Raw genomic sequence first — 121896 nt, forward strand, 5'->3', positions numbered from 1 at the left:
ACCTTCTCATAGGCAAAACTAATAGAAATAAATGAGTCCACTTAAGGGCGGTCCTGCCATGTACGTCACTTCCTGCTTCTTCTCAAAAAGAGAGGATTTTCATGGTGGGAGTTACCAAAAGCTGTATAAATAAGTGAAAAAAATGCAATGATCCATGTTGACTGCCGTTTTTTCATTAATAGCATACTAAAAATCATGCATTTCATGACAGTGGCACTTGGAGGCAAAAAAAGATGATGTGGACAAAGTCCTCTTTGCCAGCATTTGGCGGTGTTACAAATGTGACTACTTGACACATTGGTAAATCCTCATGTGTGTCAGGAATAAATGTATCTTGACAATTGTCAGTCATTGTATAAAGTATTCGTAGTATCAGTATCATGAGTAATGACAGGTAGGTGTGTATAGGGCTACTAAAAAAATGAAAAATAGTTGGCGGGGGGGGGCATAATCCTCTCAGAATGTAATAAAAGATCCGCGTACGTTAGGGGTGCAAAATGTGTCAATATGCGCGTCGGCGCACCGTCCGCCAATCACGGCTTGAGTGAATACTTCTATTGGTGTCGGTCTGGAAAAAAAAAAAGCATCAAACATACATATAAATCTATGATCATGTAATATTATTTCATACACACAACCAATAGATGGGTAACTAGTTTTGAAATCAGAAGCCAGAAATTTGTTTTTATTTTTTTAATTACTATTTGTTCAACTCGTATTCTATTTTATTTGAAAGTGGAATTGGTTGGATATGAATGCTTACAATACCTCAATGTTACCAAAAGTAAAAACAATCTGCACTTTTGGTATTTTAACAACAACATAGCTGGGGTAGGCTCCAGCACTCCCATGACCCTTATGAGGATTAGTGGCTCAGGAAATGAATAGATGGATGAAATGAATGTATATTATTTGCTTTCGCGGGCCACTTACAATGATGCGGCGGCCCAGATCTGGCCCGCGAGCCATGAGTTTGATACCTGTGAATTAAGCAATTTCTACGTCCATGTCTTCCTCCTACAGAGAGATAGCTGGTGAATGTTTAGTTGGTCTCAAAGTCTACTGAGTGGAAACACAGCAACGCTCTGGTGAGTCACCCGCCGATGTAACATCATGCCGAGCCCGGAGAGACAACTATCGATCACAGTGAGGCTGTCAGAGGCTTCAGCGAGGGGCTTCCTTGGAAAGCTCAGTTAACGAGGTCTGTTTTGTATCCCGCTGACACTTTTGATTCATTGCCAATTGTTGAGGGAGAACAAGATGTAAGAAATGTGTTCTGGTAAATGTGCAGTTTAGTGTCACAATCAATGAAAACACCAACGGCACTCTAATCGTTGAAGACGAACCCAGGTGCACACAAACACTCCTCGGCCAAATGAAATCGTTTTTTTTTGCGGAGCGGAGGCAATAGAGAGCCGAGGCTATTGAGATCTAATCAAATACTCTCACCGGGAGAGCCTGTGTATTGACCACGATTGCAAAATTAAGCAGACTTCTCCCGAAGATAGAGCAGTACTTTTGAAAAGAATAGATGTTCTTGGTGAGGATGTGTGGAGAGACAAGGAAAAAGCAAATATTTGGAAATACACTGTTACCAAATCAGTGCAAAGGCTAACTTCTGATGAACCATTGGGCATTTTATGCGGGATTTGATGGTATTTAAAGGGACTACTCAAGAAATGTCGCTCTGCTGGTGGCAGGCATCGCCATTCATCTGCAAATAGTCACAATCTGAATCAAAATTACCTTTATTTTGCCAAGCATGTCAGAAACACAAGACATTTGTCTCTGGGCGCTCTAGTTGAAGTTCTAGTTTAATTGACAGACAATACTTTTGAGACATTGAGGAAAAACTCACTGAGCAATAAATGGTTGCTAGTAATATAGTAAAAAAGGTTTAGGGTCCTCTAGCAATTAGAGAACTTTGAATGACTAATCGAGCAATAGTCAGGCGAAATGACCATTGGGCAAGGGGCACCAAGACTTGAAGAAATGTATGCAGTTTAAAGTGAACTAGGAGTGTGAGCATCTCAGACAATGTTGATTGTGCAAGTGATGCAGATGACACTCAGGCACATGAGTGGAGAGTATTGGTCAACAACAGATATGCAAATAGTGCAGTATGCCGAGATTACTACAGTGTGCGTTTCTTTCGGCTTGTCCCTTTCGGGGTCGCCGCAGCGTGTCATCTCAGATGAACGCAGATACACGTTTGGCACAATTTTTACGTCGGATGACCTTCCTGACGCAACCCTTCTCAGGGAGTGGAGGCCCCAGTGGGATACGAACCCACAACCCCTGGTTTACCAAACCAGTGCTCTAACCACTGAGCTACAGGGTCTCTCCGAGATTACTACAGTGAGTCCACAATCCATGTATAATTGGCCCGACGGAAACGTGACAACAAACTCAAGACTAGAAATTGCCAGCATGTTGCAATCGAATCGAAAGTTAACTGTTTAAAAAGTTAATGACAAGAAGGGAGAAGCTGTTGTGGTATCTGCTAGTTTTAGTTTGCATTGTTCGATAGCGTATACCGGAGGGAAGGAACTGGAAAGCCTAGTGACCATGATGTGGAGTGTCCCAGAGGATTTTGCATCCTCTTGTCTTTGTTATGACACCATGCATGTCCTCCAGGATGGTTTGGAGGCACCGACAATCATTTCAGCAGTTTTGATTCTCTGTTGGGCAGCACAATGGCGCATTTGGTTAGATCGTTGATGTCAAAGTTCTGAGACAGGGGTTCAAATCCTGGTCCTACCTGTGTGGAGTTTGCATGTTCCCGCCGTGCATGCGTGGATTTTCTCCGGGCAGTCTGGTTTCCTCCCACATCCCAAAAACATGCATTCATTGGAAACTCATAATTGCCCTTTGATGTGAATGTGAGTGCCACCGTTGTCTGTCTCTATGTGCCCTGTGATTGGCTGGCAACTAGTTCAGAGTGTACCCTGCTTCCTGCCTGATGATAGCTGGGATAGGTTCCAGCACTCCCACAACCCTCGTAAGAATAAGCGGCTTAGAAAATGGATGGATGATTCTTGTTGCAGTTGGAGTTTGTCCTTTTATGTAGCAACACCAAACCAGACTATGATGGAGAACATAGGATTGATTTGATGATCGGTGTGTACAGACTCCTTAACAGCCAAAGGAAGTATATCCTCTGCTAGGCCTTTTTGCAGGATGGTGTTGATGTTGATCTCCCACTTCAGGTCCTGTGAAACTCTAATTCCTAGGAACTTGAAGGTATAGAGGGTTGACATAGGGCAGTTGTGGCGAAGGATGCCTCCTGAAGTTCATCACCTCTACAGGATTTCGCGTGTTCAGGTCCAGGTTGTCTTGGCCACACCACAACTCCAGCCGCTCCACTTCGTGTCGATTCACACACTCGTCACCGTTGACAAGGCTGATGATTGGTGTCATCTGCAAACTTCAGGGGTTTGACAGTTGGATGTGTTGAGGTTCAGTCATTCTTTTTAGAGAAAGAAGAGCAGCTGAAAGAGGACATAACCTTGGGGTGCCCCGGTGCTGGTAGTGCGTATGGATGAATGTGGTCTCCCCCAGCCTCATGTGCTGTGTTCTGCTCATCAGGAAGCTGTAAATACACTGGCAGAGAGGAATTTGCAGATGATGGTGTTGAACACAGACCTAAACACAAACAGGATCCTCATGTAGTGTCACACAGTGTCAAGACGTTGTAGGATGAAATGCAGTCCCGTGTTTACTGCATCCTCCCCAGACCTATTTGCTTGGTAGGCAAACTGCAGGGTGTCCAGCGGGGGGCCTATGACGCTCTTGAGGTGGTCCAGCACGAGGCATTCAATGGACCACAGATGGTGACTGGGATGATTTTGAAGCGTTTGAAACAGAATTGTACATCACAGTTCCAGAGATCTATTGAAGATCTGTGTGAAGACTGGAGAAAGGTGGTACTGCATACTTTGAGTTTAGTTTCGCTTTGTTAAAGTCCCTGTGAATAATGAAAAGTTAGTGTGTTGAGGTTTTTATTCAATTTTGTAACTTGTTCAGCAAGTGTTAGCAATGCGGAATTCGTGTTAGCTTGAGGTGTAATGTAAACACCGGCAAGGATGAAAGAGGCAAACTCGTGCGGCGAATAAAATGGCTTAGAGATGAAAAAAAAACTGTGACTCTAAATGCAGGCCCCAGTGTGTGCTGAGCTCCGTGACATCCGTACACCATTTTTCATTGATATGGAAGCCTATCCCGCTGACTTTTGTTTTCTCCGATACCTCGGTCTTCCCGGTGTAGATGGAAACCGGGAAGCGTAACGGCACTGTCAGGGACGGCCTCACCAAGCCAATTCTCCATGACGCGTGGGGCAGCCTACACATTCATTGGAATTGTTTATCATCAATTAATGTATTATTATTTCCAGCCTGAGTGTTAAGTGTTTTGTAAAATCCTTTTTATCATTACTGTTTACTTGCTCCCTCATGCTCACAGCAAGCTGAGTTCCACTGACCACAACTGATGCACTTGTGTCAGGCAGCAGAACAGATCCCCAATTAGGTCTGTGTATCTCTTGGGAAGTGTGTGTCTGTGTGTATTTGTGTGCGTGTGTGTGTTCTACTCCAAAAAGGAAAGCTCCAGCTGCCTCCTAATGAACGCACTGGAGACCACCAAGACAAATCCTAGCATTGCGTGATTCAACCTCGGCACACTCTTTAACCTGTTTGTCCCTGCAGGTGGCACGGTTTCACCTGTCATCTTTTCTCCACATATCCCTCCGCTCAGGCAAAAACTGCACTCACAAAAAGAAAACCAAAAAAAAAAAAAATAACAGGAATCACTGCTCCAGAAGTAGAAATAGTCTTTTGAAATTCCCAGAGAGGAGTTTTCAATTTAGAGACGTAGGCGCATTAAAGGTAGCAAATTACTTTAATATCTGAACGTCTAAGCCATTAATTTCACAGTTTGAAGGGGAGCAGAATGTTTGGTTTGTGTAAGCGGCAGCTGAGTGGGTTATGTTGTGTTTTGATTAAAGAACGCCTCTCATTAAAAGCTCCCCTCCAGTTCCTAATCAAAGGCGTGCCGATATCTGGGATTCAGCTTACCAAACGTTCTCACCCTGCTGTTTTTCACTCACTTTCCCGTGTCTCTCCTGAGCGTCCTCCCATCTCTCCTTTCTGTCCTCATCATCTTTCTTCCGTATCGTACCGCATCTCATTGCGTCGTCAAATTAACAGTGACAAACAAGTCCCAGTAGCGCCATGTCCAACCTCAACTGGAACCACAGCCAGGCGGTCGTAGCTGCAGAAATTAAAAGCTACAATTATTAAAAACAAAAAAAGTATTGACATGCTAGTTTGTTGCAGACAACATCAAAATAAGTGTGGTGTATTTGTTGACAATTTAGCAAATATTTTGGTGGAAGCAGCTTTTTTTTTTTTTTGTCTTCTCTTCACAATGCCGACATTTAACACATCCCACTGGGAAATTATTTTGCCAAGTTAATGTGGAAGCAATTGACCGGCTAGACAGGAGCCCTGACCTTTAAAGGAATTGTTGGTGATTTATACAAGATAGTCGCAGCCAACTCACTTTATTTCTTGGTGACTTCACTTACTGATGTCAAACATAACTCCCTGATGGGAATGATTAGCTTTGCGACAGTTCAATTAATGGTTAAGAATTACTGTATGTGGATTTTGTGGAGCTGAAGCTGAAAGTCACTTCCTTATCGGTAATTAATCGTGGCTTGAAGCAAACTGCTGCCAAATGGCGTTCACTACATACAGTACTACAGCTGCAACCAGGAGAGGTGCTGTTGATTCAGTCACACCTCGCTTGCTGGTTAAAGGACAATGCGAAGGTGAGCACCATCCACAAAGGCAAATGGCACAATAGATCTATTACCATTTGTATTTGCGTATTTATTGATGATGCAAACCAGTCAATGACTGTGCTGTTCTCAGCTCCCTGAATTACCACACAGGGATTAATAAGGTTTTATGACTATGCCTAGAAAGAGTACCACAGATGCATTATTTGCCTTGAGGATGCTCGTGGAAAAGTACAGAGCAGGACAGAAGGAGCTACATTGTGTCTTTGTAGACCTAGAGAAAGCCTATGACAATACCAAGAGAGGAACTGTGGTACTGTATGCGCAAGTCTGGTGTGGTGGAGAAATATGTTGGAATAGTACAGGATAGGTATAATGCAGCCCTATGGGGGCACAAACCAGTGCAATCTGTAGGCCGGTCCCAAGCCCGGATAAATGCAGAGGGTTGCGTCAGGAAGGGCATCCGGCGTAAAAACTGTGCCAAACAAATATGAGCGTTCATCTAAACAATCCCATACCGGATCGGTCGTGGCCCGGGTTAACAACGCCCGCCCCCGGCACTGCTAACCTGCAGGGCGTCGGTGGAAATTCAGCTACTGTGGGTCGAAGACAAAGAAGAGGAGGAAACCGGATCCAGCGTCAGAAGAAAAAAAGGAATGCACAGAGCCTACAACTGAGTGTAGGGACTTTGAATGTTGGGACTATGACAGGAAAAGCTCAGGAGTTGGTTGACATGATGATTAGGAGAAAGGTTGATATTCTGTGCATCCAAGAGAGCAGGTGGAAAGGTAGTAAGGCTAGAAGTTTGGGAGCAGGGTTTAAATTATTCTACCATGGAGTAGATGGGAAGAGAAATGGAGTAGGGGTTATTTTAAAGGAAGAGCTGGCTAAGAATGTCTTGGAGGTGAAAAGAGTATCAGATCGAGTGATGAGACTAAAATTTGAAATTGAGGGTGTTATGTATAATGTGGTTAGCGGCTATGCACCACAGGTAGGATGTGACCTAGAGTTGAAAGAGAAATTCTGGAAGGAACTAGATGAAGTAGTTCTGAGCATCCCAGACAGCGAGAGAGTTGTGATTGGTGCAGATTGTAATGGACATATTGGTAAAGGAAACAGGGGCGATGAAGAAGTGATGGGTAAGTACGGCATCCAGGAAAGGAACTTTGAAGGGCAGATGGTGGTGGACTTTGCAAAAAGGATGGAGATGGCTGTAGTGAACACTTATTTCCAAAAGAGGGAGGAACATATAGTGACCTACAAGAGCGGCGGTAGAACCACGCAGGTAGATTATATTTTGTGCAGACGATGTAATCTGAAGGAGGTTACTGACTGTAAAGTAGTGGTAGGGGAGAGTGTAGCTCGACAGCATAGGATGGTAGTATGTAGGATGATTCTGGTGGTGGGTAGGAAGATTAAGAAGACAAAGGTAGTGCAGAGAACCATGTGGTGGAAGCTGAGAAAGGAAGAATGTTGTGCGGCCTTCCGGAAAGAGGTGAGACAGGCTCTCGATGGACAACCGAAGCTCCTGGAAGACTGGACGACGACAGCCAAGATGATCAGAGAGACAGGCAGGAGAGTACTTGGTGTGTCATCTGGTAGGAAAGGGGAGAAGGAGACTTGGTGGTGGAACCCCAAATACAGGGAGTCATACAAGGAAAGAGATTAGTGAAGAAGAAGTGGGATACTGAGAGGACTGAGGAGAGGCGAAAGGAGTACATCGAGATGTGACGTAGGGCAAAGGTAGAGGTGGCAAAGGCTAAACAAGAGGCATATGAAGACATGTACACCAGGTTGGACACGAAAGAAGGAGAAAAGGATCTCTACAGGTTGGCCAGACAGAGGGATAGAGATGGGAAGGATGTGCAGCAGGTTAGGCTGATTAAGGATAGAGATGGAAATGTGTTGACTGGTGCCGGTAGTGTGCTAAATAGATGGAAAGAATACTTTGAGAAGTTGATGAATGAAGAAAATGAGAGAAAGAAGAGTTGAAGAGGCAAGAGTGAAGGACCAGGAAGTGGAAATGATTACTAAGGGGGAAGTCAGAAAGGCATTACAAAGGATGAAAAATGGAAAGGCAGTTGGTCCTGATGACATACCGGTAGAGGTATGGAAGCAATTTGGAGAGATGGCTGTGGAGTTTTTGACCAACTTATTCAACAGAATACTAGCGGGCGAAAAGATGCCTGAAGAATGGAGGAAAAGTGTTCTAGTTCCCATTTTTAAGAACAAAGGGGATGTTCAGAGCTGTGGGAACTATAGAGGAATAAAGTTGATGAGCCCACCATGAAGTTATGGGAAAGAGTAGTGGAGGCTAGACTCAGGTCAGAAGTAAGTATCTGCGAGCAACAGTATGGTTTCATGCCTAGAAAGAGTACCACAGATGCATTATTTGCCTTGAGGATGCTCGTGGAAAAGTACAGAGAAGGTCAGAAGGAGCTACATTGTGTCTTTGTGGATCTAGAGAAAGCCTATGACAGAGTACCAAGAGAGGAACTGTGGTACTGCATGCGTAAGTCTGGTGTGGCAGAGAAGTATGTTAAAATAGTACAGGACATGTATGATGGCAGCAGAACAATGGTGAGGTGTGCCTTAGGTGTGACAGAGGAATTTAAGGTGGAGGTGGGACTGCATCAGGGATCAGCTCTGAGCCCCTTCCTGTTTGCAGTGGTAATGGATGGCTGACAGATGAGGTTAGACTGGAATCCCCTTGGACCATGATGTTCGCAGATGATATTGTCATATGCAGTGAAAGCAGGGAGCATGCAGAGAACAATGGGAAGATGGAGGGATGAAGATTATCCGAAGTAAAACAGAATATATGTGCGTGAATGAGAAAAGTAGAGGGGAAAGTGAGGCTACAGGGAGAAGAGATAGCGAGGGTGGACGACTTCAAATACTTGGGGTCAACAATACAGAGCAATGAGAGTGTGGTCAGGAAGTGAAGAAACGGGTCCAAGCAGGTTGGAACAGCTGGCGAAAGGTGTCTGGTGTGTTATGTGACAGAAGAGTGTCTGCTAGGATGAAGGGCAAAGTTTACAAAACAGTGGTGAGGCCGGCCATGATGTACGGATTAGAGACAGTGGCACTGAAGAAACAACAGGAATCTGAACTGGAGGTGGCAGAAATGAAGATGTTGAGGTTCTCGCTCGGAGTGACCAGTGGGATAGGATTAGAAATGAGCTCATTAGAGGGACAGCCAAAGCTGGATGTTTTGGAGACAAGATTCGAGAGAGCAGACTTCGATGGTTTGGACATGTTCAGAGGCGAGAGAGTGAGTAATTTGGTAGAAGGATGCTGAGGATGGAGCTCCCAGGCAAAAGAGCGAGAGGAAGACCAAAGAGAAGGTTTATGGATGTGGTGAGGGAAGACATGAGGGCAGTTGGGGTTAGAGAGGAGATGGCAGGAGATAGGCTAAGATGGCAAAAGATGACACGCTGTGGCGACCCCTAACGGGACAGCCGAAAGGAAAAGAAGAAGAAGAAGAAGAAGAGTACAGGATATGTATGAAGGCAGCAGAACAGTGGCGAGGTGTGTTGTTGATGTGTCAGAAGAATTTAAGGTGGAGGTGGGACTGCATCAGGGATCCATGCTGAGCCCCTTCCTGTTTGCGATAGTAAAGGATAGGCTGACAGACCCTTGGACTACAATGTTCGCAGATGATATTGTCTGCCATGAAAAGCAGAGAGCAGGCAGAGGATCAATTAGAAAGATGGAGGCACGCACTGGAGAGGCGTGGAGTGAAGAATGAAGATTAGCTGAAGTAAAACAGAAAATATGGGTATGAATGTGAGGGGCGGAGGAGGAGGTTGTAAAGCTCTAGGGAGAAGAGATAGCGAGGGTGGAGGACTTCAAATACTTGGGGTCAACAATACAGAGCAATGGAGAGTGTGGTAAAAAGTGAAGAAACGGGTCCAAGCAGGGTGGAACAGTTGGCGGAAGGTGTCTGGTGTTCTATGTGACAAAAGAGTCTCCGCTAGGATGAAGGGCAAAGTTTATAAAACAGTGGTGAGGCCGGCCATGATGTACGGATTAGAGACGGTGGCATTGAAGAGACAAAAGGAAGCAGAACTGGAGGTAGCAGAAATGAAGATGCTGAGGGTCTCGCTTGCAGTGAGCAGGTTGGATAGGATTAGAAATGAGCTCATTAGAGGGACAGCCAAAGTTGGATGTTTTGGAGACAAGGTGAGAGAGAGCAGACTTTGATGGTTTGGACATGTCCAGAGGCGAGAGAGTGAGTATGTTGGTAGAAGGGTGCTGAGGATGGAGATGTCAGGCAGAAGAGCGAGAGGAGGACCAAAGAAAAGGTTGATGGATGTTGTGAGGAAGGATATGAAGACTGTGGGTGTTAGAGAGGAAGATGCATGAGATTGGCTTAGATGGAAAAAGGGGACAAGCCGAAAGGAAAAGAAGAATGACTAAGAATGCACTATGTTTCACCGAACCAAGGAAGTCAGTAGTTTTGGTACTTCGAGCATGTTTAATTCTGATATACCTCCTCCTTTTTTGCACGCAATTGCAGACAGTTAAAAGTTATCCTGGCATCACCTGATTATAAAACCGTTGTTTCTTGAGATCTCATCTTAATGATGATCTGATGCTCTTATTTTGGCATATCAGGATTCAAGTTCAATTCTGCAGCTACATGGATGTATTGGCCATCTGTGAGTAGGAAAGTGTTTGTTCATGCCATCGTAAAGGGCCATTTTCTGGGTCTAAAAATAACAGATATTCAGTTTGATCCAGAACATTCCCATCTGAGCCTTTATGTTATATCAATGTGTTTGTCGCTGAGCTGGACCGCATTTTGTATAGTCATGAAAGCGCTCTTCAAAACTCTTTTGTATGTTCATGCCCTTAGCTAATCACAGAACACAGAGCTCCATCACTCCCATTAGAGAGCCCCTCATCACTCGTCTGTCTTTTGCACAGTTTAGGAGCGAATCGGCATCATTGCCCCCTGGGGTGAATGAGCCCTGGCCAAAGTCTACTCATCCCGCATTCTCTTGTGTAGATGCATGTTGTTTTTAGATGCGCTGGGCAAAACAGCTACAAAGGGTTTCTGTTTCACACTTTGTTGGCTAATTGCATCAAAGCTTTTGGAGGTTGCTGTCTCAGCTGCTGTGTTTGTACAGGCATCAAAAAGGGGAGAGCCTGAGCTTTAGGGGGATTTTGTGCCAAATATCTATCCAGGAAGGAGTAGCATAGGAATGCAGAAACTGAAAAACTGCGACAGGACTGTTTGTGTCTTCCCGGCAAATAACACCACAAAACGTGATCTGGCGGATGAATTCTAAAGCCACACTCAACAAATGCACAATCGCAAGTTAACAGACACTTTACTGTAAGTGACTAAAAGAAATGAGATGTATGAGGAGTTGGGGGGGTGACAGGCCATTCAACAAATAGGAAGCAGACAAAGGACAGCAGATTAAGACAGAGTGGAACGTCAACGTCAATGTGTCCGAGTGTACAAATGATGGCGAGTGACAGATTGTGTGTAAAACCCCGACCAGGCGGCTTGAATATTCATGAAGGAGACGGTAGCAAAGGGAGACTTCAAAGTCTGCTGGATGGACTCGGGGAGGAAATTGAACGGGACAGAGTCGCTCCTCTGATTGATAATGACGGCACACAGTCCTGGATTAAAGCCCCCGGCCACCACTTCAATGCTAAAACCTCCTTGGGGAATTTGGACAGTGAAAGAAGGAGAAAGTGAGGTAAAGCAATGAGAGGGTAGAGCAAAATGGCTGCTTGACAAATTAGTCATTGTAAATCAAGATGCAGTGCACCGAAGGAGAATTGGACATGTGTTTTGAATGAATCATAATCATAGAAATACACTTAATAAAAATATTTTGAATATAAAAATAGTGGCTCAGCTGGTAAAGCGTTGGCCTCACAGTTGTGAGGACCCGGGTTCGATCCCTGCCCCACCTGTATGGAGTTTGCATGCTCTTACCGTGCCTGCGTGGGTTTTCTTCGGGCAATCCAGTTTCCTCCCACATCCCAAAAACATGCAACAATAATTGGACAGTCTATATTACCCCTAGGTGTGATTGTGAGCGCGACTCTTTGTCTCTGTGTGCCCTACGATTGGCTGGCAACCAGTTCAGGGTGGACCCTGCCTCCTGCCCTTTGACAGCTAGGATAGGCTCCAGCACATCCCACAACCCTTATGAGGATAAGCGGCAAAGAAAATGAATGAATGGATAAAAAGACTAATTAGGCAGAAAAAGAGGCTGAGTTCAAGTCCCGCTACAAACCACCAATGTGCAGATGAAATAGTCTCTCACTATTGCAGATCATTTCTATTTTGTACTTTTATAGACTTACTCTAGTTAAAACTATCTTAAGAAGAGGAAAAAGAAATTAAAATAATTTCTGACACACAACAACACTGCTGTGAGATATCAGCTGCTGTCGCATTACTGCTCTGTCACAGCAATAATATGAATGCTATGTCACTTTGGTACAAAACGTATCTGTGAAGTGTTTGAATGTGGCGAGCACATGGAATGCTTGTGTGGCTTTTCTTTGGTGTCCTCCAACATCCCTGGAAAGCTTCTGCGATTAAAATACGGGAATTTTTCAAGAATCGTCAATAGGTGTGAACGTGAATGGTTGTTTGTCTAGATGTGCCCTACGATTGACTCGTGATGAACTTGTCCTATCGTCCAAACCCAATCAATGCCCTCAATTGATATAAGACATAACGCACAGAAAAAGTAAGTATTGTGTCCATCTATCCATCTTCTACATCTTATCTACATACGTCCCAGCTGGCTTTGGGCAAGAGACGGGGGTACACCCTAGACCAGTCATTCGTAGGGCATAAAGTATTATGTACTGTACCTCCTCAGTAGGGTTCCATATCTTCAGTACTGTAGTTATGTATGTTGCAAACATTTTAGAGGGCTGTGTTAGTGCACCCACGCGCATACATATACACACAGTGTTGGAATAATTAGAGCACTTGGTACCCTCTGGCAAGGAAGGCTTTGCAAGAGAGAGAAGCATCTGGACAATACCGTCCCAATGCGCCCGACACTGGCAACTGAAGTGCCGGGTCCCCACTGTGTCTAAGAGAAAACGGCACAACGGACTGCCCAGAATTACACATCAGTCGAGACAACTGGGGCCAGATCACACGTCCAAGCGAATGACACAGATAGATGGAGGACAGAGAAACTTCAATTCCCAAGTGAAGCGAAACTTTTCAAAACTTAACTCTCTCTCTCGCTCTCGCGTGGAATGTCTTGGCTGTTCCGCTAAGTTCAGTCTTTGAAAAACGAAAAACATGCATCGTTTCCAATGATCTGGAGGGATGGACGCACTGGTTGAAAAAGAACAATTTCACATTAAAAAAAAAAGCAATTATAATGCCACAACAGTGGTCTTCACATCATCACAATGTACACAGCTAAACTTATGACAAGCATTAATTAAAGCCTGACTCAGAAATATGCAAAATTTTGAGTAACTCGGCCAACCAATAAAAACAATTACAGAGACGCACAATAAGGTAAGATGAGAGGAATACGGAGATAACGTGAATATTTTGAGAGATCGTTGGCAGTGATTGATCTCCCTCACTGCACTTGTTCATTTCTGTGACAAAGGCTTCCTCTTTTGATGAAATTATGAAATTGCTCAGGTGTCACTGTAAAACAGTATACATACTGTATTTGGGATGCCTTGGTCTTACTTACACTTCAAACTTTTGTGTGAAATCTCATGTGCATTGTTGAGTGGCTGTTATAGCTGTGAAGTTGTCTTGCCGTCCACCAACAACTCAAGTTACGGATTGCAGCAAAAACTATTCATTTGCTTGTGAAAACTAACTGCTGAACCCCGTGAGAGGTCACTCGGTTTTGGCCGCAATGCACAGTGAGACAATAACTCGTATAACACACGTCATGTAGCAACTATTTTCTATTGTTTGGCCGGTTTGACATAAAATGTAAATGCTGCCCTCTTAGCAAGTTCTCTCTTCAAGTATTTTTTTAATACATTACATACATATATATCCATGAAGCACATATTGTCTCGGATAACAAACACCAAGTGTAGCTTGTAAGAAATTCTGCACAAGCTTTCTCCGTGTTATAGGTACTCACAAGTTTTGTCAGGAATTATGTGACTGACTGACAAGAGACGTGGAACACTTGTGACATTCTGAGGAGCAGCTTGAATGTTCTTTTTTTTTTTTCATCTTTCTGATTTCTGCGAAAACATTTCTTCTTCTTTCAACTTGTCTCGTTCAGGGTCGCCACAGTGTGTCATCGTTTTCCATCTGAGCCTATCTTGCACATCTTCTTCTCTAAAACCCACTGTCCTCATGTCCACCCTCACAACCTCCGTCAATCTTTTCTTTGGTCTTCCTCTCAATCTTTTGCCTGGCAGCTCCATCCTCAACACCCTCCTACCAATATAATCACTCTCTTGTCTCTGGACCATCGAAGTCTGCTCTCTCTAACCTTGTCTTCAAAACATCCAGCTTTGGCTGTCCCTCTAACGAGCTCATTTCTAATCTTATCCAACCTGTTCACTCCAAGCGAGAACCTCAACATCTTCATTTTTGCCACCTCCAGTTCTTTTTCCTGGTATCTCGTCAGTGCCACCGTCTCTAATCCGTACATCATCCCCACTGTTTTACAAACTTTCCCCTTCATCCTAAGAGACTCTTCTGTCACATTCAGTAGCACACCAGACACCTTCCACCAGCTATTCCAACTTGCTTGGACCTTGGACCTTTCTTCACTTTCTGACCACACTCTCCGTTGCTCTGTATTGTTGACCCCAAGTATTTGAAGTCGTCCACCCTCGCTATTTCTATCTCTTCTCCCTGGAGTCTCATTCTTCCCCCTCAACTCCTCTCATTCACACACATATATTCTGTTTTACTTCAGATAATCTTCATTCCTCACCTTTTAAAAACACTTCAATGTGTTATTAATTTGGTACTCTGATGGATGAAATGAAGAGTTTGTTATATGAAAGCAAAACCTATAAAGACTTGCCACAAAGCTAAGAGAACTGAAACAGATAGTGATGACTTTTCTAGGTTCTCATTGCTAAAACTTAACTCAGTAACTTCAAACCCACTTTACTTTGCAGGATTATGGACAGACGACTGTTTTGATGTCCCAATTTGGAGGTATAATATCGTTGTCACAGCACTCCAGAACTTCATTCATTTTGAATGATATCCACCACAAGACCCCACCCCCAGCAGTTGCAATATTTAATATATTGATTCCACTCAACATTCAAGATGTATGATAAAGCCATTATCACATTGATTTTCGTACGTATTCTATACTCTCCATTATGTCTGATCAGGAAAACTGTTGATTTCCAAGCATACCATACAGGAAATAATTATGTGATTCCCTGCAGATTTTTTTAAGTTTCCTTACTCACTTGTCATAACCAGATCAACAATTATATCGATTGCTGTGGGAAAAAAAGGAAATTTGTCTGTGGTAGTTGGAGCCACTTTTGTTTGACAGTAATTAAAAACATAACATGATAATATATTACATATATTTCAAAAATAAAGAGGTACATACATTTTAATATTGATTGTATTTTGGTTTCAAAATGTCACCTTTTTTTGTATTTCACGTAAATTTATCTTTTTGTTTTCTAATTCAATTATGAATGTTTTCATTTTTCAATTCTAAGGTAGCCCTTGAGTGCAAAAGTTTGCCCACTCCTGGCGTTTAACCAACATCTTATCCAAGATGGTTGACACATCATGGATGTCGGCAAGGTATTTTTGTCCACCGTGCCAATCAGCAAAGTTTTTGGTGGAACAGGACAGACACCCTTGTGGTAATTGACTCTGTGAAATCCGACGACAGTTGGTCAATGAGGGTCAACATAGATGAAATATATGGTACGACCCGAATTCAACAAAGCCGGGCTTGTGATTCTTGCACTGACCTCGCCGTTTAACGGGTTGAGGCGGCTCTCGAGCGACGTATCACGCTCTATTGTAGTCTGTTAGCTTTAATTATCTCGCGGCGTGTGCTGCATATTGTTATCGGAGGATGATTAATTAGCTCCCGGCCGTCCGTCCCCCAGGTAACGCCGATGTCAGAGCCCGTTGAAGATCTTCTGCGCGTTCAACCGTTGTCATTTTATCATCCCCCCTCGTTGCATGTCATGAAAGTTTAAGCGCCGCAAACAATGTTCTCTGGAAAGAACTTCCTCCGTTTTGCTATCATGACACACAGCGCACTCGCAGGACGTGCTGCATCAACGTGTTTCTTGTCAGTGCACAACCCCACACACCAAAAAAAAACAACAAAAAACTATAGTATATATCTGCGTTTCTATTCTTTGAGGCTTTGGTGTTTTTCCCTGTGATTTCATTAGAGCGTCGTGTTCCCCCCGGGGGCCTCGGCGCTGCTGACTGATTACAGATTCTGTCTGTTGACAAGCTTAGCATCGGTGTGAAATGTGCGGTTGCATAATTACCCATTTCATTATAGTCCATCAGCGGCTCCTGCACAATATTTGGCGGCATCACAGGACGCCTTCGTGGGTGGCAGAGTTGTCACTAAGCATTAATGGAGGAGCTCTTTGAAAGGCTTTTGTGATGCCGACAATCGGTGTTTCCGCCGAATCGGGAAGTTTTTGTTTAGGCCCACGTTTTTGCTGTTTTCGTTCAATGGTTTGAACATTCACTATGATTCAGATTGTCACGGGTAATAATGAGTTTCCGTCCGTCTATTAGCTGCAAATTTATACCTTTGCTCAGATTTCCCGTGCAATAGTAACCTTATTAATGTACTGAGCCCTATAATTGGGGCTAAAGCTTCAATTAACCCTTTTTAAGGCATTAAGCCATTTTTTCTTTTTTCACAATGCTTTCAATCTCATAGCCTCTTATGATACTGACACGTTTATGCAACCTCTATGAGATGAATGTGTAATTGGTGTTATTAAACGTTGAAATAGCTTTAATTATAGTGAGAAAGGACAAAGAAAGTCATTAAAATTGTACAAACGGATACAAAAATATGCGGCTAACAGATTAAAAGGAGAGTTATATTTGTTAGTGCGTCTACAAATACTATTTGTTTATTTATTTATTATGCACATCATTAGTTCTACCAGAGCAACTGAATCGCATAATGTGACTTGGATCCTATCCAATCCCTTTGCGTCCCTTTTTTACGAGTAATGGCACAATGCCAGCAAGATCATACGCTTTGCCAATACATTTCGATATTGATTCTACGGCACACAGCTCTATTATTATCTGGTGTATGTCTAAAAGCAATCTGTGGAATTTACTGCAGGTAGCCATAATTTAGGAATGGAAAAAAAAATGTGTCATGGGAACTTGAAGCAATTGGTTGCAATGTCACCCTTAGCAAACACTAAATATTTATTTCTAACCAAGTCATTTTGGATTTTCAGTCATCCAGGTGAAGATAATACACAAAAATTGGGTAATCCAAAAGGTTCTTCAGTTCTAAATCTTAGATGAGGAATTCTTTTTCATGTCTCTGGTAGGTGCGTCCCCTGGTGGTGGCCAGGGTCTTCTTCTGCCGTGTCAAAGACTGTCAGTGCTCCACTTGCACGCCGCATTTCGAGAGAATAAATGGCGCCTCTTTGATTGTGCAGCATTTGAAGTTTTCCGTCAACTTGCCCACGTACCTCTTAATGCGCTGGACTATGCAGGTTCGCGAAAATGAGCAAATCCAGGTCCGCCCCGCCTTCTTGACGAGTTCCACCAAACACAGCGCTGGATTGAAATCAGTCACAAAAATAGAACCATCGGTATTTGAGGTCCACTCCACCCTTACGATCGCTGTAGAATCACTCTTTTCCCTGATTCATGCATGAATAGTTTGTTTTAATTTTCCAAATCATCATTACACCTTTGTAAATGTTCCCCCAAAAGTCCATCTGCTGCCTGCTTTGACTGCAGATCACGATATCGCCTACTAAGACCGTGGTCCGTGTGTTACTGTGTGGGATCAAGCCAAGTAACTCGAATATATTGATATGAGTCCATCTTAGTAGGTCTGTGTATGCACTTTATCGACACACTTTATTTGAAGAATGAGGGAGTTGCTTTTAACAGGAAATGTTGAGGTTTTTTTCTTTTTACAGTAATCAATAAGTTGAAGACATTTGAAGGTCGGGATCAATTTTTAAATTATTCCCGGGATCAATTGGGTATTCACTGGGGATGAGCGCGCCAAACCCATGTGAATGTGAGCGTCAATAGTTGTTTGTGTAAATGTGCTCAGTGAGAGACCCCACCTCTTACGCAAAGTCAACTGGGATAAGTTCCAGCTCATCTGGGACCCTCAGGCTGGAAGCATTGGGTATTACATTCACAGCTACCTGAACAAGCCAGCTCAGGCAAACTCTGCACTTATTAGACAAATTTAAGACCATGCTGATGTGTACTTTGTTCATTGTTTGTCTTAACAAAATAAGTTCATATTTTCAAACACATTTGTCCACCAAATTTTCACATACACCATGTGCTACGTGCTCGGAGTAGTAAGTGATACCTTCAAGTAGACACGCCACATTACATCCTTAAAATTGCGCTTTTAGTATCTATCGGGAATGTAAGATATTACGGCGCAAGCCTGGAAATAACTCTGTCTTCTCTAAAGTAAAGTGCCATCCAACCATGAGTACTACTGTAGTATTTCTCTGTATTGACCATATGAGAGACGAGGGGATTATATGCCTTAATACTGAGGCTTAGCCCCGTTCTATTTGCCAGGTCTCTGGGATCCGCATGTCCCCGCATTATTATGAAGTGGTCTAAATGATTTAAACCCTTCCTTGGTCTAATCAAATAATTGCTTTGTGAAGATAAGCGGTCTCTATGATTGCAAAAAGGGATTTTTTTTTCCTCCCAGTATGTCCTGGCTTCTCTCTCAAAGTGCTCTCTTCGAACCGTATTTTCTGATTGCATGTGGAGCGGAATAGAGAAGCGGCAATGGCGAACGCTAGTTGCCGTTTGCGTTTGTTTGATTTCATTCACTTTAATTTTACTTTCACAGAGCGTGGTTTTTTTTTTGTTGTTGTTGTTGTCATTGTTGCTGTGGGGTTAATGAAGCATGACTGCAAGTCACTTGCTGCTTTATTGTCCACATCTGTGATCTTATTCATAAAACACACAGTGTAACCGCCCCGCCGACAACAAACATTTGAATGGATCGGTCTCTTCTGATGTTGAGGCTATTGTTCAATCAGCCCTAAGGGAAAACTGTTTGTTTTCATCTTCTTTGGTATTTATTATTATTCTAGTTGGAGATGAACAGCGAGCTCGAGTCTTAAAAAAAAGTTATATCATTTACAATCTTGGCAGTTGCGGTACATTCTCTTTCTCTTGAAGCTGTAAAGGTCCACTTACAGACATATATACATTTTAAAATAGATATTGTTATGAAAACTACTTTTAATATTATTCACTTCAATGTCTATACGAAAAAAATGAGCGGAGCGTGTCATTAATGCGCAAAGTTGGTGAAGTCTCAGTCGACATCCCAGTGGCAGCCATATTGCCTGCGACGTCATTTGCAGATGTCACACTGGTACACTCGCCATTGAGAAGACGCTGCTATGGGAGATGGACAAGAGAGATTTTTGGATTTTTCTGACGCCCCTTCTGAGACTAATTCTCATTTCTCATTCTTCTCAACTCATTTCAAACTGAGTGAAGTGACCGGGGCAATATTACCCTATCATTTCGAGCCATATTTAGATGATATGCGGATCACTTCTAACAAACAACAGACTCCCCGACAGACGGACGACGAACCTGATGAAATATTAAAAATTACAGGCCTATAATTGTTCGATTTTCCAGCTCTTTTACAAGTCTTGTATATGTAGCATACTCAGGAGGACCCATGCTGGGCGAAGAAACTACTTCAGGGGTGCCTCGACACTGGTGGCCAGTGTGTGTGTGTGTGTGTTGTGTGTGTGTGTGTGTGTGTGTGGTGTGTGTGTGTGTGTGTGTGTGGTGTGTGTGTGTGTGAGAGTGCGTGTGCATGTACGCGTGTGTGTGTGTGTGTGTGGTGGGCTCCTTTCTCCTCCCCACATGCGGCAAAACCACCTCTGCGCCCAATCCACCTCCGTGTCGGGGATAACACGAGCGACATCAATGCCGGGCCACCCACGTACATTATGAAGTTATTATGACACAGATCTTTTGTTACGTTCTGAAAGAAGGATTACGTCATCGGACACAGACAGAGCTTTTTATTATTGCTGCTTTCGGAGAACTTTTTCGAGTTTGGTGACTATACGTCTTGTTTGCTAGTTAGCTCGTGTTACAGCTACTAAACTGTCTTTGTACTTCTATTTTGTTGCTGTTTTGTGTTGTATTGTATTGCGTTGCGTGTGATTAAATTGACTTAAACGCAATAAAAGTGTTTTATTATATTTTGCCGGTTTGACCAAGGGGATTTCTTCTAAATTCACACGTAACATATGCTATAAACTATGAGACAAATTAGTCCCCACAACTATTATTTTTTTTAATAGCTATATACACACCAGCATGTCATTTGGAACACACAAAGCTCTCATCCTTTGCACCTGACCAATTCATTTTTCACGACGAAAAGGGTCTTTTGGAAACGTACAAAGAGTGAATCCATCCTCCCGAGTGTGCGAGCAAAATCCAGCAATAGAGCGAGCTGGCATTTTGGCTAACACGCAGAAAAAAAAAAACAGCCAGTGTCAGTGGACCTTTAAGAAGAACAGCTATGATACACATTAATGCTGAGCTCCACTATGAGGGGACACGAGTGTGGAAACAGCAGTTCAGAACACACCAAGAGATTTTCCGCAATCCCTAGGATTTGACCTTACAATGTGATGGATAAAGTGAATTTAGCAAAAGTATATCAAGGTCTTACTTTTACACTCTCTAGACAGTGACATGCTTCTTTTTAAGGACAAGTAAGCTGTAAATACTTTTTTCCATGGGTGCTGTATACATTGTGCAATGCTGTTTGATGGGAAAATCTTGGTAAAAAAAAATCTTGGAATGTGATGAAATCTCATTTGGATGAATCAAATGCCTAATATAAAAGAAACACAGCAAATCTATCCATCCATCCATTTTCTTAGCTGCTTATCCTCACAAGGGTTGCAGGGAGTGCTGGAGCCTATCCCAGCTGTCAAGGGGGAGGAGGTCAGGTACACCCTGAAGTGGTTGCCAGCCAATCACAGGGCACATCGAGACAAACATTTGCACTCATAATCACACCTAGAGACAATTTAGAGTGTCCAATTAATGTTGCATGTTGGGATGTGGGGAAAAAAACCAGAGTGCAGGCACAAGTAGAACATGCAAACTCCACACAGGCGGGGCCAGGATTGAACTGTGAGGCCAACGCTTTACCAGCTGAGCCACCGTGCCACCACACAGCAAATCCTATTTTTAAATTCATGTTCTAAGAACCTAACCGAAATAGTTGGGGTTTTTGTCTGAAACTATTCAAAGAAAATCTAATGAGTAAATCTCACACGTCACCAAAGTGAATAGTAATGGTTCCAGGAAAACAAGAATCTCTTTGGAATTGGAAACCAAGTCGGGCTTCTTTCGAAGAGCTGCTGACAAACTCTCATCCCAAATGATGACTCAGGTAATCGACTCATGAATCAGGCGAGTTCCATTATAGCAGAAGTTTTGAAGAACATTAGGGCAGCCTGACCACAAACGTGCGGCAGAAAAAGTGGAGGGCTCAACCGTCATGGCAGCAATGTAAAGTTTCATTGCAGGTTTTTCCCCAAACTTTCCTCGCACAGAAATCATAACACCCTCAACATATCCTATCCTCTAAAATAGGAATATGGGGTATATATTTTTTGGATTATTGTTTCCAAGATCTCCCCATATCCTTCCTCATTGCCCCCCATCATGAATGAACGGGGTGTCCCAATGTAAAAAAAAAAAAAAAAAAAAAAAAAGAAGCGGCGCGCCTGTGTGCCCGGTGTGTAATGAGGGGCTGTCGCTTGAGGAGCGAGGGTAGACGGCGGCGACACGTCAGCCTGTGAAATTCATCTAAATCCTATTACCAAACTGGGGCCCGGAGGCACGCGTGGCCGACGTGTCTGCCACTGTTGGCTGGTAATAAACATTGTAATCAAGCCCACCGTGCTGAATGGCTAAACGAGAAAGTACACGTCAGTGGCAGTCTAACATAGTGCGCGGAAACAGCAGGAGTCTGTGTTGACATTGGTAGCACATTAGCACATCGAGCTTTCTTTCAAACACACGCGCAGATGCACAACACACCAGTCCAAAACCAAGCAGGCACAGCCAGATTTAAAAGCATACCCGGAAATTAGGTGCGTTAAAAGGAAGCCTAAATCGCTGATTGCCTGACTTTGGTGTGGGTTCAGTTCCCGTTCGGTGACGGCGTGGACGTGGCTGCAAATGGTCGCCCGTGTCTGTGTACCCTGTGACTGACTGGTGACCAGTTTGGGATGGAGTCCACATTTCACGTGAAGTCAGCTGCGATGGGCTCCTGCGCCCTGGATAAGTGGTGATGAAAATGCATGGATATGAAAGCAAACTTTTTTTTTTTTTTTTTTTAATAACTGAATGATACTAGAAAGAGGACCAGAGATGTGAACGCAAGACGAGAAAGAAAGTCTAAAAAAATCAATTTGATTTTTTTTCTATTTTGTTTCTTCTATATGTTTATTTATGATCGTGCAGATGTCTATGATACAAATATATAGTACAGTATAGACCATTCCTGTTGCCATGGCGACATCACAGCAAGCTTCTTGGGAGTCACTTGCTAATAACTGGCTTTTTTTTTCAAAATTTTGTTTTTATGTCATTGTTGGGCTAACATGGGCATAATCTTATACTTTATCTGATTTTTTTTTTTTTTTTTGCGTGTTTCTATAGTCACTGCTTCAGATTCATTGGACCAGTTAAGTGCTTGCCCACCTGGGAAATAAACACAAGAGCCACTAAATATACAGCTCCTTTTTTTTTTTTTTTTTTTCTTGGAATCGACTTAAGCCACCAGAGAAGCTGGGGGTTAAGCGTGCTGGCCCCAAATCCCCGAAACCCTTGACCTGACCACCGAGGCTCTCTGGAAACATACAAAAACTTCTGTACATGGAAAATCAATGTAAAGCACTGCAGTCCGACGCCGGTTTACATGCAAAGTTCCGAGTGGGGCTCGAAGGGTTTCAACAATGAAAATGATCCACCGTAGAGAATTCATTAATTCAAAAGCGTCGAGGGTGTTTGGATAAACGAAATTCTCCTTTGATTGCCCGAGATGTTGACCTCCCCTTCAACCTTTATTCCATTAATTCCAAGTGAAACCCACCAAAGCCACAAAGGCTGAATTAAAAGTAAGATCTATTCAATGTTGGGGCCCACGCATGGGGAACTTGCAACCCCCTGACATTTAAGGCAGGATTATGAAAGCCAAGACATATATGCCTAGTGACTGGTGTTAAGTGGAATGAAGCCCACAGGATCCTGGCAGGTTCTGGCCCTTTGAAGCTGACAGGCCGGCTCCCTCCTGGCATGCCATGACTCCGCTTTCTGCTTTATAGGTAATTTATTCAGCTGAATAATTAAAGGCCATTTGGCAGCAGAAAGCATGAATAGCAATAAGGTTCGTTTCCCTTTTGCAGGTACAGTAAAGCCAGACTGCCCACAAGCAAAGTCGTATCCAAAATGGGATTTGAGAGGATCCTGGCTGGTGATTAAAAACTGCATGGGGAAGGGGGGGAAATAACAATATTGCTGATGGAAGTATAAACGATAAAGTCCAGTGGAACATTAGAGGTAAAACACAATGTGACTGTTTAGGATTGGATTTTTCTCCAAAGATCGCCACCATTAAATCATACATTACTAGATAGGAAACAAAAGTTAGGCAGGATTAACAGTAAAAAAGAAATGAATCAAAAATAAAAATCTATGCATAAGACAGAGACACATCCAAATAAAAAATGCTGAGTAAATTATTAGGCAAAATGATTAGCCAATAAGTTCAGTCTTTTTTCCCCCCTCGAACTCAGTAGAATAGGCGACACAGTGGAGCAGCTGTAGCGCGAAGGCCTCACACTTCTGAGGACCGGGGTTCAAATCCTGGCTCTCCCTGCGCGGAGTTTGCATGTTCTCCACGGGCACTCCGGTTTCCTCCCACATCCCAAAAACATGAATTGCCCCTAGGTGTGATTGTGAGTGCAGCTGTTTGTCTCCATGTGCCCTGCGATTGGCTGCCAACCACTTCAGGGTGTACCCCGCCTCCTGCCTGGGATAGACTCCAGCAATCCCTGCGACCCTTGAGAGGATAAGCGGCTCAGATAAAGGATGTTAGGAAGAAAAGTAGTTCAAAAACAACATTGCCTAGCAACAGACGGACAGTATCCACACAGTGGAGCCCAGTTGGATATATAGGCTGGATCAAATGTCACCACTCTAATGCAGGGGAAAAAAAATGTAAAAATTGGTCGATGGGATGGAAGCGTGCAATGATCTTTTTTATGGGCCTTATTTCTCTGCAACAGTACATTGTACATGTTTTTTTATCCATAGCATGCACTTGAGCCAGCTTCAAGTCATGAATTTGATGAGAATTTAAAATGTGTTAAAACACTTTAGCTTTCCTCTTTTTAGAACTAAATGTACAACATTAGACATTGTGTCTGCCAACACATCATCTATACTTCTTTTCTTTTTTTTCTATTATTGCCTTGTGATTTTTGATAATCACATGCTAAATTTAATCTGTTATCAATTTATATTTGTGTTTGTAAGTGTCTCACTAGAAATGGTTGTAGACAAGAAAATGCAGTTTCCTGCTACATGCGCACTGTGAATTGAAAGAAAAATCCAGTTGATTACCCGAGAGAGACCCTTTATTACGTGAAATATCTCATCTCCTCTTGCGTATTCGTAATTGCTCTTGAAACAAACAATAATGAATTTTATCCTATTACTTGATTATTCCAATTGTATTGTCAATAGAAATAAATTCTTCCAGTTGCTTCAAAAATTAAGTGAGGAAAAGGAAAAAGCGTATCCTTTTCATAGAATAATTGCAAACCGAGTTTTGAAGAGGCAATAAAATAATCCAAATGGAAACGTTTTTGAGAGACAGCATTGGGGGCATTATCTGGGCTTATCAGTTTCCTGTGCTTGTCTTCAACCTGACAGCTTGGTTCCCCCCGCCCAAAAAAAAAAAAAAAAAATCCTCTTACACAAGAAAATTCCACCAGATGTTGCAGATACTCAAAATAGTCCATTCAAACAATGTTCGCAAATGTTCTCACCTGTCGCGCACGGTGTTTTTGTAATTGAGACGTTTGCGCTAAGGCGGTCAGCGCAATAATGGACTCCATTACGGTACGACGTGAAGACAATTAGGTGGGAGGCAAACACCGCCGACGGCCTCTGACCGCACTCGTTTATTGTGCAAACGCAACGATTTTACTCTCAAGTACTACGACACTTGTTAGCCTTCCATGTGCATACTTGTTCCCAGTCGTCTACGCCGTCTAATGGCTGTAAATGTGCTGAAGAGCCCCCCGTATATTCCAAACTAGTGCGGCACTCGGTCGTGAAACAATACTCATTTACATCAGCACTGACAGAGAGAAAGAGAAATCTTTGCCACTAAAACTAAAGCGAGGACGCCAGAAATGATGAAAGGCTCAGAACTCACGCAGTGTCTGACATTTTTGAATTTTTACGAGTTCCGCTATTATTTACAAAGACAATCATAAGACCCGGTAATAGCATTCTTGTGTCAGTATTTGCATTGGGCGTCAATGTCTCTTGCTTTCTCTCCCAGTAATCATTTTTCAACATGAAGGTGGTGATGTCCTGTTGATATCCTGATAAATGACTTTCTCTCTTTTTGTTTATTTCTTTTTTTTTTTACTTTTTGGGCCCACCCACAGATCAAACATCTCTTTATTGTGCTTTTTTTTTTTTTTACATACAGTAATTGTCAAACTGTCATTGTTTTAATGTCTTTATTTACCGTACAAGCAATGTTTGAAGTGGAACAATTGGTCATCTGATTAATGATTAAAATGTTTTTTTAAAAATTCAGAGAAGAATATCTATCCATCTATTTTCTTAGCTGCTCATCCTCAGACATGTTTGGACAAATTTTGTAGTTTTACACTCTATCTTCCTATTCACACCCAAGACCTTTGAACACTAACCAGTCACGACACCGGGGAGAGAAAATGGCTAATTAGCCACAATTTGGTGACTTTTTTTTTTTTTTAAATTCAGGGGTGTACTCACTTTTTTTGTTTGTTTTTGCCAGTGGTTTGGTAAAAAAAAATGGCTGCATTTATTTATTTATCCATCCATTTTCTTTTGGTGCTTATCCTCACAAGGGTCACGGGGGGTGCCAGAGCATATCCCACCTGTCAAGGGGCTGGAGGCGGGGTACGCCCTCAACTGGTCGCCAGCCAATCGCAGGGCACATGGAGACAGACAACGGTCGCACTCTCAATCACACCCAGGGGCAATTTTAGAGTGTCCAATTAATGTTGCATGCTTTTGGGATGTGGGAGGAAACCGGAGTGCTCGGAGAAAACCCACACAGGCACGGGGAGAACATGTAAACGCCACACCGGCAGGTCTGGAATTGAACCCGGAACCTCAGAACTGTGAGGCCAACGCTTTGCAGCTGAGTCACCATGCCGCCCCTAGAAGAATATTAACAATATATTTGCAGATATATTTAAAGAATAACAGAATGTCATTTTCTTTACGATATCATGGAACCCTAATAGCAACCCAACTAAACAAATTTAACTCAAAACATATTTTGGTTTTCACTAAAAATCTCGGTGAAAACAACTTTACAACTTAAACACCACTAAATGAAATGTAGTTTTGAAAAACAAAAACGCAAAAGGATAAATAAGAGCGAGGGATGGGTTGAGCTTAGAACAATTAATAGGGCAGTCAATCGAAAATGTCATTGACTTTCCCCAGAAAATAATTTTTGCAGATGTCTGTGTTTTATTGGTCGACCGTCAACTCAATGGGAGAGCTTGTGGGATCTGACTGGTAACCCACACTAAGACTGACAATTTTAAAACCCATTGCTATTCTGCTTCTGTCTGTTCCCTGCTGTGCAGACCTCAGTGAGAAAAAAAATAACATCTCACAGTTCAAAAGTCTTTGATCCAAATCCAATCACATTGTAGTCAAATCTAATGGCGAATTGCATTGCTCTTACATTTGTCTTTATCGCGTGCAATTGTCTGCGTAATGCGCAGAACGGACTTGAGACACGGTAACGACCCATCCAACAGAGTTAAGACTGTTGAAAAAATGGTCCCGCTGCTGCAAACAATTAGATTTCGAAGCGATAGCGGCTTCTTGTTTCATAGTTATTGCATCGCTTTACCACGCTGGGAATCACTCGTGTAATATGTCTAATGCACTTTGAGCGGCGGCTTCTCTCCAGCTGGCTTTAAAAGCGCAGTGGATGATAACCTGTTACCATAAATAAACACTCTGCCTCCTGGGTGCAATGTACATGAATGCAATTGATGATGAATGCAGACAATTGCCACCGCCGCTTGATGAAACTGCATACAGAACATCTAGCAGGACTGGAATGATGGCCGACTGATTAGTACGTCTGCCTCGTAGATCTGAGGACCTGCGTTCAAATCTGAGCTCGGCTGTGTGGAGTCTGCATGTTCACTTTGTGCCAGTGTGGGGGTTTTTTTGGGTACAAAAACACGCACAGTGGATTGATTGAATAAAATTGTTCGTAGGTGTGAATGCGCGTGCAAATGTTTGTTTATAATTCCGGGCCTAAAGAGCCCACCTGGTTATAAGCCTCATCCAGTACTTTTGTAAAGGAAATACCATTTGGTATGTACATCTTCTTCTGCTGCAGCTGTGTAAAAGCCGCAAGTGCCCACATTGAAATTGTTGGAGGACGCTTTTTTCCTCCGCGTGTTCATTTAATTTCGGGTAGTGAGAATGCTTGTTATCCAAATAAAGGCTGGAGATGATGAACAGTTTCTTTGAAGAATTTACTTACAGAATATTCCTGGCACTTATGAGTTACAGATAATGGCTGTAGAGAGCAGATCACAAGTGCAAAGGTACAGAGAAAGCACACATCCTTTATTTTGTCAGAAGGGCGGATCATGGGTGGTATCAAACCCGTGGCCTGACATCGGGGCTTTCCACTTAGACAAAGGGTTTCTGTCTCAACCGGTTTTAGCTGGCAATGGATTATTACAAAGTGTCCAGTATGCAGTTCATCAAGGTTAGCCTACGTGGAGCGATGCGCTCAAGGACACATCTGGCTACAGAGCACAGCCCCATTGAGGACTTGAGGAAATTATGGAGTCATGACTAAATATGCGCATAAGAAATACTTCAAAATCCACATTGAAACACGAGATATTTACAAAGAAAGACGTCACACAGAAAGAGTTTAACGCGCAAATGTGGCGCTAACACTAGCATGGTGTTGACAGGGCCGGTTATAAAAAAAACTTTCCGGTAAAAATCACTGAGACACGCCAGTAACACAGCAGCAACACGCTAGCACAGTGCTAACTCTAGCGCAGCACTAACATAGCCGGTAAAAGTCACTTCCTCGGCACATATATTCCAATCTCACTCTCACCTTTTCCGCTCGAGTGCCCCCTTGCAGCCGTTAGAAAAAATGCACAAATCAGCCGCATCACTGCATAAACTGCAGGGTTGAAAGTGTGTGAAAAAACTTGCAGCTTGTAGGCCAGAAATTACGGTGGTATGTGCCCTGCAAATGGATGACGACCAGCTCAGGATGTGCTCCACCTCTCGCCTGGGGTTAGCTTGGTTGGTGGCGATAAGCAAAGGACCCTAGTTGGGGACCCTGGTTGGGGTCGCCGACCACAAAGCCCACCCGATGTAATTTTCCCTCTGTTCAGATATCCAGACTAACTATTGTTCTGCTGTGGCCTTGTCCACTTAGTAGCCTAAAACCATTTTTTGTCTGACTCAATTTTAAACAACCATCAGAAGAATTGACTCATTCAGTAAAATAAGCAGAGTGAGTATTTCAAGCTCCCCTATAGCCCAGCAAAAATCTTTCAGCTCCACCATTCTGAGAGGCAGTGCAGCTGGACAGGATGTGTTTAAAAAAAAAAAAAAAAGATGAAAATTTTTAAAAAGTGTTGTTTTTTTTTTTGCTTTGATTTATATGGGTTGGGAATAGGGTATTTATTTTATTATTGACCAGTTCTTGACATTTGAGCTACCTTGGCCTTATTGTGTCAGATATCCTTTCGGGTTCTCACTTCGAAAACAATTTAACATTCAATGCCAGAAACAGGAGCAGAAATTGTGCGAACATGTTTTCTGTGGACAACAAGTAATTGAGTGTGCATGCATGTGTGTTTGTGTGCACTGAACACACACACACACACACACACCAGTGAGCGATATAAATTTTTTAGCTACATCCAAGACTTCATTGATTTTTAAATATGTCCTTGCGGGCCTGGTTCACTTTGATGTGGTGCTGGTTGTGCCTACAATGGAACAGTAGTCAGCCAGGATCGTCAGGAAATAATTGAAACAGACACGTGGATAGACACACACACACACACACCACACACACAATAACAGTGTCTGTAATCCACGAGCATTTGTTCCCAGAAATGTCACTTTCCAGCAAAACTTTTTCCACGTTTGTTGTTGGATAATGTTGAAGTTAAATTCCTCGTTAAATATTTTAAGTCAACATATCGATATTGTCCAATGTGCATGCTTCAACCTGCTCACAACACACAGTACTTTGTATAAGCACGGTGCCATGTTGGCATTTTGTGAGAATTTTGCTAGCTTTGTTGATGACCTGTTGGTTAAGGGATCTTGTTTTTGATAACTTTAATTGGTTTAATGTAAGGAAAACAAAAGACCAAATATAAAACCGTGGAATTGGAAGGGAAAATAATGTATAGTTTATGTTTTGATATCAATGGTGGTACTATAATGATTGACGTGAGCCCTTTCCAGTGATTGCACACACACCCACACAACACAGGATTGCAGTCAGCGCTGCAGCATATGTTTATTAATTTATTAATATTTATCCAATATTATTTTTTCAGTTACGTTTTATTCATAAAAATACTTCAGATAATGATATATTGGATGATTATCAAACCTTCCCTGGCTATTATCTGGTCACACGAAGACCGAAACAACAACACAAAGCATGTCAGCACATATTACTGGATGACTTTATCAATTGTCAATCTTTTCCTTTCGGCTTGTCCCATTAGGGGTCACCACAGCGTGTCATCTTTTTCCATCCAAGCCTATCTCATGCATCTTCCTCTCTAACACCCACAGTCTTCATGTCCTCCCTCACAACATCCATCAACCTTCTCTTTGGTCTTCCTCTCGCTCTTTAGTCTGGCAGCTCCATCCTCAGCACCCTTCTACCAAAATACTCACTCTCTCGCCTCTGAACACGTCCAAACCATCGAAGTCTGCTGTCTTGAACCTTCTCTCCAAAACATCCAACTTTGGCTGTCACTCCGATGAGCTTATTTCTAATCCTATCAAACCTGTTCACTCCAAGCAAGAACCTCAACATCTTCATTTCTGCCACCTCCAGTTCTGCTTCCTGTTGTCTCTTCAGTGCTACCGTCTCAAATCCTTACATCATGGCCGGCCTCACCACTGTTTTATAAACTTTGCCCTTCATCCTAGCGAAGACTCTCCTGTCACATAGAACACCAGACACATTCCGCCAACTCTTCCACCCCGCTTGGACCCGTTTCTTCACTTCCTCACCACACTCTCCATTGCTCTGTACTTTTGACCCCAAGTATTTGAAGTTGTTCACCCTCGCTATCTCTTATTCAACAATATATTTATTATTATGGTATGGTCTCTTCTCCCTGGAACTTCACTCTTCCCCCACTGCCCCTCTCATTCATGCACATATGTCCTGTTTTACTTCGGCTAATCTTCATTCCTCTCCTTTCCAGTGCGTGGCTCCATCTTTCTAATTGTTCCTCCGCCTTCTCCCTGCTTTCACTGCAGCTCACAACATCATCTGCGAACATCATGGTCCAAGGGGAATCCAGTCTCATTTATCAGTCAGCCTATCCGTTACTACCGCAAACAGGAAGGGGCTCAGCGCGGATCCCTGATGCAGTCCCACCTCCACCTTAAATTCTTCTGACACACGTACGGCACATCTCACGCTGTTCTGCTGCCATCATACATGTCCTGTACTATTCTAACATATTTCTCCGCCACACCAGACTTGCGCATGCAGTACCACAGTTCCTCTCTCGGTACTCTGTCAAAGGCTTTCTGTAGGTCTACAAAGACTCAATGTAGCTCCTTCTGATCTTCTCTCTACTTTTCCACAAGCATCCTCAAGGCAAATAATGCATCTGTGGTACTCTTTCTAGCCATGAAACCATACTGTTGCTCACAGATACTTACTTCTGTCCTGGGTCTAGCCTCCACTACTCTTTCCCACAACTTCTTCGTGTGGCTCATTATCTTTATTCCTCTATAGTTTCCACAGTTCTGGACATCGCCTTTGTTCTTAAAAATGGGAACTAGTACATGTTTCCTCCATTCTTTTAGCATCGTCTCTCCCACTAGTATTCTATTGAATAAGTTGGTCAAAAACTCCACAGCCACCTCTCCAAATTGCTTCCATACCTCCACTGGTATGTCATCAGGACCAACTGTCTTTCCATTTTTCATCCTGTTCGCATTATCAATTGTCAATATCCAAGTCATTACACGGCACCAGAGTGAATCTTTTAATTATTCATTTGTAAAAAAGTTTCCTGTCAACACATAATTATTTCAAGAAATGCGCATGGTCACAAGAAGTGAATAAGCCAGGCCTAAAACGACCCTTGTAACGCTGCCACAGTAATTAAGGCTTTGGCTAAACTCCTAACACATGTAAGCACCTGAGAAAACAATTTGAAATATCATATTTGCCCAGTAAAATGGAGTAATGGGGGTTCTGGGTTAAAATCTGGGCCGTGGCTCTCCTGTGTTAAGTTTGCATACGCTGCCCATGCATGGGTGGATTTTCTGCGGGTACTCTAGCGTCCTCCCATAATATTAAATATGCTTATTAGGTCGATTGAAGACAGAAGATGCCCCTGCGATTGTGTCTGGACCAGTCTAGGATTTGCATCGCCTCTCACCCACAATCACCTGCGATAGGCTCCAGCTCACCCACGACCACAATGATTGTCATGTCACGGCCTTCTGATTGGAACCCATTTATTCTAAAATGTCTCCACTATATTGGGGCACCCAAAGCCTACCATGTACTGTTTTTCTGGACTTGGACTCATCCGAAGAACAATAAACCCTGCTTTGCGGTGCACGGGGACAAGGTTCCGTTCCGATGACCACAGAAATGCAACACTCCTAACACTTAGTGCTGGTACGCAATTGCTCGAAATCATAGGCTCAGCAATGCTAGCGTTGTAATAGTATCATCAAAGCTCATCATAATTTGATTGCATGACGTTTCTCCTGCTCAATTACTGCACTTTATTTGCCTTTTCTTCCTTTAATATTTCTCATTTTCTCATGCTGAACACACTTGGCTGCTCTGTCAAAATTCTCACTTGCTTATTTATTAGACATCGCAGATTAGACCACTCAGGTCTTATAAAGCCCAAAAGCAGTCGCCAACTTGTACTCACTCGCAGGAAAACCATCGTACGCACCCACACGCACTCACACACGCACACAACACCGCTGCCCCCTATTGGCTGTTGCTGTCATTGGTGAGGCGAATCTCACCTACTTACTTGAACTGGTGACTAAGTTACAAGTGGTGGATGTGCAGGAATCAATGCAGAGCTGCAATATTTACCAAGAACTAATTAGACAGAGGGAGCTCAATTAATTATCTGACATTTGCACGTGCTGTGGTATCCTTGTGGTTATGTGAGTGTGTGTTCATATTGGGCACAAATAAAAGTGCTGTATACCCTTATTATTCGCAGTGTTTACATTATATCACGTGTGGCAACTTTGGGTAGAGGGTGGCGATGTGCTGCACAGCAGACCAAGGACAGACAGGGAGAGTTGGCAGAAACATAGCCAGAAATAAACTGGCAAACGGATAAACAAGAAAATTACTTCATAACTTCACTGTAAGGTTAGGAGTTTGTTTAACAGTCTCTGAGTTACTTGAAAACAACTTTACAAACAAACATTAAAACGCCATCTGTGTGCTGTCTGAGTTTTTTTTTTTTTTTTTTTTTGGGGGGGGGGTAAAGTTTAAACATCACTTCTGTATTCTGCCCCATAAACTAGCACGGCATTATTCGAGCTAAGCGCCGTCTTCCATTAAATTGGGAGTTTATCCATGTTCATCCTCCCACAGGCAGACCTGCCACCAGCTCATCCCTGTGGCAGTTCAAAAAAAAAAAAAAAATCCCCCTCCATCCGCCATATCTCAGGGTGCCTCGGCCGACCGCAGCCCAATCCATATCCCCGGGCCTCTACATGCCGGAGTAATCTTTTTTGCCTTCTTTTTAGCTCGCCCCGATCCTGATATTCCTCATCGCCTCTGTCCATTTCTCCAATTCTCATTTCTCTACCGAGCTCCAGTGAAGCATTGTCCTTTCCCGACTTTTGATGACGCCACTAAATCACGCCGGATTCACACCGTCACCCAGTCAGTTTCCCCCGCTCGCTCGGTTATTGCGAACTTTGGGTCGACTGGCGTCTGCACCGGTTTGTTTACGAGGCTTTTTTTTTTTTTTTTGCTACCATGAGCACGCACGTCCCGAGATAATCGTCAACGTGCCGATGAGACAAATAGATCCTCAGCCGCGCAGCCGCCGGCTGACCGAGCCTGGAGGTGGGGAAAGATCAGCAAGGGAGTCTGGGATTATTTGCGGGATAAATGACAGAATTGGAGGTAAACAACAAATCAAAGCAAGATGACGAATATTATTACGTGTTTGTAAACACAATTGGAGTATAATCCGCAAGAAATCGTGAGATAGCATAAGAATGCGTGGAGATAACAAAGACGCATAACTGTTGCTCGGCAGCTCAAGAAGGCATTTTACTGTTGTACTTTTAGTTTTTCAATTCTTTTATACCGTCATTTCTGGCCTATAAACCCACGCTTTCAATCCTGTGGTTTATGCGGTCATGCGGCTAATTTGTGCATTTTTTTCTAACGGCTGTAAGGGGGCACTTGAGCGGAAAAGGTAAGAGTGAAACCAGTGGAATATATGTGCCGGGGAAGTGACTTTTACCAGTATGTTTTTTCTTTAACTAGCCATGTTAGCACTGCATTAGCACTGTGCTAGGGTGTTACTGCTGTGTTGCTGCCGTGTCTCAGTGATTTAGCTATGTTTTTTATTTTTAATCAGCTCTGTTCGTAATGTGCTGCCATGCTGCTATTGTGTAGCTACCGCGGCTGTTTTTTTTTTTTTTTTTTTGCTTTTTTTACCGGTATGTTTTTTTTTTTTTTTATACCAGCCCTGTTTGTGCTACCTTGTTGTTGCTATGTTCCGCTAAGCTAAGGTATTAAAACTTTGAAAACTATTTCTGTGTACCGTCTTTCTTTGTAAATATCTCGTGTTTCAATGTGGGCACTTGCGGCTTTTACACAGGTGCGGCTTATGTATGTACTCTATGGTATTTCTTTTACAAATTTACTGGTGCGCTCTGTAGTCCGGAAATTACCGCATATATATACATATACTTTTTTTTCATACTAATATTTACTCTAATAATGACATTTGGAGGTTACGAACAGCACAAGACAAACTAGTATGTAAATAATGTACAGAATCCAGGTAGTACGTCTCTATTTTCCGACTCACCTATGAACTTAATGAAGTCGAGCCTGCGGAAAACGGGGAGGTGGATGATGATGACTGAAGCTGTTTTTTCTGCGTTAAGCATTAAGCTTCCGAGTTCACAGACACCTGAAATGTTGCCATCTTGATTTTGACAAGCAACAAGAGTTTGAAATGTGCGTGCAGTGGGAGCAAATCACAGCTCACATTCAGTCTGTGTGAGCAAGGCCTGTGGAAAAAAAATGTACGCATCAATGGATTGTCATAAATAGTCTGATTTAATAGCTAGATTTGAAAAAAATGTGATAAAACTGTTATCCCTTCGCTTTATTGCATTGCTGCTACAGTCGGTGCAGTAAACAATTTTTTGTGATGTGAAACTGATCTTAATGACTGTCTTGTTTGCTTAAAAATTGATGAATATAATTTGATGAAGTTTAACAAAGTGTGTCGGTGCGAGTAGACCTAAACGGGAAGAACAACAGACGGTCCTTACAGAGGCTCGGAAACTTGTTCGTCAGAAATCTTATGGTATAAACTTCTACACTTATAAAACTGTCCTATCATTAAAAAAAAAAAAAAAAAAAAAAAGAAGCACCGTGATAATTCAGTGTAACTTCTACTCCAGCATTAACTTATTCTTTCACTACTCATATGCCAGGTCTTTTTTATTGTGATAAACATGTTTTATTGTTTGATTCCTTTCAAATGCCCATTGAAGTCCTGCCTCCTCTTTACGGTCCCGACTCATACACATGACTGGAAGGGATTTTTCCCAAAAACTAAATGATATCAACTCAAACATTCTTTCATTTATCACATTTAAAAACAACATTCAAGCACCAAATTTTTCCCCTCATGTTTTTGAGATTGAATGGTGAAAGCTACAGGTGGCTACTAAATGGGGGGCAACAATGTATCTTGAGGGAAATAGCACCACGGCAGCATAATTAAAAACAAAAAACAAAACAAAACGGTGACCTTCCGTAATTCCCGCCCTACAGAGTGCACCTGGTTATGAGCCTCACCCAGTACATTTGTAAAGGAAATACCATTTGGTACATACATACGCCCCAGCTGTGTAAAAGCCGCAAGTGCCCACATTGAAACACAAGATATTTACCAAGACTGTCAACAGCGAGGTAGTGCCAACGCCACCACGCTAACATTAGTGCTTAGCGCTGCGCTAACAGGGCCAATTAAAAAAAAAACCAACATACCGATAAAAATCACTGAGACACGGCAGTAAGACGCTAGCGCAGCGCTAACAGGGCCGAACCGTTAAAAGTCACTTCCTCGGTACACCGGTCTCACTCTTACCTTTTCCACTCGAATGCCCCCTTGCGGCCGTGAGAAAAAAATGCACGAATTACACGCATCACCGCATAAACCGCAGGGTTGAAAGCGTGTGAAAAAAGTCACGGCTAATAGGCCGGAAGTTATTATGGTGAATTTAGTTTTCTGAATGATTTAGAATAAACTGAAGTGAACATTGATCATGTATTACGTCACCTTTCAATATGTATCACATATTTTGTATAAAAACTGCAATGTAATATTTTTCTGCCAAGTATCAACAGTGTAACGATCCAGGTGGGACTTGAACCCACAATTCCCAGCTCCGGAGGCTGATGCCTTATCCATTAGGCCACTGGACCACAGACTTGAGCATTGCAACAGTGGAAAGCAGCTAAAAAACCCTGCAGCTATTTCAGACAAACACCTCTGTACCCATGTGAGAGAAACCTGTTCAACTAGTCAATAAATATTTTCATGTTAAATATTATGATAATATAGTAAGACGGTGGCTCAGATGGAAAGCATTAGCCTTACAGTTCTAAGGTCCCAGGTTCGATCCCGGACCCGCAACTGTGGAGTTTGCATGTTCTCTCTGTCCCAGCGAAGTTTTTTTTCTGGACATTCCGGTTTTCTCTCACATTCCAAAATCATGCAACATTAACTGGACACTAAATTAAACTAACACTAAATTGCCCCTTGGTGTAATTGTGAGAGTGACTCTTGTCTGTCTCTATATGCCCTGCGATTGGCTGGCAACCGGTTCAGGGTGTACCCTGCCTCCTGTCCGTTGACACCTGGGATAGGCTCCAGCATGGCCATAACCCTTGTGAGGATAAGCGGCTAAGAAAATGGATGGATGGAGAGTAAAATGGTAGTTTTACAGCTGGTGTGGTCAACATAGTTCATTGTCAGTGTCTCCTCAAGAAAAAGGAGAGGCTTGTTTTTGTCGTCGTTTTTTTTTTTTTCCTCAGACAAAAAAAGACGATATTATAAATGTGTGAAGTTGTCAACATGCATATGAAAGAACAGCACTCCTGTCAAACTTGGCCGTAGGTGTCGGTTTATTGTGGGCTGCAGTGTTCTGGCAGCGGTGCTTTTAATGGCATCCTGGGAGTACAACCTATGACAGAGTGTATGGCTAAGTAATTTACAAAGAGAGAGAGAGAGAGAGAGAGAGAGAGAGATTCATTAGTGTTTTCCACTCGTTCCATTAGTATCGGCAGATAGACCTTTTACTTTTCCCATTATTTTTCTCGACTCGCACAAATCAAAGCGGCAGGACTGTTTTTGTCTCTTTGGTTCACCGTGTGTGAGAGCTTAATAAGGAGGACGAGATAAAGCAACGTATCCAAATAACAAAAAAAAAGACGAGGGCGGCCGAGCGAGACTCCGTGTTCTATTTAATGGACTGTAATGGGTTTTATATACGGTTACTGATGATATTCCTCCTTCATGTTGGGCAATAGCTGTAAAATAAGACAAGCGCGCCTAACAGCTGGCAAGGCAACATGTCCTCCAACTTTTGCTGTGTGCGAATAAAGCGCAGACTTTCATGACATGCTGTCAAAAGGGGAAAATGTAATTTTATTCTCATTAGCATAGTCACTCAAGCACTGTTCTTCAAACTGACAATTTGTTTCTTCTTTAAAGGGTTCAGGGGTGTCAAACTCGTTTTTGTCACGGGCCACATTGGAGTTAGGGTTTTCCTCGGGGGGGTGGGGTTGTTATGACTGTGAAACCAGAAAAATCTTTAATCGCCTCATCATATTTACACTGAAAATTATTGAACTAGTTTTGAACCAGAAATCAAGGGTAATGGGCTTTTCAATCGTTTTTCATGTTTGGTAATAGAAAAAAATGCTTTAAAAAGTCGCATCGTTATCATTTATGATGTGAAAATTATAAGTTTGTCACTGATGGTGTAGTGGTACACACGCCTGCCGTTGATGCGGGCAGCGTGGGATCAATTCCAGCTCAGTGATGGTGTCGATATCTGTCGTGCTACTGACTGGCGACCAGTCAATGGTGTCGTCTCCCATTTGCCTGAAGCTAGCTGGGAAAGTCTCCAGCATTGCTGCAACCCTTGTGAGGATAAGAAGCTTGGATCATGACAATTTGAAATTTTGGCACAGATTTTCAAAAGATTCATGGAGGTTGACACACATGATTTGCCTTCACAGGCCACATAAAATCATATGGTGGGCCAGAGGTTGCCCCCAGGCCTTGTCTTTGACACCTGTGAGCTACAGCAACTCGTTAATCGATAAGCAAACCCTCACCTGAAGGCCCGACGCGCACCGAACGATGAATCCAAATGCGACTTAAGTGGACCAACGGGGAAAATTGCTGTTGGTGACTTTTCCCTGCAAACCAAATGATTGAGCATTGCGCATCTATCAACGTGCTCATATGGAAACGTTGCAACCCGATGGCCCCAAAGAAGAAAGCTGTCTTTTAGCAATGCTTCTGCAGCCAAAAGGAAATCCATGACCATGGAAATGAAGCTCAAGATCATAAAAAGATTGGAGAAAGGAAAGACACCAACACCAGTATTTTAGCGCATGTGATGAAGGGTTCCGTTCCTACGTCGGACACAATGATCACAAAACAAGGTTCTTTGATACTTGTCGAGATGGAGAGGATTGAGGACCAGGTTCCTTGGCAATAGCTAAGCACAGCCTCCTTCTTCTTCTCCATCCACCTCTCAGCAGTCATCCTAAATACATCATCATGTTTATTTCAATGTATTTTTTTTTCATACAAAGTATTTTGATGTAAATTCTGACTTTAATGGTGGAATCCGACTTAAGTCGAAATTCGAGTTAAGTCGCTACTCTAGGAACGGATCTCAGTCGTAGACTGAGGACTTCCTGTATATTGGTTGGTCGTGCCACAGTGGCTGCAAAATGGGTCTCACTTCCACTGAAAATGTGAACTTGTTTAATTTTCTACATATTTTTCAAAGCTTTGAAGGGAGTTATTTGTTTTTTTTATACATTCTAAATATGGACAAAGACTTTATTAGCAAAGCTGGCATAAAAAGATGCATGATTCAAAACATAGCGGCCCTCTTTTGACATTTCTTACCAAGCTTTTCCCATTCTCGCTTTTTGAGTCATGCACGACTACGAGGCGGTTGTCGACAAGAGTACACACTTCCAAAAGGAATCTGCCATCTCATCTGATAGAACTTCAGAATATTCCGCCAAACGACGAGCCAGTGGAACACCTCACATTGTCACATTTTCCCCCTGAGGTACGTAACCTTTATCAGAAAAGCCAAGTCCAGTGTTGCTTCAGCTAACTACTCGTCTTCTCTCTCCCGGGGAGCTCATTAGCCAGTCCCGCACTTTAACGGCCGTTTCCCAGACACTGGAGCCATTAGGCTCTTCACAAATAGAAGCGCTACCTGCGGACAGCCGGCAGCCGGGGAGCGGCCGAGAGGCCAAGTGATGAAAGTGAGTGCGACCCGCCGAGGACTCGGTGTCTGGGTCTTTGTGTTTGAACATGTCTGCTGCTTCAAGAGCTACGTGAGCTTTGTTTGTCTCTTTGGAACAGTGTCCTGATTGGAAAAAAAAAAAAAAAAAAACAAGGGGACATATTCTGGAAATTGTATTGATGACTTTATTGTATCTCTAATGAAGTAAGATATCCATCCATTTTCTTTGCCGCTTATCCTCACGAGGGTCGCAGGAGTGCTGGAGTCTATATCAGCTGTCAACAGGCCTGGTACACCCTGAATTGGTAACCCTATCCAGCAAATCGCAGGGCACATAGAGACAGTCGCGCTTGCAATCACACCTCGGGGCAATTCACAGTGTCCAATTAATGTTGCATGTTTTTGGGATGTGGGAGGAAACCGGAGTGCCTGGAAAAAACCCACGCAGGCACGGGAAGAACATGGAAACTCCACAGGCGGGTCCCAGATTGAACCCGGGTCCCCAGAACTGTCAGGGCAACTCTTTACCAGCTGCACCACTGTGCTGGCTGAAGTAAGATATTTAAAAAATCTTTTTTCTGTGTAGGTCTGTAAATGTATTAAATATATAAATTATTTAAAAAAAATAATAAAATATAATAATAATAATAATAAATATATATATTTATAGAAATTTATGCAAGTGGTGCTAATTTACATAGCCTGATATAGTACAAGCTAATTTCTCTGCTCTCGTCAGGACCAGCTCGGCTGGTGTGTCAGGGAAGTGCCACAGCCACTTTCGAGTCGAAACCATCAGCAGGCAGAGGCACAGCCACATTCCGCACAGGCGCAGGTAAGCAGAGCTGCATTAATTTTGGGTGGCGTTAGCGTCTGAAAATCAGCACTTTTGTGATTGCTCAGTCAAGATGTTGAGCATATTTTGGCAGGCCACATACACACAGCGTACTGTAGAAAAGTACCTTCTCTGCAAGTTAAAGTGTTTTTATTGTTTTTAGAGGCGTGCAGTTTGTTTGCACTCAGTGGAAAGGAGGACAAAACACCAGCAGCAACACACAGTTCACACTTTTAACATACGTCCAGCGATGTGGACTCTGACGGCACCGCAATGACTTCCATTTATCAATTTTTAAACCCCACACGTACGCCCCCGTTTTGGATACCACCGAAAAAGACGCGCTCAAAGCGGTTTCTCTAAAGAATGAAATCGGTAATTACAGAACCGGCAAACCCAAAGGGAAAAAAAAGTGTTTTTGATACACTTTCTTGTGAAGAAGGATCTGCTTGAGGCAGTTTTTTTACATTAATGTAGTTTATTGATTTAAGTGTGTTAACTTTGAAGTCACTGCAATCCAGATGGGACCACAACCCAGTTTTCAACTCCACGAACCGCATATTGTTGGATGAAGACTATCGCTCTGAAAAGTGTCTCATTAAATCTCATTAAATACACGAATAGACACCTTATTCTTGTCTTTCATGTATCAGATCAAAATATATATATATATTTACAGAAAATTACCAGTACTGAACAAAAATATTAACTTGAAGTTTTCACACCAAGGGAAAGAAGTGGGTTTTTTTTTCATTTTTCCCTTTTTGAGATTCAAAATATACACCAGGTTCAGACCAATTCAGTGGTCCATTTAATGGAAGCCGTTCAATATGTGACAGGTCACCAGGCAGAAGTCGGGTGTCGCTGATGGCTCTCCGGGTCTTGACACACTCTAAGTAATTGCGCTGACTTTGAACTTGCTATTACTCAGTCTGGCGAACACGAAGCGTCCAATTACATGAGCGCATTCAAATTCCGACAGATTGTAGCTATCATTCCGTGTAGTTTTTCACTTCTTTAAACGTCAGGTGCCACAAGGCAAATAAAGTCAACGCCGTCCCGCATTTGTCAAAAGTCTTTGCAATTAGAAAGTTCCCAAATTCTAAATTAACCATTAAGTTTTTTGACTTGACAGAGACAAAGGCTGCGAAAGGAAGGAAGGAAGGAAGGAAGGAAGGAAGGAAGGAAAGAGGGGAAGGAAGCCAGATAATGAGCGATGGATGTGAGTGGGCGCCTCTGAGGGACAAGGTGAGCCGCACGGCCCAATCCGACACCACGTGGCATTCTACATTAGGGCAGCCGTCTCATTAAGCCAACAGTGATGCGCCGGCAGGCATGTGCCCTTATTAAGGATACCGGGCCAATTAGTTGATTCTTTGCGAGGGACTTCTTGGAGTCTTTACAAGCTCTCATAAATAATCCCGTCTTTACCTCTTCCATGACAAGAGCTTGTTTTTTTTTTTGCCTTGTTACTAGCGTCAGTCAAATAACAAATCCATCCAATTTGGCGTGGGTCAAGTGAGGACTTTTTCCATCTTGGTGCAGACGTGAAAAGTATATCCGGGATTTGATTTCAATTATTGTGAAGATTCTGCATTTGGGACAGCTGGGCCAGTAACTCACGAGGTTCCGCTGAATCATCACTGAAGATGGAAGATTAATTTTTCTAATTCTAAGATCACGTTCCTGTTGATTGGCGAGGTGCGACCAGGATAGATTTTCTATTGAACAAATGACAAATCTAACCTTTTTTCATTGGCCTACAATAAAAATATATAATAAACTAAACTTAACAACACATGGCCCGGCGAATGTCTGCCGTTACTCAGAAAAATAATCAATTTGGTTCTAATTTATTGTTCAGGTTCATTTCATTCTGTTCGCGGAGGAAAGGGACCAACCGGTCTTGGGCCCAACTGCGAATAGTGAACATCTGCAGATCAGCGACACCGATTATAACATTTTTGTTTTGTTTTTTAAACCAAAAAAGTTTTAAATAAGTGGAGATGAACTGAAATGAAGCATCTTCGGGATGGGTTACCCCCCCCGAAAAGAAAAATCAAATGTAAAAGCAATTGGAAAAAAATTGGGAATAGGTGATTAGATGAGGGCCAAACAGCAAGTATGCAGGAGTCCACTGAAATAATAACAAACAATCATAATAGGGTTGCGCGGTGGGGCAGCTTTACCGGTGTTGGCCTCACAGTTCTGAGGACCAGGGTTCAAATCCTGGCCCCACGTGTGTGGAGTTTGCATGTTCTCCCCGTGCCTGCGTGGGTTTTCTCCGGGCACTCTGGTTTCCTCCCACATCCAAAATCATGCAACATTAATTGGACACTCTAAATTGCCCCTAGGTGTGATTGTGAGTGCAGCTGTTTGTCTATATCTGCCCTGCGATGGGCTGGCAACCAGTTCAGCGTGTATCTCGCCCCCAGCCCGAAGATACCTGGGATAGGCTCCGCCACTCCTGTGACTCATATGAGGATGAGCAGCTCAGAAAATGGATCGATGGGTATATGCGATTATAATGGACATCAATTTTCAACAGATTTTTGCTCTGTGTGGGACGCCAGTCCTGTCACTTTTCTGACATACCTTGAATGTAAGTCTGGAGGCATGCATGAGATCCCCCCCCCCCCCCATCTCCTTTACAATCACTAGAGCTCATCTTGCTCCCGACAGCAAACAGACTTAATCCCCCCACAACATCACCAGCCGACTAAACTCACTGACAGGGAAAGGTCACAAAGGCAAAATAATTGTTTGGGTACAACATCTGAGGCCTTTGGGTGGCTGCCTGTATGTTAATGCGTTGCCTGATGTCACAGGTTTAGTGTCGATTTTTAATTTGCACGTTGATTTTCTTCGGAAGATAGCTGAGTTGTTAACTGTGTTCAAGGCGGCAATTGCAAAAACAATTCATGAATTCATGTGACAAAATCATGTACTGTATATTCAGGAGGCGGTTGTTAAAATGAAGGTCTATATTATTATTCAAAATACTCCTTCCACAAAGCTAAAAAAAAAAAAAAATAAAAAAATCTTGATATTTCCCTCTGTCACAGCCAACCTTTACAATTTCTACTACAACACTTTAGGAGCCTTGGGCGATTTTTCCCCATCACCTACAAAATCGGCCTCCATACCCATCCCGGAATCTCCCTATAACCCACTAAACAACAAAAAACGACAACAAGTTTTAAAAGTCCATAATTCTTTTACAGAATGCCATCTTTTAATCTGGAAAACTATTTACTATATTTTGATTTAAGGGAGCTGTATTTTTTTTTATTTTAGAAGTGTAGAAGGACAAATTAAAGCATGTGATGTCTTTTGCTGCCGTTTCTGCAACCCGGGTTAATTCTACTCGTTTAGACATACTTGAAGTTTCATTCCCTTCAAAGAGCCAGTTGGAAAGCAGCAAACTACCTCGATCACTTTCCCTAAACCCTCAAAGGGATTTTAAGGCTTTAAACAAAGTGTTGGAACTCAATGTAAGATCCTTCCGAGGGTGGAAAGTGACAAAGAAAACTGCAAGTGACAAAACTAGTAGGCTATGTGTCCATCCATTTGTCTATTTATCTATGTAGCTCGCTGTCGATTTGCCCTCTCCTTGCGGTGTGCCATGGGGCACGACTGCATAATTCTGTTTGAGATTTGTAAAAGGGGTCGAGAGAGAGAGCGAGAGTTGACGTGCAGACTGTGAAAACACTTGTACGGCAGAACCATTTGGTCTGCCAAAGGTTGTGTCACTGAGTGGCGGCTGAGAGCTGGATGTCCGCTTGCACGCGCGTAGCAGTATTTCGCTGGATGGCGTGTGATTCGTGACTTTAAAGTCAGAGGCTAGTCGGGTTCTGGTGGCAACAATCAGTGCCAAAGTTTGAAAAACAGGGTTGAAGATATAACTTTTTTTGTTTGCTAGAGGTGCAAAAACGCAAGCCCTTAAGGGGACATGAATTAAATCACAGGGTGAGCTGTGGCTTTGAAGGTGAAGTATTGATTGATGCAGTCTAACTTCAAAGTACATGAGGTGTCAGAATACAAAGCAAAAAAAAAAATCTCCTCTTTTTTTCATGTTGCTTCACATCAGGTATTTCACTGAGTGAATCTCTATGTGTGATTCGGTGAAAATATATTTTACTGTAATGCTCAATTATATTGGATATTTCAGTCACTGTGATTTGACGGGCGCGTACGCACCCGCGCGCCATCTCACTCACAAATCTGCACAGTCGAGCACGAAAAATCACGCGCGTAAAATTTGTTACAAGTAGAGAGACATAGATATTGAAAGACGTCGCTTATTTTGCGTAGTCTTGACCAATGTTGCGCCACTGCGCAATTGCACACTTGTCACACACTGTCAGCGCACATGAAAACATTTTTTTTTTTTTACTTTCCTAACTAGTAACTACTATCTCCTAACTTTATATACTGTATGTCGGCATGACTGACCACACCTGTACATTTTTCAAATGTGACTGAGAGGCATTTATTTAACAGTCTTCTTCTTTTTCTTTCGGCTTATCCCGTTAGGGGTCGCCACCGTGTCGAAACCGTCTAAGTCTGCTCTCTCTAACCTTGTCTCCAAAACATCCAACTTTGCCTGTCCCTCTAATGAGCTCATTTCTTATCCTATCCAACCTGTTCACTCCAAGCGAGAACCCCGGCATCTTCATTTGTGCTCCCTCCAGTTCTGCTTCCTGTCGTCTCTTCAGTGCCGCCGTCTCTAATCAGTTCATCATGGCGGGCCTCACCGCTGTTTTAAAAACTTTCCCCTTCATCCGAGCACAGACTCTTCTCGCACATAGCACACCAGACACCTTCCGCCAACTGTTCCACCCCGCTTGAACCCACTTCTTCCCTTCCTTAACACGCTTTCCATTGCTCTGTATTGAATTTGAAGTTGTTCACCCTCGCTATCTCTTATTCAACAATATATTTATTATTATGGGATGGTATGGATATGTATTTGAAAGTAGTGTGGAACTGTTGGTAATACCTTTGCTCTATATGTCGGAAGATCAGCTAAATAACAAATACAACTCTTTTGTTGGCTCTTATGAGCTTGTGCAGGAATGGGTAAGGATGGACCAAAAGTAGGCGTACAGTTATTTCATGTTTTAGATCTGTGCGTTTTGCCAAGCTGTAGATGCCAATGATGTATTATTACTGGGGGGGTTGGAAATGAATGTGTTAAAGGTATGAGTTGTTTATCTACTGTATGATCAGTGGTTGGATGGTATAGTATGTAGGTAATTATTCAAACCATTCACTAAGCCTACTTTTGGTCCACCTTGTATTGTGAATGGCACGTGTTTGTGAACGTGTTTTCAGTACAACAGAAGCAAAATTGAACACTTATAAACAATGCTGAGCCCTGAAAAGATTATTGTAGAATTTGCTATATTACAATTGCTGTCAAGTGAAAGTGGAGTTTCTAATGAAGTAAAAAGGGCTAATATGGAGAAATGCTGCGAAAGGGCAACAGCTGACAAAACATCACGTCGTGATCAAATCAGACCTCACAACGACTGAAAAGATCAACATGCTGTAAGGTTCCAAACTTTAGTTCATCCGACGCAGACCGCCAAAACGACTCTGCAGGCGCTGTTTTTGTTGGTTGCCAAAAGGGTTGAAACTTTAAATTCTTTTCTGTGAATGACAGTGTCTTGGAACCATTCCATTTACTACCCATTATGTGTTCTGTGTTTCCCAAGGGAATCGCTGAAAAGGTGAGCTATTTCTTCCATGGTGGCGGAAAAAGAAGCCGTAGCAAAATTAGCTGTGCCGCCGTGTCGGCGGGTGAAGCAGTGACGTGGCACGTCTGAGCCGGTCCTCATTATCCCGCCAGTCGCCTTGTGATCCCTGTTATCCCACGCTCATCCCTCATCTGCCGCCCTGGAGAGTATAAGAAAGATTTCTCACATTTCCTTAATTCCCCCAACGTAGCTCCCAGTGTGCCTTCAGGCAACTGGAGTTTATTGTTGTTTTGTTGCTGCTTTAAAAACATGATCCCGGGGTTCTCTGTCAGGGGAGAAGCTTGCCATAAATACAAGGAAGAGGGCTATAAGCAGGGGCTTGATTCCTACTGAGACAACCGTTGAAGATTATGTGCAAAGGCTTTTGGAACAAGATCACAAGAGAACAGCTTATATGTTAGGACGGTATTTCAAGTGAGCTAACAAATTGTGTATTTTTAAAGTATCAGTGACAGAACAGTGCCCCGGTGGTAGCACATCTACCACAGAGCCAAGAGGTTCTCGGTTCAAATCTCTCCCATGTGGAAATGTTATGTTCTGCCCAGTGCTTACATGGGTTTTCTCTACTTGTGTTTCCCCCCATATGTTAACTTGTTAACTTCCTTTCAGCTTGTCCCGTTAGGGGTCGCCACAGCGTGTCATCTTTTCCCATCTAAGCCTATCTCCTGCATCCACCAAGTGCCCTCATGTCTTCCCTCACAACATCCATCAACCTTTTCTTTGGTCTTCCTCTCGCTCTTTTGCCTGGCACCTCCATCCTCAGCACCCTTCTACCAACATTCTCACTCTCTCGCCACTGGACATGTCCAACCCATCCAAGTCTGCTCTCTCTAACCTTGTCTCCAAAAGATCCAACTTTGGCTGTGCCATCTAATGAGCTCGTTTCTAATCCTATCCAGCCTGCTCATTCCAAGCGAGAACTTCAGCATCTTCATTTCTGCTACCTCTAATTGTGCTTCCTGTTGTCTCTTCAGTGCTACCGTCTCTAATCCGTACATCATGGCCGGCCTCACCACTGTTTTATAAACTTTGCCCCTCATCCTAGCGGAGACTCATCTGTCACATAGAATACCAAAACATTCATGTAAACAGAAGACTCCAAAATTGTCCAACAATGTCAGTGGTTGTTTTTCTGTTGTTCTGTGATTGACTGGCGACCACTCCAGGCTGTATTCCGCCCTTTGCCAAAAATCAACTGGGACAGGCTTCAGCTCCTCAAACGCTACCTGAACGCGAATGAATGTGTTTATTAGAATGTTTTTTTTCTCTGGCCCCTGATAGGAAAAAGGTTCTCCTCTTCTGTTTTAATAGGTGTAGTCTCAGGTTCTTTTACAGCCTGTGATAATCACACCACACTTTCCAATGTGTCACTAACCTATGTGGCGAGCGAGAAATGAGCAAGCACACAGTCTGAAATGACCCCACTTAAGAACAAGTGAGATCGCATGGGTGTTTTTGTGTCTGATGCAAGAGATTCCGCAAATGACAGAACAATCACGACCGACGCAGTAGCCTGCTTCTCTTTTTATGCAAACTGGCAACCCGCAATGGCGAACAGATGTGGAGCTAAAAAACATTCTGCGAGCCTCGACCCAACGATCATTAAGGTGGCATTAAAACCTTCTCAACTGCGACCGTGTCCGAGATGTGAGGACGTCTTCTTCTGTCAGCAGCTGCATCATAATTACCACTGTTGCGTATCAAAACAGGAGCACTAAACGCTGCAATTATGGCCAACATCTGTTGGCCCCTCCAAAAGAAAAAAAGCTCATGGAGATGGTTCTGGACTTGAAAAAAAAAAAGCGTTGCCAAGCATGTGGTAAATGTTTTGCGATGATTGAATCTTTATTCCTGACTGCTGGTTTTATTTTATTTGTTCACATATGAAGCTATTGTGTGTAAAACTCTGCTAGAAAATGGTTAGAAACCTTAAGCACCTTGGATAGTGTCAACTTTTTACAGCTTGAATCCTTATTAGGGTCATTGGTGAGCTGGAGCATATCATAGTTTTGAGCCAGAGGTTGGGCACACCCCGAACTGGTCCCCCGTCCAGTCACAGGCTACATAATACAGACAAACAAACGCTCAGAGCTAAGGACTATGGATAGCAGGGGTGGCCAGACTTTTTACTCATTGAATCATATTGCAAAATGCCACAAATTGAATAGCTGTATTTTATACTTTCAATTTGCATCTGATTTTTTTTTTTTTTTTTTTTTTGCACGCAACGCAGAATATATGCGAGGAGACTGCATTAGCGGTGCACAATTGCGCATGTGCGCAGTTTAGAGGGAACATTGGCTGACGTCTTTTTTTTTTTTTTGGGTTACGCCGTCCTGTGATTGACCAAGACTGCCTCGTGATCGGTCAATCGCGATCGACGTATTGAGCACCCCTTATTTAGAGTCAGTGACAGTGAACCTAACATGCATGTTTTTGAATGTTGGAGGAAATCGGAGAATCCGAAGAAACCTCACACAAGCAAGGGGAAGACACACAAGCTAAATATTCGAGTCTGCATCCTCTGAAGAAAAGAGGCGGAGGAAAACATTACCAAGATGATATCAGGGTTAACATCTCATGTGGATGTCATTAAAGTCCATCACCCAAATCATTCTACCAGAATCCAAAGAAGAAATTGTCCTGGTGTGACTGGAAGGGAGTTTTACTTGAATGGGTATCCACACAAACACTGGCTAGTGCGGCCTAACTAAGACCTGATGCAGGTATTGATGAAGCCTGCTCGGATGAGAGGAGAAACATCACCTAAGACAAACAGAAAGAACATTCCAGTTGCATGGCCTCAGAATGAAATCGACTTTTAAGTGTGTGTGTGTGTGTGTGTGTGTGTGTGTGTGTGGTGTGTGTGTGTGTGTGTGTGTGTGTGTGTGTGTGCTCACAATATCACCACTTGGCAGTGACTCAGAAAACTTGAAGTGTGTCACATTGATGTATCAGTAGATGGTTCTCCTCCATTAATTCTTTTGAGCGTATCGACCTTTCTGGATGCCCGCTAAGGTTCTGATGGTTCTGATAGTGTTGGATTCGGCTTTCTGTCCCGGGCCACAGCCAATGCACGCAGTCATCCATTCTCACCATGGGGCCTCCACGGGGATCCTGGAGGTAGAAAAGAGCGAGATGTGTGGCTGTTTACCAGCCTGCGTTTCTTTGGCTTATCTACAAGCGTCACCAGTTGATGGGGGAAAAAAGAAAGAAAAAAAATGGAAAAAATAGGTACTGTATGTGTGGAAATGGGAGAGTTTGTGTGTTCCCCAAAAATCCTCTGCAGTATTCTTCCTCCTCTCTAAACACCATCCCTCTTTGTGCTATCTGTCCAAGCTTAAAGGGTCAATTTTTTTGGGAGGGGGTACTCTGGGAGATAAAGAAACAAGTGGGCGATTACACTTCTTTCATCCTCACAAAGATGTGCTCTTCTTTTCCAGCCCTTTTACCGTCAGGCTTTTTCCTTTCCTCCCCTTAAGGAAAATGTATTCATTCTCTCTCTCTCTCTCTCTTCTCTCTCTCTCTCTCTCTCTGCCAGCTGATTGATGGTGTTGACTTAAACATCTACTTTGCACTAAACTAAAGAAACTTTTATTCCCTCATCCCTCCATCTCTTTTCTATCTGGATTTATATGGTGATTACAGTCATCAAGGTGGGTTTGTATTATCTGTGTGGTAGTTTATCTTTCCACAAGAAATTAAATTAGACAAAATAAGGCATTCAGTTACATTTTTTTAAACGTTTTTACCAGTTCACAATATTCTAGTATTACATAATTTTCCTGAATTGTCTGCTGACTTACTACAGATGCATAATACTTTAAATCAGCCGTATTTTGAAGATTGACTTTTCAATTGCTTGTAAACAAATGTTCACGTCTCAGGAACCCACCAAACAAGTATAAAACTAAATTACCAAGTAAATAATTTTGATTTTTCTAAAAAGATCTATAAATAAATGTTACAATATATGTTACAATATGTGCAGCACAGTATGTGGTAGAATAAAATCTGGCTTCACTCAGCATTTGCAAAAGACATAAGGCATATTTATTGCCTTTAATTTCCTAGTTTCCGCAACTTTTTTCACACACTTTCAGCCTTGGGGTTTATGTGGTGATGCGGCTAATTTGTCCATTTTTTTTAACTTCCGCAAGGGGGCACTCTAGCGGAAAAGGTAACAGTGAGACTGGTGGAATATATGTGCAGAGGAAGTGACTTTTACCGGTCCGGCCCTGTTAGTGCGGTGCTAGCATGTTACTGCTGTGTCTCAGTGATTTTTACCGGTATGTTGTTTTTTTTTTTTTTTTTTACCGGCCCTGTTAGTACGGTGCTAGCATTAGAGATGACGTTAGCATGGTGGCGGTAGTGTTAGCGTGGCGGTACTTGCGTTAAACTCTCTGTGTACCGTTTTTATTTGTCAATATCTCGTGTTTTAATGTGGGCTCTAAAATGCTCAATCATAAGGACAATAAAATTTTTAACTTGGAGCGGACTTCAGTTCTGTTGGGAACTAATTCCATTTGTAACCAACTTTGCTTTAGACTCTGTGCTCCACTATCTGACCTGAGTGAAGATCTTAGAGCCCGACTGGGTTTCTATAGCATTAGCACTCTTTTGACACAATCAGGACTCAAAACATTTAGTGATTTATAGACCAGTATCAAAACTCAAAATCTATTCTGGGAGCTTTAGAAATTGAATAATGTGCTCTGATCTATTTGTTCTGGCCAGAAAACAAGCAGCAGCTTTTAATGCTCCATTGAGAGAGTCCACTCAGAAGACCCTGACAATAGTCAAGTATAAAGATAATAGATGGATTTAATAATTGATAATAAAAGCTCAAAATAAGATTGGAATCTATCAGCACACTAGGGTTTCAGATTTGTTCTTTGGTTTTTAAAGAAGAGTGTGACTCCAGTTATTTACCTGTACGAAAAAACATCCTCTTTCCTTTACTGCCAAAAAATTACCGCTTTTGTTGTGCTTGAAATGAACAAATTTCTGTTTCATCTAGTTGTGACACATCATCTAAATCGAACTGTTGTCATCGGACACCCTGATATGTACGTAACTGTATTGTCATCTGCATAGGTATGATTCCACCCTCCAAAGCTTGGCAAACACATTTGAAGGAAAATGTGGCCTCTTTTTTTTGGAACTGGAGCACAACTAAAGTATGTAATGCAAACTACACTGTCTATACTGTATGTGCCACCTGGATACATAAACAAAATATGGTTACCATTTCTCACAGTGCAACATTAGGTGAAATTGTTGGTGATGTATTATTCCAAGGATGGTCCTATTCAATTTGGGTACCAGATTATTTACATTATTTAAAGTATACTTTCTAGATATCGTTCTCTTCTATGCAAATGTTCCTAATATTATTGTACAGAATATATTAAAAGTAGATTTAATGTTAACTTCTCTCTCACACGCACCTATACACAGTGCCTATAATGTAAAATTTGTTGCCATCATTACTCAATCCATCAGGGTAAATTCTGAGCGCTATAGTGTACTCCTTCACCCACTCACACCCCCACGGCAGAAATAGCGAGTGTGCTTATATAAAAGGATATGCATGTGGAAATCGTGATTTCTGTCACTTGTTCATCAGACAAGTTGAAATTGCAGCTCTCGCTCGCTTTCGCTCACACGCACACATAGCTATCTTTTGTTAAGCATCCTTGTCTCTTTACTTGATGTACTCTGATCATTATTATTCTAGTCCAATTTTCCAAGTGATGAACCGCTGCTTTAAATTCACATTGGTGCAATATGTAGAAGCGCAATCAATCACACCATGTGCGCGCACACACACACGTTAAGATAAGGACAGGTTCAATTAGCATAGCATGTTCAAAAGCTATAGAGGCAGGATTCACAATATACTATTTGGCTGATTATGATCCTGACTTCACTTTGTCGCTTGATACACTGCTAGTGTTTGCGTGCATTGTGTCATTATTGCCCATTTTTTTACAGTTCAATAGGTGACGATGCAGCAGATACCATGTAAAGTCATTTATACTGTCATTACTGATTGTTCGTTCATGATTGATGACACTTAAAAAGCTGCAAATTAGCAGCTGTAGTAGTAGTAGGAGTAGCATTTATTTAGTATATGAATAAATATATTTAATTCCATAAAAACCTGTCGATCTGTCTGTAAATCTGTGATATAGATTTGTTTGCCATGCTCATCAACTATGAGCTCTTGGACAGACTGGGAGGTGTGGGCAGGAAAGTAAAGTAACCTCAATATTGAAGTCTACAGAAAACCCGCCCACGCAGTCCAGTACCTTTACTTTGACTTCCATCACTGTTTGGATCACAAGCTTGAGGTCTCAGAACCCTCAAGGACAGAGCAGAGATCTTTTCTACCGGCAACAGAAGAGCGAAGGGGCAGACTCCCTTCAGGAAAGCTACAAAAGTTACAAACTGTGGCTATCCAAAGTGTTTTATTTGGTTTTATTTTTCAACTCAAAACAAGAGAAGCAGCATTACTAAGAAAGAAACAGGAGGCAAAATGCGGTGGTCTCCTACGTGGCTGCTTTGTCAGAGATATTCAGAAGGATTTCCTCTGAATGTAATATTCTGACATATTTGGAATCCAGTAATACCTTTAGACAGAAGCTGGTTCACCCCAAGGACAAAAGGCCAAGAAGCCATCTCAGCAGTGTTGTTTATGCAGTGCAGTGCAGCGAGGAGTGCGATGACCTCTACTATGGAGAGGCTAAGCAGCGGCTGCACACTTCATTTGCATCTCAAGATTTCTTCGGGGACACCAGCATTTAAATTCTGGTTTGAGAGAGGATGTTATAGAAGCCATCTATGTCAGACTATAAAAGCCATCTTTTTTTTCAACAAAGGAGGAGGTTTGAGAAGCCACCTATTGTCTGGTCATAACAATTTCCTGATGTCTATCCCTCAAAGATCACATCATTCAACAGGAAGAGTTGCCCTAACAAGCGGTTTGCAGCAGGACGAGTGAATCAGCAACAAAACCCAATTGTTGACTGACCCCAGGGGAAACACCCACCGAGGCATGTACCGTAATTTCTCGAGTATAATGCATCCTGAAGTATAATGCGCACCCCCAAAGTTGACTTAAAAAAAAAAAAATCGGGAAAACCCTTCTACCAATGTACAATGCGCACCACCAATTTGCTCCCACGCATATGCTCAAAATATTGGGGATTACCTGTACTTATATTTTGTTAGGTGTGTACTTGTATTGTTATTCAAAAAAATTGTCTGTACAACAATCATTAATAATAATCATTGTGCATGTGCTGATGTAGCCGTGATATAATCTCAGGACAGGCAACAGGACACGCTTGTCCTGTTCGTTTCTGATCTTTGGTGCAGTAGCAACAAGAATGCTTCGCTAACGATCGTAAAATGGAAGCTCCCTGAAGAGGTCATAGAGTTCAGGTTGGGGGCGCACATTACCGTGTAACATAAGACATCGGATATCATATCAAAATGTATATGTTTACCTTTTTTTCACCACTTTGTGTACCTGTACATGACTATAGAATGCGATCTTATTTTTTATTTTTCCACCCATACCTAAATATAATGCACTCTATTAACTTTTTGAAGTTTTTTTTAGAAAAATGTGCACGTTATTTGAGAAATTATGGTGTGTGTGTGTGTGTGTGTGTGTGTATATATATATATATATATATATATTATATATATATATATATATATATATATATATATACATATATAGAGAGGGATAAAGAGAGAGAGAGAGAGGCTACACACCTAAAATTTTGAACCAAAAAAACCTTCTGAATTAAAAATCTTCAACAAACAAGAACAGTCCCTTTGCCTTGGATGACTGAGAATCTACGCAAAAAAATAAATCTGTATTCATTTTGACAAATGAATAAGACAAAGTCATATTATGGATGATTTTAGGCAATAACAACAGAAAACCGTGATAGTAAAACATTTTAAAAGGCTTCTTTTTTATTTATTGTTGAAATGCTTCCTTGAGTAAAGAAGACAGCCACGTCATCTCACACGAGGTAAGTGCTCGCAGATTCATTTCTGCATAAGCAGGTTTCATCAGCTCAGAATTGTATTGATAGCGTCACATATGGCTCCAGGACGTTTGAAAAGAGTTCCAGCGGATGACAAAGGCATTTTTGTAGGGTGGATGATGGCATTATGTGACACAGGCAGACTTTGATGTGCGCTGCTGGCTGTCACGACAGACGCCTGCCGTCATGGTGCCACCTTCCTATTATTTTACAGGCTTGAAAGCTCAATAAAATACTTTTTGGACGAAGACATTAAACAGGCATTTGATTTTGCGACATATTAAAGGATTTTTGTACGGTCTTGGTGGGTCGGCTGACTGCAGACTTTGATGGGTTTGTGGGGCTGTCGTAATGGCTGACACCAGACGAGGAGTTCCCGGCCTAAAGCTTAACGTTGCAAAACTGTGATGAATCATCACCCAAATTGTATTTATTTTATTGTGGTTGGTCAATAGTTTGCAAAAACTACAGATCCACATGGGGACTTACCAATAGTATATCCATCAATGATCTGAGTGGTTTATGCTCACAGAGTGCTGGACCCTATCCCAGCTGTCAACGAGCGGGATGCGGGGCACACCATGAACTGGTTGCCAGCCAATCGCAGAGCACATAGAAACAAACAACCATTCGCTCTCACAATCACACCTATGGGCAAATTAGAGTCTCCAATAAATGCATGTTTTTGGAATGTGGGAGGAAACCGGGGGGCTAGAAAATCCACACAGGCACGGGGACAACATGCAAACTCCACACAGGCAGGGCCGGGATTTGAACCCTGGTCTTCATAACTATCAGGCAGGTGCTGTAACCAGTCCCCCACCATGACGTCCCAATAGTGTAGCTTGATAAAATAAATTTATAAATAATACAAAATTTGCCAAATTTGGACATTGTAGAGGGCAGCACGGTGGGTTAGCTGGAAAGCATTGGCCTCACAGTTCTGAGGACTGCTGCCTGAGGACCCAGGTCCAATCCCAGCCCTCCCTGTGTGGAGTTTGCATGTTCTCCCCATGCCTGCGTGGGTTTTCTCCGGGCTCTCCGATTTCTTCCCACGTCCCAAAAACGTGCGATATTAATTGGACACTCTAAATTGACCCAAGGTGTGATTGTGACTGTTTGTCTTTATGTGCCCTGCAATTGGCTGGCAACAGCTGGGATAGGCTCCAGCACTCCGCGCGACCTTTGTGAGGATGAGCGGCCAAGAAAATGGATGGACAGAGGTTTTTAGAGCATTTATGGCTCTTGATTTTTTTCACGAGTTTGAAACACACGTTTAAAGTAACACAATCACATTTAAACACAATAAATGGTGAGAGCACAAGAATAATACATAACCCCAAAATATTGTACTAACAGTATGAAAATACGGTAAAACCTGTAATAACACAAAAAAAATAAGGAATCCAAGATATAGTGGCACCATAACTTGTGAAACGCAACATAGAGAGGAATTACTGTGTTGAAATTCATACTGTAGCTCAGAAACTGCTCGTACATCACATGTCCCAAGGAGAGAAAACTTGTATCTGGTCCTGCATGAAAAAATGAGCATGATGCTGAGTCCCTTGGCAGCGTTGATGTACTCGTGAATTCACACCATCAAATAACACTACCCTCATGAAAAATGACTTATGATTAGTGACAGGTGTTGCCGCCCGCCGTTTGGGGAATTCGGCGACAGGCTGCAAACTGTTTGAAACATACTCGCCGTCGTTTCACATGTGTTATGTTTTTGTGATTGCTATGTTCGTGCCAAGGGAAATGAGCCAAGAGTCAGCCTGGGAATCATCTTGTAAATTGAAGAAAGTGCGTGTGAAGATGCAAAGAAAGTGCGACGGCGAGTCTGCGTTTGACATAACTTGTTCCTCTTTCTCGGCCGTGAGCCCATTTTATATACTTTACCACAAAGTATAAGGACACCAGGTCATTGTGCTTCAAAGAAGGAGATATGGAAGACCACCGTATGTGGAGTTGGTTCCTTCTTGGAAACATTTTGTGTTGTTGGACCAGAGAGTTGCTCTATAATTATTTCACCCAAGCACGCCTTTATGAACCTTGCCTTGTACAGTGGGAACAAAAAAAGACCTTCCCCAGACTGTTTCCAAAAAGACACAACTGTGGGTATCTTGTCTCAGTACTTTTGTGTATTCAAAGTCCGCAAAGGCCCAATTATCAGATATTATCTCCCACAATCTTCCAAAATGGCGACTGAACAGAACAGGTTTGAAGTCGATTCTCTATCGGGTATTCCAGATAATATAGGGGTATGTTTTTACCCCAAATGTGCCAGATCTGTCCAAGAGGGTTCTACAGAGAGGTCTCAACTATTTCACGTATGGATATGTACATGGAATTAAGATTTTGGACGGAGCAGGACGCAATGTCAGAGTTACAACGAAACGTTGGCAAAAAAAAAAGTTTGAAGCCTCATAAACTTCAAATTGAAATCCTACAGAATAAAATGATGGGCTCATACTGTGCATGTAAAGCAGGTGAGTACTTTTTACTTGGAAAGATTACGAGTGATTATAGTCATTATAAGTGAGTGGCTGTATTCATTTGACTTGGCTCGTCATCGAAACCTGGTGCTCTGTCTTAAATGTCCGATGTGATACAAATAGGCAAATAGACGTTTCTCTTGGATATCTCGCATTTGCATATCATTAATCTGACTCTTCAGCCTAAAACATGACACACTTCATTCAGCAGGTCATTGATACACTAACAAAGTGAAAGTTGTTCTCCTGCAATGTATAAAGCAAGGATAATAATTCAATCAAACTCAGAGAAGATACTTCTCCCTCACTTACCGTCGCACATACAGCCTTGTGTTTGTTGACATTGTCCACATTTAGTTGTACGTGCAGTCTTCCGCGAGCCTTAATCCATCGTAGACACTTCGTCAACTGTGTTTTAGGCTTTGTTAAATTAATCAACCGGGCCCCTTGTAACCTAGCAGGATATCTTTCATCAGAATTGCACGTTCCCCAAGCGCAACATTAACTTTTCCAAGCGCACGCTACTGACAACCAGCATTGTTTGTGGGACAACATGGCAGCAGGGGCGTGTCAAGCCAGGGGTTAAGACAATGCGGCAATCTGATTGGCTATTATTGTACGAGTGATTGACAGGTCGGAAAGGTCCATTATCCGGCGGTGTGTAAAGAGTGATTTTTTTATCTCGGATATGCTTGAAAATGTTCAATATGCCCAATCCCATTCCAAATCCTTGTGTGTTCTACACTGAAGTGGCCCCTGACTTGATTTCGTGAAACAAAATAGCCCACAATTTAACGGATTATAATTGGTTAAATTTTTAATAATCGATATGTCTGCACCAGGCTTTACTTGGGCACAGTGAAGTAAAGATAACCTATAAAAAAATATACTAGACTTCGGAAGTTGCTTATCCTCACAAGGGTCGTGGGGAGGGCTGGAGCCTATCCCAGCTGTCAACAGGCAGGAGGCGGGGTACACCCTGAAGTGGTTGCCAGCCAATCGCAGGCCACATCGAGACAAAAAGCCACACTCACAATCACACCTTGGGGAAATTTAGAGTGTCCAATTAATGTTGCATATTTTTGGCACGTGGGAGGAAACCGGAGTGCCCGGAGAAAACCCACGCAGACACGGGGAGAACATGCAAGCTTCACACAGGCAGGGGCGGGATCGAACCCAGGTCCTCGGAACTGTGAGGCCAACGCTTTTACCACCTGACCCATTGTGCCGCCTCTCATTGTCTCCAGAATCCTAAAAAGATTGTGGGGTAAAGTGAAAATGGGATAGTAGCCTTGGATTGAGGTCCAGTCCTGCCTGAATGTCCTTCTGGTTATTTATCGTCTTCTTTTTCATTCCCCATTGTAGACCTTCCATCTTTAACTCCCTCAAAAATTATGTCTACCTCCCTCCCTCCCTCCATCCCCTTTCTCCGTCCCCGCGTGCCTTCCTCCTCAATCTCTCTTTGTATAAATGCACTTCTCACGCCGTGTCAAGTGGAAGAGAGTGGACACCTGGGTTTGAATTGCTCGGCTCGCGCTGGCTGAAGAAAAGCGGAAAGCAATTCCCGACACCGTTTCATGACGGGGCCCCGCTTTTGCCGAGGCGCCCTGCGGAAGATGCAAAAAGAGAGAGAGAGAGAGAGAGAGAGAGAGACGATGCTGCTTAATGGCCAGCGAGTCAGCATGGAGGAGATTAAGAGGGAAAGGACGGCGAGAGCCGAGCGACAGCGACATTATCTCGCCTCACACTTGACAAGCAGTCAGAGCAGCCAGATTACTGTTATTGCCGCTCATTTTAAACAGCGGCATTCATGTGGCTCACAATCCGCGGCAAAAACACTCCGGCTTCATACTTTGTGCTAATATTACCAGTCTTGCGCTAATAATACAATTCTTGCGCGAACTGGATGTGTTAAATTTAAAGCCCCACATTAAATTTTTCTACAGCAGCTTCAGTGGAGAAAGATACAGATTAACTTTCTGCAAATCTGTTATCCGGGCACAGCGTAATGCAGGAATACACACATCCTTCACAGGTGCAATGCCAAAGCCAAAAGGTAAGCAGAGCTGCATTGAGTGGGATTGGATGTACAAATTAGCATCAGCTAACAGCACTAGCAATGCATAGTCGATTGCTCAGTGAGATTGATGACGCAGTGGCGAGGCATTTGCGTTTGCTGATTGATCCATTTCCCACACACATAGTGTATCGTATAAAGTGCTGCCTCCACAAGTGAAAATTGTTTTTTTTTTTCCACATTCTGCTCGATTTTCTATTCAATCCCCTAGTGCCACCTCGCTCCTCAAGGTAAATTGTAAATCCCCACTGTGGCTGTGATCTGCTTGGCATTTGGTCAAACCTAAAAGACAAAGCAGAGTTGCATTTTGTTTTGTTGAATATAAAGATTAGCATTTAGCTAATGGTGCTAAGCGGCACATATTGGATGATAGGGTGTTTTTATTTTAATGATACTTCCAAGTATTCACCTACAACTTTCATCCATCTGAAACCTTAACCAAGCAGTTAGAGCCAGACGAAATCTAACAGCAACAAGCGCACGACACACGGTGGTCCTCACGATCGATAGTGGTCTTCTCAAAGTCTTGCTTTAACCCGCGGCCCACCTTCTCTCTCTCCATCTAATCTCTGAGAAATACCCGGTCGACAGGTACAAAGACTTACAGTGCATCGCCGGTGGGACTGTTAAATGAGGACAAGAGGATGGTAAAGCGACAGCGCTGTTTATCTACAGCGCCGGCTTCTGGTAGAGTTGTTACGTGCCTCATAACTTCCAGCGGACGCTCACTTAGTCCATTAGGCACACTGCATCAGTTTTAAACCCAGTCAAGCGGGCAGAGTTTGCACCATAACTCTAATACCGCACGTGACACCCACCAGGAACCTGTCGGGGAGACGGCGAGGTCACGGTGAAGTGAGAGCCTCACCTCCGGATGCTTGTGTGACATCCAAACAAGGCTTTGGAAAATCACTCATCAAGATTAAAAAGACAAAGGTCGGAGCGCTCCTTGTGGAAAGGGAACAATCCCGCTACCGCCGCTGGCGTAATTACAAACATCCTGCAGCATTATGCATTCTCTCTTTCTATTGCAGCTGCTCTCCAGGGACACTCGGAACATTTCTAACAGCATTTTAAACATCCTCCGCCTCTGGATCACTTCAAATCAAGGCATCCTTATTGGCTGAAGATGGAGCATAAAATGAAAATGCTTTATCTCTTTTGTCAGGCTCGTCTCTGTGTCTTTTTTTATTTTTTTGACAAAAGGGACCATTTCTTTGCATTTCTGTCACAAACTAATATTCAGCGTGTATTGCTCGAAATCAGAACGTACCGATGAATAAATGACCAGCCATAATGTTTACCGTTTCAATTTAATGAACTGCTCTATTTAGTCACTTGGTGCGTCATCTACTGAAATCGGCATCCCTCAAATAAATGCCAAGTAGTAGTCAGAATTATTTCAGATCATGAAAACTACTGATTTCTTGAGAACGCAGTATGAACAACGTGGCTAACAGAAACAGCAGCACCAAAGCATATAAACAGTCCATTCAATTGTGAACAGCACATTTTTAGATGGTAAATGAGTTGTATTAAAGATGACCTCATGATGACAGGATTAGTGTCTTTTTTTTTTTCAACAGTGTCACTAACGATTTGTTCTCACGGTCATCTCCTAATTGGCCCCGATTGAAGGAAAACGAGCACAAGTTCACCAAACTGAGCTACTGTCCACTTGACACAGCGGTCGAGCATATTTTGAAAGTTATTTTTAGCAGGATGCATATTGCTCGAGCTTTAGGCTTGTGACTCAACTGGTAAGTCTGCAGCCTTCCTGCAGGACTCAAGACAAAGACAAACAGCTTCCCTCAAGTAATGGAATCATCCAAGGCTCTCTCGCCAGTCTTGACCTCTCTCTCTCTTTCTCTCTCCACCAGTCGTCTGATAATGTCTCTCACTCTCCCTTCTTCCCGGAGTCATCGACTGCACTAAGTTGGTGTCCTCGCTGCTCTTGTCGCCCCACTTATCTCCTTCTCCCTCCTCCCTTGAACCTCTCCGTCACTGTCAGCCCTGCGCTCTACTTCGCTGGACGCCGGCCATCACACACAAACACACAGACGTGCGCACACTTTTTCTCGTATTCATGCACACGCAAAGATCATTACTCTCTGTTGCAGTCTCTCTCGTTCACAATAAGCTCATCACCGTGTCTCTCTGCCAATGTTCTGGAACGACTCAACTCGCTTTGGGATGCCCAAACTCATCCATCACGGCGGTTGTTGCATTAGCAACTTTGCGGCCCTATTAGGTTTTTCTAGTTGCATTTATACGAAATAAACAACCTGTACCTTCAGATTAACATTATGTAAAAATATCTGTTCTTTTACATACACACATAATGTAGTTCACGCATAATAGAAACGTCGGTAAACCCGTTTAGATATACAAAACACAATCAGTCAATCAAAACAAAAATCAGTTCATCTGTTAACACATTCATAATGTAATCATTTCTCTTCTTTCACATGCCTTAAAATAAGAGTGTAACAAAAAGCACAATTTGAGTGAGAAAACCATTTTTGATTTAAACGACGTGAGTGTACGGGAACATGGACTAAATCAACCGTATCGCATCAAACTCAATACAGCTAAAAAAGACAAAAAAATGTTTCAATACGATAATAATGCCGTCAGTTAACTGCGGATTTTCACCATTTGTGGTCCAGTTCGGTTTCTTGCCCACGCATATTGCGGGGGTCCATTGTAATGTCCACAGTCAGACCATTGACATACATAACTCATATACTGTAAGAATGTACATGTACCTATTGTACAATTATGCAGTCCCTTCACATACATACATCCATCCATTTTCTGAGCTGCTTATCCTCACAAGGGTCACGGGAATGCTGGAGCCAATCCCAGCTGTCAACGGGCAGGAGGCGGGGTACACACAGAACTAGTCGCCAGCCAATCGCAGGGCACATAGAGACAGAAAATAGTCACACTCACACTCACACCTAGGGGCAAATTAGAGTCTCCAATTCATGTTGCATATTTTTGGGATGTGGGAGGAAACCAGAGTGCTCGGAGAAAACCCACGCAGGCACGGGGAGAATATGCAAACTCCACACAGGCGGGGCCGGGATTTGAACCCAGGTCCTCAGAATTCTGAGGCCAACCCTGTAGAACTGCACCACAATGCCCCCCCTCTTTCATATACATAAATACATAATGTAAAGCTCTGTTAGTCCATTCATGTAGACACGTAGCACATTTGTCTCTCCACTGAAATTTTGACTCCCATGCAAGGGTTGACTTCCAGATCAACCCTGCAATAGGTGCAATCTCTGCAGTAGTATAAAAAAAAATGTTTATTTATCCATAATTTAAAGCTGTATGAACCTCCCAGACTCTTACCAAGCCCTCCCAGACTCCTTTTATCCTTTACCATACTATATACAGTAAATGTTTTTCTATACTCTTAAACATCTTTTATCTCTCAGTCCATTCACATACACCAACAATGCAGAAATCTGTCTCTGCTCAACCATACAAAATGAAATCATCTGTCCCCTCACATTACCCAATGTCACTTTCAATTTCTCATCTAGTTGAAGTGTCAAATCATCAGCGTAGTAGAAAAACGGTGAAGTCAACGTGCCTCAGCCTCTCCGGGCTCTCATAAGTTGAGCAATTAACCATGCATTACACGTGTTAGCCTTTTATTTACGACTAACAAGCAGTTAACGAACGGTGATTTCCTCCATGACCGAGCGCATTGTCGGCTCTCAAAGGAGATTCGTCTGAGTTACGGCAAGTTGATGGCGGTATTTCATAAAGAGGCGGCTGCGCCAGGCCCAATAGCGCTGATTTAAGAGACTGTCGGGAGCAGCCAGCGCTCCACATTGCAACGGCGTATCGCTTTATCACACTCGGCATCCATCTCCCAACACCAAACAAGCTGCAGAATAAGCACAATAGGAGTTAAGTGGTGCTAACGTTAAAGAGATGTTGATTTGTTGCCCATCTGCCGGTTTGTGTTGAGGGAAGTCATAAGAAATGAACAGGAAAGATGGAGACGGGAATAAAGACGGCGCGGTAAAAGAAGAGTGAAAAATCTGCAACTCGTCACAATTTGTCAACCCCCCACCACACCCCCATCACCCACCCCGTGGCCAATATTACATTTTAGAGGAGTGTAAAAGAATATTTGTCTGCAGATGAAGTTAAGGCATTTTCAGATCAGAATTGTGTGTGTTGTGCTGGGATTGACCATAATAAAAACGCAGATGTTACACGTACCAACGTGTACTTTCGGCAATTCACATGAAGCTACCGGGGATTAAAAATAAAAATCAAAACACGAAACTCCTAGAGCAGGCATGTGCGCAAAGCCACAGAAAGTCTAACCGTACTCCACCTCAGCATCAAAACCAGCTCGATTTAGTGACGCACGGGTGTCAAACTCAAGGCCCAGTGGCCAGACCTGGCCCACCGCATGATTTTATGTGGCCCACGAAGGCAAATTTACACTGTCAATTTCCATGATTCTTGTAAAAATTGGCACCAAAATTTCCAATTGTCATGTATCATAAATGATAACGTTGAGCTATTACAAGCATTTTTGTGTTACCAAACATGAATAGTTAAAAAAAAATTACCCTTGATTTCTGATTCCAAAACTAGTTCATAAGTTGATGATGTAAACATTGTAAATATTATGAGACGATTCATAATGGCTCTCTGAGAGGAAACCAGAACTACAATGTGGCCCGCGAGAAAAATGAATTTGACACCCCTGCAGTAAAGGCTTCGTAGAATGATAATATCGTACCTGTACCGACATCGTGTCGTCCAAACTTCCACTTCAAGACTTCGAACAACCTGAAGTCATTACGGCGTATTGATTTCATCTCATGACTTGAACAGTACACACTCACAGGATTCTTCTTCTCTTTTGCTGTCAAACTCTCAAACGGACGTCGCCTCCGGGGGTCACAAATTCTGATGGGTCACGTATTTTTCCCGTAACAGCAGCATTGCTAGAAAAGGGGGAAGAGGCAAGCAGCGAACGCAAATGAGAGGAAGGAACATCGCGGCAATGATTGCCGTGATTACAATTATCATTAGCGTGTGTGGCTGCCAACCAGTCGTCTCATTAAGGTGGATTCTATCACAGCCCTAATTGTGGAGGATGTTGCGCGGGAGCTCGTGGGGTGCCGTTGGGGCGTAAAGGAGTCAGCGGCGCTTGCGTTTCGCAGCTTGGGCAACGGCTCACTCGCATCTGCACAAATTCTGGGAAACGCTCTGCTCTCTGAAAGATTTAACACCAGGGAACTCCTGCAACACTGGCTGTGAAATCTTTCCTGGATATACAGAATTTATTAATAGTCATCATTATCATCATAAACATGTTCTATTGAAGATGCATTTTTGTATTTAAATATTAAATTGATGAACTAATGTATAAAGCATATTATTTTACATCTACAAGTATATCATTTTGATAATACTACCGTATTTCCGGCCTACAAGCCGTGACTCTTTCCACACGCTTTCAACTCTGCGGTTTATGTGGTTATGCGGCGCTCGCGTTAGTGTTAGCGCACCTGGTTAAAAGCCTCGGTACACAGAAAGAGTTTAACGCTAGCGCCGCACCAACGCTAGCGTCGCGTTAACTCTTTCTGTGTACCGAGTCTTATAACCAGGTGCGCTCTGGAGGCCGGTAATTGCGGTTATAATACTAGTACTGTGACATTACTACCATTAATAATCATCACCATCATAATAATAAGTCAGAAAATTTTGGAAATATTTTAAATGAGTTTATTGGAAAATATGAATAAATCTACAAACACTATATACAGGGCCTACATATTTTATAGATGCACAGTTCTAATCATAATAGTACTAAACTGAGTGATTTTTAAAAACATATTTTAAAGTATATCCAACAAAATAACAAATCTCTGTCAACTCTTATGACATTGCACCAAATTTTGCTATCCATCTGCAGCAGTGGTCTCAAACTCAATTCACCTCGGGGGCCGCTGTGGGCACATTCAAACTGAGGCTGGCCCGTAGCTTCCGCGCACATACACGCAATTCAAATTTAAATTGAATTAAAAAAAAAATTACCACAAAAGATAAGTAAGGTGGCGGCATGGTGGATCAGCTGGTAAAGCGTTGGCCTCACAGTTCTGAGGTCCCGGGTTGAATCCTGGACCCGCCTGTGTGGAGTTTGCATGTTCTCCCCGTGCCCGTGTGGGTTTTCTCCGGGCACTCCGGTTTCCTCCAACATCCCAAAAACATTCAACATTAATTGGACACGTTAAATTCCTCCTAGGTGTGATTGTGAGCGCAACTGTTGTTTGTCTCTCTGTGCCCTGCGATTGGCTGGCAACCAGTTCAGGGTGTCCCCTGCCTCCTGTCTGGTGACAGCTGGGATAGGCTCCGGCACTCCCCGCGACCCTTGTGAGGATAAGCAGCTAAGAAAATGGAAGGATAAGCAAAGAAGCTGGTGTAAACAAGTTGTGTGAAAAAACTACTCATGAAACTCCATGGCAACACCACTGTAACTTTCACTCAATGAAAAATGTTTCTCTGCTTACATCAAGCCTGGTCGCTGTCACGCCGCCAAGAGCCACAACCCCACCGTGATTATAAAACTTCGGGGCCACACCATCATTAAACTGTCATAGTAAGGTGGGGGCCACAAAATATCATTTTGGGGGGGACGCAAATGGCCCACGGGCTGCAGATTTGAGACCCCTGACATACAGAGTCAGGAACGTCATGATCAAGCCAAGTTGAATTCAGATCTGATGGCGATTATACAAATTTGCAAATTGAACGTGGATTATCCCATTAACATGGTTGCATTTTCGTTCGAAAAGCTAAAACAGAGTAGGATCTCATCCAAACAGGATTCATGAAAGATTCTAACAAAAATTTCAAAAATGAAATAAAAAGGACCTCTTTGATGGCTCTCTTTCTTCATCGCCTCCACGGTAGCACCTTAATTCTGTACCATAATCAACATACCGAACGTGAGCATGTTGTTTGGAATCGTTCTAACTTCGGCTGTCCTGTTTCAGGCATGAAGTTCCGCAAGATCCCAGTGCAACCTCCCTCAGGGACGAACAACACAGCTGAAACGCTGAACGTTTCCATCAGAAGGGGCAGTAAAAACTGCAGCGAATCTCTCTGGAGCTGGAGATGTTGCTTTGCCTCCAGCTGCCACCGAAAGATGTTCCTGTTCATTACTATTAATATGGAGCAAAGAAATAGTTCATTTATCGCACCCCGCAGTTTCTTTTCCATTCATTTTCAAAAAGCGTTGCCTGAATGCAACAGCAACACTTGTGGACATGTACTGAAGATGCGAAATAAAAATCATTATTATTCACAAAGTCAGACAGTCGTCTTTTTGCTGAGAGGCATTCTCATGAATATTACAAACCTGTAATTTTTTTTTACATATTGAAAATGTGTCACATGTGTAAAGGGGCAAGTGAGGGACTTGTGGCCTGGCCACGCCCTTCTGACGTGGACTCACGCAGGTTAGTGAAAGAAATGCAAAATGCGTATAAAAATGCCAAAAATGTCACAAAAATAAGGTCTCCATATTCTTATAGAAGAATATTTTTAAAGACATTTTTATGGCATCAATATCTTGCATAATTCTTCTTAGCTGATCAATGGCATTTGGAACTCTGTCTTACTGATGATTCCAGCTTGAAATGAACAAATATGGTTCCGTGATAGGCGCCACAGTGAATCAGCTGGAAAGCGTTGGCCTCGCAGTTCTGAGGACCGGGTTTCAAATCCTGGCCTGGCCTGTGAGGATTTTGCATGTTCTCCCCGCCTCTGTGTGGGTTTTCTCCAGGTTTCCTCACACATCCCAAAAACATGCAACACTAATGAGACACAAAATTGCCCCTAGGTGTGATTGTGAGTGCGACTGTTTGGATCTATGTACCCTGCGATTGGCTGGCAACCAGTTCAAGGTGTACCCCGCCTCCTGCCCGTCGATAGATGGGATCGGCTAACCCTAACCCTTGTGAGGATAAGCGGCCAAGAAAATGGATGGATGGGTAATGTTAATCTTATGAGCAAGTTATTTGTGTAATCCCTGTTTCGAGTAACTCTAAACTCTATGTTTGTGGTCACAGGGCGGCTCCCGTTGAAATGGAAAACTGTCAGCGTTTCCTAGTGTTTATTCTCGTACATTAATATAGAAAATATTGTCACAACAGGAGAGTACAGCGAGCAAATCGTAATGATTACGACCACAGCTCAAAGTGTTTGGATTCACGACACTTTCTCTCTCGTGACCTCGAAGGGGCACGACAATGATTTCCCTGATTAGCACGCATTCTCCGAGTCTTTATTGCGTCTTTCGGCGTACACTACGAGGAAGCCGCGGTGCGCCAGTCCTGAGTAGGTGATCAACTCCGAGAGACTGGCCGCGCGAGTCAGGAGCCGCCAGTGCCACAAGCGAGAGGCGAAGCAAACAGACACTTGGCAACGAGTCTCCGTGACAAGAGTCCTCTACCGTCGCTTCAGCAGCCCGCTGATTACAAGAAGCGCGGCGGTGAGAAAACAACGCTGATTGTCCATTTTATCACGCACAAGTGCTGTGATTGCTCACCAGTGACACATGAATACCAATGCAAACAAACAAATGCACGCATCTGATCTTGGGAGAATTTATAATGTACTCTATCAGGTTGGGGTGTGACTATTTTCAAGCAACCATACAAAATAATACCACAAACAGCTGACAAAAACACACTGCAATCGACCCGTCATTCAGATGAATACACACTAAAACTACAAACTCTCCACGTTTTTTTCTTTAATCACACTCTACATATCGGGTCATCGTCGCCACCTCGCATCACCCCCTTCAGTCTCCCCACTTTTAATGCACCACATAGGAGCTGGTAAAGCTTTGGCCTCACAGTTCTGAAGACCCGGGTACGATCCCGGACCCGCCTGTGTGGAGTTTGCATGTTCTCCCCGTGCCTGTGCAGGTTTTCTCCGGGCGCTCCGGTTTCCTCCCACATCCCAAAAACATGCAACATTAATTGGACACTCTAAATAGCCCCTAGGTGTGATTGTGAGTGCAGCTGTTTGTCTAGATGTGCTCTGATATTGATTGGCAATTGGGATAGGCTCCAGCACTCCCCGCAACTCTTGTGAGGATAAGCGGTTATGAAAATGGATGGATGGATGAAACAGAGGGAGTATTTCAAACTTCCCTGTTACATGCAGGAGCTGAACGGGACAGGTTGACCCACAAACAAACAGCAATGATGAGGAATGAGGCTTTCCTGAAAACTGCAATCTCCTAAACGCTGCCAAACATCAAGTGACTCGGCCCAATCCGGCTAAACTGTTGCATTGTGTGCTGGGTTTGTTTTCATGAGTGGCCAATCAGTCGGCCACAAGTTTTTAAAATTTTAATCGCGGTTGCACGATGCGAGTCACTGATGGTGTAGTGATACACACGCCTGCCTTTGGTGCGGGTAGCGTTGGATCGATTCCTGCTCAGTGATGGTGTCGATATCTGACTGGCGACCAGTTCAGGGTGTAGTTTGCTTATCACCTAAAGCTACGTAGCTGGGATAGGCTCTGGTTTTCCCACAATCCTTGTGAGGATAAGCGGCTTGGATGATGACATGACATGACAGTTGCATGATGTAGCAACTAATGGATCAAAATGCACACAAGCTTCCACCCACTCTAAAAATACATTTTTGGATTTTAAGTGAGAATGGATCAGAACAGTTGCTGCACTGCCACCAAGCGATATAAATACAGCATATCCCTCCATCCATTTTCAGAGACGCTTATCCTCACAAGGGCCACAGGAGTGCTGGAGCCTACCCCAGCTGTCAACGGGCAGAAGGCGGGGTACACCCAGAACTAGTTACCAGCCAATCGCAGGGCACATCGAGACAAACTCACAATGTTGCATGTTTTTTGGGATGTGGGAGGAAACTGGAAACTCCACAGAGGTGGGGCCAGGATCGAACCGTGCACATCAGAACTGTGAGGCCAACGTTTTACAGTTGATCCACCGTGTCGCTGTAAATACAGTATATAAAGTATTAAATACTGCCTTTTGTAACAATACTTAACTGTCATTTTCAATATTCCTGTGGATGAAAAAGAAAAGTTTGTAGCTGAAATGTATGTACTGAATGTATGTTTTTATACTTTTTTTTTTTTTTTACTTATACAGTTGCCAGGACATCCCTGAGGAACTGTTGGAGACGGACTGAATGCTGTGTAGTGTGCTATATGCTTTTTTTTTTTTTTTTTCCAAGGATGCCGCTAGGGCTATGTGGCCTATATGACAGTGCTGGCGGAATAGAAAGTCATGGTGGAATTGCACACCCCCTCCATTACTCTGATCCATCCGCAATCAAGAGAATCTCAGGTGGCGGTGGACGAGTGGGCGACAGTAAATACGACAACACGTCTAATTAAGTCTTCAGCTTCTAGAGTTTTTATTGTGCTGAGGCTGCAGGACTAATTAAAGCCTCCGGTATGCGCTTGTTTGATCACTTTTATTAGTCAGAAGGCAGTTTGCGTTAGCTTCCAGCTTCGCGGATATTGCGCCACATAATGAAGATGAGCTCTTTGGCGTTTTACAAAGTGACACATTATCGTGACTGTTTAGAATAAAGAAGAACGACAAAACCATCAACAATACCTGCAAAGGGAAGGATAGGGCATAAAAGGGAAACAGGAGGCATCGGGGAGGGCCACAGGGAGCGTGGGTTTGTTTGTCGAGGAGGGCTCACAGCTCTCAGTATGTTCTTCGCCGGCGTCCTTCTGTAGCAAAACAGGAGCAGAGGCCAAACCCGAGCAAAAACAAAGCGGCGAAAGCGTGCGGTACAAGAGCAGAAAAAAGACGAGAGCATCGCCATTTGAGACCCCGACGCGCCGCTTGTCAGTCAAAGCTTGGCGAGCGAGCCTTCGCCCAAAGCGGCGTGTCAAAGCGTGTTAATGATTTGCTGCATCACTGCCTGCTTGCAGCCAACTGACAGCAGGCCAGAAGCAGGAGGGAAGGAGAAACACTGGAATAAAACAGCCCGCCGTCTACCGGTACTAAACACTCAACTGCACGATTTTAATCCAAATGGAAACAATTTATACCGTGATGCGAGTTGACGTGCAAAATGTTCGCTTCATCAACTATTCCCATTATTCCCATTACAAAGAAAGTGAATTGTTCCATTCCAAACAAACGTGACTAAATTGAACAACGTCGAACAAATTAGAGTTGGCGACTTACACCCACAAACCTAACAAGTGACCTTTGACCACGTAGCAACTCGCGGCAGTGGAAAAACTGCTACCCCTGTCATTCTTATTTGATGCAATGTTTTGAAGCATCATAAATACGACCGCATTTTTTTGTTGTTGTTATGGAAGCACAAACAGCATGTCACAGTTGTCAAGGGAGATGGATACTGCCCTGGCCGCTGCAGCTATATTACTGTATAATAATTCAAAGAGAGGAAACGGGTGATAAATATAGGAAAGGTTGTGCATATTTGAGAGGCTCTTGGCATTCCTTGACTGCACTCGTTTATTTCAGTGACAGATACTGCGCGCTTCTCTTTTTAGCCGTAGGTAGAGTACATGCAGTATCATATTATAAATATAGTTCTTCACACTCCCCGTAAAAACCCAGAAATTGCGGCACACGTAAGAATAGGGACCACTGTCCTATGTGGTGAGGGTGTTTAAGGACCCAAGTGCAAAACATTGAACCACAAGATCATTTGGAAGCCAGGATTGTCATGAGCAAGGCTTGGTCACCGCCAAGAGGGGCGTGGCCACGCCACTGTTCTGGGCGGTGAAACCTGTCACCGGTCACAGCTGTTTCATATGCAGACTCTAATTAGACAGGCATTTAAGTTGCAGTTTTTGTCACAGGTGTTTGCCAGTTTGTTGCTGTGTGTTAGTGAGTTGCATTCACTGCCTGTGGGACTCTCCGCTTCTATGCGTAAGTTAGAGTAACCCAAGTCACACTGATTCTGTGCCCTTTTGTTTAATCCTGAACGGTTGAGTTAGTTAGTTTGCTTCAGAGTCATCGAACCCTTGCTGCATGTCTCTTGGATCCCGCCTAGCCTCACATTTCTGTGCCTCTGCCTTGTCGGACTGCTACACCGTGTCTGACCTAGTTTCCGGCATAAACTACGTTGAACATTATGCCTCTGCCTCGAAGTCCTGCATTTGCCTCCGCCCCCGTACCGGAGGTTCTTGACAAGGATGCAGAGCAGTTCCTTTCACATTCAAGAGGGTCAGGCTTTGAAGATAGTGACGTCGTCTTGGGCTAAAGTGATGCAATGTTCCGTAATCTACAGATAGCAAGTCAGGAAATGCTGTGATTTCATCCATCCATCCATCCATCCATCCATCCATTTTCCAAGACTCTTATCCTCACAAGGATTGCGGGAATGCTGGACCCTATCCCAGCACTGATGTCTTAACACACTGGTCACAGGGGAACTGGAGAAATTCACACCATGTTGACTTTGTAGCAGAATCCCCAACGCCCACAGGCACAGGAACAGGCAAATGTGATAAGTCATAACTTTGACTGGGTCACGATGTAGCATTTTGAATGTATGATTGTCGGCCATTCTGACACTGATTGCATCGGTAACTAGGCAATAAATAAGCACAGAACAGCTGAGCCAGGATCTCATTCACTCATCACCCCGGAAAACCCAGGAAACCACGTTCTGCACAGAAAAACTTCCTTCACACTTCCAGAACCAATTTCCAGACCATGGAATTTACTTTGATTTGACCTTAACCACCCTCTTTATTATATTTACTGTAGTTTTGTACTGACTGTACATGTTTTTACCCTGTTCTCGTAACACTCTGGGGTTTTTTGGAATGAACATTTCTGACAGATTAGTTGGCTCTCATGACACAAATGGGAGATTGCAAAACCATGTTGTGAAATGAAATCTAGTTGTTATAGCTTGGATTGTGTTAACTTTATACAGTATATGTTCTTTATTAATAGCCAACCTTCAATTTGGTAAATGGTTTTTAACTTTACATGGAATCTCGTCTTACAATTGCAATTTATATGTTTTCCATTACATAATAGAACTGTCAACACCATGATATCTTATCTTAACTTTCGTATTAGTACAAATGAAATTCATCCACTGAAACATATGTCTGGGCGGCACAGCTCAGCTGGTAAAGCGTTGGCCTCACAGTTCAGAGGTCCCGAGTTCAATCCCGGACCCGCCTGTGTGGAGTTTGCATATTCTCCCCGTGCCTGGATGGGTTTTCTCCGGGCTCTCCGGTTTCCTCCCACATCCCAAAAATATGCAACATTAATTGGACACTCTAAATCGCCCCTAGGGGTGATTGTGAGTGCGGCTGTTTGTCTCGATGTGCCCTGCGATTGGCTGGCAATCAGTTCAGGGTGCACCCTGCCTACTGCCCATTGACAGCTGGGATAGGCTCCAGCACTCCCCGCAACCCTGGTGAGGATAAGCGGCGAAGAAACTGGATGGATGGAAAAATATGTCTAAAATTAAAACTACTCGACTTTTGAAACAGCATGACTGATATGGAGAGGAAACAATAAGGGGTTACCTACTTACCTAGCGTCAATTCTTTGGAATCATCTCATTGATTTTTTGTTTCAAGCATGCCTGTCAAAAAAAAAGTTTTAAAGATTTGAAGGTAATTGAAAAATCTAATGAAAATTGGTCACTTCTCATTTGAATTCCAATTTTTGTATGAATTTAGACGGGTAATTTTCCGAAAACTTTAAATTGAGAAATCCCAATCTCCTGTCACCTGTGCTCATTTGAACTCTTTCTCTAGCCAAAAGAGCAACACTATACTATATACTAATACAGTGATATTATCCAAAAGATGCACAAAAACAGCCCTATCGACGGCTCTCCCCAAATGCAGATGAGTGAATGAACCAAAAACACTATTTCAACTCCCCAATAAGCACAGTTAGCTAATGGCTTCAATATTTGCCGTCCCCTTGCAACAGGTTGCCTTTGATGTGCGCTAATCGTTGTTGCTTGGGAAGAATTTGGCAGAGGCTGTCGGCCCAAGTGCCCCCTTTACGCTGAGAAGCTAATTAGCAAAAGAGGAGCAGCTGCGCGGGCAAATGGCTGATAACTGAGGGAGACGCCGGCGCGTCAACAAGGGTGATGAGAACGGGGGGGGGGGCAGGGTCTCCGAGTCGGGCTCCGTTTGAGTAGGAATGCGCTCGAAAAACACATCCACCGGAGAGGAAAACCGAGATGGGAAAGAGTGTGAAAGATGTAAGAGGGCTCATTGCGCAATAAACGTCTGTAAAGTGTGACTTTTGTAATGTTACGGTACAACTGGGGCGTGGGGTTAAAGGGGTTTATCTTTTCACCAGGAAATTTGTGTGTGAGAGACAACTCTGCTTGCACTGTAACATTTTCAAGCTGTAGAGGGATTTGGGGCCCGCTAGGGATGTGGGTTTTGTACCCTTCCACCGTCATAAGTGGAGGTGTCGAGACACCCTAGTTACACCATAACATTTTGCCAACCATTCAAAAACTTTGGGTTTTTTTCGCAGCTCTTTTAATTGTCATTTTTTTCCCACCTACCCCAGTCACGACTAAGCAGTAAATAGAGCTCGTGCACCTACGCCACCGAAGTCACGTGAATAGCCATACTGCTGGTCAAACAAAGCATTGTTCAATGCCAAGTCCGTTGAGACAAAACCAAAATATGTCTTATAGCACGATGCCCAGAGTTTTATCTAATACTGTTAAACATTTAGAAGGTGATAATAAACTAAAGTACATGGCAAAAACGCCAGACACTTGGCATAGAGGACCCATATTTAATTCCGAAGTCGATGTTTTCGCCGATAAGAAATTGGACTGTTAATTTGTTTCCGCTTGTCTTGGCTGACTGGATCTACACATGGATCTGGTGAGTAAGTCGTCGAGATTTACACGGAAGAGTTTGAAAGCGTATAAAAGTATGGACGCGTACAAATACTTCCTTGCTGGTTCTGGTCTCAACGGGGAAAAGGCTCGTGAACATGAAAGCGTGTTCGGCTACACCACAGGTGTCAAACTCAAGGCCCACTACACGATTTTATGTGGCCCGCGAAGGCAAATCGGTGTCAAAATCCAAGATTCTTGAGAAAATATGTCCCAACATTTCAAATTGTCATATATGATAAATAATAATCTTAAGATATTATAAGCATTTTTGTGTCGCCAAACATGAACAATGGTTGAAAAACCATTACGCTTGATTTTTTTTTAATTCCAAAACTAGTTCATAAATTTCATGTGTAAATATGATGAGGCAATTCAGGATTTCTATGGTTTCACCATCACTTCCCTCTAAGGGAAATCATAACTACAATGTGGCCCGCGACAAAAATGAGTTTGACACCCCTGGGCTAAATCCATCGATCTTTTCAGCTAGTATTCAATACAAATACCAATATTTAAATAAATGACCCCTGGTTTTACACAAACTCGCATTCATGAACTATGATTGTGGGAAAAAAAAGTGAATAAGCGAGTCGGCTCCTCCGTAGCATTTCCCAAGAAGTATTTATAATGCCAAGTTGGCTTATTTGAGAAATATACATTTAAAAAAAAAAAAAAAAAAAAAAAAACAAGACGGAGTCAACTCCAACGTACACGGAACCGTGTTGCGGCCACACGTTAAACTTCGGTAAACCTCTCCGTGACGGACTTTTTTTTTTTTTTAATATGCATTGTTCTAAAATGGGCGGCACGGTGGCTCAGCTGGTAAAGCCTTGGCGTCACAGTTCTGAGGAGACTCTAAATTGCCCCTAGGTGTGATTGTGAGTGTGGCTGTTTGTCTCGATGTGCCCTGCGATTGGCTGGCAACCAGTTCAGGGTGTAACACGCCTCCTGCCCGTTGACAGCTGGGATAGGCTCCAGCACTCCTCGCGACCCTCGTGAGGATAAGCGGCAAAGACAATGGATGGATGGATGTTCTCAAATGAGTCTAATGCATATTTAAAAAAACAAAATAAATCACTGGGATAGGCTTCATCCTCATCCTCATCCTCAAATGTGTTGCGGCCACACGTTAACTTTCTGTGACCGACGGTTTATTTTCATTTTCACTTCCATCGGTGTTAGTTATCATTTCAAAATCACAGTTACATGCCTCAATGAGGTCTGGCTGTTGCAATATTGCCCATGCAAAACCTAATTATGGAAACACTAAACTCAAGTGAATCACTTGGCGGAAGGTTGGCCGACAAATGTATGAATCACAAATCTTTAGGGAATAGAAATGCAGCATGAAAGATTGTGGGAAGATAACCAACTGTATTTTTTTCCAAGCCTGTGGCCTGCTGGACCCTAGAGAAGTAAAAGATAGACCGTGACTCAAATCCATCATGTAAGACATTCGCGCAAACATTTAAGACACACGCGCTTGAATAATGCACGCCGTCTCGTCTCTATTGACGGCGCATATTCATGCGCATGAACAAGTCTGCACGTGGAAGGCTTGTAATCTCCGAAAAGCGCGGTTCCCGCAGACACCCGCGTTACATCTCCCACAATGCGCCCCGACCCAGATTGCACTAATGGCTTATTCATGCAAAGGGGACCCCGGCACGATTCCTGACACATTCCGACCGTGCGTTTAGCTTTTTTGCCCCATTACGGGCGATATTAATCTGAGGTTGTAGGGCTCATATCCAAAGAGCTGCTCAGTAATGAGAGATCAGTGGCAAGGTTTTATCATAGGCAATAAAACATGAGGACTGTGTGTGTCTCTTAATAAGACCTCCAGAGGATTGGGAAAAAAAAAAAAGTGTGGGGATGGAGGGGGGGTTGGGGCGTGGGATGTGAGCATCAAATAAAATGACACAAATAGAGAGGTGAGATCAAGACAGAATGGACGAAAAGGGAAGTAAAATAAGAACTGGGTAATAAAGAAATCATTGTTCTTACATTTTATGCTTGCTCTTTTTACTCTGCTAGTGTTTGTCCATTTAAAGTAGGGTGGTGGCATATTAAGAACACACTAAATAGGAAAAAAAAGTCATAGCGTTATGAGAAAAGTATTAAGTATTAATTGAAAAGTTCTTGGCGGCACTGTAGCGCAGGTGGTAAGCGTTGGCCTCACAGTTTCGAGCACCCGGGTTCGATCCCGGCCCCACCTGTGTGGAGTTTGCATGTTCTTCCCGTGCCTGCATGAGTTTTCTCCGGGCACTCCGGTTTCCTCCCACATCCCAAAAACTTGCAACATTAATTGGACACTCTAAATTGCCCCGAGGTGTGATTGTGAGTGTGTTTTGTTGTCTGTCTCCATGTCAATCTGCAATTGGCTGGCAACCAGTTCAGGGTGTACCCCGCCTCCTGCCCATTGACAGCTGGGATAGGCTCCAGCATTTCCAGTGACCCTCGGGAGGATAAGCGGCAAAGGAAATGGATGGATGGATGAAAAGTTCTTAATCATCATGTGAAAGTCATGCAGGCTAACATAAGGTGTTTGTATGAAAAAGTAATTTCAAATGTCTGAGTGATTTTCCCAAATTCTATGTAATCTAATTCAGAATTTTTTTTATTGCAAAATGACATCAGAATTTTAGAGAAGGAAATTCATACTAATTAGAGAAAAGATGGATTTTTTTTTTTAATATTTTGAGGCAAAAATGCTCCAGATTGAGGGGGAAAAAAATAAAGATGACGGGGTTGTAAATCTATCTTAAGGACACTGAGAAAAACAATAGTGATATATTTTCTGGTTTAAATATAAACTAATATGTATTATCTCTTTCCTTATACTGTATTTTCATCATAAATGTGTGTGTGTGTGTTTTTTTTTTTAAACACATCAAGTAGGACATAAACACGGAATCCCCAAAGCGCCGCCATTAAAGTCGACACCGGAAGCCATCTCTTTCATCGCTCCAGGGAAGTCCGAAATGTTAAAAAATAAAAAATAAAAAAATAAATAAAAGCTGGAGTGTGGAGCAGCTGCACTGGATGGCAGCGTGGCCATCCCAATTTATTTAGATTAGCCTTGCTTTATGCCTTGCTCCTCCTCATTGTTCCCACGAGCAAGACACACACATCCCTACAAGCAAAAAAAAAAAAAAATCTCAAAATGAAAGCCTCGTGGACGTTTGTTTTCTCCTCAAGGTTAATGCCTATCATTTTATACGGATTTAATTCACTTCCTAAATGAGCTTCGCACACTCCAGCGTCGCTTTTCCGTAGCTAAGGAGGAATCGCCATGGAAACCAGATGAAAGGCTCCAGCAAGAGCATCAATTAATGCGCCTCTCAATTAGCGCGTGCTTAATTGCTTGTTTGGAAACTGAGCCATTCGGCGGGGGGTCTTTAATTAAACATCCTTGAAATTCCAACAGTGTCGCTTTATCTGACACAAAGTTGATATATTATTGATTGCTCTTCCACTGTCTGGCTGGAGGAAGGTGCGTCGAGCTCATTACCGGAGATTTCGATCAAATGCCACATGGTGGAAATTGAATCACATAACACAGCGTCTTGTTGTAAACAATTTGTTAAAAGTCAAAACTCAATTTTTTTTTTTTTTTCATGATTGAAACAATCCTAATGCAGATTGTTATCGCGGTTGGGTTATACGCTCGATTGTTGCTAGGCAACCTTTATCGGGGTCTATCGTATCTACCCGAGTGACCGATGAAAAAATTGACAATATTTGTTTACTAATTGTATATTGGAGAGGGAAGTGATACAATCGCTACTTTATATTAAGCATAATGAACAAATATGAGAACAAAACTGTGTTTGTTTTTTAAAAAATATTTTTTAAAACCGAAGACGGAAAAGTTAGCATAGCCCTGCATTAAGTAGAAATGATGAAGAAAAACATATTGTGTATAACATAAACAGCACAAACTTTAATTAGTCATAAAAATTAATATTGTGCCCATTAACTCTATGAAATATAAAATAAACTTTGTGAAACAAAGAACATTTTTTTAGTATTGTAATGAAAACCACTACTAATCTTGAGTATATGTTATCAAAATATTGTGAAGAAATACAAAAATCTGGAGGAAATGTTTGAAAATATTGTTGATAAAGAAAATAATCTGCAACAAATGTTATCATGAAAAAATGTGACCAATTTTGTATTAAATATGAAATACATTTTGTGAAGAATGAAAAACAGCATGAAACTATTAAACAGAAATAAAAATGGCAAAGGAAGAAAGGAAAAACATTAATCTCTGCTAATTAACAAACAAAATGGGAAAAATATCCCTAATCGTTATTTCAAAAAAAATATGGAAAGAAAATGTCGTACTCTATATTACAACAACATAAATACTGAAAAGCAAGAAACTCATTACTCCTGTTTATAAAGTACCAAATAAACATTGGGGAGCACCACTTTTTCTTCCAAACAAATACTGTCAACAGATAAATACCGTAGTAATCTTTAAGGCATATAAAATATGAATACAAAACCACAAACACAATCAATAACTGGCTTTGAAAAACATCCACGATGGTCTGATATTTATCCAAACACTGACCCATTTCCAAAATATATTTTCGTTGGCCCTGCTACAAACTATTCACGGGGGTTGGAGGGGTGGGGGTGTCATTATTAAATGAGCACGTCTGCAGTGGTGTGAAGACGAGCGCGTTATATCACCTCCAGAAAAAGTTGGAGGTTTGATCTGGGTTTGAACTTAGCGGCCCACTGGGAGCTGACTGCGAGGAGCTTGAGTGATCTCCCCATGCCTGCTTTTTAGGGGTTTTTGGTTTTGGGCAGCAGTGGGCGAGTGATCAAACATCGAGACTTTGTACTCCCAAAATGTTACATTTTCTGCCACGAGTACAGACACACTGCTTCACATACTGTATTGTTTGTTTACAAGGCTGGTTCCGATTTTGGTTTTGATATTTAAAATATTCATGCGATTGCCGTGCGACCAGTTCAGGGTATACCCCGGCCTCTCGCTCAGAGTCAGCTGGGATAGGCTCCAGCACGCTCGGGGACACTAGTGAGGATAGGTAGGATGGATGGATGGATGGAGGATGGATGGATGGATGGATGGATGGATGGATGGATGGATGGATGGATGGATGGATGGATGGATGGATGGATGGATGGATGGTGGATGGATGGATGGATGGATGGATGGATGGATGGATGGATGGATGTGCTGCTATTAGCATGCATGTGGATGGATCGGCGGGGTTATTCCTATGAGATGCGTACGTGGTGATTTGGGCAAAAAGAAGAGGCCGTGAATCAATCAAGTTAGTCATGATTTATTTTCTAACTACGCTCTGTTGAGCAGACCAGGCTCATAAGTGGGCTTGACGTTCAATGTTCTGTGTCCTTAATGAGGCAGGATTTATGGCGCGCCTCCTCACAGGCAGCCAGGGGACGGACGCCCCCCCCCCACAAAAAAAAATAAAGCAGTAAACACAATTAAGAGGCCACAAATCAGCAGCACTATTATTTCATACGTCCAATTAAAAATCAGCACCAACCTCCTCCGTTGTATCATTTTACGCAGGCCCGGTGTGACGATCTGAACCATCCCCCGTGCTGAAAAATCTCCTTGTGATTAATGCGCATGCGTGTAGATTTTGTAACCTTCCAGCCAGTCAGAAACATCCCCATCCATGGTTCAACATGTGCCATTCGACAACTTGTCGCCAAGTGTTCATGCTCGCTATGGACGTCTCAGAAAGACGAACACAGCAAACGTACATGCACGTGTGTCTTTTTATCAATTTTTGTTTTAAGGTTAGGTTAGGGTTAGGATATAACGTATATTAGCTCCCTCTATGTAGAAGAAGGGGAACTATGAGACCGGGGGATTTCCCATTACGCATTCGCTATGTACCCAGAATTCCCCTGTTTTGTAACGCATGCACATTAATCACAAGGAGATTTTTCAGCATGGGGATCATTCAGATCGTCACTCCAGCTCACCAGTTAGCTGAGATAGGTGCACGCTAAAGGTGCCGTGGCATCAAAGCGATGTCAAAAAAAAAAATAAATAAATAAATAAACAAGGTTAACAGTCACCTTTACTATACAGTTACTACAGTGGAACGATGATGTCATATCTACCTCATTTTTGATAACTGTGTGGTTAAAAACACAGTGCGATGCTGAAATATGGGAAAACAATTCATGATGATGGAATAATAATAATAGATTTGTCTATTAAATCATTATGCAGTGTCTTAGCCATTTTGGGTACAGTAATGTTTATGTTTACTGTGGTTATTGCTAGCCCTAAGTTGCAACCACTTCCCAAAATGCAGTCCAGCTTTTGTATCGCATTGAAGGAACAAATTGCGCAGGACTGACTCCATGGGCTTCCCCCTTCACGGAATTAGTGCCTGGGTCATGTTTCTGTATATTATAAAATGTATGATGGTGGCTGCGCTTAAATGGTGTCCTTTATAAATAAATAAACAGACAAAATGATTCCATAATTGTGAAATAGATTTGAAAGAATCTAACTTGAAGTGAAACCTTGAATATTCAAGAGCTAGAAGATTGTGTAAATATACAAAAAATGGTCTCATCCGTTGTAAGGCTGGAACTTGAAGTGATAGAAATTGTAAATGTGGGTCTTTAGTTTCCGTTCTGGGCGGCACGGTGGATCAGCTGGTAAAGCGTTGGCCTCACAGTTCTGAGGATCCGGGTTCGATCCCGGTCCCGCCTGTGTGGAGTTTGCATGTTCTCCCCGTGCCTGCATGGGTTTTCTCCGGTCACTCCCAGAACCCAAAAACATGCAACATTAATTGGACACTCTAAATTGCCCCTAGGTGTGATTGTGAGTGCGGCTGTTTGTCTCAATGTGCCATGCGATTGGCTGGCAACCAGTTCAGGGTGTACCCCGCCTCCTGCCTGTTGACAGCTGGGATAGGCTCCCGCACTACCCTTGAACCTTCGTGAGGATAAGCGGTGAAGAAAATGGAGGGATGGATGGGTGTTTCTGTTACAACGGACGTATTTCCTTGTGTCGTTTTCATTGTTTTTTTCTCAAAATACCACATCTAATTCAAATGCAAAGGCATTGAATGCATCTCATTGCCAGTGCTTAATAAAAAGACAAGACAGAAACTTCTTTAGAAACTGTCAAACGTATACTGAATTTCAATATTGAATGAGACAAAAGGAAAAGGGTGCTCGGTAAAATCCGTGAATGAATGTATCTATTTGATGCGTGGAAGCTACACATACATACATACATACATACATTTTCTTTACCGCTTATCCTCACGAGGGTCGAGGGGGATTCTGGAACCTATGCCAGCTGTCAACGGGCAGGAGGCGGGGTACACCCTGAACTGGTTGCCAGCCAATCGCATGGCACATTGAGACAAACAGCTACACTCACAATCACACCTAGGGGCAAATTAGAGTCTTCAAATGAATGCATGATTTTGGGATGTGGTAGGAAACCGGAGTGCCCGGAGAAAACCCATTCAGGCACGGGGAGAACATGCAAACTCCACACAGGCGAGGCCGGGATCGAACCCGGATCCTCAGAACTGTAAGGCCAACACTATACCAGCTGATCCACCATGCTGACCGCTACACACCCAGTATTTAAAATTAGTTGACAACTGATTCTTAACATACGCGTAGAAACGCTAACATAGATTCAAATTGAAAACAATGATGTAATTGCAATATTATTCCAAATGATAAGGCTACTTACTACTTCCTCCTGCTGATCATTTCCTGCTCGATCGCTTTCGGTCTCTCTCCCCCTGTGGGCTGGGCAAATATATTGATTGGACCTCATAGTACTTTGTAAACTTCTGAAAACGAATGATGCAGCCAAACCACAAGAAAGGGGGGAAAAGAAGAGAAAATTGAAGAAAGAGAGGTCAGGTTGTTGGAACTTCTGGCGTGCCCGGTCAAGTGTCACGACGGCGAGTCACATCTGTTTGTCAGTAATTGTAGAACTGGAACTTGTTCTTTGTGATGAATGCGAGTGCGAATGGTTGGTTGTTTCTATGTTCCCTGAATTTCAGTCCAAGATGTACCCCGCCACTTCCCCAAAGTCAGATAGCCTCGGCTCCAGCACACCCGGATAAGCACAAGTGTCGCAGAAAACAGATGGATGTAAGAGACGGGTGGCAAAGAAAGTTCCGCGAGCGGTCAACATCCAACATGGCTTCCCCACAGACACCGCATGGCAGGCTGAGTGCGGACGCAGCGTGATACACGGGAAGGTGGCGCGTGCTTCAAAAGCGGTCTCTTACCTCTATCTAGCGAGTTCAGGGGACTACTGCAGCACATAGGTGAAGGATGGATGCAAGGAAGGAAGGAAGGAAGGAAAATGGAGGTTAGTGAATAGTAGCAAACTGTGAATAGGCAGTTGAACAAATTCTTTTGACCCACCGTGTAAATTATACCTATTGCCTTTCAGTCGTTTTATTCAAATGATCGCTTACAGAATGCACATTTACAGAACAGTTTTGTTTTATAGTGATGTCGATTGAAATTACCGACCCAACACGCTGTACGTAGTAATTATATGACACTTGTTAAAGAAATCATGAAAAAAAAGGGAAAGCAACACTTGTCTTTCAAGTTTGACGTCAAGAGTCATTTTGTAATTAGGTGTCGCTGCTGTGCGGTTCCAATATCTGCCTGTAGGTGGCAGTGTTTCTCTACTTTGTCTTTCACCTCACGCGACCGGGCCGCCGGCTGGCGCGTGGTCACGTGACCCCGTCTGAGCGTCACTGGGGAAACAGCATGGCGGACATGCATGCGGAGGCTGGCGACGAATTCCATCGACTGTCCAGCTAACCCCGCCCGGAGAGAGCACAGCCAAATTGCGACGCGTCGAGCCGAGCCTGGCGAACGTGGCCGAACGCCTCAGCGGAATGGACGAGGAGACGAAGGTCCAGTTTCCCTCTCTGCCCGCCACCAAGGAGGAGCTCCTGGTGGGTTCTGGACGGCTGGCTAACCTCAGCTAAACACAAAATAAATTAACTGGGTGCAAAGGTGTCGCTTTTGCGGGACGACCAGTCTTTAATTATGTCGCATATTTTCACAGTTCATTCTTGCCAAATAAGCCTTTCTAATTCTGAGTTAACGTGAACTAGCCTAGCTTGTTAGCATTAGCTACGTCACGTAGGGCTGTAGCTCCCATTGACAAAAACACGTTCAATCTACGTTTTTAAATGTCATTTTAATTGTTTTGGTTTTACAGGACTGGGCTTATCCAATGAGACGTGAAATGCAGGTATGTTCAACTGTCATTAATGTTTTTAATGCTCTTTTAGCGAATAGCTATTCAAGTAGGTTTGATTTTCCAGCACGAATGTGAAAGAAAATGTTGCCGTAGGAAACAAAGGAAATTGAATTAATTCGTGCCAAGATCCAACACCGGGCCATCGTGGATTTTTTAACTTAATCATAATACAGGAAACGTTCGCCATTAGGAAACAAGACCTTGTGTGTATACTCTACGATTATTTGGAACCGGTAGGTAAACGTTTAAAAGACAAAGATTGTCAACTCGGTGTTTGAGCCAAATTTGTATACTACTGTGTTCCTGTTGTTACTAGCTTGTCTATTGGGCTTCAAATATTTAATAATTTATTACAATAAAATCAAACAAAATGTTACCCGTCTCTCTCTTGTTTGTGTTTGTTAGGAAATACTACCAGGACTGTTTTTAGGTCCATACTCAGCTGCCATGAAAAGCAAGGTAATTCATTTATTACACAGTAGCATTCGTTTCTGAAATACATGTAAACTAACATGTTGTTGTTTTCGCGGTGTTAGCTGCAGGTTCTGGAGAGACAGGGCATCACGCACGTCGTGTGTGTGCGCCAAGACATTGAAGCCAATTTTATCAAACCTAATTTCCCTCATACGTTCAGGTAGCAATCGTCAATTCATACCTTAGCACGTTGTCGTTCCTGTCTTGACACTTTGTGTATTTTTACAGATACCTTGTGTTGGATATTGCAGACAATCCAGTGGAAAATATCATCAGATTTTTTCCCACAGTGAGTTAGGACTCTATTCAGGTCTCATGGCAACCTGACAAAGTTGTCTAATGTTCGGTGCTTGTTTTCTGCCTACAGACTAAAGAATTTATTGACGGCTGCTTAGCAACAGGAGGTGAGGGCATGTTTTCAAATTGCAGCATAACCTTAAAAAATGTAAAAATAATAATAATAAATTGCCCCTTATGTTTTAGGAAAGGTACTGGTTCACGGTAATGCAGGAATCTCAAGAAGGTACGGTACAGGGTTTTTTTTTGTTCAGTTCTGCATTCATTCGTAATATCATTTGACTGCATAAAGTTTTGTGGTTGCCATTTAAGAATGAAAGCACACTTATCAAAAGGAGAAAGCCCTCAAGGTTGTACAGTTAATAATTTGATTTATTTTGTATTACCTTCGGTGGCGTTTTAGAGAACCAACAATTACTGTAATTTCCGGCATATAAACCGCGACTTTTTTTCTCACGCTTTCAACCCTGCGGTTTATGCGGTAATGCGGCTAATTTGTGCATTTTTTTTCAAACGGCCGCAAGGGGGCACTCGAGCGAAAAAGGTAAGAGTGAGATCGGTGGAATATATGTGCCGAGGAAGTGACTTTTACCGGTCCGGCCCTCTTAGCGCTGCGCTAGCATGTTACTGCCGTGTCTTAGTGATTTTTACCGGTGGTTTTTCTTTTTCCGGCCCCGTTAGTGCGGTGGTAGCGTTAGCGCGGTCATTGGAATATTGAATATAAATAAATATTCTCATATTTGTTGGATTAAAAAAATTAATTTAATATGTCTCTTCCCACCCCACCCTCACCTTCAGTGCTGCCTTAGTGATTGCCTACATAATGGAAACATTTGGAATGAAATACAGGTGAGTCTTTGACCTCCATTTTGGCTCTCAAACTGTTTTTGTTTTTGAAATGACACTCTTTGCCATTTGGTAATTTTTCTCAACATGCTAACAGCCATGTAAGATTGCATATATTTACTTCATCTTGTGGCTGGTGAGTGGACACGTTACATAATGCTGGTTTAGATTACTGAAGATTTGTGGAGTCATGTTTTTTTTTTTTAAATCCCAAGTTTAATTGTGCAAGAATAGCAAAGTTTATGTTCCTTTCCTTTGATTGGTTGCCTCTGTGTCAAAGACAGAGTTGTGAGAGCGCACGTGTTTATGTTGAATAGCGCTGGATCGGGCGGGAGGCAGAGATCGTCACTAGTGACATAGTTTTGAGAAATTTGAATGAGAGGATTTCAAGCCTCTCGGAAAAAGAACGTCTTGAACTCAGGAGCGCAAGGACGATCATTTGTATTTCGCATTTACTGACGCACCACAGAGACCATATGAAAACAAGACTACTATAAGAAGTTGGTTTGTCAAAATGTTCCCTTTAAGAAGGTAGGAAATATTGTGCAGCACATTGTGTAAAAAAATTTGTTTACATTTTCAAATGGTCACTTATACAACATTCTAGGAAATTAAAATGTCCCATTCACCTGTCCATATGTCGTATGGCTCAGGGCGACCATATGCTATCCACTGGATCTTAAAGCCCAAGTGTCATCCCTATAAACATTCTAAAATAGATATTGTAATGAAAAATACATATAACATTATTCACTTCAATGTCTATACAAAAAAATGTGAGCGGAGAGCGCGTCATCCATGCGCAAAGTTGCAGAAGTGTTATTCTACGATAACCAGGTGGTCGCCTTATTGGCTGCATCCTCCGTCCGTGACGTCACCTGGACCCCGTCCGTGACGTCACCTGGACCCCGTCCGACGCGCACATCGACATATTTCGTACGCAGATCTTATGTTATGAGAGACTGACTGCGTGGTCCGCCCCAAACTTATTTTTTTTTAGTAGCTGTATACACGCCTACCTGTCATTCGGAACCCACGAAACTCTCGTCCTCTGTACCTGTGCAATCCATTTTTCACAAAAAACTGGGTCTCTTGCAAACTTATGAAGGGTAAATCCATTCTCCAGAGTGTTCAAGCAATGTCCAGCAATGCAATGAGCCGGCATTTTGGCTAACACGAAGGAACAACGAGCTACCTTCCCGGAGGTTAAAACTAACGGAAACAAACGAGCCCACTTGGGGGCGCCGCTGTCCTTTACGTCACGTCCTGCTTTGTCTCGAAAACAAATCCCTCGAGAGGATTTTCATGGTGGTAGTTACAAAAAGCTGTATGTCAAAATCATGTTTTGTGGTGAAAAAACACATGGGCCCATATTGGCTGACGTTTTTTCATTAATAACATACTCAGAATCATCCATTTCAAGACAGTGGCCCTTGTGTTTCTTTTTCTTACTGGGCAGAATATGCCACCGAGCCTTCCTTGAATTTGGCAAAATTTTGCGACCCGATGGTGGTAGTACTGCATGTGATTACACTACAAATCGGCCATGATTTCTTTATGCATGCACAGAATGCGTCACATCCGCGCAAGTAGGTCGTGTGACTCGCCAAAATGGCGACGCCGATAAAAATCTCATCAAAACACCGTTAACTGATATCGGGTTAACCTCAAATTTTCAAGGTACAGTACATACAACATGACCTATTGGATTAAGGCTTTTCATTGTTCAGTGGAGTATTCCTTTAAAACAGGCCCACAATCACCATTTTGGTGGCCCAGTCTAACCTTTGTGTTCACTTCAGGGATGCATTCAGCCACATCCAGGAGAGGAGGTTCTGCATTAACCCCAATTTGGGATTTGTGCATCAGCTTCAGGTGAGCGTCAACAATTAGCAAGTATCAATATGTATCGATCCATTTGAGTACAACAGAATACTGAGGTCAAACACTCATCAAATTTTCAGCTCATTCGTGGAAAATCTTGAGCTTGGATGATGTTTTTTGTTTTTGTTTTTGCAGGAGTATGAAGCAATCTACCTCGCCAAACTGACCATTAAAATGATGTCGCCCATGCAGCTGGGCCGCTCCTTCTTACAAGCCGGCATGCCAGGTCTGTACACAATCAAGGAGTGTGAATGTCAAAACGGTGTTTGGCGTGAGTTTGACGAAGCCTTCCTGGCGTGTCTCTGAACAGGAAGCCGTAAGCGCAGCCTCGAGGAAGACGACGACTTCGGAGCAATGCAGGTCACAGCAGCACAAAATGGATGAGCCTTGCTTACATTTAGCCACGTGGCGCATTGCACTTTTTTTTTTTTTTTTTTTAAATGGGATTAAAAATGTAGATATTTGATGCTTTTTGTAAGGGGTTGGGGGGGGGGACCACTCATGGCTGAGATGTGAAGGTCTAATGGGGAAGAGCAAATTTAATAACTTTTTTTGTTGTTTTTTCTTGAGCTAAATGCACTGATGGGAGACTTTTTGCAGTTTTATAGTATTTAAAGCATTTTTGCATTTGCAGCGGGACAGTATTGCAATAATGGACTTTCAATACTTGAATTTGTGTAGACGACCAAAAGGGGGGCAGGCGGGGAAAAGGGAAAGTGGCCGGGATGTTGTCCATCGTGTTGATGAAAATGGATAGTTCATGCCTTTATTTTGGTGTCATAGGATTAACAACTAATATCTGGCTTGTTGTTGGATAGGATTTAATTGATGCATAATAAAAAGTCTGACTGAACCCATTTGGAATTTGTTCCATCTTCTTGATGTTCCGTTAGAGCAGTGGTGTCGCTACACCTATTTTCGCTCTCCTCAAAATGGGCTTATTTGTTTTTAGGCCAAATTTTGGGGTTCAAATTCTAACCGTGCATGTCATGAACATGCACTTTAACTGAGGCAAGGAGTCATTGCTGTTCTCTTTCTCAACCACTCCTTGGGACAGTTCACCACTAAAGCTATAAAAATGGCTTTTGTAACCTTTTTCCTGAATGATAATTTCAATTACAGTCGTGCCTCAGTTCTTGACCACAATCCGTTCCAGAAAACGGTTCGAGAAGTGATTTGTTCGAAAACCCAATCGATGTTTCCCATTACAATGAATGTAAAAAGAAACAATACGTTCCCAGCCTAAAATATTGCTTTTTAAAGCTGTTTTTTTTTTAGCTTTTCCTGATAATAAACTACATAGTTGGAGTGCATGTATAGTTTATACAATAAAATAATTTTAAGTTATTTTTTTGCTTAAAATGTATGCTTTAGTAGTAGTAGTAGAGTACGGTAGGCTGGGAGTGCATTGCCCTATCTGTAACAACTCGGGCCCCAGCCATGTAAACTTTTTTTAAACAAGCAACTTGCCTTCTTTGGAGCCATGATTGGGGGTAATACGGTCATCTTCGATAAGAAAAACAACAGTCACTACCGGGACACATCTGTGTACAGAGGCTACGTTATACAGAATAACAAGTGCGCTGGTTGCACGTTATGTCATTTCTGGGTTTTTTCCGGGGGGGTTTTGAATTGACAAAACGAGTCGCGGGTGGGTCATCTGCTTGCGCCGCGCGCATTACGTCAATTCCGGTTTTTTTTTCTGCGGCGTGGGAATTCACAACAAAGCGCGTCGTGGGTCAGCTGGTTTGGCCGCACGCAATGTGTTATTTCTGGGTTTTGTCGGGGGCGTTCGACTACCTATTTTAATTCGAAAACAAGCAAAAAAAATCTTGAAATTTTCATTTTAAAACAGGGACATTCGAGAACAGAGGATTTATTGTACTTTATAATAAATTATTTCTTGACTGCCCTGGAATTTCTTTGGGTCATGTTATTTTGTTGGGGAAGATTCTGTTTTAAGTCATTTCTTGATTGAACAGGTCTGAAGTAATCAGGCATGGGTGTGATCAGTGAAGGTTAACCAAGTTTCGTGATTAGCTGCAATAAATGAGTTAAGGGGCTAGATAAATGAACATTTTTTTCCAAGTATATAATTTTAAAACAGCATTATACTTCACTTGGGTGATATTTGTTTCAATGTTCTTAAAGTGGGGAAACTGCAAAAATATAATCATTTGAGAACAGGCCTAATATTTTGCAACAACACTGAAAATTGAATAAATTCCAAACCCAAAAAGTACAACACATCAGACTAGGTTATGGTGTATTTTACCGGTTTTATTTTGTGCATATTTGGCAATAAATTACATTAAATATGTTCCCTTGCCCGACTAAAAAAAAAAAAAATGTACAAATATTTTTGTATCCACATCCCCCTCTCACAAAGGGTATAAAACGTTCAGGACTGTCATACACACTATAAATTCATGTTGGCTATTTAAAATGATTTTTAAACCTTGTGGGTTTTATACCATCATGATTCAGTTTTCAGCACAGTTTAGTGTTCAATGAATGGTTCTTTGGTTCCTTGCCACTGACAATGATTTATTAGTGAATTATTGGACGCTTTAAAAACGTAATCTTAAACTTTCATTGAATGTCTGATTGACTTTCATTCCTATTTTCTGCCACCACTGTAATAAAATAAGACATTTACAGGAAGTGATGATCCCGTCTTCAGAGCTCTGCCACTGTGAGGTAGCCATGGTTACCAAAACAAAAAAAGGGGGGGCTTCAACATATGTTTGCGTTTACTTAGAGCTTTTAGTCAGGATGACGGTCCTTGGGACAAAAAGTTTCTCAATGACACACAGACTCAAAGCCGCAGACGTCAGAAGGTGGCGTGCCAAGCTGTGTTCCGGGCCCATTGGGTCTCAGTGGGAGAAGCGACACTGCATGTACGCCTCATCGGAAGCGGCGTAACCGAACTTTTGGTAGAAAGCCACATTATTGGTTGAACATTCCAGTGTGATTTTATAGCAGTTGAGTTTTTTGCTAAGAAGCGTAAGCGTAGACATTAACCTGAGGGAGAGAAAAAGACGGACACGTGGGTATTGGATTGGATGAGGGAGCTGTACTAAGTCCTCTGAAAATGGACCGGATTTAATAAACAAGCGTCACTTGACATATCACAATAAGTATATCGGTGTATGTAGCAGCATTTCCTTTTTAAACTTCACAGAAATATATTTTTGACTTTTCCGCTGATTAGTTGGAGCAAGACATTTATTAGACGCATACCTCCCCAGGTGTGCAGTCAGTTCTTGTCTGTTAACCCATCAGGAGCTTCTAAATCCATGACCTCATTGTCTGGGCTCCCCCATGAGACGTAATACTTTTTGTGTATGTAAATTTTTGACCTCTGAAAATAATGTAAAATTCACTAAGAAATTCTCTCATCACTGTGGCATTTAACAAAATTAAATCATTTTGGTGATCATGATTGACCTGAAACAGGATCCGTTTAGTCTGATTTGACTTCAGACAGTGAGACAAAAAGATGAAATGTGTGATTTTGCACAGGGTATGTAAACCTCTGGCTTCAACTCTGTGTGTCACCAACATAAAATTGGCATAAATTACATGTGGTCAAAAGCGCCTAGACTGACATAAATATGTTCTTCTGGACAGAGAGAGCAAAAGTGACAGATTTTTTTTTTTTTTTTTTTTGGGGCTCAGACCAGAATCGTACTCACAGTTTTCCCAGCTGTTTGCCTCTGCACACATCACTGACGACCACCTCCTCCACTCGACCTCTCTGCAAACAACCCCAACATGTAAGAGTTTTCACTCAAGCTCAACCGTCCAGCAGCATTAGCATATGAGCGCCCTCAGTAACCTACTATACTTCAGAATTTATATAGTGAGGAAGATGTATTGAGAGGCAGTAACCTACCTTTGCACAAGAATGAATAAATTTGTGTTCTGTGATCAAAGTGGCCGTGGCCACAATTTGTCCCAGATTGGTGTCCTCCACCACCACCACGTAGTAGTCCCCCGTTTTCTTCATGTGCTCAAATTTCCCTAGAGGAAAAAAGATTTATCATTTCCAAACAATTGTTGGTACTCTGCTTACTAGAGGTTAGAATTTAAATTGATAAGTGATGCTGTTGAACACTTACGGATCTGCTTAAATCTACGCGGCTATCCTCGACCGTGCTGTGTGTGTTTTTGGCAATTGTTTTCCTGAGTGCCCAATCAGTGTGCCGCTGTTTTTGCTTACAATCAAATTTTTTGCCATCACACACTGGTACAACACTGCACATTACGACCAATCTAAATGCACGGGACAAATTCCTTGACAGTTTTGACATAAGCATGATAAATACAGTAGAGTCTCACGTAATCAGTGAACCTGCATAATGTAACTAACTGAATTGTGCGTGACTGTCGCTGTTATTTCCAAATGTTTTCGAACCCACCGCTCAGCACACGGTTGTAGTGATGAGAAGAGAGAGAGGCTCACAGAGCTACAAGCTACCGTAATTTCCGGCCAAGAAAGCCGCGACTTTTTTCCACACAATTTCAACCCTGCGGTTTATGGGGTGATGCGACTAAATTGTGCATTTTTTTTTTTACGGACGCAAGGGGGGACTCTAGCGGAAAAAGTAAGAGTGAGCCCAGTGGAATATATGTGCCAAGGAAGTGATTTTTACCAGTATGTTTTTGTTTTTTTTTTACCGACCCCGTTAGCGCTGCACTAGCATTAGCGCTGTGCTAGTGTGTTGCTGCTGTGTCTCAGTGATTTTTACCAGTATGTTTTTTTTTTTTAACCAGCCCTGTAAGCGCCGCGCTAGCATGTTTCTGCTGTCACGTCTCTGTGATTTAGGTTTTTTGTCCATGCTACTGTGTTGTTGCTATGTTAAGATAAGCTAAGGTATTAAAACATTGAAAACTCTGTGTACCATCTTTCTTTGTAAATATTTTGTGTTTCAATATAGGTTTCAATGTAGGCACTTGCAGCTTTTACACAGGTGCGGCTTATGTGTGTGCCAAATGGTATTTCCTTTACAAATGTACTGGGTGAGCTTTATAATCCAGAGCGCTATGTAGGCCGGAAATTACGGTAATTGTTGTGTTGTCCGCAACTTGCTGGTTATGCCATCGCCTATGGTGACATCAGCAGAAGCACACAGAGCAAAATATTGAGTTGGAAACCTAATAAAATATAGAATATTATCTTACAATATAAGAAAATATAGATAACATTTGATAATATGAATAGCAGGAAATCAATGGTGCATATTGTACATTTGTAGAAGGGTTTTCACGATTTTTTTTTGGGGGGGTGCAGATTATAATCTAAAGTATAATATACACAAGAAATGAAGATAATTTGACTCACTTATGAATTGGTCTGCGGTGACATCACCCGTCTCAGTTAATTGAGATAAAACCTTAAAGAAACCTGAAAGACAAATGTACAACATAAATGGATTTGGTTAATTTGTCCCAATCGGCTATCGTGACATTCGACTCATTTTAAACTGATTTGAAAAGCCGCCATTCTGTGCAAAAAAGAACATTATCAATGCTGTATTAGAATTTATATAACGTGAGAGTTAAAAACATGACTATTATGGATAAAGAAACTTTTTTTATTTCGTAACATTCAAATATTCTAATTCTTTTTTTGTGGACAAGGGGTGTGTTCACAGCATTCTAAATACAATATATACACAAAACACACACTAGAATTTACGCCGATTTGATCTGTGATATCAGTTTTGGTCGATAATCAGCATGTTATGTTGATCGGTTGATCGGCTTTAATGTCATAAGTCGCTGATCCAATCAATGAGGTTTTGATGGGCTCCGCAAAAGACATTTACTCCGTGTCACCATTTTTATTAAGGTGCTGATCAGTGATCGTCACCAAAAATCCTGATCGTGGAAATCTTACATTGTACCTTCACAGTAATTATAAATTAATATTAGAGACGAAATGTGAGGAATCAGTTTGAAATTCATCTTAAAAACCTTCCTTGGAAACTTCAACTTTGTGAGGCATTTTGGTGATTACTGGATGGCTCAAAATGTCCCACTCACCCCTGTTGAAGTCGGCAGTGCAGAGGGGCCTGAGCACCAGGCCTTCGCCCGGGCTGGAGGGGGAGATGAGGGGAGAGAAGGAGACATTGTTGGCGCTCCAGTCTAACTCCTGAAGTAGAGAGGGATCGAACAGGGGAGTCTCATCCAGCAGCATTCCACAACCTTGGCCTGGGAAACGGAAGAACCATACATTTGTGTGTGGCTTGAAAAGGAGAGCAGAGAATTTATTTTGGGGGGAAAAAAAAAAACATACTCTGTTTGTTTTACATCATACAGAACCTTGACCTGACAAACACAAATTCTGACAAAAGCCTAGTCCAGTCCTTCCACACTGGCTTAGAGGATGTCCAGACTGTAATTTTATTCCCCTCGGTTCAGTCTAGACGTTGTGTGAAGTTGTTAAAAGATGAGGCAGTTGAACTTGATTTATGTCGCCACTGATGAAGAGGCCGCAAAGATACTGAAATTGTAATGTCGCAATCACAGGTTGCATTGTCTCCTTTGCAATGGAATTTGAATGCTTAAAAAAAATGCAATTTTCTAACAGTCATAAATTTACCTGTTGGTGAGGAAACTCACATTCTCCACAATGATCAATGTTAGGGAACTGCTCAAATCTCATTTCCCATAGAGCCCGCTTTCAAAATAAAACAAAGAAACCAGTCAGACCAACAATTTAAGTCTGTACTTGCCAAACTGCTCTGACACTATGAAACCAGCTTAATGTGTACCTTCCAGGTAGGAGCCACGTAAACTGTGTGTAGATACTTAAAGGTAAACTCAAACGTTTGTTAGCTGTCTGTAGATTATACTCTCTGAATTAAACTAATTTAAGTAAATACTTGTGTGAAAAAAACTAGGCCATAATTTAATACAGTACAATCAAATATGCAATGGGACAACTGGCAGACATCTCTGTGGAATATTCATTGAAAAAAAAAAAACATAGCATGAGCACTTCAAAACTCCTAAATCCATCCATCCATCATCCGAGCCACTTATCCTAACAAGGGTCCTCCATAACTAATAAATTCAGAAACATATACCTAGAGTAACCTATTCTCCTGCCCACACAGCTCTTCTCACAAATAATGTTCCATTTGTGCTTTTTATGTCAAGTTTTAGGGGAAAACATTTGAAACATCACAGTAATTTTATTGTGTCGAACCCCCGAAATTACGGCCCAGTCAAGTCGAAGAAGGGGCTTCACGAGTTACGGTTGAAGCCAAAGAATTCTTATTTGAAGGCAGTTTTTCACAAGATTTTCTTCAAGCAAAATCTCAAGTATTGAATTTTTGTTTATGCTACTTTTGCAATTTCAAGCACTTTATCCTTCCAAAATTGTAGTATTTTTGTGATAGTGCTTAAATCAGATGGCAGTATGACCATGGAACAGTTGATGCCTTTTTACATTATTTCCTGTTGGAAAAGTGACACTACACTGGTTTCTATGAAGGACCTATATCAAATTTCCTAGGTGTGAATGGACCTTTCACTGACAATGGCAATAAAATTCATTCTGATTCAGATTCTTTATGAGTGAGTATGCTCAGCAATTAACTATCATGGGTCATAAAGTACTGTTGGTCTTGCAGGATCTGGGAAAGGTTCCATAACAGGATATCAACTGGGGTATACGCCCATTCTACAAAAGACTCATTCAACTAATCCCTTGACTAACGTTGCCATACCAACATACTTTATTGTACTGCTCTCGTTTATTGGTTCCATGTCTGTGTCACAGACTGTAACTAGTCATTAGTCACACACACACACACACACACACACACACACACATATATTATTTATTTCTCATAAATCATTGTCAGAAGCTAATATTTATGATTAGGTGCTACTTTTGAAATCTATACCTGTCCAACATATTCGATAAACCCTGAACAATAAAACCCTCAGTAAGATAAGTTTTATTTTTACTACAGCGTTGTTTAAATGTCAATTGTGTTCAAAGTTCTTTTTTTTTTCTTCTTCCCTAAATGCCTTCAAGGGTGATGTTTGTTCAACATATTTCCAAATAAAACAGAAAACAGTAGATACAAAACTTCAATTCCAACTGTTTGAATAAGAAAATATAAAGATGATTGTAGTTGGAAGGTAAACAGCAGCTACAGAAAAAATAATAAATTGTCACCACTGTAATTAACCACACTAAATTTATGCTAAGCCGCTAGCCAGCTAAATAAAGTACTTACCGGTAAACAGCAAACAAGAACACACAACAGGGTTAAACGTCCCGCGTTGGATAACGTTGCTTCGTTGTTAAATTCTTCTACAAATCGCCCAGTAATTCCAGCGACAAAATCCACTTTCGAAATGATGCATATTTTTGAATGGCCTCAACCACACCACTCGGTGGGCGTTCGCGTCTGACATCCTATGACGTGGCAACTTCCTGGTGAATGGGCGCACCTATATGACGTCATACAATCTCAGTTTTTACTGTACACTGTACGTTCAGCCATTCACGAACCGCACAATGAAAAGTTGACGTAATGTATTGTTCACAACGCTACACGAGTCTGTTTCAATGAAAAAAAAACCACCTCATTTTTAATCCACTTGTCTGATTGAATAAGTGCATCCACTGACACGAAAAAAGATTGACATTATCAGGTCCACGGCGTAATCTAAAGATGTACCTCAATCGGAGCACTCCATTATTTATCACTTACCTACGCGAACACGGAAATGCAGCTAGTGTCAATATTTAGATTAAACACGTCTCAGTGCCTGCCAACCAGTTAAGTGTACTCGGCCTCCGAGATAGCTGGGATATGCTCCAGATCTATCGCGACCTTTGTGAGTGTCACAGAAAATGGATGGATGGACATGTCTCGACCATCTGTATAAATCCTTGAAAAATACGTCGCGGGTAATTTTTTTAATGTAGAAACGTCACCTATCGGGAAGGTCGTAAACACGACGCCGATCCCATCTGACTGGGTCAGAGGCGGCGGTACACCCTGCCAGCCACTTCACCAGACTTGACAAAATAATTCCGTTTTGATACATAAATATAACCGACTGACGGTGTCTCAGGAATATAAAGCGTTAAATTAATAGCGTTCACGAGTCGGGTTCAGTTGTATAAATACAACATTGTTTTTCAAAAAGAGTCAGTTATATTTTTGCCAAAAGGCTGGAGCCACGCTCTTCTTTTTATTATGTATTCTGTGTCATTTACAAAACAAAAAAAATCTAGATTGACACAAATGGCCCATAAGGGAACCATCTTGGTTTGTAGGCACATTTACACTAGTACCGTTCAATCCAAAAATTGTCTCTTCATAAATTGCCCTCAATATTTTCATAAATTTGTTCGAAGTGTTGCATAACTGAAAGTAAAACCAAGTGTTTCCTGTTTTTAATCCTAATCAACAAATAGTAAGAAAATAGAATCCCAACTCATCAAGTAGAACAGCGGTGGTAAACCTGGAGCCCGTACACAGCATTTGATCCAGACTCCAAAAACACATAAACCCTGGGGGGATATTGAAAGCCACAATTTTTACCCACTCTCCTGTTGTCCTCTAATAAATGAAAAAAATTGATGACCGGTATGTTGGTTGCTGGTATGCTCCCCCACCCCACAAACATTTCTATACACCTTATTCACATTTGAAAATGATCGCAACAGACATTGATGCCAATACCTCATTGGAAAATATTTTCTTATTAAGAAACAGTAGTTTAAGGAAGGAACCCCACCGCATTTATACAAAATGTAATACTTCCTTGTTGTTGCTTACAAAAGAAGATTAGAAACCCCCCCCACCCCAAAAAAAACTACATACTTATGTTAACAAAAACAAATGGAAATGATACAATGCTGACACGTAAATACTTCAGTTTGCAGCATTAAAAACATTCACGTCCATACTGAAAAATACTAAAGTGACATTCTCTTACACAAGGGTAAGCAAAGAGAGAAAGAAAAAAAGGTATTTTTCCTACATTTACTGCAGTTCACAGTTGAAAGCCGTAACACTAATAAATGAGATTTTTTTTCCCCCCTCAAAAGAGAACAAGAATTCTAAAAATAAAAAGAAACCCAAACACCTTTTCGAAGACTCGGTTTCTCTAAATGCAACGCATGCCGTTTTATTTTCTCAGCCTGCCTGCTGAAGCTGCTGCTTACAATGTGTGGCACATACACAAATAGCGTTGGCATTCACGACGCACCCAGTCGTGTTGTTGCATTCACAAACGTTTCATTCAAAAGAATGAATCTCTTTAGCGAATGTAATGAACTGAATCAGTTTATGAAATGATTAGCTAAGAGGAACGACGTACTACAGAGTGAACATAACTCATGAGAGACTTTAAACCACTGATTTCAAACTTAAAACCCGGGGGCCAGATTTGGCCCGCCACATGATTTTATGTGGCCTGTGAAACTTCCATGATTCTTGTCAAAATCTGGAACAAAATTTCAAATAGTCATATCATCAATGATAACATTAAGATATTGTAAGAATTTTTGTTTTACCACGCATGTACAATAGTTGAAAACCGACTAACGCTGATTTCTGATTCCAAAACAAGTGTAAATATGACACGATTAAAGATTTGTAACTTTTCACAGTCATAACGGCCCTCTGAGGGAAACTAACTACAATGTGGCCCATGACAAAAATGAGTGACACCCCTGCACAGGAATAGCTTTCAGAGGCAGCCATTTCTTCAAGCTAACGGCGAATGTTGATGGAAACAAACACACACACACACGGCGGCATGGTTCGGACAGCGTCTCCATAATCTCAACGCACTACACAAACTCATGAACGAACAGGAGACCAATATACGAGTTTCATTCGCAAACTGAAGCAACATCAGCAGAGAGTTTAAGTGGAGAGTTGTTTGAAAAGATTGAGAAATTTAAAGTAAAAACATACATATTAACACATACATACGTGTCTCAAATGCAATTACTAAAGCTTTTTTTGTGTAACAATAATAATACATTAAACTCATATCGCGTTTCTCAAGACATCGAAAAACGGTTTATGCTTACTAGAAGACTAACAGTAAAGGTTAGTTAGCGGGAAGCCCGGGTGGCGGGTGCTGGTGTCAGCGAAGCTTTCCACCATGGGGGGGGGGGGCACCAAAGTCTTGCAGGTCGGCCGGAGCCTGGCTGGACGTAAAGGGGAATCGGAAGGGTATGTGCGGTAACGGCACTCGCTACACCCATTTTCAAAACTCACACCCGAACCCGGGTGTTTGAGAGCTTGTTTGGAGAGAGATGGTTAGGTGATGATTTTTTTTTAAAATCATCCCACCTCTCATAGTTTTATAAATACATAACAACAACGCATAGTGCTTCGGAGAATATGTTGAGTGAACCTCAGGGATGTAGCAACAGAAGGAGGAAGCCCTTGAATGATTCTGTGAGTGAATCTTTTGAACAAATCGTTTTAACGAACTGACTCTTATAATTCGGTACAGTCAAAGAAACGCCGTCTCCATCATGAGCTCCCAGTAGTTTAGCTGCAATCGGTGACGCCAAGGCCCGTCCCAATAGTCCGACCTCAATATTGGCGTCTGAAGGCTATATTTGCGATGCTCTTTATTAATTACGCTCTGAGAGATGACGACGGTCGCCGACTTTACTGTACATCACGAGGGGGGAGGAGTTAATAACACCGTCATGCCTTTGAGGAGTTGAAGTCTGCGGTTGGGTTTTCAGGGCGCGGCATCCTGTTGCATACGTCTCTCCATGGCTGCTGCCATGGATCGACGCCTCAGCGTTGTTGAGTCTACAACTGAGAAAGAGTCCTCCTCCTCGTCCTCCAGGCTGGGAACGTCATCATCCCTCCCCTCTGGACTCTTGGTCAGGTATCTTCTGCAAGTCATGCCACCAAGGAATGAATACGACGGTACAGCACGGAGGAAATTTCGCCTCCCGAGTGAAAAAAAAAATAATAATCCAAGTTTCAACTGTCATGCCATAACCTGTGAAATCCCTTGAGTGATACATGCCCCCCCCACCTCTCTACCCACAACTCCCAAAAAACTCTGAGTGGGTGGGAATTACTATAATTGCCTCTCGAAGGCAGCAGGGACCTTTTTTTTTTTTTAGAAAAGGTTTATGTCCTAACTAGATTAATCTCCACCCCTATCACTTCGACATACTTCCTCGGCTACATGATGGAGGAATATAAATAGTTTTGGAAATAACAGGAGCTCGAAAAAGAAATTCGCAACTAGGTGACATCGCAAATATGTACCAAACTGTAAATGTTGTTTGACTCAAGCTCTTTGTGGTGGATAAAGTACAGGATAGACAAAGTAAATCCTTTCTTTAATCCAGCCAACTGATAATTTACATTATCAAGTCTTGTACCCTTTGTTAAATTTTGCCAGTTTTTCCTCTGTGTGTGTGTGTGTGTGTGTGTGTGTTGTGTGTGTGTATACAGTGGTACCTCCATTACAAAATTAATTTGTTCCGGAAGTCATTTTATGTTATTAATTTTTCCATCAGTAGAAGCGCTTTCTACATGTACCATAACCAACTTTTTTCCACACGCTTTCAACCCTGCGTCTTATGTGGTCATGTGGCTAATTTGTGCATTTTTTCTAACGGCCGCAAGGGGACACTCGAGTGGAAAAAGTAATAGTGAGACCAGTGGAATATGTGTGCCGAGGGGGTCACTTTTACCAGTATGTTTTTTTTAACCGGCCCTGTTAGCGCTGCGCAAGCGTTCGGGCTATGCTAGTGTCTCAGTGATTTTTTTTTTAAACCAGCCCTGTTAGCATTGCGCTAGGGTGAGCGTAGTGCTAGCGTCTTGCTGCTGTGTTACTGCCGCGTCTCAGTGATTTTTTTTTTTTTTTTTTTTTAACCGGCCCTGTTAGCCCCGTGCTAGCGTTAGTGCCGTGAAAGCGTTAGCACCGCGCTAGCGTGTTTCTGCTGTTACTGCCGCGTCTCAGTGATTTAGGTATGGTTTTGTTTTTCTGGCTCTGTTAATGCTGTGCTACCGTGTTGGTACTGTGTAGCTGCCGCAGCTGTTTTTTTTTTTTTTTTTAACCAGCCCTGCTACCATCTTGTTGGAATGTTAAGCTAAGCTAAGGTCTTAAAACTTTGAAAACTCTTTCTGTGTACTGTCTTTCTTTGGAAATATCTCATGTTTCAATGTGGGTTTCAATGTAGGCACTTGCGGCTTTTACATAGGTGCGGCTTATTATGTGCCAAATGGTATTTCCTTTACAAATGTACTGGGTGAGGCTTATAACCGGGAATTACAGTAAATAACCTACTCTGTTCCAAGCTCCCCAACTCCCACTACCCCACCAAAAATAAGCATTCAAAGTACATAATGTAAAGAATAATGAAAATTGTGTTTGTTTATATTTGGGATTGGGCGACTATGTAAAGAGAAGGTGACTGACAACCGAAAGGTATTGTGGGGGTATGGAGGAGGAGGCAAACGTTTGACAGCTGAGAAAAAACATACATACGAATGTATGCACGCACACAACTTAATTCCATTAAAGTTTCTTGGGGCTCATGGTGAAGAAAGATGAATAAACTTGCAAAAAACACAAACAAAAAATTCACAAAAAGTTGTACTTTACCAATGTGCACAAGCTTGTGACAGCATGTGAAAGCGCCAGCATGGGTTGGTGACAGTCGAGTGTCCAAGGGAAACGAAAAGCATCATGGGTAAGGACTAAGATCCCTCCTAGCCAATGGATGCCAGGAAGATGCTACGGTGATAGCCAATGAGAGAGCAGCTCTATTGCACCACTTTCAATGCAAGATACAAGAAGTTTTTATGCTCAGTGCAATTTGGGGGCTGCGAATTCAGCGCCAATTTTTATCCTTTGGTATCCTGAATTTTCCTTCGTCATTATAGACAATATTTTTCCGATGAGCCATTTTCTAACCTAATTCAACCTCCAACAAACACAAAGACTTCCCTGACCACATAACAGCACAACCATTTTATAAATGAATTGAATATGAACGAGGGGGTATTCTTGGTTGTTAATTTGTGTTTCACATTCACAACTGAGTTAGAGAACTATGCTATCATGAAATGTTTGCCCACCCCTGGTATAGAGGTGCCACGATACCTGCGAGCCTGTTGGATAAGTTCCTCTTTGCGCTGCTTTAACATCGTCTGCCTTTCCTCAGCTGACTTGGAGAAGCGACCACCTCGGGCTTCTGTGTTGTCGGGTACGCTGAGGCCCTCCGCGGGGCCGGCGACAGCTCCACTGGGCCCCGCCTGCTCATCGAGTGCAGGACTAACCTGCAATGCACCACGCTCAATGGCCTGCAACAATATTCACACTTTTCAAGGTTAACTTCAAGCAATCACAAGATAAATCAGAGGCAGGCATATAATGGCCCTCAGGCAACATCAACTCTTTAACCTGCCCCTGTGAGTATTTACATTAGGGGTCAACCAACCTTTTTGAAACTGAGAATTACTTCTTGGGTACTGATGAATGCAAAATGCTACAAATTTAATACACACTTCTGAAATGACAAATGTGCTTAAATTACCTAAAATTATTTTTTCTGATTTTCATCAAAGTGAAGACACTAATCCTAATACTTTTTTCTAAATAATTGTCAACAGTGATTAAACAAGGTAGAAAATAATATCCACGGAACTTTTTGTAATATACCTCTGCAAGAGTTTACATTTTAAAATGATAACTTCTACAACTCAAAGAAATCAATGTCACATCACTGGTCTACTTTTTTTTTCTTTTAGAAAAGTCGGATCATGTGGTCCTTGGGGGCATCCTAGTGACTGTGAATGCCACGTCACATTATTTTGTAATACTTTTTGCATTAACCGTGCAGTTTTCTTTGTATTCTTTATTTTTACATACAATCTATCTTAATATTAAAATACAAATTTTGTTAAAAATATGTATATATTCAATATTAAGTTTTAATTTCTTATGATAGAATTAATTTTAACTCCAAACATTTTGAAAAATTTTTTTCAAGTACCGATATTTTACGTATTTTACATGTACTACTTTGACAGGGAAAAGTCACGTCTCCTATTTTTTTATTTTAAAAGGTTTCATCAAGTCGGTTGATTGAAAGAAACAGGAGTAAAATAAATTTTTTACATTTTATTAGATATCTTGGGAATTCTGAGAATGAATTATTTCATATAAAGTTAAAGTATATGACATTTTATATGTATTATTTTGACAGGGAAAAGTCAAGTCTTCTAATTTCTTATTTTATAATCTTATCAAAATCGGTTAATTGATTTATCGTAACGGAAAAAAGACTTAAAAAGGATTAACATACACATTTAACAATTGTGTATTGTATTAAAACTTTTGTTAATCAATATGGGTTATTACAATTACATTACATTAATATTAAATGATAATTTCAATACTTTTAATATAATTGTTTAAATGTTTTGTATATATTTTGCATACAAATTAGAGTTGCAAAATTATGGCCAAAATAATCCTGATTATTTTTATCTCCATTGTAATACCAATTATGAATTACAATTAGTCCTCATGGTAGAGAAAAATATTTTTTATCAAATAAAATTCAATTGATTGTGCAGCCCTAATACACATTCATCTCATCTACCTAATACGGCCCGGCCCCTCTGTCCATTTTCAAAATCCAGATGTGGCACTTGAGCACAAAAGTTTGCCCACCCCAGGTATGCTCTAACTTTGACAAGGAAATGGGCCCTGATACACTCTGGAATTGAAGGGACACTGTCTGCATGTCAAAGCCACAAATTGCTGAATTGTTTTTTCATGAAAAAGATGCATGTATCATAGCACAAATTCAAACCAAATCAGCAAAGCAAATGTTTCAGGGTAATGACAGAAATAGTATGAGTGCGCTACGTAAGAAGGGTTCAAAAGTGACAGCTGACAGACCTGTGTCGGAGGAGGGAAAGGCACCTGGATACGTCCCTCTAGGATGTTGTCGGTGGTTACCTCCACAGAGCGGGTCAGCTGAAGGTCTTGCATGATCAGGTAGGAGGGCACCTGAGGGAACATCTCCTGGACCTGATGGGCCTAGTGACACACAGGTACAATAACAATCATTGAACCACAGCTAACAGCTAACATAAGACGTACACCACGTATGCAAACTACTGTAGATATAGAGCATTTATACAGCATAAAAAGAACATGTTAGAAAGAAGGGCTGGGCAAAATGGCAGTCTCATTCCAGCTTGCTCCAGTCTTTACACAAACCTTTAATAGATCTCTGAAACTGTGCGAGGTGCCATCCTGTTTCAAATGGTCCACCGTTATATCCCAGTTCCCAAGAAACCTGTAATCTTGGTTCTAAAAGACTGCAAGCCTGTCGCCCTGACATCTAATGATCATGAATTCCTATGAACGCCTCGTACGGCAACGTAACGGGGCCTCTGCAGAACTCCTTGGAGTCAACCAGTCAACATGAGACTGGACTTCATCGTAGAATACTTCTACAGTGTGGGGACCCATGTCAGGATCCTGTTCATGGAGTTCAGCTATGCGTTCGACACCATCATCCCAGAGCTCGTCTCCACCAAGAATAGCTAGCTCAATGTCTCACCTTTCATCTGCCAGTGTATTAACAGGTTCCTGATGGGCAAGACAGAGCAAGTGAGGGTGGGGGACACCACCTCATCCACACGCACCACCAGAACCAGAGTGCCGCAAGGATGTGACTTCTCTCTATGGCTCTTCTCTCTCACTACGGAAGCGACTGCAACTTAATGCACCTGACTGTCAAACTCCTGAATTTTGCAGACACACCAGTCATCGGTTTCATCCAAGATCAAGACAAGCCTACGTATTGACATGATTGTGGACTTTAGGAGTAATTCCTTCACCACAGCTGTCCCCATACAGTCCAACGCCCTAAGTCAACTGTCGAGACCTTCAAGTTCCTTGGAATTAGTCTTTCAGGACCTGAAGTGGGAGACCAACATCAACTCCATCCTCAAAAAAGGCCCAGCAGATTATGTAAAGTACTTCTTACGGCTTCTGAGGAAGCATGGCCTGCCAGAGGACCTGGTGAGGCAGTTCTAGACAGCAGTCGTCGAATCAGTCCTGTGTTCATCCATCAAAGTAAGTTTTGTTTCTGCCATAACGGACAATCAGGACTGCTACAAAAATTGTCAATGTTTCCAGTGGTCACTTTAACTGCTATTGATAAAGTCCATTAGTTACAGATTTACCCTTTGTTGTTTACTCTGTGGTGCAATATAGGCAGAGACTGGGGGACACGTACTTCCGAGTCACTGATACAAAATATGACCAGAGTTGGCAAAAAAAAAAAGATATTGCCAAAAAGGGCAATATCTCGAAAGACTCAAGTCGGGGTACTCATAAGTTGAGGTACCATTTTTACTGGATATCCCAGAACAAAACTATAAGTACACTAAACTATATACAACACTTTTGTTTTTGCTCCCATTTTACATGAGCTGGACTAAAATATCTTGAACCAAAACAATTCAGAGTTGCCTTTTATTGTGGGCAACTTGAACCTTGAAGTCTTGACACACAATTGTGTTTGCACACTTCCACAATTGTCATTGAACTGGGCTATCGCTCTAATGGGCACTCTACCTGCTCTAAATACTAGAAGACTGTGTCCCTGCACAACTTTGCACAACAATGAGTTCTTATAAGGGGAAAAAAAGTCCCCTGTCAATTGTCTGTCTTTGTTTTTCATATTAAACATGTATGTCGTACCAGAGCGGCACTAACTGCTGAAGACAAATTCCATGCCTGTTGTTACATACTTGGCCAATAATGCTGATTCCGACTCTGAATTTATGGCACACCTGTTCAATAATCATGCTGTATAATCAGCATCTTAATATGCCACACCTAGGAGATGGGATGGATTATCTCAAAGGAAAAATGCTCACAAACAGATCTTGACAGATTTGTGAACGATAGTTGAGGGAAATAACCTTGTGTGAAGATGGAAAAAGTTTTAAATCTTTGAATCCAGCATACAAAAAATGGGAACAAAAACAGAGGTGTTTCATTTATCTTCATTTAGTATCCATCTTCCACAATAGAAATTGCATCATTTTCTAAAATAAATGAGAAACTTACCATAGCCGTAAGCTGAGAGTTGTTTGCCTGAGCAATCCCTAAGATATTGGTGGTGTGCATTACTTCTACTGAGAAACTGGGTAACCAGCTGGCAATGCGTGACCCTTTGAGAGAATGCCTGGTTAATGTGACTAGCTAACAAACTGTGAGGAAACTGCACGTCTGTGTCTGCAGACAGACCATCGAAGTGGAAGAAATGATTGTGTTGATTGATGTGTGGTCTCGGATCTGCGGCGGCTCCCGCAGGAACAGCATCTTCCTCCATGCGGACCCCAGGCTGCTGGTCTCCAGCCTGCTCGCCTTCCCCATTGATGTTTAGGGATGTGCGACAAGTAGGGCACGAGGTGTCCTGCTCCAGCCAAGAGCGCAAGCAAGAGCTGCAACACAGAGAAGAAAAACACACAGACACTTCAGCAAGGTCTATTTTCCAAAAGAAAACTGAATTTTAGGTCACAGAAAGCATACTTTTGGAGTAAAATCAGGCCAAGATGTAGGAAAGGTTTTCTGAATTTTTAAACAGGAACAAAACCATTTTGGGTCTAATTTTCTTTTCATTATTTGCTCCTTAAATCCTAACAGTGGTTATGAAGGGCATGCAATCGAAACAAAGGTGTAACAGAAAAGACGTTTTATTTGTTAGTTTTTCATCTGTTTTACTGTATATTCATAGTCTACAAGCATTTTTCATGCAAATATCTCCTGTAATCATGACTTTACTGCTGTGCTATTAAACTTAGGACCCGTGACCCCCCACCCCGTATGGTCATAAGCGAACGATTGTTAGGTATGGACTATTCATAGACAACACGGACTGATCATCGACATGATCTGTTCATAGACAACATGTACTCATCGTACACGAGCTGTTCATATACATTGATGGTTATTCAAAGAAATAATATAGAGTAAATAAAATCAAAATTAAAGGACAGGCTTTGGTTTCAGGGTTTGTACACTTCCAGAGAATCAAAATTCTATGACTTTCCAGGTACTCTGTGGAAAATCCCATGACTAATATTGGATTGACTGCTTGCGGTAGACAGCAATATTGCAACTATATGATCATGTGTTTCCACTTAATAAGTGCCAAAGCTTACCAATGTAGTAGGTGCCTCATAATGACTGGGAAATTTTTATTAAAAATCTAAACTATAATTACATGTATAAAAGTATTATTGATAAGAATCTCATTGGCTTTGCGTGTAATCAGCAGAGACATGGGCATGGTTTTAGAAAGCCATTCGCCATTGGACGACTTCATATGACTTCGCAATGCACCTTCTCCCATGTTAGATAGGTCAATGCGTTTACCACATGCAGAACATTTCGCAGTGTAACTGTCGCGAAGCCCAAGCCACCTCCAGAAGAACTCATTCTCTAACCACGTGTCGAATAAACCGGCACTTTCCCGGCATATCCATAACTGGAAGCTTTGTTTGTTTAACTGCCCAGCTGCGCATTAACTCTGCACTTGGATGAACTGAATTTATTGGTGTCGCGTCGAGAAATTTCGAAAACCAGAAATGTGCTAAAGTTATTGGTCTTCGCTTGAAAAGCTTATCGTTTAATTAAAAACAATATTTTGAGCTGCAACAACAAAATTCCATAACATTCCCTGACCCAAGCCAAATACTTTTTATTTCCCTGACTTTAGGGGGCCCAAGGGGTGGCATTTTTTTCCCATGATATTCCAGAAATTCCCTGGCCTGTGCGAACCCTGGGTTTAAACTCAGGTTGGACATCTATTGACCCTAACCTAAAATTGAAATTGAAAATTTTTTTTTTACTTCACAAACAGGGGGAAAAATACCATAATGTGCATGAAAACATTTAAATTGTGTCAATGCTGCATCCATCAATGGACAGTCTTGTGTCAGTCAGATGATCTACCAACAGCATTACGTATTACTGATGTCACTTTAGCAACTGTAGGAAAATTTTGAATTCTCACTTGTGGAACAGATGACCACAGGGAAGCTTTCGTGCTGTCACCATGGTGTCCCAGCAAATGGCGCAATCGTCATCATTCGCTGACAGCTCCTCTGCAGTGGCAACTGCAAATCTGTTATCGTGTATCATACATTGTAAACATTGAGTATGAAATTCAAAATAGTTTTAATAGAAATCTAAGCAATATATATATATATATAAAGCCAAAAATATACTTTTGCTAATACTGATTGATCATTACCTAGCCTCCATGTTGTTGATAACACGAAGGTAGTTCTTGTGTCTACGGATGCGACGTTGCACCTCGTGGAAGAGATATCGCAGCTGCATAAAGATGACCAAGCTTGCCATGGACAGCCAGATGTTACCGAAAAGCTGATGAGACAAATATTAAAAGGCAATGTCAAATATTGCAGGAGAATGAGGTAGAAGTTGTGCCAATTCGTTTCTATTATTTTTCTGACCAGCATATGGATGTGATGCATGAGGTCAAGAAAGAGCATTGCCAACTCCATGATGAAGTCTGCGTAGTAGACGTAAGTTCCTTTACTCTCCCATGTTCCTGGGTGGTTTAGGTCCCACAGGTGAATGGAGTACCTGTACAGGAATAAAGACAGGTACATTATGATAAGTTATGTGAATCAAGGTCAATACAAGGCTATGTCAACTAAATCCAGGCATGGTTTCCACTCTTCCTTCAAAATGTCCAAATTAAAGAACAACAAAGAGCAAAACTTCAAAGTTCAAGTTTAATTTGATGCACAAACAAGCTTGTTACTCAATTCACTTGTACAGTATACCCTATTAATTTTCCTATTAAAATAAAGCATAAAGCTATTAATCCATTCGAGACCGCCCCCAAAAACACCCAAGAATGTTGTGGTTTTAGTAAAAAAAAAAAAAAACACTGCTGTAAATAATGACAATAAAAATAATATTAAAAAAATGAAGTTTTTTTTATAAAGTGTAATTACTTTGGACCACCGAAAAGCTTGTGTGTGCGCCTTTAAGCTTGGGGCCTACTGAGTGACATTAGGAACTTGTTTGGTCTGCTGTGCGCTTCAGAGGACAACAGTAGGTCATTGCAAGTCTCCCAGTAGGTCATTGCAAGTGTTTTGTATTTGCAAGGGCCTGACTACTCCATTTAATAAACAGCCAAAAGTGGATCAGCAACTGTGGCCACTCCTTGTTTTTGTTTTTTTCACCAATTTACTTGTGTTTGCTTCTAACTCAAATTTTGGCTTGCAAAATAAAGCAAAGAAAGCAACGGCTCAAACACTGAAACTTTTCCATCGGGGGAGTTGTAAATCAAAGTACCAATTAACATTTAAAAAGTTGAACCAGAATAGAGAACCAAAAATAATGCTATGTTCCAAGGCTGATAACAGTCATTCTCATCATGTAATATGAGACGACAGCATCTCTGAATACTTCTGACTTGAGAGGTTATCTACTTGTAGAAATCTAACTTTCCTCTGTGGAACAACATGACTCTTGTAAAAATCGGAGTAAGAAATTGTCTCACTTAGATTAACTGACAACACTGGTATAAATCTGTAGAGGCATTCCCATGCATCTGAGGATGCATCGATGCGTGCACATCCATGCATCCCTTAAGGAGGCTTAAAGGGACTTACCTCATAATGACATGGCCTGTGCGAACGGTCACCATCAGACACTGAGGCCAAAAATAGATAAGCATTAACTCTTATTTATAATGATTCAAACTCCGTACATGTACACAAAGGTGCCATTGACATGAACATTTCACAAGATGTTGAGAACAACTGAAGTTACCCATACATATGAAGAAAATAAAACAAGTGCAGAAATTCATTTGTGTGTATTATTGTCATGTGAATTGACAGGGAAAGGGTATTGAACATGCCAACTGGTATTTATTCAATACTGTGTACAAAAGCCTTTGTTTCCAATGACATCTTAAAGAGGCCTCCTGTACAGAGAAACTAGAAGCTTTATTTATCTTTGAAAACAATTGCCTTTCCTTGAGAGTATGTTTTGGATCATGATCCTGCTGAAATATCCACCCTTGTTTAATTTTCATCATTCATGAAGATGGCAGCAGATTTTTGTCAGGAATGTCTCGGAACATTTGCCCTTTTATCCTTCCTTCAATCATGTGAAGTTTACCAGTACTATTTGTAATAAGCAGCCCCACGCCATGTTCCCATCTCCACATTTCCATGTTGGTGTGCTGTTTTTAGGGTAATGTGCAGTGATACTTCTCCTCCAAATGTGGTGTGCATTATGGCGTCCAAAGAGATCAATTTTGATCTCATCAGATATGTGATACTCATTAGCACTTACAAGGGAGTGGATTGCTGTTTGACTGATAGATTTAATGTGTTGTCTTGGCTTTCGTGTCTTCTTGGACCTATCTTTCTTCAAGAGTTCAATGTTTTTTTTCCTGTCATTTCATATAATTACATACAGCTTACTTTCTGGTTTTATATTTTCTACTTTCTTTGTATGTATGGATTAATTGAAGTGAATCCAACATTTGGTGAACTTTTGATTTCAATAGAACGTTTGGAAATATATTTACTGAGAAAATGATAAACCTTTCAGCCAGTATGTATTCTATTTATCAATTTCTTTTGCGTGTGCATCACACACTATATTTACCTCTGCAGCCATGAAAGAGAGGGTGTGCATTCCATGGGATGCCCCCAGCAGACCACAGACTACTGCCAGACCACAGCAGTCTAGCAGAAGAGTGACAAGTAGACACATGACGCGCACATGGCTGTTCATGGGAGTGGAGGGTGAGAAGGACAGCTGTAACAAAAAATACATAACAACGGACAGTTAAAAGGTGGAGTGGGTCATGCTACTGGAATATCCTTTCATTTACCTTGCCAACTTAAGTATTCATGTTTGTTCAAAGAGCAAAGAAAAAAAGCACAAAAGGAGATGAAATATCTGTTTTAATCAATATCATAGTGAAAACAGTGAGGCAAAAATGTCATTTGGTGGTTAGCAACATTTGCTACAGAGTTCTGAGGTTTAGGGTTTGAATCCCAGCTACAGCCTTCCTGTGTGGAGATGCCATGTTCCCCCTTTGTTTGCAGGAACACTCTATAACAGAAAGCTGAATGCTGGTTGACATACTGTATAATTTGTTTTTCTATACTTTGCAATTCATCATGTCATTTTTAAAAGGTGACTGAGAAGTTGAGAAGTGCTATTTTATTATATAAATCCACGCGGGAGAGTGATGATTCTGCCGCATTTGCTGGTCTTTTGTATACTTGTGATTTCCCTGTGCTTTTGCTGTCAATTTAAAACTGGTCTGTGTCTTGGATCTGTGAATTGTTCAAACCCCAGCTCAATTAATCTGAAATGCAGCTGCATTCAGATGCAAGCGGACCAAGACCGCTTGGGGCTCAAGTGAACCGAACTGCACACGAGTTCCCAAACAAAGACCACATGGAGCTAAAGAGCACCAAAACACAACTATATTCACATGTAAGTGGTTTGTGACTGGTTGTGACTGGTTAAAGAAGTGGTTTTGTTTGTTGTTTGATGCACACCAGGTTTATGGATAGCATCACACTTCATTCACTGAGCAATTGCCCGAGTTTGTTTCAACCAGAGCTGCCAATTTACACAAATTCTCTTCCAAAACATTTTGTCTTAATTTGTGTTAAGTCTAAAGTTCCATATTTTCAAAACTTTGTCAAGCCAATTACTGTTGAACAGTTACGGCAGGATACTTTGTAACTGAATGAAAATAATTCTGCATAATGTCTAACTGCAGTGCATTATTATCACTCTGTAATCAGAATCGTTAATTATGGTTTCAATCTTTGCATCTACCTTGTAATGGCAGACGCAGTTGCACACTGAATCAAAGGTTATGTAATTTCTCATTTATAATATGCATTTTCCCCCCAAAAATGTCAATTGTCTTCATTATACATACAGGGGAAAATGGAAAAAAACCTCTTTATAAATGTATGCCGCCACCTAGAGGTTATGAAGAACCTGTACATTTTAACTCCAATATGCGACCACCACCTAGAGATGATAAAATTGTGTAGCCTACACTTTCACTTTTATATGACAGGGGTGTGCTTAGGGTAAATTTGGCTTTCGGCCCAGTCTGACGTCCTGAGCAGCTAGATAAGTTTTTCATCCAGGATACCTCTGTACTTGGCCGCATTCCCATACCACCATGCTTTACTGCTGGGACTGTATTTTACAAGTGATGAGCAGAAATTGTTTTTCCCCACACATACTTCTTAGAATTAAGTCCAAAAAGTTTTGTGTTGGTCTCATCTGACCAGAGAATTTTACTTCTCACCCTCTTGGAACTGCTTCTGCTGTTTTTTCAGCAACATCCAGGCAGGCTTTCATGTGTTTTGCATTGAGGGGAAGCTTCCATCGGGCCACTGACCCATAAAGCCCAGCCTAGTGGGGGGATGTAGTGATAGTTGACTTTTAAGAACTTCTCCCATCTCTCAACTTCTGGAGCTCTACCACAGTGATGTTTGGGTTCTTTACTTCTCTCACCAAGGCTTTTCTCCCCAGATTGCTCAGTTTGGCTAGATTAGGAGCTACAGGAAGGGGTCTGGTCGTCCCTAACATTTTCCACTTAAAGATTACGGTGGTCATTGTGCTCTTAGGAACCTTAAACGCGGCAGAAATATTTTTTGACTTCAGCCAGATCTGTACCTTGCCACAATTCTTTGAGCTCTTCAGGCAGTTCCTTTGACCTCATGATTCTCATAGTTCTCTTGACTTAATGATTATCATTTTGTCTGACACACTCTGAGCTGTAAAATCTTATAAAGACAGCTCTGTGGCTTTCCTCCTCAAGTCCAATCAGTACAATCAAACACATCTGGACTCCAATGAAGGTGTAGAACCATCTCAAAGGATGATCAGAAGAAATGAACAGGACCAAAGTTATGTCAAACCAAAGGGTCTCAATACTTATGGATGTGTGATATTTCAGTTATTCTTTTTTTAATCAATTTGCAAACATTTATACAGTTGTTTTTTTTCTGTCAATATGGGGTGGTGTCTGTACATTACTGTGAAAAAAAAACATTTCAGCAAATGGCTGCAATATAACTGAAAAATTTAAGGGGGTCTGAATACTTTGCATGCGCCACTGTATCTACAGTTGTGGTCAAAAGTTTATTTATCCTGGGAGAATTTTTCATATGATTTTCTTTTTCATATGATGGGAATTTCCCTATTATGGCAATAATAAAGGTTATCTTATCTTATATTACAAATATTTATTATCAATAATATACTTTCAATTTGTCAGAGACCGTGTGACTTTCACAGCTTGTCCTTTCACATTGAATGTCATGACACCAGATAATTATTACGCGGCTCTCGTGTTAATGAAAAAGAACGAAACATTACAAGCAGTCCTTTTAGAGGAAACCGTAAGAAAAAAAAAAATCTTAAACAATGATCTTTAAAGTGGTCCCCGTAAGGCCCGAGATAGACCCGTTCAGCTCTATTATTAGCACCAGACTATATTCGTCCGTTAGCTCACTTAATATATTTTCCCTTGCTACGGTGGAAGACACTCTGGTATCAGATGTTGTGCATGTATTGGAAAACAAAGTATCATATGATGCCAGTCGAGCAGTTCTCTAAGCTTGAGGTGTCCTAGAATACGGAGGAGCCTCCAAAGACACTTTAGTGCTGATAAAATTTAGAGTTTCAGAAATATGGGGAAAAGAAATGCCTTTAAAATGAGAAATTCAGGGTGATGCAATTTTACGTGTATGAAACAAGCAGTTAGTGGACCTCAATATACCTCTTTTTAGCAGGCATCAACGAATATTTTAGTTTTTGGTTTTGATTTCTGTAAAGCACTTTGTGTTGTATTGTGATGTATAAATTTGTGGTATATGTGATTTGATATTCTAGGTCTATGTTTTGTCATCCGGCTCCCTACCACATATGCTTGTCACTTGTGAGGAGAAGGCAGATTGCTATACATGCATGTCATATTTTTTTAAATTTTACAATGTATTAGTGGTTAATTTTGTTGGTGGAACAGTTGAAGGTAAAACAGTGAGCTATGAAGTGCATCAGCAATGCAAAGTAAGGTGGGTGTTTAAATTTTGCTTTGTTTCTGAGATTCATGGACTTGGCAATTTCCATTTGTGTCTGAATGCATGATTGTTAATGGTAAACTGTTATATTAAACGTCTCTACAGTTGATAAAAGTTTTATGATGGCAACTGTTGAGCTTCTGGGAAAAAAATTAAAATTGTAATTTTAGTAGTGTTTGGTTTAACCCGACTTTGGAGTTTTCACTGTATTTTTCAATGTACTTATCCCAGATTTGTTCATCCCATTCATGCTAATAGTTTACTCATGAGGGGGTGGCTAGTATTTGCACAAGCGTTGAACTTTTCTCTACTTCTCAGGACAAGTTGGTTTTGTATTTCCATTGTGGAGTACAACGTAATATGTTACAACAAAGGTCTGCAGTCAATAAAAACTTACATATTCAAATCGGTCCTTGCAGAGCTGTACCATGAGGTGAAGAAAGACCAGTGCTGAGAACCACAGACACCACATGACCACCTCCTCTACTGTCTGCACGTTCAGCACGCCAAAGATGAATATAAACTTGTAGAAGATGAAGTTCCAGAATTTGTCTTTTAGGTGCTGGGGGAGTTCAAATAGGTGAGAATTAGAAAATAATACTTATGTTTTCCTGTATAATTAGGTATTCAAGCCCCAAACACACCTGTTTTTCACTGACTCTGAGGGGGCCAAACACCACATACTGGATCATTTTTGCGATTAACATTAAAGAGCAGCAGAATGTGTTGACTAGCACCTGTGGGAAAAGGAACAGAAATATTGATTCATTAATTTCTTATACCACTGACCCTCATAAGAGTCAGGGGAGTGCTGGAGGCAATCCCAGCTGATTCTGGGCAAGAGGCGGGGCACACCATGACCTGTTAGCAGGGCACATGTTAGGAAACCACCAAGTCGCACTCACATTCACACCAATGGGCAATTTAGACTCTTTACCTATGATACCAACCTATCATTCATGTTTTGGGGATGTGGGCGGAAACCACAGTGCCCAAAGACAACCCACAATAGCGCTCTGCAATTTAAATTGAGTCAGAGACATAGCTGAACTCTCACTTACCTACGAACCATCCACACACACATCATCTGAAATTAATTAATCCACGGTGTGTTAGAAAGCCATCGAGAGGGAGAACGGCTGACCGGCATCCTGAATTATAGTAGGATCTCAGACCAACAAAATAGCATGGGGGAAAAAAAAACATTTCCTTGAAAGTGAAATGAGGGAATTTTTTTCTGCAAATGGTTTAGCGATGACAGGTATTGCATACTATAACTCCAAATGATCCATCCATCCATTTCTGAGCCATTTATATATAATAAATTATGTATGTAAAAGTGGGCAGAGGGTGGACAGATTTGCCTTACAGTTCTGAGGACCTGATTTGAAATCCATCCTTGCCTGTGGCATTTGTATGTTCTATCTGTGCGTTTTTTTCTCCGGGTACCCCAGTTTCCTCTCACATCTAAAAAAAAACAAGTACATGTGCCCATGCAATTGGCAAACAGTTCAAGGTGTACCTTGCCTGTCGTCAGCAGCTCGCTCGGCTAGGTTCCATCATACGTGCGATGCTGGTGAGTATACGCAGTGTAGAAAATGGATGGCTGGAATGTAAAGGCTGTAATGTTTTTACTTCATTAAATTGTATTGTTTAAGAATGCTCAGTGTTTAGAAATGTACTGTGATTGAATGTAGCGTATCCTAATATGTGAAAACACAAATATGTTGTTTTGTCAGCTACTTTTGCACTGCTTTAATTGATCTTTTGGGCTTTTTCCAAGGTATCATGTTAGTACTAGTACCAAGGTACTTTAGGGTGACAACACTAAGGGCACCCATGAAGTCACCCCCGATGAAAACAATTTAACACCCTGGATTATACAATCGTTGTACAAAAAAGATCACCAATACTCACCCATACAAAGAGGCTGTCAGTGACCAGATACCACAAGACAGTTGTTGCCAGTTCAGTGTTACTAATATCACGATTCAAGTCTTCTAGTTCCACGTCCGTGGGCGTTGGGGTTTCATCTGCTTCCAAAGACGCAAAGCCAGGATCTGTTACAGTGGTGTAGGCACTGAAGATGCTACCAGCCAGCAGAACCGCGGTCAACACCGCGTAGGTCTGCAGACTGGGCCAAGGGAACCTCTCCAGAAATAGCAGAGGCATTTCTGCACTGAGCTTTCTCTCCACTCGTTAAAACTGTAGTTTGTCCGCGTTCGAGACCTTGAAAGCGTAAAAGTTCGTTAACAAAACAGAGTAACACTCGGGAGTTATGTGACATGCACTGAAGTCAATTACTACATCGACGACAGGCATAATGTGGTAAACATGTAGGAATGTAGAAAGTGACGTCACCCAGGTGAAACGTTTACCTAATAGCACGACGACTTAGCCTGACATGTTGCTCGATGACTTAAAGCCGACAAATTCCCGCCGCTACGAATCACGATTACCTCAAGTATTTACATTTTAATTTAAAACAAGTGAGTTCCCAAGCTCCAAGCTAAAGTGTGTTGAACTGACGCCCCAAGTACGAGCTCTTCATACGGCTAACACTAGCTCCAAGTTTGCTAACATTAGCTACTTGGCTAATCATTCTTTGCTCCCAGTTGAAGCAGCAAACCCGTATTAAACGTTCGCTTACACTTGCCGGGAATCTCTTCGACACTGTTTGAACTCCAAGTTGTGTCGAACGCTGTGGTTTCTAGGACTGCTCCATTAAATCCATCGTAATTGTCAACATCGTCATGTTTATTTCACCGCAGCCAAGCTGGGGGGGAGGCTCCTGTCTCGTGCGCGTTGTCACGACGTCATCATTAAGAAATCGACGTCCCCTCTGTTTTTCCTCCTCAAAACATCTTTAAATGTAATATATCCCAGTTCATTTTCGTGTCTAAGTAATAGTAATAATACTTAAGAAGTATTATAATTCGCATCTGATCCCTTTGAACTGTTTTTGGTTAGCTTACCCCCATACTTTTATTTCCCATTGGTGTTTCCAGACCATTTTTATTATTACTATGATTTTTTTATGTTTTGTGAGTGGGAGGGACGCAAAACAAGCACCCGTAAACAGAATCTCAGGACCCCAAAAGTTTTTTAAAATTAAAATCTTTTAAACAGTAGGTTATGTCCTTTTTAAACTACCTATAGAATTGTAAAACCATACAGTACTTGGTTGAAACGTAATATTAAAATAAAAATCATTTTTTTGTCCTTGGCTACATTGTAGTTGTGGTTTCAGTTAGAGGGACGATATGATTGTGAAACAAATCAAAATTTTGAATCACCTCATTCTATTTACACTGATGTGGAATTAGAAATCAAGGTAAATTGATTTTTCGTCTATAGTTCATGTTTGATAATGCAAGAAAATGCTCACAATATCTCCAACTTGTCATTAATGACGTGGCAATTGGAAATTTAATCAAAAATCCTGGAAGTTGACACACACGATTTGTCTTCGCGGGCCACATAAAACCATATGGCAGGCTAGATCTGGCCCCCGGGCAATGAGTTTGACACCTGTGATGTAGCATATTGACCCGTACTGCACATTTCTTTACTTCAAAACACACACGATTATCATTATCAGTTCTCTTTTTTTTTACTGCATTTAATTAAGTGTCACAGTTTGTGTTGGTAGATAGGAGTGAGCTGATGCTTTTTGTTTGTTTGTTTGTTTGTTTGTTTTTTTAACGATGCAGATAGTCAGAGTACCACTGTCCCCTGCTTGAATAAAAATGAGAGACGGTAGTTGTCTCATGTGGATATTAACGCTAAGGTGCTACTAGAAGCCATTTGACATTACAGTTAACTGGTTAATAACAATGTCATAATAATTTAATTGGTTAATAACGATAAACCCATTTTAGTCAATAAAAACTCTTTATTGTTATTAACTACCTGTTATTAACATTGAACCCTATGGCTTAGGAATGGGAGGTGGATAATGATTAAATTCTTATGAAATACTTTACGACGAATACTTTTGGCAATATAGGGTGAGTGTGTATGTGTATGTAGCATATAGTATATGCCATATACTGTGTGTGTGAGTGAGTGAGTGTGTGTGTGTGTGTGTGTGTGTGTGTGTGTGTGTGTGTGTGTGCTGTCAAGAATCAAAACTAGAACCTCTCCACTCTATCATGCTGCTCTGGATAGCAACATTATTGAAGATGATTATGAAAAATGAAAAATTCACTGCAGCAGCAGAAAACGCGGTCTTATTATTTCACAACTCTACAGAGTTAGACAATCTCTATATGTGATGTTGGCATATTCATACTTTACCATGAAAAATAGGAGTACAATACATCACATTGTCACTGTTTATCAAAATCCAATCGATCGCGTGAGTTTTCAGATCATTTCAAATGATGTTCAATTGACATGCATGAAGAAAATTTTTTCAGACCAAATGTTCATCTTTGGGCGAAAGCTTGAGTCACCCTTCACGGGAAATTGCCTACGTTTTGGTCAAAAAAGAGGAAGTGAGGCCTTGCTGGTGCTGCACTTTGTTTTTATTTTTCACACAGACGCCAGTGTCAGCACCTCTCATTCAAGAGCTCTCGCTCCTTCAGATGAGATGGACACCGAGGAATTTGGCAGCGGAATGGTGGTGGTCTGCGTGATACTGGGCCTGTCCTTTCTGGTCGGGACTCCTGGCAACCTGCTGGTGATCTGGACCATCCTGCGCCACATCAAGCACCGCTCTCACACGGTGGTGCTCATCCTTCACCTCGCTGTTGCAGACCTGCTGGTACTCATCACCCTCCCCTTGTGGATATACTCGCTGGCTCACTCTTGGGTGTTTGGAGAGATCTCCTGTAAAGTCATGGGCTTTTTGATCAACGCCTGCATGTATGGCAGCGTTTTCCTCATCACCCTCATGAGCGTGGAGCGTTTTTTGGCCGTGCGTTATCCCTTTGCCTCAGCGGAATGGAAGAGGCAAAACACCTTCAGGAAAGTGCTACTGTTTTTGTGGATTGCGGCCTTCCTGTTCAGTGTGCCCACCCTCGTCACGCGGGTTGTTGGTGGGGATTCAGGAGAGGAGCACTGTTTATACAATCTGTACACCTCGGACACTCAAGAACTGGTGTGTGTGCTCCTGGAGACCCTGGTGGGCTACGTATTGCCGTTCTCCATCCTGGTGGTGTGCTACGGCTGCCTGTGCAGTCGTATTACACAAATGACCTTCAAGTCCAAACGCAAGTCTACAGTCCTCATTGCCAGCGTGGTGGTGGTGTTCGCCATTTGCTGGACACCTTACCACATAGGAAACATACTATCACTGGTTGTCCTTGCCACAAAGAGCTCCTTTCCGTACATTGGCGTTCATTTGGAGGATGTGCACAGCAACATGGCCTACATCAGCGGAGCTATGGCGTTCATCAGCAGCACCATCAACCCCATTCTCTACATGTTCGCCGCCCGCTCCTTCCGCAGCTCTTTGCGAGACACGGGCATCCGGAAACTCTTCAGGCACATCTCCAGCACCTCCCCAGGTGAAGGCAACAGAGAATTCTCCTTTGTTTCCAAGAGACAGAACAACCAGACCAGTAGCTCCCAGTGTAACTCTTGAGTCAAAAGGGTATATTGACATTTGTGGAAACAACCAATCCTAGCAATTTCAGACAGTGGTGTATGTATATGCATGTATAGCCCTATTTGTTTTTTGGTTTTTTTTGTCAGTGGTTGTAATGTATCTGAAATGTAACCTTTGACTTGTACATTCATTAACCTAAATCAAGTACACTGCAGTACATGAATCTTGAAATATTTTGACTCACAAGAAAACTAAGCTCTCACTCTCAGTGCAATTTAAAAAAAACCATAAACTACAACTGCAATAATAAACAGTTAAATATATAATTAATACCTCTCTGATAATGTCAGTTAAAAATCAGCCTTGTTGTTGTAAAAGTAACGGCATGGAAGCACCACGATTGCCTCCTATTTCTGAGGTTGGGCGTTTGAATACGGGGTCCAACTTTCCTGTTTGGAGTTTGTACATTCTCCGTGGGCTTGTGTGGGTTTTCTCTAGGTACCTACGTTAGGTTAATTGACCCCTCCGTACAGGGCACTTAACCACGCCTCCTGAAGTGACGTCACGCCACGTGCGCTGACGTAAGACAAACAGTAAAAATGGCAAATACAATACAATACATTCTGAACTGAGACAGACTCCCTGCTTCTGATTTCATTCAAATCAACGAAATATTATAGATTCTAAATACAATAACTCTTAACTGAGAGAGATGCCATGCTTCTGATTTCATTCAATCATTCACACGTAGCAATGTTATGCTAGCGGAGAACGTCTCATTCATTGATACGAGACGTGTATTAAAAATCAAATTTAGGGCATATCTTCGTGCAAACACAGTCTGGTTAAGCTTCGGTCGCGAGCCAGCACGAAATCAATATGTTTGTGCAGTCCGATCATCGCTAAATATCGCTCAACAAAGAATAAGTGTGTCAATCGTTCACACGTAGTGGTGTTATGCTAGCGGAGAACGTCTCATTCATTTATACGAGACGTGTAATAAAACTAAAATTTAGGGCATATCTTTGTGCAAACACTGTCTGGTTAAGCTTCTGGCCGCGAGGCAGCAAGAAATCAATACGTTTGTGCAGTCCGATCATCGCTAAATATCGCTCAACAAAGAATAAGTGTGTCAATCGTTCACACGCAGCAGTGTTATGCTAGCGAAGAACTTCGAATTCATTTATATGAGACATGTATTGAAAATCAAATATAAGGCATACCTTCATGCAAACATATCTGTTCCAGTAGATATTAGATGGATTTAGTTGAAGATGCGGTCTTCCACAAAGTTTGATCCATCGAAGGCATTTTTCGTACTGGGTCTTCAGTTTTGGAAAGGGTACGAATCGAACTCCACCAACTAGCCTTTCAGGATACCTGTCGTCACTATTACAAAGTCCGTGACTACACCTCTTAACCAAATTTTTTGTTAAATAACCCAAATACGCGATAAAACGCTAACAAAACCTATACTGGACCATGCAATGTTGTCTGAGGAAATGGCGGGAGCAAAAACGGGCTTTGGTTTATGCAGATCTCTGGTGTCTGATTGGTCAGTGACGCGGATTGCGCAATATCCACGGAGGGGTCAATTAAAGACTCTTTGGTGTGAATGGTTGTTTGCATTAAACAGTATTTGTTTATATGTGCTCTCCGATGGGAAAGTAATGAGGGGCGGATGATAGTGCTGAAACTTGTACACCGGGGGCGAACTGAAAAATTGTCAAACGGGAGGGGTTGGGGTGAGGAACCCCACCCCCTCCCTTTGCGTCATGACGCCGGGCCCCCAGTTTGAAAAGTACCGTATTCCTCAGATGAACCGAGTATTGTGTATTAATAGTAAGTTGAAATATTGTTTACTTGTATACTATGTATCTGAACATTTTGAGTTATTTTAAATGAGAAGAACAACAGTTTCTTTTGTGTTTTCTGTAAAAATGTAATGCCAAAATAAAATAACACCCTGGCCACTTTATTAAGTACAACTGTATATTAATTGCCGTTTTATTGTGTTTTGGATGACATGATCAGAAAGTTCTCTGTTCTGTTTTTATACTATTGAAGTCCTTTTTCAATCTTTGTTTATTTTGTTCCTCATGGAATTTCCCTGTCGTGCTCTTTTGTGTTTAACTTAATGTTTAAAGTAATTAATTTAATTGGTTTGAGACGTAGGAAAAAATGGTAAAATAATGTTTTTGACAGGTAAGACTTCTTCTTGAAATTAGCAGCAGACGAGTCAGGCCCCTCCACTTCCTCTCCGTGACAAGATTGCAAAATGAAAACTGTATGTTCCCTTTGTTGTTTCACAAAATGCGGAATAAAGGTTTTTTTTTCTTTTAAAACATACGTTCAGCAAAGTCTTACAAAACTCATATTATTTTGCAACACAGTTTTCCATCAAGAAAGCCATTGAAAAACAAAAACAGCAACAAAAATCCTGGGTCAACAATGCCATTTTCAGTCACACAACCGTTAGATGGCAGTCTCAACACTACATTTTTCTTGTGATGACTTCTCCGCCAAGATATGTCGAGGTGGTGTCACCACTCATCAAAATATTGGGTACAACTACGCGTCTAATGAGAACTAAAACAAAAAGGTGAATTAAAAATTCTGATAGATTGAGCTGCTGCTGTTATTAGTCAATAACCCATGATATAGCACTGATGTCATGGCATTATCAGACGATCAAAACACCAAAATAAGCCTAATTAGATTTTTCTGATGTCATCCGTATGCAGCTCCCTCACAACCATTATTGGGGGTACATTGGGTTCGAATCTCTATTGGGGCAGCTCCGTGTGGTGTTTGCATGTTCCAGTTTCCTACCATCCATCCATTTTCCTTTCCGCTTGTCCTCACGAGGGTCGCGGGAATGCTGGAGCCTATCCCAGCTGTCAACGGGCAGGAGGTAGGGTACACCCTGGACTGGTTGCCAGCCAATGGCTGGGCACATGGAGACAAACAGCCGCACTCAAAATCACACCCAGGGGCAATTTAGAGTGTCCAATTAATGTTGCATGTTTTTGGAATGCGGGAGGAAACCGGAGTGCCCGGAGAAAACGCACGCATGTGGACGGTGAGAACATGCAAACTCCATACAGGTGGGTCCGGGATTGAACCCGGGAACTCATAACTGTGAGGCCAATGCCTTACCAGCTGATTCACCGTGCTGCCCCTCTTTCCTACCACAATCTAAAAACTGTAAACTAGAGGTGTCAAACCAAATTCTTCTTGCGGGTCACATTGTTGTTCCAGTTTCCCTCAGGGGCCGTTATGATTGTGAAACAAAAATATTTAATCATTTCATCATATTTACATCATCAATTTATGAACTAGACTTGGAATCAGAAATCAAGGGTAATGTGTTTTTCAACTATTCACGTTTGGTAACACAGAAATGCTCCTAATATCTCAACTTTATCATTTATGATAAATGACCATTTAAAATTTTGGTAAAGATTTTTACACAAATCATGGAAATTCACACTCTAGATTTGGCTTCGCGGGCCACATAAAATCATGTGGCGGGCCAGATCTGGCCCACAGGCCTTGACTTTGACACCTGTCCTCTAAACTGTCAGTAGTTGTGAATATGTGTCTGCATGGTTGTTTGTCAACATGTGCCGTGCAATAAACCTGTAACCAGTCCAGTAGGTCCTTCTCAAAAGGAGAATTCAAGTATAAACATGCCATTCAATAAATGTTCTCTGTTACTGTGAATCATGATGGAATAGGCATTCAGTTTCTTGGAT

At 41.9% G+C, this 121896-nt stretch overlaps 4 protein-coding genes, 1 long non-coding RNA gene and 1 other non-coding gene across 10 annotated transcripts; 2 read left to right on the plus strand and 4 right to left on the minus strand.

Annotated features, from left to right (window-relative positions):
- Positions 1–36239: 36239 nt before the first annotated feature.
- trnar-ccg (transfer RNA arginine (anticodon CCG)) lies at positions 36240–36312 on the minus strand. The gene has a single exon. It is a non-coding gene; the product is annotated as a tRNA-Arg (tRNA).
- Positions 36313–47905: 11593 nt separating this feature from the next.
- LOC133498222 (uncharacterized) lies at positions 47906–82158 on the minus strand. Of its 2 annotated transcripts, XR_009794244.1 has the most exons (9): positions 82030–82158; positions 81891–81916; positions 81341–81399; positions 72241–72291; positions 69309–70965; positions 63730–63896; positions 63417–63624; positions 48890–49106; positions 47906–48755 (listed from the first exon to the last, which is right to left on the minus strand). It is a non-coding gene; the product is annotated as an uncharacterized LOC133498222 (long non-coding RNA). The 2 variants fall into 2 exon arrangements; XR_009794243.1 differs by having other exon boundaries at positions 69309–72291.
- Positions 82159–82291: 133 nt separating this feature from the next.
- On the plus strand, positions 82292–87260 carry styx (serine/threonine/tyrosine interacting protein). Its single transcript, XM_061814790.1, is given in 12 exon segments — positions 82292–82450; positions 82452–82577; positions 82847–82879; positions 83294–83347; positions 83425–83522; positions 83591–83651; positions 83730–83766; positions 83846–83885; positions 84458–84508; positions 86308–86380; positions 86525–86615; positions 86700–87260. Coding segments are annotated over 12 exon segments (789 nt in total). The 5' UTR covers positions 82292–82399; the 3' UTR covers positions 86774–87260.
- A 1871-nt stretch (positions 87261–89131) lies between these two features.
- On the minus strand, positions 89132–94847 carry gnpnat1 (glucosamine-phosphate N-acetyltransferase 1). Of its 2 annotated transcripts, XM_061814465.1 has the most exons (8): positions 94651–94847; positions 93000–93077; positions 92694–92900; positions 92441–92608; positions 91737–91799; positions 90288–90415; positions 90088–90149; positions 89132–89413 (listed from the first exon to the last, which is right to left on the minus strand). In XM_061814465.1, exons 4-8 carry the CDS (start codon positions 92592–92594, stop codon positions 89266–89268), a joined length of 555 nt encoding a protein of 184 aa, XP_061670449.1. In that variant the 5' UTR covers positions 92595–92608; positions 92694–92900; positions 93000–93077; positions 94651–94847; the 3' UTR covers positions 89132–89265. The 2 variants fall into 2 exon arrangements, with proteins under 2 accessions (XP_061670449.1, XP_061670448.1); XM_061814464.1 differs by lacking the exons at positions 92694–92900; positions 93000–93077.
- Positions 94848–97245: 2398 nt separating this feature from the next.
- On the minus strand, positions 97246–115453 carry LOC133498059 (E3 ubiquitin-protein ligase AMFR-like). 3 transcript variants are annotated; one of them, XM_061814462.1, is made up of 14 exons: positions 115241–115453; positions 114502–114813; positions 113229–113321; positions 112982–113146; positions 109124–109276; positions 108115–108155; positions 106942–107074; positions 106719–106852; positions 106479–106589; positions 104708–104904; positions 104528–104631; positions 102338–102478; positions 100532–100731; positions 97246–98300 (listed from the first exon to the last, which is right to left on the minus strand). In XM_061814462.1, the coding sequence occupies exons 2-14, from the start codon at positions 114754–114756 to the stop codon at positions 98141–98143; spliced, it is 1887 nt and encodes a 628-aa protein (XP_061670446.1). In that variant the 5' UTR covers positions 114757–114813; positions 115241–115453; the 3' UTR covers positions 97246–98140. The 3 variants fall into 3 exon arrangements, with proteins under 3 accessions (XP_061670446.1, XP_061670447.1, XP_061670445.1); XM_061814463.1 differs by having other exon boundaries at positions 100532–100707; positions 115235–115452; XM_061814461.1 differs by having other exon boundaries at positions 115235–115450.
- A 1650-nt stretch (positions 115454–117103) lies between these two features.
- On the plus strand, positions 117104–120450 carry si:dkey-148a17.6 (uncharacterized protein LOC108190685 homolog). The gene has a single exon (XM_061813945.1). The coding sequence runs from the start codon at positions 117179–117181 to the stop codon at positions 118172–118174; it is 996 nt and encodes a 331-aa protein (XP_061669929.1). The 5' UTR covers positions 117104–117178; the 3' UTR covers positions 118175–120450.
- The last annotated feature ends 1446 nt before the right edge of the window (positions 120451–121896 follow it).

This window comes from Syngnathoides biaculeatus, chromosome 3 (genome assembly GCF_019802595.1).
Source record: "Syngnathoides biaculeatus isolate LvHL_M chromosome 3, ASM1980259v1, whole genome shotgun sequence".
NCBI lineage: Eukaryota > Metazoa > Chordata > Actinopteri > Syngnathiformes > Syngnathidae > Syngnathoides > Syngnathoides biaculeatus.

Excerpts from the sequence above, each read along its gene's own strand:
- gnpnat1 (XM_061814464.1), bottom strand. The coding sequence starts at position 92,594 with ATGCTGCTGGATGAGACTCCCCTGTTCGATCCCTCTCTACTTCAGGAG. Across the intron at positions 90,416-91,736 it reads CACCGCAGACCAATTCATAA|GGAAATTTGAGCACATGAAG; the intron begins GTGAGTCAAATT and ends TTTTTCCTCTAG. Across the intron at positions 89,414-90,087 it reads GGCAAACAGCTGGGAAAACT|GTTAATGTCTACGCTTACGC; the intron begins GTGAGTACGATT and ends TCTCTCCCTCAG.
- LOC133498059 (XM_061814462.1), bottom strand. The coding sequence starts at position 114,756 with ATGCCTCTGCTATTTCTGGAGAGGTTCCCTTGGCCCAGTCTGCAGACC. Across the intron at positions 109,277-112,981 it reads GCAAGGACCGATTTGAATAT|CTGTCCTTCTCACCCTCCAC; the intron begins GTAAGTTTTTAT and ends TTTTTGTTACAG. Across the intron at positions 100,732-102,337 it reads CTTTCCCTCCTCCGACACAG|GCCATTGAGCGTGGTGCATT; the intron begins GTCTGTCAGCTG and ends ATATTGTTGCAG.
- si:dkey-148a17.6 (XM_061813945.1), top strand. The coding sequence starts at position 117,179 with ATGGACACCGAGGAATTTGGCAGCGGAATGGTGGTGGTCTGCGTGATA.